The 140295-nt window shown below is 45.9% G+C and overlaps 1 protein-coding gene across 2 annotated transcripts; it reads right to left on the bottom strand.

Moving 5' to 3' along the window:
• Window positions 1–5843: 5843 nt before the first annotated feature.
• Window positions 5844–111440, bottom strand: LOC143765774 (serine/threonine-protein phosphatase 4 regulatory subunit 1-like). 2 transcript variants are annotated; one of them, XM_077252798.1, is made up of 21 exons: window positions 111258–111342; window positions 104593–104637; window positions 96267–96399; window positions 95335–95441; window positions 94769–94911; window positions 68416–68562; window positions 68121–68228; window positions 47744–47809; window positions 47297–47455; window positions 43048–43214; window positions 42721–42807; window positions 42140–42516; window positions 39740–39924; window positions 30052–30132; window positions 29765–29950; window positions 17811–17972; window positions 16097–16197; window positions 9574–9694; window positions 8616–8750; window positions 7211–7352; window positions 5844–6265 (listed from the first exon to the last, which is right to left on the bottom strand). In XM_077252798.1, the coding sequence occupies exons 1-21, from the start codon at window positions 111262–111264 to the stop codon at window positions 6111–6113; spliced, it is 2814 nt and encodes a 937-aa protein (XP_077108913.1). In that variant the 5' UTR covers window positions 111265–111342; the 3' UTR covers window positions 5844–6110. The 2 variants fall into 2 exon arrangements, with proteins under 2 accessions (XP_077108913.1, XP_077108914.1); XM_077252799.1 differs by lacking the exon at window positions 42721–42807 and having other exon boundaries at window positions 111258–111440.
• Between the last annotated feature and the right edge of the window lie 28855 nt (window positions 111441–140295).

Consider the following 140295-nt stretch of genomic DNA (forward strand, 5'->3'; position numbering starts at 1 on the left):
GGTCAGCCGTACTGATTTGCCCTGTTGAGGGCAGAGTGATCTCCCATGTTGCTAGCACAGGTAGCTTTACCACTGCAGACAAGGCTGAAACAGGCTAACACTCCATGCTTAGAAAACCGGCCACCTATGATAGACTGCAGCGGTGGCCTGTAACCAAGACAACAGGCACTAAGCTGTAGAATTAAAAATCCCTCCTATTATGAGAGCAGAGAGGATTTCTAATAAGTGGAAAATTGCAAAAGTTGATATTGGAGCATATGAAAAGTAGTTATTCTAAGAGGACAAAACCCCTTTAAAGGCAGCCTGACAACTTGCTCAGGTCCCCCAAGCCGCCACTATGTATTTATTTCTGTGAATATCCTTTCTAATAAGTCTTTTTTATTGTCTAAAGGATTACTTCATACTGATTCAAACTATTTTATAGCGTTGGTGGTGATATGCCAATTAGTGGGTGACAAGTCGTGGAGGCGTTCAGGTTCCCTTTAAGTCATAACGGTATTATGATTTCAGCAAGAATGTTCATCATGCAATGAAAAGACACAATGTACATTGGGAAATTGTGTATCAATTCCTTATATTTTCCAAGATCTCTGCTTGCTGTCAACTGGGAACCTTTATTGTAATGTTTAGATTGCACATTGGTCCTTGTGCGTGGCTCACTCCAAGGCATGACAGATTCTCTTCCTCTGGAAGTAAACTATGAAGTTAATATTGAATAACCGGAATTAGGGATCTTGAAAATTTTACGGATACAGAAAGTATATTGGAAAACTGTATGCTTACTAAAACTGGAACACCCCTTTAAATACACTGTTAAAAAAAATAAAAGAACACTAAAATATCACATCCTAGATATCACGGAATGAAATATTCCCGTTGCAAATGTCAGTCACCAAGTTTATGTTTCTCAATCTTAGGGCATCATACAATATGGACAGAAACCCCAATTTCAGCGCTGTCATTTACTGGGCTTCTTGGTGTAGTATTGATACAAATCCTTTGCTGCAGATCTGCTAGTCCTCTCAGTGATGAGCTCTGTATAACCCCTCTGGTACCCCGATTGGCAGCCTTCTGCCTCTGCACTGTGTACACAGAAAGCTGACAATCAATCGTGAAGCACAGAGCTGATAAATATCGAGGACTACATAGCAGGAGCTCATAAATTAGAGGACTAGCAGAGAAGCAGTAGATTACTCAGGAAGAAGTCCAATAAGTGACCCAACAATGGATCAGGTTTTCTACCCCTACTTTATCCTTCTCTCAGATGGAGCAGCAAAAACCCAACCCTACAGACACAGTCACAGACAATTGTTAAATAGAAATCTAGTTTTATTAAGATTAATACAAACTGGTTTCCAGAACACTGCGAATAATACACAGCTATTAAAGTGAAGTGCACGTAACCTAAAGTGTCCATCTTAAAGGGACAGTGTACGCGGTCACTGCAAGGAACAGTCTATTTATGATCCAGAAAAACAAATATTAAGTGCTTGACTTTCTATCAAGTAAAAAAAAGAACAAAAACGAACATAAGACAATAACTGTACATAAGTATGAACACGTCCCCAACAGACCCTGGTGGTGGTGCCCCCCTATACAAAGTGCATTGCCAACACTGTAACCAGGTCATAGCTGCCGGTTTGGTAATTACTGTACAGTGATAATTGATCATAAAACTCCGCTCTCTATTTTGTGTGTGTGTATATATATATATATATATATATATATATATATATATATATATATATAATATATATTTATTACACATGTGTACAAAAGAATAAAATTATACTGAAAAACCAATATATACAGAGAGGAAGCCATTCACGGATGGTTAACAGACTCGTGCCAACTAACAGTAATGCATGTGGCTACCCATCATTCCTAGCTGTGTAGAAAATGCAGTCATAAAAACACATTATGAAACACCAATAAAAAACAACTCAACTGTCCGATAGACATGTTAAAAAAAAAATAAAAAAGTACCAGAATATTTGATTTTAAGACCCTATGAAGAATGTTTAATTTTCTCAGCCTGATGTTCAGTGATACCATATCAATTACACCTAAAATATGCATTCAAATTTTGATGCCCATGCAGACAGAGCATGCCCAGTGGTGATGCTTTGTGGAAGTTGTAGTGTTTATGAGTGATTGGAACAGGAAAACGCAAGTCTGAGTTAAGCAAGTCTGAGTTAAGCAAGTCTGAAAATAAGCAAGTCTGAAAATAAGCAAGTCTGAAAATAAGCAAGTCTGAAAATAAGCAAGTCTGAAAATAAGCAAGTCTGAAAATAAGCAAGTCTGAAATAAGCAAGTCTGAAATAAGCAAGTATCTGTCTGCAAAGTTTTAGCAGATTTCCATTTGCAGGCACCAGATTATTAGTTCTATATCCAGGTATGGATATACTGGAGTGATGCTATAACTCCAGATGAGAAACATTTGCATAGCATTTTACAGACAATGATACGTAAAGTGTCAAAGCCTGCAAATTCAACTAATAAAATGAAGATCAATTGGACAGGGTGCTGTTATGTAGCAAGGCATAAGAATCAGTAAGAGGCTAAGTATATGCAGATGTCTATGCAGCTACATGAACAACATTACCACAGTATCTGAAAGATGAACTGAAGTGAAGTGACACCAATGACCCATATAACCTGGGTGTGCAGTGATCAAGGCAGGCTATGATGATGTACCCACTTATAGACCTTTCTTTTGCCCTCTGGATCCCTGAGAAAGGTAAGATCCCCACAAATTCTTTTATCTTTTCTTGGCTAGGAAGAATTGCAGATAGGGAACTTTTCTATGACACCATGGTTCATAAACAAACATTGACAGATAGTACACCTCACCCCACGGATTTATATCAGCTATGCCAGTTTCCCCATCGTTGCCAATATTTCGTCAGTAGAGTTGGGCAATATATGCTTAATACTGTGGAAACTTTATAAATGTATCAGCGATCAGACAAGTCAAATACTCTGGACATACACCAGAGCTTACAAAAGGGAAATTCTGCCATTAGCATTCACTTCTAATAGGAAGGTACGATAAAAGTCAATGGTTAACACTGAATAGAAAGGGGGAAACAAAATTCCACCTTACCCAAAAAGTTTCTAGTCTGCAAATTTAAAATATGATTTTTTTTTTTTAAACTAATTGTTCAAATCGATCATTACTTTGCAGTTTAAGAAAAAATTTTGCACAGTGTTGCCATCTAGAAATAGTCTGCAAGCTTTTGTTGATGTACAGATTTAACATAGTATGAATAGTTTGGTTGTGTCCTGGAATTAAAAGAATACTTATTAAATTGGATTCACCCATGATGTAAATTTTATGACCCTTACAGAGTAACTACACGTAATTTTTTTTATAAATCAATAGTACAAGTGACAAGATATGTAATATATCTTGACGGAGAAATATGCTCCTTTCCCCCATTATTAGTCACTTATCTCCTTCACTGATCGAATCTGTCTACAGCTCTGTCTTCAGAGAGGGTTTAGATTACACTTGCTGCCTTTAGAAGTCTATGGAGAGGGGACAAAGAGAAGATACTGAAATTCCTAATGACTAAAGAGGTTAAAACTGCAAATAGTGCAGGATACAAATCATATAATGGCCACAAGTAGCATAAATCTTCATGTACACATACGGCAACTTGTTCTGAAAAGTTAGCATATTGCTATGCTAATCAGATTTTTTGGATATTTGTTTATTGTCAACAGCAAGATCCATCAGCAGCAAGCAATATGTTTGATAATGGTTTACATTTTGCAAACTATTTTCTTTTACATTGTACATTGCAAAAACAAGAGGAGAAATTTCAATTTCTCCAAGCTTGTGCCGCAGCTGGCATGGTCACTCTTTATGTTACATGATGGGGAGTCCATGCCTCTGATGCCCTTCAATTTCCAGGGGAAGAGCGGTCCACATTGGAGAGGAGAATGTTAGTCATGGGGCGAGAGTCATTGTCAACCAATGTGTTCTTACGTTTCGAGGGACAGGGACTGTGCTATGGGAACGTCTTCTGAGCAAGTGCAATTTTTAATATTTACAGTTTTGCTCTTAACAATGTGCTTATAAAATAAAAGATATTAATAAAAGAGTGTGCTTTGCATTAAAATATAAAAAGGGATTTATGATCACATTAAAATTATATATTAAATTTATATTGTACCGAAAAACCTCACAAGCAGAAGAGGCTACCGGGTATTAGCAGCATGATCTGAAATGTTGCTGTGCCGTCAGACATGCACTACTGTAAGAAAAAAATTATCAACATAGAAAATATTACCCCCCAACCCCCATTCAACTCCAGTCATGCTGAGAGTTGTAGTTTCACCGCAGCTAGAAAGTCACAAGTCACAGGTTGTGTTTTTATACAATGGCTGGGCTAAAGGAAAACGAGAGTGGTGGGTTTATCTTTTCCTATCCCGCAATATCTATGGGGCTATATACAATTCACGGAATGCTTTACTGTAATAAGTAAATGATATATACTCCAGGGCTGTCACACTGGCATACACAATGCATAGGGAATGCTCACTTTATAGAGATTGGCGGAAGAGAGGGGGATCCTGTTTAGCACCGCTTTATATGCCAAAGTGGAGAGAAGCTGCTACCAAGAGTGTCCCTCCTGCTCTGAAGGACTCGGCACATACATGGATTACACAAACAGCCCAGCTCTTTTATTGGGCATCATGTAATGCTTCATTTCCCCTGCGGAGGCACTGCAGGAAAACTGCAGACTTACTGCCGAGCTGCCTTGCAGATTACTGAGGGTCTCAATAACGGTGCATCATGTAATCAGCTCAAAAAAAAAAAAAAAAAAAATGGGACAAAGGAGTGAAAGAGATAATTTTGCATATCCTTTCTAGTAAAGCTCAGTTTTCCCTCCCTGAGGAGGTTAGGTGTTGTCCTCACCCTCAAAAGATTAGTCACAAAAATAAATAAAATAATTGAAACAAATAAACTAATGGGGGTGGGGAGATATTGCAAACTTTATATTCAGATTTCCTTCCCTTAGGGTGAAATGATGGAGCTATATAACTTGGATTGATATTGGAGCGCAGTCCTCCGACTGGCCGCGGCTCTCCCAACCCGAGCGTCACAGCTGCCTAGAAAGACATGAAGCTGTCACGCCCAGGTCGGGAGAACCGCCAGCCAATCTGTGCATGGTCCGATTTATACGGCGCCCTTAGGCTGCCTTTCAGTCACACCCCGAGTTTGGACCGGGACTCAACCGCATCATAGCCAAATATAAGGCTAAGATCGGGTCAAGAGACCCACAGCATTTGTAACATCGCGGTAAGTATTCAGATTACACATGGCGGCTGTGTGAAACCATTTGGCTCACCCAGACCGTAAGGATTCGGCACCCTGACACAGATGAGCTTCACATCTGCACTTACAGTAATTCTTAACGGTTTTGTAAAAGATCAGAAAAGTGTCTGCTATTTTCTTTTCTAGAAATAGCGCCACTGATGTCCACAGGCTGTGTCTAATATTACAGCAGCAAGCGGTCACTTATTTTGACTAATCTACAGAAATAAACTGACCTACAATTTCTCTAATCTCATCTCTGCTAACTTTGCATCAAATCCCACGATTCTCTCTGCGGTCCGACAGAAAAATAAGATTATGCATTACAGGACAGGCTCATTATTATTCACATATGCAACCATTACCCCCCAAAATTTACTCGACCACAGGTTTTTGCTTTTTTTGTTAAAAAAATATATAAAATATATTCAAAAACATATTACAGAAGATAGTGTACAGCTTTCCATCTTATACAGGCATATATACAAACACTGAACATTGGCTGTTTTTTTTTTTTCTGTTAAGCCCTTGGTTCATTGACCGGGTTTCCATAATAAATGGGGTTCACAGACAGAAGCGTAATCATCTTTGCAGTTACCATGCATCTTTGCGGTATTAAATGTATCTATAAAAATTGCTATATAATATGTTTCATGCCATTAAAACATTGGGTTATGTTGCAGTCATTGGACCATGTCCAAAAAACAAAGTATACATCGTAGGATTGGTAGATCTATTGGAAAGATTACAAAATAAAATAAACCCCCATACACAGGTCAGGCTATCAGTCGACAGATTGTTCCAAGGGTGTGCTCCGGAGGTGTCGCTTTGGCTCTGCTGTAGAAAAGAACCGCACGTCTTGGTCTCGGTCCAGCTGCATAGCCTGCACCGTCTTTTCCACAGCATCAAGATGCGGGTTACCCAGGCTGGTGAAGTAGGCTGAAAGAACGAGTTCACAATTATACCGACTGACACAGAACATATTGCATATGGTGCAGGAAACCTTCTCCCTCCACTAACAAAAGCCAATTTTAATGTTTTTTTTTTTTGGCTGATAAAATGGCTAATTCTATTGGGCTACATCAACACAACCAATACACACAGATGTCTCTTGTCCAGGAAAACATGGACCGTATTTCATGATTTTTACCTATTTATTCCCCCTCCATGCAATGAAATAATATATCCATTTGTCAAGCTGATCAGAAATGCTGATGAGGGTCAAAGATCAGGAACAAGCATTCGTTTTAACAGGGCACTTAACACAAGATCGGTAAGGGGGTTCTGATTAATCACCATGTTGGTCAGCAGACCGAAGGGGCAGTACACATCCCCTTCAACTTTTAGAAGGAAGAGGTTTTTATTTAAAAAAGTTAAATCCACTCCGTTCTTAAGAATGGAAGGATTTTCTAAATTCTTTTGTTTACCACTTGCTGCCTAGGTTACCGACCACCACTGTGGTGGCTAGTCTCCTAGGCAAGTAATCCAGTGCTTACAAGCTGGCTGGATCCATCAGGCTTCAGTCCCTCTGTGCAAAACTAACTTTACTCTCAGAGAAGAAGAGCACACACTTGGGGACAGTCGCGATAACTTGCCGATGCTTCAAAGCAACAATCAAGGAGAATAAGACAACACCCCCCCTCCCCCCCAGCAAGCAAAAAGCTGGAAGGCAGGGGAGAAAGGAGTTTCTGAAAAACTGAAAATGTGAGACATTCATGCAGCCATCATTAGCAGTGGTCTGCTCGACTACAAACCTACTAATTCCTATACACAAAGGAGATAATGCAGGAGGACAAGTGAGGCTACATCCTCCATTTGGCCTTCAAGGAGGAAGCTTTCAGCTGAAGCCTAAATCTGTAAATAAATATTAAAGAGGTGGATTACCTTTCTCCAGAAGCGTCTGTTTCAGAGCCTTAGCAAGTAACACTCGTACATTGGGCACAGGATCGGATGCCAGACTCAACAGATTGGGGAGAAGGTGAGTAACAAACTGGTCAGCGGGCATACATTCCTCCTGTACCACCGCCTGCAAAAAAAAGCAAACCGCTTTTTACAGAGCTTTATCTATCAAGGATGCAGACAACAATTATTTATTATATGGATCCAGGGATTGAGAAGCACAAAATTAGAAAAAAACAAATAAAGAATTGCAAGTTTAACCCCTTCATGACTGGAGGTATTTTCATTTTTGTGTTTTGTTTTTTTGCTCCCCTTCTTCCCAGAGCCAGGATGGTTTTTTTTTCTGTCAATATGGCCGTGTGAGGGCTGGTTTTTTGCAAGTTGTACTTTTGAGCAACACCATTGGTTTTAACATATCGTCTACTGGAAAACGGGAAAAAAAATTTCAAGTGCGGTGAAATTGCAAAAAAAGTGCAATCCCACAATTGTTTTTTGTTTGGCTTTTTTACCATGTTCACTAAATGCCAAAACTGACCTGCCATTATGATTCTCCAGGTCATTAAGAGTTCATAGACACCAAACATGTCTAGGTTCTTTTTTATTTCAGTGGTGAAAAAAAATTCCAAACTTTGTAAATAAAATAAAAAATATGCCATTTTCCGAAACCCGTAGCGTCTCCATTTTCTGTGATCTCGGGTTGGGTGAGGGCTTATTTTTGCATGCTGTGCTGACGTTTTTAATGATGCCATTTTGGTGCAGATACAATCTTTTAATTGCCTGTTTTGACTTTTTTTTTGTTACGCTGTTTAGCGATCGGGTTATTTTTTTTTAATATTGATAGATCGGGCGATTCTGAAAGCGGCGATACCAAATATGTGTATATTTGTTTTTTTTTTTATTGCTTTATTTTGAATGGGGCGAAAGAGGGGTGAGTCGAATGTTTATATTTTATTTTTTTAAATATTTTTAAAAACTTTTTAAAAACTTTTGGCATGCTTCAATAGCCTCCAAGGAAGACTAGAAGCTGCCTATACACCGATCGGCTCTGCTACATACAGGCGATGCTCAGATCGTCTGTATGTAGCAGAAATGCTCACTTGATATGAGTTTGATAGCGGCATTTAATGAGTTAATAGCCGCGGATAGATTGCGATTCCACCTGCGGCTGTTCCGGGTACAAGTCAGCTATTCAAAACAGCTGACATGTGCAGGGAAAGATGCGGGCTCACCACTGGAGCCGACATCGGCGTATTAGTACGTCCAATGTCAGAAAACGGTTAAAGCTGCAGGCACACTGCTTTTGTATAAGATGCAACCTTATGACTAGCAGGTGAGTGCGCCCCAACTACATTAAAATACAAACAAAAAAAAACATTAATGGTCAAATTACCTGGCAGATAAATGCAAACGCCTGACGTCCAACCCACTTAGGAGAATGTCTGAATTGCACAATGAGCTCATTAATAAAGTTGATGCCCAACTCACTTTCACCATTTGCGTAAAACTTACGCAAAATTTCAACAATCTGGAAAAAAAAAACAGAGGACAGGAGACTTGCATCACACAGATGTCCAACATGTGTTTTTGTGCCTAATTCTCTACAGTGTTGTGCAAAGGATTTGGCAGGTTTGGAAAAAATGTTGTTGAGTAAGAATGCTTTAAAAAATAGAAGTGTGAATAGTTTACAATGAAGCGACCGAGAAAGTATTATATTTTTATTAGTTAACAAAATGCAAAGATAAATCTAAATCACATCAATATTTGATGTGACCACCCTCTGTGTTCAAGACAACATCTTGGAGTCTGATTGGCACCAAATTTATTGTGCAGCAGGACAACGACCCCAAACATACAGCCAATGTCATTAAGAACTATCTTCAATGTAAAGAAGAAGGAGTCCTGGAAGTGATGGTGTGGCTGCAAAGAGCCCGGATCTCAGCATCATTGAGTCTTTCTGGGATTACATGAAGATACGGAAGGGTTTGCACAAGCGCCTTCCAGAGAAGATCTGTGGTTAGTTCTCTAAGATGTTTGGAAAAACCTCCATGCCGAGTTGATGCATAAACTATATGCAAGAATACCTAGAAGAACCAATGGTGTTTTGAAGACAAAGGGGTGGTCACCAAATGTTGATGTGATTTAAATTTCTCTTTTGTTCATCCACTTTGCATTTTATACATTGATAAAAAATAAACTAAATTGACGCTATTTTTATAAAGCATTTTAAACTTTGCAACATTTTTTCCATACCTGCCTAAAACTGTTTCACAGTACTGTATATGTGTACTGGTCTATCTTTTGAGACTACAGTCACAGTCTCTATGGTAGATCAGGGATTTCCAACTCACCAATTTGAAAGCGATCCACCTGACTTCAGACACTTTGTCTGAGCAGAGCATCAGCGCTAAGACCCGTAAATAATCATACACGTCTTTGGGACTGTACAGCTCCAGGATCAGGATCAGCTGCCTGAAAGGAAAAGGAAAAAAAAAAGCTCTATTTTCGGTCTTTGCTTTCCTGGCAAAATAGTACAATAAAATGTCTTATTTTTCTTACTTTGTTTTATGTAAAGATTAATTGAATAGATGATAGACAAACAACTTCCTGCTATATTTACTGCATCAGTTCTCGCGGTTTGCTGTCAGTGAATGGAAACCGTCCCCCTAACATTTAGAGGCTAAAACCTACCCTGATCTAATCTTGTTCACACAGGTACAATATGTATTTTGGCATTGCAAATGGAAGATAGCCTGGCATTCACTTGACGGCTGTGTATTTGCTTTAACCCCTTAGTGACCAAGCCAATTTTAACCTTAAAGGGGTATTCCCATCTCCAAGATTATATCCCAATATGTTATTATTAATTATTATAGCTCCATTTATTTCATGGGGCTTTACATGTGAAGAGGGGTGTATATTACAAAAAAAACAAGTACAATAATCTTGAACAAAATGAGTCACCGACTGGTAGAGGAGGAGAGAGGACCCTTCCTGCAAGGGCTCTCAATCTACAAGATATAATAATAATATTAGCAAACATCCTTAATTAGAAATGTAGTGTAGTTCTTCTGATTCACTATGTTGCATGTGGGGCATCGCAGTCGCTTAGGTGTCTCCATGGTTATGACCACTCATATATTGACAGTTAGTTGTTAGTGGTCGCAACCATGGATACCTAAGCTACTGGAATGCCTTGCACATTGGTAAGTGACATAATAACAGTAGTGTAGTTCTTCTGATAAGTTATTATACCTATTACATATTGGATCTTAGAGATGGAAATACCCTGTTAATGACCAAGATTCCTAGATTTTTTTTCCTCGACATACTGTACTTTATCTTCGTGTTAAACTTAGGTCTATATGTTTTGTGTTTATTTGTGAAAATATCAGAATTACGGCAAAAATGCTGCAATTTTCAAACTTTCAATCTTTATATATTTAAACCAGTTAGTCCTGCTGTACAAAATAATTAATACAGAACATTTCCAACATGTCTATTTTATATCTGCATTATTTTTCAAACATCGTTTGAAGGGTTAAAAGTTTAACAGCAATTTCTCATTTTCTCAAGAAATTTACAAAACCTGTTTCTTTAGGGACCTATTCAGACTTAAATGGACTTTGCGGGGCCTATATATATTGGAAATGATACGATTTTGAAAAAATGCACCTCTCAAATACTTAAAAACTGCTGTCAGGAAATTTGTTTAACCCTTCAGGTGCTACACAGGAATTAATGAGAAGTCAAATGAAACAAAAAAAAAATAATTTTTATTTTAAAATATTGCTTTAGCCCCAGTTTTTTTTTTTTTACTTTTTCAAGGACAAGGACAAGAAAATGGACCCCACAATTTGTTACCTAGTTTCTTATGAGCGCGCTTAAACCCCACACGTAGTCAGAAACCTCTGTTTCGACCAATGACAGGACTCGGACGGGAAGGATCACCATTTGAATTTTGGAACACAAAATTTAGCTGAAATAAATTGTGGGAGCCATGTTGCATTTGCAGGGCCCCTAAGGAGCCTAAACAGCAGAAAACCCCCACACCTGACCCCAGTTTGGAAACTACACCCCTCAAGAATTTTATCCAGGGGTATAAATGAGTATTTTGAACTCACAGGTACTACACAGAATTTGATAACATAAGGTTGTCAAATTGAACATTTTAATTTTTTTTTCATGAAAATGTTGCTTTAGCCACAAATATTTCTCAGTTTCAAAAGGTAACATGAAAAAGTGGACCACAACGTTTGTTACCCAATTTGTTCTGAGCGTGGTGCTAGCCCACATGTAGTCAAAAAGTTCTGTTTGGACACACGGTAGGGTTCAGAAGAGAAGAAGCGACATTTGGTAATTGGAATGTAAATTTGACAGGAATAAATTGCAGACACCATGTCTTATGTGTAGAGCCCCTGAAGTGCGAGATCAGCAGAAACCCCCAAATGACCACATATTGGAAGCTTCACTGCTTAAGGATTTCATCTAGGTGTGTAGTGAGTATTTTAAACCCACAGGTGCATCACAGAATTTTATAACATTAGGATGAGGAAACATAACATCATAACTTTTCAGTGGTAAAAATGTAATTTATGTATTTGACGCAAATTTGTTATTTACAGAATGGTTAACAGGTGAAACTGGACCCCACAGATGACAGACTCGAGTAGCGGCTGTTTTTTTTTGTGGGATAAGTTAGGGGTTTTGTTGGTAACATTTTGGGGTACGTAATATTTTTCGATCGTTTTCAGTATAAGTCTTGGATCACAATTTTGTGTTCTACGCTGTGGACTTATGTCAGGGTTTCCGTGTAAATCGCACAAAAATGTGATTCAGACAAAACCCCCAACAGAACCACCCACCATAATGAGGCAAATGGAGCCAATTCGTACTCTGCGTGGCGTCTCATACGGTGGTATCTATCTTTTAAGGCACGCACAGATCTGTGGTCACCCACACTTGTGCACTAAAAAAAACTCCTAAAATGATAGGACACCGCCGGAACAGAGACCAGTCCAACCAAAGTGACTGCATCTGTCTCATCAAGTAAGTGGCTCCGTCTGGGGTTTTGTCCAAATCACGGTTTTGGGATTTACACAGCTAAATTTGGACTGTAAGACACACCCCTAGTTTTCTCCCAAATTTAAAAGAAAAAAGTGTGTCTTACAGTCTGAAAAATATGGGAATTGTTTTTATCTAATTAATTTGCGCTATTCACTGCGCGGTAAAAGTGATAAGACTGATTTATTCGTCGGGTCAGTACGATTATAGGGATACTAGATTTATATACCGTATATGCTCTAGTATAAGCCGAGATTTTCAGCCCATTTTTTTGGGCTGAAAGTCCCCCTCTCGGCTTCTACCTCGAGTCATACCCAGGGGTCGGCAGGGGAGGGGAGTCTAATAATACTCACCTGCTCCCAGCGCGGTCCCTGCAGGTCCCTGGTTCTCCCGGCGCCGCAGCTTCTTCCAGTACTGAGCGGGTCACATGGTACCGCTCATTACAGTAATGAATATGCAGCTCCACCTCCCATAGGTGTGGAGCCGCATATTCATTACTGTAATGAGCGGTAATGGTGACCGCTCAGTACAGGAAAAAGCTGCGGTGCCGGAGAACCAGGGACCGCGCCAGGAGCAGGTGAGTATAATGGGGAGAACTGCGCGATATTCACCTCTCCTCGTACGGGGCGCCGCTCCGTCTTCAGCGTCTTCTGCAGTGATGCTCAGGTCAGAGGGCGTGGTGATGTGGTTAGTGCGCGATCGCTGCCTGAGCGTCAGTGCAGAAGACGCTGAAGACGGAGCGGCGCCTGGAACGAGGAGAGGTGAATATTGAAATTGCCGGGGCCTGAGCGACGAGAGGTGAGTATGTGAGTTTTTTTTTTTTTTTTTATCGCAACAGCATATGGGGCAAATATCTCTATGGAGCATCTTTTGGGGCCATATTCAACGTTTGTGGAGCACTATATGGGGCAAATGTGTCTGTATGGAGCATCTTATGGGGCCATAATCAACGTTTGTGCAGCACTGTATGGGGCAAATACCTCTATGGAGCATCTTATGGGGCCATAATTAACATTTGTGCAGCACTATATGGGGCAAATGTCTCTATGAAGCATCTTATGGGGCCATAATCAACGTTTGTGCAGCACTGTATGGGGCAACTATCTTTATGGAGCATCTTATGGGGCCATAACGTTTGTGTAGCACTATATGGTGTAAATATCTCTATGGAGCATCTTATGGGGCCATAATCAACATTTGTGCAGCATTATATGGGTCAAATGTGTCTATGGAGTATCTTATGGGGCCATTATTAACCTTTATGCAGGATTATATGGGGCATATTTTAATATGGAGCATCTTATGGGGCGTTATATGGGGCGTATTTTGTATGGAGCATCTTACGGGGCCCATCATGAACTGTATTATATATGGGGCTCATGATTCAATATGGATATTCAAAAACACAACCTACTGATGTCTCAATTACTTTTACTGGTATCTATTTTTACTTCTGAAATTTACCAGTAGCTGCTGCATTTCCCACCCTAGGCTTATACTCGAGTCATTAAGTTTTCCCAGTTTTTTGTGGCAAAATTAGGGGGTCGGCTTATACTCGAGTATATAAGGTAGTTTTTTTATGCTTTGCTGCTTTTACAGATTAAAAACAATATGTTACAAAAATGTATTTGTTTTCGCATCACGATATTGTGAGAGCTGTAACTTTTTTTTTCTTCCCACACATGATACAAATTAAAGCTTGTTTTTTGTGGGACGATTTGGCGTTTTTATTCATACTCTTTCTTTTTTTACACAACTTTTTGATCACTTTTTATTATTTTTTTTTGTGTCAGTATGATGAAAAGTAAAAGTAAAAATGTTTGGTGTGGTTCATTATTTTGTTTTTACAGTGTACTCTGATCTCTGGTCTCATGGACTGCAGAACTCATGTACTGCAATGCATAGACTGTCAGTGAGTCCCTGATAGAGCCTCTGAGACCCTGCTTATAGCTGGATATCACAGGCCACCGTACCCTGGGGTCAGAGTACCATGGCAATGATCGGTACCCAAGATTGCGACTGTGGGGGGTGGGGTCAATACTGCCACAGAGAGTCTTTTAACCCCCTAGATAACACTGTCACATCTGACAGGATTTTTTAAGGGGTCAATTTGCCCCAGTAGGCTCCAAAATCGCCAATACAGCAGGGTGTCAGCTGTCTTGTATAGCTGTCACCTGTGGGAATTTCGGCACCGGGGCAGCGCTATTGTCTTCCTGATGGTTTTAAAATGGTGTTCAGAGACTAGGGCTCCTAAGAATCCCAGTGATAAGCCCCTTCACGACCTTGCCCTTTTCCGTTTTTGCGTTCTCGTTTTTCACTCTCCTCCTTCCCAAAGCCATAACTTTTTTTATTTTTCCGTCAATATGGCCATGTGAGGGCTTGTTTTTTGCGGGACAAGTTGCACTTTTCAACGACATCATTGGTTTTAGCATGTCATGTACTAGAAAACGGGAAAAAAAATCCAACTGCGGTGAAATTGCAAAAAAAGTGCAATCCCACACTTGTTTTTTGTTTGGCTTTTTTGCTAGGTTCACTAAATGCTAAAACTGACCTGCCATTTTGATTCTCCGGGTCATTACGAGTTCATAGACACCAAACATGTCTAGGTTACGTTTTATGTAAGTGGTAAAAAAAAAATTCTAAACTTTGCTAAAAAAAAAAAAAATTGCGCAATTTTCCGTTACCCGTAGCGTCTCCATTTTTCGTGATCTGGGGTCAGGTGAGGGCTCATTTTTTGCATGCCAAGCTGGCGTTTTTAATGATACCACTTTTGTGCAGATACGTTCTTTTGATCGCCCGTTATTACATTTTAACGCAATGTCGCTGCGACCAAAAAAACGTAATTCTAGAGTTTCACATTTTTTTCTCGCTACGCCGTTTAGCGATCAGGTTAATCCTTTTTTTTTTTATTGATAGATCGGGCGATTCTGAACGCGGCGATACCAAATATGTGTAGGTTTGATTTTTTTTATTGTTTTATTTTGAATGAGGTGAAAGGGGGGTGATTTAAACTTTAATTTTTTAAAAATTTTTTCATATTTTTTAAAACATTTTTTTTTACTCTTGCCATGCTTTACTCTTACTCATGCCATGCTAGAAGCTGGCACCACTCGATCGGCTCAGCTACATAGCATTTGACAGTGGCATTTAACTGGTTAATAGTGGCGGGTGAATCGCGATTTCACCCGCCACTATTGCAGGCACATGTCAGCTGTTCAAAACAGCTGACATGTCCCGGCTTTGAGGTGGGTTCAGCGCCGGAGCCCACATAAAAGCAGGGGACCTGACCTCCGCAGTAATAGTACGGCAGAGGTCGGGAAAGGGTTAGTTACTACAGGAAAAAACTATGACGAGCCCTGAATTTCCTCTACTACAGAAATGAAGCATGGATACCATCCATCAGAGTGACAGATGTTCTGTTAGCTGCACTTACTAATAATGGAGGGTGCTAACTGGGGGGCTTCTCTTTCGGATGTCTTGCTCACAAAATCCATTTAACGTAGGTCTAATTCAGATGAGTTTGATGTGACTTTACCAGGGTAAGTGATATGTCCCTAATGTGTTACCTTCACAAATGCATGCATGCAGAACCCACATGTCTCCTGGTGTGCCATACAAAACATTACAACTGAGTTACTCAGTAATAAGGAAATATTACCTTCTCCTAACAGAGGAAGTCAGGAGAAAAAATAATGTACGGTTTATAGAATATTTTAGGCCACTGCTGGAATCGCAGTCCTGCTGCTATAATATCATATGTACCATTGTAATTCCTGATATGAAGGACTTATGAAAATAAATCACACTCACTCTGCCAACTCGTATCGAAATCTCCAGTTCCTGACGTTATCTGTGGTAAGAAATTCCTGCAGCTGGTACAGATATTCCCTCCTCATGTCCGCATGGAGAAGCTGCAGAGAAACAGCGATATACCATCTATTCCTTCATATGTGACATTTTTAGTACATCACTGCAATCATCCACCATTGTTCTTCATGGATGAATGCAGTCTCTTTACTGAGGAATGCCCATCTCCGCCATATAGCCAGTGGATGGAGGTGGTCTAGATTATGGAAGCAGACAAGTGGGCAGTGCTACACGGTTTCCACAACTCTCTATGGTTGTTGCAAAGACAGTATAGCACAGCCCACTTGGCCGCTTCCAAAACCCGGGTCACCTGACAAGTGTTTTGCATCTGGGCTATGAATGCATGAGCCAGGAATATCCTTTAACCCTTTCAAGACATTAACCATACATGTACAGCGCATGTCAGATCTCCCTCTTTGATGGCAGCTACGGCGCTAAGCCCACATTATTCCCGAAACACGTCCGCTGTTTTGAACAGCGGACATGTACCTCTAACAGCCGCGGGTGGAATCGTGATCAACCCGCAGCTGTTAGCCTGTTAAATGCCGCTGTCAATTATCTGACAGCGGCATTTAACTCGCGCTTACCAGAAGCGTGCCGGAAATCCCGCCCATCAGTGACTCCGTCAAGTGATCGTGGGTCACCAATGGGTTGGCATGACAATCAGAGGTCTCAAGCAGACATCTATGCTTGTCATAGCCGGATTGCTATGAGCGCCGCCCGGTGGTCGGCACACATAGCAAGTGAGCATTCCTGCTACACACAGGCGATCTGATCATTGCCTGCGTGTAGCGGAAGAGATTGGACAACTGCAGCATCTAGTCTCCCATGGAAACTATTGAAGCATGCAAAAAGTAAAGAAAAAATGTTTTTAATAATATTAAAAAATGAAAAAAAATATGAAAGTTCAAATCACCCCCCATTCACCCTCCCCCCCTCAAACATACACATATTTTGTTTCTCCGCGTTCAGAATTGAATGATCTATTAAGTTATAAAAAGAATTAATCTGATCGGTAAACAGCATAGTGAAAAAAAAAGTCAAGACCCCAGAATTATGGTTTTTTGGTTGCCGCAACACTGAATTAAAATGCAATAATGGGCAATCAGAAGAACCCATCTACACCAGAATGGTATAATTAAAAAACAACAGCTCGGCACGCAAAAAAATAAGCCCTCACCCGGCCCTAGATCCTGAAAAATGGAGATGCTACGGGTCTCGAAAATGACGCAATTTTTTTTTATACAAATAAAAATAGAACCTAGTCATGTTTAGTGTCTCGGAATTTGTAATGACCTGGAGAATCATAATGGCAGGTCAATTTTAGCATTTGGTGAACATGGTACAAAAAAATAATTAAAAAACTGTTTTTTTGCAATTTCACCGCACTTGGAATTTTTTTCCCGTTTTCGAGTACACAATATGGTAAAACCAATGTTGTCGTTCAAAAGTACAACTTGACCCGCAAAAAACAAGCCCTCACATGGCCATATTGACGGAAAAATAAAAAAGTTATGGCTCTGGGAAGAAGGGGAGTGAAAAACAAACGTAAAAAAGAAAAAGGGCTCCGTCATGAAGGGGTTAAAGGTTCCAAAATATAATGCACTCTTGTTACTTTGTAAGACTAAAAAGGCCTCTTAACCCCACATCACATTACCTTGAGAAAATCATAAAGGTGTTTAAGGACTCCAATGCGGACTTCATCCAGGTCTTTCAGAAAACCATTGAAAATGGGAACAAGATCTGCAGCAGTCAGCTTATCTCCTAGGATAACAGCGAGCTCATGGATGGAAAAGGCCAATGTCCGTCGTACCTTCCACTAAGGAAACCGGGAAAGCAGAGGTCAGACAATTTATTTTACCTTCGTTTAGCAAACTACAACTGGAAAGACGGTTTTGCAAAGTGGCTTCCCTACTTTTAATAGAACCTTTAATCATTCATTACACTACAAAAAATGAAACTACAAAAGATATTACTTGCTGTTATGGACTAAAAACACGGGTATTACTTACCTGGTAATAATGTGTTTTTTCATGAGACATGACGGCACCACGATATAAAAGGGGCGGCTCTTCTCTCCACATCAGTTGTTTTACAGAGTATGAGAGGAACTCCGCCGGTTAGTGTACACATAAATAATACATCCTATATGGTTCTAATCACCAACACCCAAGGGAGTGTATAACACTAATAATGCTTATCATGCACCCAACTAATGACGTGATCAACAGGGTGGGAATATAAGGGTGCCGTCATGTCTCATGAAAAAACATATTACCAGGTAATACCCATGTTTTTCCATCATACATGACGGCACCAAGAGAGAGTTACAGAGATTTGTATTCTCTTTAGGGAGGGATCACTGCTTGTAACACTCTTCTCCCAAATGTGAGATCAGAGGTAGCAGATAGGTCTAACCTATAATGTTTAAAAAAATGTAGACGGAGAGGACCAAGTGGCCGCCTTACAGATTTGGTCGATGGTGGCATCTGCTCTCTCCGCTCACGATGTCGCCATGGCCCTCGTGGAGTGGGCTTTTAGACCCTGTGGAACAGCCCTGCCTGCACTACTATACGCTAAAATAATGGCCTCTCTCACCCATCTAGCGATAGTTTGTTTTGAGGCTTTAAGGCCCTTTCTCGACCCCTGGAAAGAAACAAATAAAGCCCTCTGTCTCCTCCAGGATTTTGTAACCTCTAAATACTGTAAGATACATCTCCTGACATCTAGGCAATGGAGTCTCTCCTCTTTCTTGTTGCTAGTATTAGGACAGAAAGAGGTTAGAGTTATGTCCTAAGCCCTATGGAATCTCGATACCACTTTGGGGAGATATGCCGGATCTAATTTTAAACTCTATCGTCCATAATTTGCGTGTTAGGGGGGTCAGCTGACAATGCGTGTAAATCCCCAACCCTATGGGCCGATGTAAGTGCTACTAACAAAGCTGTTTTTAATGTTAGTACTTTATCTGATGTTGTGTTTAATGGTTCAAAGGGGCTTTCTGTCAAAGCTGTCAATACTAAATTTAGATTCCATGGTGGAGGAGTGGGAGATGGAACAGAGTCAGCTCTACTACAGGCTCGGATAAACCTCATCACCCACCTATTGCTTGCCAGGTCACAGTTAAATAGGGCTGCTAAAGCTGAAATGTGCACTTTGAGGGTACTAACAGCCAATCCCAGATCTAAGCCCTTTTGCAGGAACTCCAGTATTGCCACTATCGGGACCTCCCCCTCCCATAATGGCCCTGAGCTGGGCAAGAATTTCTTCCATATTCTCCCATAGATCTTGGTTGTCACTGGTTTTCAGCTGCTAAGTTTAGTGGATACCAAACCAGCTGAGAACCTTTCTTTTTCTAACAGCTACCTTTCAAATGCCAGGCTGTCAAATGCAGCCCGGAATTCTGTGGGTGGCTGAAGGGATCCTGTGTTAGAAGGTCCTGGCCCTCTGGAAGAACCCATGGGTCCGTCACTGACATCACTCTCAGCCAGTAAAACCATGGTCTTTTCGGCCAAAAGGGAGCTATTACAATCACTCTGGCCTTGTCCTCCCTGATCTTCTTCAGAACTGCTGGGATTAGACATATCGGTGGGAAGGCATACAAGAGTACGGACGTCCATTTTATGCTGAAGGCGTCTACTGCCAAAGGTCTGTCTGCTGGGTTTAGGGAGCAGGACTTTTGCACTTTTTTGTTGGCTTTTGAGGCAAAGAGGTCTACACTTGGTCTTCCCCACATGTGCACTATCCGTTGAAAAATTGACTTTTTTAGGGACCATTCCCCTTGCCTTAAGTGATTCCTGCTTAGAAAGTCTGCCTTTATATTGTCCACACCTCGAATATGCAGGGCCGATAATGAGAGGAAATGCCTTTCGGCTAGAGTCACAAGTCTTTTTGTTATGTGCATTAATGACCGAGAACGGGTGCCCCCCTTGTGGTTCACGTATGCGACCGCTGTTCGGTTGTCCGATAGGACTCTCACATGATGCCCTGTTAAGTGTGGAAGACACCTTCTTAGCGCTTTTTTGATCGCTAGGAGTTCCCACTCGTTTGAGGATAGATCTTTTTCCTCCTGAGCCCAGGGGTCCTGGACCCATAGTGTATCTAAGTGGGCTCCCCACCCCCAAGGACTGGCATCCGTTGTGACTATTTTGGAGGCCGTGTATGTCCAGGGGACTCCTCTCGGAGATGGCTCTATCTGTAACCACCATCTGAGCGATTGGAGTACAGAGACCGGGAGGGTGAGCTTCTGCTCTAACTGTCCCTGAAGCTCTAGGTCGTTCTGCAGTATATAGCATTGCAGTTCTCTTGCATGGAACTGGGCCATTTTATCGCCGGTATGCATGAGGTTAGGGACCCTAACACCGACATAGCTTTCCTCAAAGTCATTTCTGGCTTTTTTATTGATGTCACAATTATCCGTTTGATCTTTTCTTCTTTCTCCTCTGGGAGGCCACAGTTATCCCCAAAAGGTTCTGAACCATTGCTGGTTCTAGCTTGGATTTTTTTGAGGTTCAGCTGCCATCCCAGTGTCTCGAGTGTGTCCATCACTATTCTGACTTGCTCCTGACAGTGAGAAAAATTTTTCCCCACTGTCAGGAAGTCGTCTAAATACGGTATTATCAGAGTATCTTTCTCTCTGAGATGTGCTGTGACCTCTGCAATCAGTTTTGTAAATACTCGTGGGGCTATTGCTATCCCAAAGGGCAGAGCCCTGTACTGAAAGTGACGTAACTGGGACCCCATCTGAACTGCCACCCTGAGAAACTTGCAATCTTGTTTTTTGATTGGGACGTGGTAATAAGCATCCTTTAGGTCTAGGACTGACATGTAACAGAGTCCTTTAGGTCTAGGACTGACATGTAACACCGAGGATATAGGAGTTTCACTGCTGATTTTATCGTCTCCATTTTGAATGATGGAATTATTAGAAATTTATTGAGGCCTTTTAAATTTATTATTGTCCTCCAAGAATGGTCCGTTTTTTTTTAACCCCTTAACGACCTTTGACGCATACGCTGCGTCATGAAAGTCGGTGCCAAAACGACCTATGACGCAGCGTATGCGTCATGGAATGATCGCGCTCCTGCAGATCGGGTGAAAGGGTTAACTCCATTTTCACCCGATCTGCAGAGACAGGGGGAGTGGTGCTTCAGCCCAGGGGGGGTGGCTTCACCCCCCCGTGGCTACGATCGCTCTGATTGGCTGTTGAAAGTGAAACTGCCAATCAGAGCGATTTGTAATATTTCACCTAAAAAACAGGTGAAATATTACAATCCAGCCATGGCCGATGCTGCAATATCATCGGCCATGGCTGGAAAACCTGAAGTGACCACCCCCCACCCCACCGATCGCCCCCCCAGTGCTCCGGTGCGTGGTCCGGTCCCCTCCGTCCTGTGCTCCGCTGCCCCGTGCTCCTGCCCGCTCCCCCGTCCTGCTGTCCGCTCCCCCCGTCCTCCGATCACCCCCCCTGTGCTCAGATCCACCCCCCCACCACCATTTCATACTTACCGATCCTCCCGGTGTCCGGCCGTCTCCTCGCTGGGCGCCGCCATCTTCCAAAATGGCGGGCGCATGCTCAGTACGCCCGCCGGCCGGCAGATTCCTTACAGGTACATTTTAATCGCTGTGGTAGGTTCTACCACAGCGATCAAAATAAAAAAAATAATAAATAAACCCCCCCCTTTATCACCCCCATAGATAGGGACAATAATAAAATAAAGAAAATATATATATTTTTTTTTTCCACTAGGGTTAGGGTTAGAACTAGGGTTAGGGTTAGAACTAGGGTTAGGGTTACGGGTAGGGTTAGGGTTATGGCATGTGCGGATTTGGCAGCGGATCCGCAGCGGATCCGCAGCGGATCGGCCGCGGATCCGCAGCGGATCGGCCGCGGATCCGCAGCGGATCGGCCGCGGATCCGCAGCGGATTGGCCGCGGATCCGCAGCGGATTGGCCGCTGCGAATTCGTAGCAGTTTTCCATCAGGTTTACAGTACCGTGTACACCTATGGAAAACCAAATCCGCTGTGCCCATAATGCGGAAAATTCCGTGCAGAAACGCTGCGTTGTATTTTCCACAGCATGTCAATTCTTTGTGCGGATTCCGCAGCGTTTTACACCTGTTCCTCAATAGGAATCCGCAGGTGAAATCCGCACAAAAAAACACTGGAAATCTGCTGTAAATCCGCAGGTAAAACGCAGTGCCTTTTACTTGCAGATTTTTCAAAAGTCGTGCGGAAAAATCTCACACGAATCCGCTACGTGGGCACATACCCTTAGGGTTAGGGTTGGAATTAGGGCTAGGGTTGGAATTAGGGTTACGGGTGTGTTGGGGTTAGGGTTGTGGTTAGGGGTGTGTTGGGGTTAGGGTTGTGATTAGGGTTATGGCTACAGTTGGGATTAGGGTTAGGGGTGTGTTGGGGTTAGTGTTGAAGTTAGAATTGAGGGGTTTCCACTGTTTAGGCACATCAGGGGTCTCCAAACGCAACATGGCGCCACCATTGATTCCAGCCAATCTTGCATTCAAAAAGTCAAATGGTGCTCCCTCCCTTCCAAGCCCCGACGTGTGCCCAAACAGTGGTTTACCCCCACATTTGGGGTACCAGCGTACTCAGGACAAACTGGGCAACAACTGTTGGGGTCCAATTTCTCCTGTTACCCTTGCAAAAATAAAAAATTACTTGCTAAGACATAATTTTTGAGGAAAGAAGAATGATTTTTTATTTTCACGGCTCTGCGTTGTAAACTTCTGTGAAGCACTTGGGGGTTGAACGTGCTCATCACACATCTAGATAAGTTCCTTGGGGGGTCTAGTTTCCAAAATGGGGTCACTTGTGGGGTGTTTCTACTGTTTAGGCACATCAGGGGCTCTGCAAATGCAACGTGACGCCCGCAGACCATTCCATCAAAGTCTGCATTTCAAATGTCACTACTTCCCTTCCGAGCCCTGACGTGCGCCCAAACAGTGGTTTACCCCCACATATGGGGTATCACTGTACTCACAACAAACTGGGCAACAAACATTGGGGCCCAATTTCTCCTGTTACCCTTGTGAAAATAAAAAATTGCTTGCTAAAACATCTTTTTTGAGGAAAGAAAAATGATTTTTTATTTTCACGGCTCTGCGTTGTAAACTTCTGTGAAGCACTTGGGGGTTGAATGTGCTCATCACACATCTAGATAAGTTCCTTGGGGGGTCTAGTTTCCAAAATGGGGTCACTTGTGGGGTGTTTCTACTGTTTAGGCACATCAGGGGCTCTGCAAATGCAACGTGACACCAGCAGACCATTCCATCAAAGTCTGCATTCCAAAACGTCACTACTTCCCTTCCGAACCCCGACGTGTGCCAAAACAGTGGTTTACCCCCACATATGGGGTATCAGCGTACTCAGGAGAAACTGGACAACAACTTTTGGGGTCCAATTTCTCCTGTTACCCTTGCAAAAATAAAAAATTCTGGGCTAAAAAAATATTTTTGAGGAAAGGAAACACATTTATTATTTTCACGGCTCTGCGTTATAAACTTCTGCGAAGCACTTGGGGGTTCAAAGTGCTCACCACACATCTAGATAAGTTCCTTGGGGGGTCTAGTTTCCAAAATGGAGTCACTTGTGGGGAGTTCCTACTGTTTAGGCACATCAGGGGCTCTGCAAATGCAACGTGACGCCCGCAGAGCATTCCATCAAAGTCTGCATTCCAAAACGTCACTACTTCCCTTCCGAGCCCCGGCATGTGCCCAAACAGTGGTTTACCCCCACATATGGGGTATCAGCGTACTCAGGAGAAACTGGACAACAACTTTTGGGGTCCAATTTCTCCTGTTACCCTTGCAAAAATAAAAAATTCTGGGCTAAAAAAATATTTTTGAGGAAAGGAAACACATTTATTATTTTCACGGCTCTGCGTTATAAACTTCTGTGAAGCACTTGGGGGTTCAAAGTGCTCACCACACATCTAGATAAGTTCCTTGGGGGGTCTAGTTTCCAAAATGGAGTCACTTGTGGGGAGTTCCTACTGTTTAGGCACATCAGGGGCTCTGCAAATGCAACGTGACGCCCGCAGAGCATTCCATCAAAGTCTGCATTCCAAAACGTCACTACTTCCCTTCCGAGCCCCGGCATGTGCCCAAACAGTGGTTTACCCCCACATATGGGGTATCAGCGTACTCAGGAGAAACTGGACAACAACTTTTGGGGTCCAATTTCTCCTGTTACCCTTGCAAAAATAAAAAATTCTGGGCTAAAAAAATATTTTGAGGAAAGGAAACACATTTATTATTTTCACGGCTCTGCGTTATAAACTTCTGCGAAGCACTTGGGGGTTCAAAGTGCTCACCACACATCTAGATTAGTTCCTTGGGAGGTCTAGTTTCTAAAATGGGGTCACTTGTTAGGGAGCTCCAATGTTTAGGCACACAGGGGCTCTCCAAACGTGACATGGTGTCCGCTAATGATTGGAGCTAATTTTCCATTCAAAAAGCCAAATGGCGTGCCTTCCCTTCCGAGCCCTGCCGTGTGCCCAAACAGTGGTTTACCCCCACATATGGGGTATCATCGTACTCAGGACAAACTGGACAACAACATTTGGGGTCCAATTTCTCCTATTACCCTTGGAAAATTAAAAAATCCTGGGCTAAAAATCATTTTTGAGGAAAGAAAAATTATTTTTTATTTTCACGGCTCTGCGTTATAAACTTCTGTGAAGCATCTGGGGGTTATAAGTGCTCACTATGCATCTAGATAAGTTCCTTGGGGGGTCTAGTTTCCAAAATGGGGTCACGTGTAGGGGAGCTCCAATGTTTAGGCACACAGGGGCTCTCCAAACGCCACATGGTGTTCGCTAACGATTGGAGCTAATTTTCCATTCAAAAAGTCAAATGGCACGCCTCCCCTTCCGAGCCTTGCCGTGCACCCAAACAGTGGTTTACCCCCACATATGAGGTATCAACATACTCAGCAGAAATTGCCCAACAAATTTTAGGATCCATTTTATCCTGTTGCCCATGTGAAAATGAAAAAATTGAGGCTAAAAGAAATTTTGTGTGAAAAAAAAGTACTTTTTCATTTTTACGGATCAATTTGTGAAGCACCTGAGAGTTTAAAGTGCTCACTATGCTTCTAGATAAGTTCCTTGGGGGGTCTACTTTCCAAAATGGGGTCACTTGTGGGAGCGCTCCAATGTTTAGGCACACGGGGGCTCTCCAAACGTGACATGGTCTCTGCTAGCGATGGAGATCATTTTTCATTCAAAAAGTCAAATGGCGCTCCTTCCCTTCCGAGCCTTACCATGTGCCCAAACAGTGGTTTACCCCCACATGTGAGGTATCAGTGTACTCAGGAGAAATTGTCCAACAAATTTTAGGATCCATTTTATCCTGTTGCCCATGTGAAAATGAAAAAATTGAGGCTAAAATAATTTTTTTGTGAAAAAAAAGTACTGTTTCATTTTTACGGATCAATTTGTGAAGCACCTGGGGGTTTAAAGTGCTCACTATGCTTCTAGATAAGTTCCTTGGGGGGTCTAGTTTCCAAAATGGGGTCACTTGTGGGGGAGCTCCAATGTTTAGGCACACGGGGGCTCTCCAAACGCGACATGGTGTCCGCTAAAGATTGGAGCCAATTTTTCATTCAAAAAGTCAAATGGCGCTCCTTTCCTTCCAAGCCCTGCCGTATGCCCAAACAGTGGTTTACCCCCACATATGAGGTATCAGCGTACTCAGGACAAATTGGACAACATCGTTCGTGGTCCAGTTTTTCCTTTTACCCTTGGGAAAATAAAAAAATTGTTGCTAAAATATCATTTTTGTGACTAAAAAGTTAAATGTTCATTTTTTCCTTCCATGTTGCTTCTGCTGCTGTGAAACACCTGAAGGGTTAATAAACTTCTTGAATGTGGTTTTGAGCACCTTGAGGGGTGCAGTTTTTAGAATGGTGTCACTTTGGGGTATTTTCAGCCATATAGAACCCTCAAACTGACTTCAAATGTGAGGTGGTCCCTAAAAAAAATGGTTTTGTAAATTTTGTTGTAAAAATGAGAAATCACTGGTCAAATTTTAACCCTTATAACTTCCTAGCAAAAAAAAAATTTGTTTCCAAAATTGTGCTGATGTAAAGTAGACATGTGAGAAATGTTATTTATTAACTGTTTTGTGTCACATACCTCTCTGGTTTAACAGAATAAAAATTAAAAATGTGAAAATTGCGAAATTTTCAAAATTTTCGCCAAATTTCCGTTTTTTTCACAAATAAACTCAGAAATTATCGACCTAAATTTACCACTATCATGAAGCCCAATATGTCACGAAAAAACAATCTCAGAATCGCTAGGATCCGTTGAAGCGTTCCTGAGTTATTACCTCATAAAGGGACACTGGTCAGAATTGCAAAAAACGGCAAGGTCATTAAGGCCAAAATAGGCTGGGTCATGAAGGGGTTAATGAGAAAAAGGTGGGAATAAAAACCTTCCATCCTTTCCTCTATCGGAACTTCTTCTAAGACATGTTTGTCTAGAAGAAATATTACTTCCCCTTCTAGACTGCTCTGTTTTCTTGTGAGGACTGTACTGGAGTCTGCATGTATTTTGTTGGAGGCCAGTGCTGAAATTTTAATTTTAGGCCTGATCCAGGTGCTGGATGAGATCCTCTCCCAGGCTGGAAGGAAGTGAGCCTCCCTCCCACCTGAGAAGGACCGTCACTGGGAGGGTTTCTTGGTGTCCCTGGAGGACTTGCCAAAATAGAAGCCTTTTCCTCCTCTGGATCGCTTGTCAAAGTTGCTCCTGTCTCGGTCTCTATACTGTTGTCTTCGGAATTTTCGGCCTCTCTGAAAGGAGCGCCAAAAGGGCTGAAAAGGCCGTTTTGGAAAATTCTTCTTTTTGTCGCCGGCTTTTTCCAACACCTCATCTAATGCCAGTCCAAATAGGAAATTCCTTTCACAAGGCAAAGAGCAAAGTTTCATCTTTGCTTGTGTATCTCCTGGCCAGCATTTAAGCCATATCGCACGGCGTCCTGTGTTGGCTAAAGCTGCTGACTATGCTGCCAGTCTAGCCGAGTCTGCTGACGCCTCAGCTAGAAATACTGCCGCTGCTCTCATGGTCGGTATTGCCCCTAGGATAGTCTCTCTGGGAACTTTTTGTTTTACGTGATCCTCCAGGTTATCTATCCATTATTTTAGGGATCTGACTACACAAGTGGCCGCAATAGCTGGCCTTAGTGCCCCTGCCAAGGCTTCCCATGCTGTTTTCAGGGAACTGTCCACTTTTCTGTCCAGAGGTTCTTTTAGAGAACCTAAATCCTCGAATGGCAGGGAGGATTTTCTGGCCACTTTTGAAACCACCACATCAATCTTTGGAGCTCTATCCCAAGATGACGATGTATCTTCCTCAAAAGGATATCTCCTTTTTAGGGAGTTGATCATCTGGGACTTTTTTTCCGGTTTTTGCCATTCCCTCTTAATCAGTTCTTGTAGCTGTTCATTAACAGGGAATGACCTCCGCTTTTTCTTTTGTAGACCACTGAACATAAGTTCTTGGGCTGTCTTTTTTGCCTTCTCGTCTATCAGCCCCATGGTAGAGCGAACAGCTTTTATAAGCTTATCCGTAGCCCCCGCTGGAAATGTATCTTCCTCTTCTGAGCTACTATCTGAGCAACGAGCTGTATCTGAGTTTTCCTCTGACTCCGAAGAATCCCTTTGGGATGCTACTGAGGGGCTGGATCTGTCCCTAGGTCTGGTGTCTGTGTCGGCTGTCTGTAATGCTTTCACAGACCTACAGACCTCTGACTGGATTAGAGATCTTGGGCTCTTCGTAAAGGAGGGTGTTTCCTCCGCCACTGTCTTGTCAATACACCCCTGACACAGTTTTTACTCCAGGATGTTTTTAAAGGCTTTTTACACAAGGGACATTCCTTATTCTTAGCTTTTGCCTTATATTTTTTGGGGACCTCCTATACTTCACCCCCCAATGTATGTAAGAAAAGAGGGGAGAGACGGAGAGAAGAGAAAAGAACAGACATTAGCGTGCTGAACTTTCTCGAAGTTCACTCACCACTCGGACGCTTAAGAGTACGGGTACCGGATCCGGAGGTTGACTGGTTTTCTCCATGTCTCCCAGTGAGACCAAGGACCCCTCCTTGGTATGGCGATCCGTCCGTACGCTGTCCGAGCGGCTTCTACTGCTGTCATGGCATATCTGGCTCTTCTCACTTGAGCGAGACCGCCTCTCCTGCACCTCTTGCTGTGGCATTAAATGTTCCGGCGAAAAATCTCTCCATCTTACAAATCACCACGTAACAAGAGCAGTCACAATGAATCTGAACTGTTTAGTGACACAGGGCAGCACTTCTAATTCCTTTAAATAGACTTACTTCCCCCCCTTTTTTTTTTTTAATGGATCACCTGGTTGATCCTGCCTTTACTGGCTGCTCAGCACTCCGGTCTGTGCTACAATCAGGTGTATGTGCGCACCTGCACATTTAATCTTATTAATTACCTGGTTGATCGTGCCTGCACTACCTCCAGTGCACGCAAATACAACCAATCACCTAGCTGATTCTGCCTCTGCAGCCATCCAGCCTCAGATGGTAATTTAATAGATTTGCGCCTCATTCCATGCGTGCCGCCGGTAGTCACGTACGGTGCGCGCTACCTTAATCAACTATTCACCTGGTTGATCCTGCCTCTGTTCCCAGCACCAGCGCATACTCTTCCGTCCTATGCGGGCATCCGGCCATTACTTCCGGTGCGCGCTGGAATTCTCGGTCACCCTGCCCCTTCGCACCGCATCTAGAGTTCCGAGTGCCACTGTCCCGGATGTTGTGCGCACTTCCTCCCACAATGCTTGAGAAGGAACTTCACCGCGTCCCCCAGACGGAAGCTGCACTCACCACAGCGCATGTCCCATGCACCGCTCTCCTCCCTGCTGCGATCATACTGCTTACAGGTACTCCATGAAGGGAGCCCAGGGAGGAAGGAGGGGAGGGAGGAAGGAGGGGAGGGAGGGAAAGGGGACCACCTTCAGTGCTCAACAGGGATGGCTTAATACCTCCGAGGAGCCTTACCTACCCTGGGCACCGATGTGTCTCACAGGCTGCATGGCCACCATAGATCAACAGGGAGGGCCCACACCTGTGACCTCCGTGGATCAAAAGGGAGCAGCAGGTTTTACGGCAACAGGGAGGTTACACTAACTGCGGCCTCCAAGGCTCTATCTTCACCCGGGCGTTCGCCTCACGGGCTGTGGCCATGCTTCGCTCAGGGGGGGCATGGAATACATGGCCCCCGAGGCGACTACCGGTACCTGGTGACGGATGCAGCAAACCAGTGTCTGCCCAAACCAATCCGACCCAGGCATCCTCTTCTGTTCTTCAGAAGTCTTCATCTTGAGGGTTCCACATCAAGGACAGGAATCCAACTGATGTGGAGAAAGGAGCCGCCCCTTTTATCTCGTGGTGCTGTCATGTATGATGGGAAAAAAAAAGTCTTTCCTTCTCTATGCCCCAATAATACATCATAGAGAAGGAAGGAGCTGAACTGAGGCCAGGCATCTCCAGGCAAAACTATGACACCAGACAACTAGTCCCCAAATCCTCCTTAACCCGTAATCCAGTTTCTTGCTGTACCTGGACATCAGCTGCCAGGGTCTCGTATGTGTCCTTCAGAAAATGCCAGTTTTGCCTTCCCAGAGTTAGTGCCACTCCTGGTAGACTGTAAGCGCAGTGCTTAGTAATTTCAGTATCTACTGTCTGGGCGCGGACTGGGTCAGTCATAGAGAGATATTGGTCCAGCAACGGCTGTGGAACAACATCCTAAGGAGAAATAGTAGAAGAAACAAATGTCAACCATTTACCATTCTGACAAAACCAGAATGAGAAGAAGACGCTGAACAGATACAAGTCTGTACACTAACCTGGACTTTAATCTCTTCACTTTCGTAGCTTTCCTCTTCCTGGAGGGAGACGATTGGAAGCAGTGGTTCATCTTCTGTTGTCTAAAGTATAAAAGATTGTGAATATATTTCATACTGTATTTTTATTTAATATAATATGTACGGTACTTACTGAACTATACAGATTCAGTCTATGCTAACACTGTAGTCAATAAATGGGTTTATTCACTTCATAAATGCGCTGTCCATTGGAGGGGCATGCAACTATCTGCTAACGGGTTCCCCTGGCCAGCCTGGTACCACAGCCATCGTCACTGGAGAGATGGCCATGCATGCACCTCTTGCTTCACTGACTTCAATGGGAGTCTCCAGAAAGAGCAGAGCAAGTATGCTGAACTCCTATAGAAGTCAATGGAGAAAGAAGGGCAAGTGTAGCTACTAGTGAGTGAATATGCTCAGATAACATGTTATCCAAGTATCTCGCGTATGCTCGAATAATATGTTTGAGTCTCCGTGGCAGCAAGATTCGTGGCTGTTAGGCAGCCCAACACACAAGAGGATTGCCCGTTTGTTAGGCAATGCCCACGTGTGTTGTGGCTGTCTAACAGCTGTGAAACATGTAGCTGTGTGGACTCAAACATACTATTCAAACACATCCGAGCACCTAAGCAGACCAGGGAATCCCTGTTGTTCTGATAAGTGCAAGTCACAGAAGCGATACCTACATCAATTAGTGATGAGCAAAAGTGCCTTCCACCTTCTACAGTTCCTGCACCTCCTCCTGCTCCTCCTCATCCTCCAATTTGGAATCTCCGAGCACTCCTTCCACATCAGCAGGAAGTTCTGCAGCACTGCCTCAGCAAAGCGTCAATGGGCACTGCTGAAGCTAATTTGTCTAGGAGACAAACCGTACACTGCGGCAGAGTTATTGAAAGGCATAACAGACCAGATGGCTCTATGGCACTCACTGCTGGGCCTCCAACCAAGCATGGTTGTATGTGATAAAGGCTGTAAAATGGTGGCGACTGTGAAGCCTGGCAAGTACACACACGTACCATGCTTGGCCAACATGCATAACATGGTGGTTCAACGGTTTCTGAAAACCTACCCTTATTTGCCAGAGCTTCTGGTCAAGGAACACCGCATCAGTGCCCATTTAAGCAAGTCTGCTACAGCTGCTGCCGCTCTGGCAGTGTTGCAGCAGAGCATGCAAGTGCCAGCTCATCGACTAGTGTGTGTCGTCACCATGTACTGAAACTCCACACTGCATATGCTGGCAAGGCTTTGTGAGCAGCAGAAGCCAATTGCCAAAAAACACCTGCAACATTCCCATCAGTTTTATGGTCAGCCTCCGCACATAAAAACTGAAGAGTGGGCATGGATGTCTGACATTTGTGTGGTTCTCCAAGACTTTGAGGACTCCACAAAGATGGTGAGCAGAAATGATACTATAATCAGCGCAAGGATCCCCGCTTCTCTGCCTACTTAAACATTCGCCTCTGACAATTAAACATGAAGATTTGCATGAGGACCAGGTGGAGATGGAGGAAGACATAACACAGGGAGATACTACCCAGCCCAGCCTCATTATCTGCTCAGCACAGATTGGGTAACAATGAGGAGGTGGAGGCTAAGGAGGAAGAGGAACAGGAGCTGGATGCAAGCGCAACAGAGGCTAGTACCCACACAAGCTTCATCCCATCTCTCCTACGTGGATGGGCTGAGGAGGGGAATGAGGAGGAGATTGAGTGTAGTCACTATGGTGGAGACAGGAAAGTGTTGGCTGTAGGGATCTTGGCACATATGGCTGACTTTATGCACCGCTGCCTTTCCCATGACCCTCACATTACATTCATCTTGGCCAAGAAAAGAATTCTGGTTGTTCACCCTGCTAGACCCACGCTACAAGGAGAACGTTGCATCTCTCCCTAAGGCGGAGAGGTCTACAGGTGCTATACCAGAAGGACATTGTGGAAAATATGTTGAAAAAATTTCCATCAGACAACGCTAGCGGCAGGGGGAAAGAGTCTTTTCCCAAAAAAGGAGAGGCGAGGGAGAAACACACACCAGGTACAGCAGAGGCAGGGGTACACGGTCACATGCCAGGGCCAATTTCATGACGTCCTCCCAGCGTCCAGGCCCTGATGACCGGGTATTTCTGACAAGGAGGGAAAAGTTTTTAAAGGTGATTAAGCAATATCTGGCTGAAAAAAACAAACAAACAAAAAACACAGCGTGCTCAATAATTGCTCAGCGACCATCAACTACGGAGTCTCAAAGCTGGACACGTGGCATGAGCTGTCCTTTTATGCCTTGGAGGTGATGTGCTGCCCTGCTGCTAGCGTCTTGTCTGAGCGGGTTTTTAGTGCCACTTTGTGCAAAGCCTTTATGAGTGTAAAAGTACATCAACTACACTTTCAACATATTTGAATAAGGCACTATAGTTGTAGCCTTCAAAAGGTCTAAGGATGACTGTATTACCCTCCTTATTTTTTCCTTGCTTTGCACTGTGTTCAAAGCCTTTATAAGTGTAGTAGTTCCACAATGATACTTTCTTAATTTTTTATGAGGCACTCCAGTTGGTGAATTCAAGGTTGTATGGATGATTCTCTTTATATGTTATTCCTTTATGAGTGGAGCAGTACCACAACTATATTTTGCTCACAATATTTGAATGAGGCTCTACAGTTGGTGTCTTCAATGGTGTATAGATGTCCCTGCTTGTAATTTTTGTCAGGCTTTGCACTTAGTGCATAGCCTTTATGAGTCTAGGAGTACCACATGACAATTTGAACAGAATGTGTATGAGGCTCTCCATGTGTCCAATACAGGGTGTATCTGAGTTCCTCTTCCATAAAATTTTTGGCAGTTCTTGCTTCCTTCATAAATTACCCTGAAATTCCAAATTTTTTAATAAAGATTTCAATTTTAGTTTACTTAATTATTAGTTTTAAAATAGGGATTTTTGTGTGTACTCACCGTAAAATCCTTTTCTCCGAGCCACTCATTGGGGGACACAGGACCATGGGTTATGCTGCTGTCTCTAGGAGGCTGACACTAAGCTGAGACAAAAAAAGGTTAGCTCCTCCCCTGCAGTATACACCCTCATACTGGCTTCCAGACACCCAGTTCAGTGCAAAAGCAGTAGGATAATAACAATAAAATATGAAGAAACATTAGAATATAACATGTCAAACAAACAGTCAAAGACCAAAAAATGTAACGAGCCGCAAGGCTACCAGGGTGGGTGCTGTGTCCCCCAATGAGTGGCTCGGAGAAAAGGATTTTACGGTGAGTACACACAAAAATCCCTATTTCTCCTTCGCCTCATTGGGGGACACAGGACCATGGGACGTCCCAAAGCAGTCCCTGGGAGGGAAACAATACAACCAAATAACTCCGTGCACCATCTGACTACAAATGCGCAACAGCCGCTTGCAGAATACGCCTGCCAAGGGCCGCGTCCGCAGAGGATTGGATGTGGACATTGTAATGCTTTGTGAAGGTATGCAGGCTGGACCACGTTGCGGCCTTGCAAACCTGCTCCGCTGTTGCCTGGTGCCGGATGGCCCAGGAAGCACCCATCGACCGAGTGGAGTGAGCTCTAATCCCCGCCGGGATAGGGCTGCCCCTGACCCGATAGGATTCCTGGATAGCAGATCGAATCCATCTGGCTATCGTGGATTTAGACGCAGCCAAACCCTTTCTGTGACCCTCAGGGAGCACGAAAAGGGCATCCGATTTTCTGAAATGAGCCGTTCTGGAGATGTACCTTCTGAGGGCCCGTACGACGTCTAGAGTATGGAGAGCCTTCTCGACCCTATGCTTGGGCTGCGGGCAAAAAGAAGGGAGGATGATGTCCTCGTTAAGATGAAACGACGAGATCACCTTCGGAAGAAAAGCCGGAGAAGGGCGTAAGACCACTTTGTCCTGATGAAAGGCTAGAAACGGTGCCCGGCAGGAGAAGGCGGCGAGCTCTGAAACCCTTCTGATGGACGTCACCGCTACCAGGAAGGCAACCTTCCAAGAGAGGACAGAGAGCGAAACGTCTTGAAGGGGTTCGAACGGGGGTTCCTGAAGAACCCCCAGGACCAAGTTGAGATCCCAGGTTTCTATCGGCATCCTATAAGGGGGAACCACATGGGAGACTCCCTGGATGAAGGTCTTGACTTGGAGGTTGGCGGCGATCCTGCGCTGAAACAGCACGGATAACGCTGAGACCTGGCCTTTGAGGGAACTGAGTGCCAAACCGGAGTCAAGACCGGACTGAAGGAAATTCAAGATGCAAGGGATAGAGAAAACAAGCGGAGGAAGCCCTCGGAGCCTGCACCATGAGAAGAAGGTTTTCCAGACGCGGTGGTAAATGGAGGCGGAAGACGCCTTACGAGCACTTAACATGGTGGGAATGACCTGCTGAGAGAAACCGGCACGAGTTAGAATCCAGGTTTCAACAGCCACGCCGTTAAACGTAGGGCCCCTGAGCTCTGATGGTAGATCGGTCCCTGGCGAAGTAGATCTGGGCGGTCTGGTAGCCGCAAGGGCACGTCGGCTACGAGCTGGACGAGTTCCGCGTACCACGCGCGACGAGGCCAGTCTGGAGCGACCAGGATGACCGGAACTCCCTCCGTCTTGATCTTTCGGATCACCTTCGGCAGTAAGGGAAGAGGAGGAAACACGTACGGGAGCTGAAACTGATGCCACGGGAATATCAGCGCGTCCACTCCGATGGCCTGGGGATCCCGAGAACGAGCAACAAAGTTGTGAACCTTGGCGTTCAATCTGGACGCCATCAGATCCACGTCCGGGGTCCCCCAGCGAAGACAGATCTGTCGAAAGACCTCTGGGTGGAGTTCCCACTCCCCCGAGGCAAGGCCCTGGCGGCTAAGGAAGTCCGCCGCCCAGTTCTCGACTCCCGGAATGTGCACCGCGGAGATGATGGAATGGTTGATTTCGGCCCAACGAAGGATGTGAGAGACTTCCTGCATCGCTGCCCTGCTGCGGGTACCCCCCTGGTGGTTGATGTAAGCCACCGCCGTGACGTTGTCCGATTGGACACGTATAGGGTGACCCGCAAGCAGGGTGTGAAAGTGACTCAGGGCAAGTCTGCTAGCCCGAATCTCCAGGATGTTGATGGGGAGACTGGATTCCCGACCTATCCAACGGCCCTGGGCAGAGTGATGAAGAAACACCGCCCCCCAGCCGAGGAGGCTGGCGTCGGTAGTTACCACTAACCAGTGGATCGGGAGGAAGGACTTCCCCTGGAGAAGAGATGGACCCAGGGTCCACCATATGAGGGATTGTCTGACCCGCGGAGACAGCGGGCAAGGACGGTCGAGAGATGGGAGACTCCTGTCCCAGTTGTCCAGTAGAGCCTGTTGTAAGGGGCGGAGATGGAGTTGAGCGAAAGGAACCGCTTCGATTGCTGCAACCATCTTTCCCAGGATCTTCATGGCGAACCGAATGGTTCGCGGGCGAAGATGACGGAGCGTTCGGGCTCCCTGCTGAAGCGCTTGAGCCTTGGACCGAGGAAGCAAAACCAGCCCCCTTGAGGTGTCCAGGATCATTCCCAGAAAGGAGATCCGACGGGCAGGAACGGGAGAGGACTTGTCCAAGTTGATCAGCCAGCCCAGGCGCGAGAGAGAATCCAGGGTAATGTGGACGCTTGACTCGCAGGTTTGGAAAGACGGACCCTTTATGAGGAGATCGTCTAAGTAAGGTAACACGACGACTCCTCGCGAGTGAAGGATGGCCATGACAGCCGCCATGACCTTGGTGAATACCCTGGGCGCTGTGGCAAGACCGAAGGGTAAGGCCGTGAACTGGAAGTGGTCGTTCAGAATGGCAAAGCGGAGGAACCTTTGATGAGGCGGGAAAATAGGGATGTGAAGATAGGCATCCTTGATGTCTATCGAGGCCAAGAATTCCCCTCTTTCCAACGAAGAGATGACCGATCTGAGTGATTCCATCCTGAAGTGCCGGACTCTTACACACTTGTTCAGGAGTTTCAGATCCAAAATGGGGCGCACTGTTCTGTCCTTTTTTGGCACTACGAAGAGGTTTGAGTAGAAACCTTTGAACCTCTCGTGTTCCGGGACCGGAACAATGACCCCGCTCTGGCGGAGGGAGTGGATAGCGCAAAGAAGGGCGCGAGACTGAGCTCCCGAGCTGGGGAGACGAGAGGGGAAAAACCGGGTTGGAGGAGGAGAGGAGAACTCTATTTTGTAGCCCGACGATACCAGGTCCCTGACCCATCCGTCTTGAACGACGGAGAGCCAGGCCTGCTGAAAAAGGAGTAGACGTCCGCCTACTCTGGTGGTATCGACTGGCGCCGTTCCCGAGTCATTGAGACGGGAATCTGGGAGGTCTGGAACCTCTGGTTCTGGGCTGCCTAGGTTTTCCGCGCCAGGAAGGGATCGGCCTGAAGGAGGGGCGAACGTCTCTGTCTGTGCGAGCGGATCGGTCCGATCTGGGGCGACCGGTAGGATTGGACCAGGCTGGGCTGGTACGAAAGGACCGAAAGCGAAAATAAGGTTGACGCTGGAAAGCCGCCTTGGGCCTCTGTTGGGGAAGAAACTTGCTCTTTCCTCCCGTGGCGTCGGAAATAAGCTGGTCAAGCCTTTCGCCAAAAAGACGCCCGCTTTGAAAAGGGAGAGAGATCAGAGATTTTTTAGAGGAGGAGTCTGCGCGCCACTCTCTGAGCCAAAGAGTCCTTCTAATAGCGATGGCGTTAGCGGCCGCCGATGCTGCGCAATTCGCCGCATCAAGAGATGCGTACATCACATAATCACTAGCCATGGCTAACTGCTTAGCCAGGTCCGCCATCTCAGACGGGAGGTCCTGTTCGTGAATAGATTTCGCTAGAGCATCCGCCCAGGAAACCATTGCCTTAGTCACCCAAGCCGCGGCGAATGAGGGGGACAGGGAAGAGCCTGAGGCCTCATACACTGAGCGAGCTAGGGAGTCTAGCTGGCGTTCAGTGGGACTCTTAATTGAAGCGCCGTCCGGGACTGAGAGAAGTGTTTTAGAGGCCAGGCGCGAGACCGGAGGGTCTACTATAGGGGGATCCGTCCAGTCTTTCACGAGATCTGTTGAGAAGGGATACTTCGATACCAGATCCTTCTTACCCGAGAAACGTTTATCTGGACGCTCCCTGTGACGCTTGACTATATCAAGAAAAGCTGGGTGAGAGGCAAAAGTCTTGTGGGAACGCTTGGTTCTGGTAAAAGAAACCGCGTGTTCCGGAGCGGAATTAGGGTCATCATCCACCCTAAGCGCGTGATTGACTGCTACAATGAGGGAGTTAACCGTAGCTCTGAACTCCGGAGCCTCCGGGTCCAATGATACCTCGGACTCATGTTCAGAGTCTTGAACGCTGCGAGCCCCCAAAGAGGGTGAGCGAGAGGTGGAGCTGCCAGAGACTGAGTGGCGAGGTGAACGCCCAGGAGAGGTAGTACGGATCCGTTTTCTGGACGACCGTGCCTCTATAAGTGGAGAGCGGCCCCTGCTGGTAGACGATTCCCCTGCTACGTAGGGATCCCTTAGGACCTGTAACGGATTGCCCCGTTCCCCGGGAGGATTTTGAATGGATTTGATGGCGTTGGCTAAAAAATCCACGGACTGCGAAAGTGAAACAACCCACGGGGGGGGGCTAGGTACACCGGAGTCGGTGGCGGTGGAGGGCTCCTGGGCACCTGGGGCATCGCAGGCAGAGCAGAGAGGAGAGCTTTGAGGGCGGGGAAGTGGAGCCTGGCAGGTGGTACACGCAGAAAAAAAGGTCGAATGCACCTTTGTGGATTTCTTAGTCTTAGACATGGTGTAAACTAATGCCAGGGGCTAGCCTGATTCCCTGGGAGGGGAAGCGAGAGCGAGACTGCAGGAGAGAGCTGACGGTCTCCTCACCCTGGTCCTGTGTCCCAACGAGGAAGAGGGAGGCGGCAGGAGAACTAGGCGACAGCCGGCGTGCACAGAGCTGCACGTGGGAGACGCTGCAGCTGGGAGACCTGGTGCTGCGGCGTGCATATGAGATCCAAGATGGCCGCCGAGACCTGGGGGAAGATCTCGCACACAGCGAGAAGCGCCAGGACCGGTGGGCGGAGCCACGTGATGACGCAAAAAGGGGGCGGAGTCGAGCGATGACGCGAAAAGGGGGCGGAGCCTAGCGAAAAGGGGCGGAGCCTAGGGAGAAGCGCCACTAGAGGTGGGCGGAGCCGCGCGATGACGCGAAAAAAAGGGGGCGGAGCCTATCGGGAAGCGCCAGGTTCCCGGTCGTCTAGGCCGAAGCCGGGGACTAAATTTGTACCATCGGCCTGGCGCGCTGCCGCTGAAGGCCGCGGTATCAAGAGGCCCAAGAATAAGGAGTGCCACTAGAACATGGGGAGCCCTCCGGACCGCCGGACCAGTGACCACCCCCCCTACCCCCGAGACACTTACCGTGATGGAGCAGCGCACCGGGACTGAGGTAATTGGGGTGGAAGACAGGGACGGTGCAGGGGATGGGAAGCCTCCATCCACCAGCCCCAGAAACGGGGGGTGGAGAGGAACCGTCCACCCCTGAATCAGCCGCATGCAGTGGTGATGCAGGGAATATCGCACGGACGCCACGGGTACTAGTGCCTCTGTACAGCCGAGGGTGAAACCTGGTGGACAGGGCAGTCCGGCATAAAAAGGCCTGGCTGCAGAAGAGGGTACTGGAGGAAAACACCAGTGCTCGTCTGGACTAAGTGGGGAGAACGGTGCCCTTCTAGGGAAAAAACCGTCGCCCCAAAAAAGATCAGCTCAGGCAGTGGCTCCCACGTCGCAGGAGAGGATACGGTGAGGTGAAACTCCCGTGCTCGCCTGTTGTTGGTTCGGGGGAGATCGGACCATGAAAGAATCCGTCGCCCCCTTCGTCCGGAATAGATTAAAAAGAAAAAATCCATGAGAATAAAAATCAGTGTGCCTCCTACGGACACTAAGCTTGAACTGGGTGTCTGGAAGCCAGTATGAGGGTGTATACTGCAGGGGAGGAGCTAACCTTTTTTTGTCTCAGCTTAGTGTCAGCCTTCTAGAGACAGCAGCATAACCCATGGTCCTGTGTCCCCCAATGAGGCGAAGGAGAAATACATTTTAAATTTAGCCTTATGTACATGTTATTATACAGGAAAGAACGTTTCAACATTTTCAACATTTTTGTTTTCTGTAAACTCCAATTTCTCGTAGATTTTGAATGTTTTATTGTCAGTCCTTAAAGTGGAGGAAATGTGTGACACCATTGTTCTCAGCAGTAATCTTGGAATCACAGATGCTTCCAGGGATCTTCCCCATGCTCTTCTCCTCCCATTCAGCATTTTTTCCATCCATTTCAACATTTTCACTGCCCCCCAGACCTTCTTGTAGGGTATGCCAGAAAAATGCTCCAATTTCCCATTAATTCCAGTTATACTAGTTACTGGAAACAAACATCTGAGCATTACAAATTGCTCGGTTCAAGTGACGAGCATCCGAGAATTTTAGCGCTCTCTCATCCCTAACATTTAGCAAAAACCTGTTATTGTGACTGTCTTAGCCTATATCGCGGGCATGTGCACTATACCACTTATATTTTCACATCGGTAAAAGTGGAATAGGATCTTTACAGGTCAGAGCCTACAAAAAAAAATGTATTGTCCTGGTTTGTACTGAATAATGATGTGACTTAAGAGATCTTGGGATGATCAGAAGAAACACTCACTGGGCTTTGAGAATTGAGGTTGGGCTCCTCTTGATCTTGATGTGTAGGGCTGGGACACTGGGTGCAGACACTACTTGGGGTCTCTTCAGACTGCTGACTGCTCTCCTGTGAACTTGCCGTTTCCTCTGGAGTTACCGAGTCTAGTTCTGCTGCTCTTAGAGCCGCTGACAGCACCTGAACCTGGGCTAAAAGGACAGAATGAAAACTTTATTATTCTAATAAATGTTAGCTACATCTCAGGGCTGCCAATTATCTAGCTTCCTTTATTATCCAAAGATCCCTGAAAAATAGATCTTACAGTTTCTGAACAGGAACTGCATTACTTTCCTTACACCAGTTTTGATAAATCTTTATTGCCTTGCATTTTGATTGCTTTTTTCTTATTATGTATTTTTTACATGCAAGGTGGCAAGCAAAAAAAAAGCCAATTCCAGTGTTAAGATTTTTTTCTTCAATACGTTTACTATATAGGTTAATTACCGTTTATACTCGTGTATAAGCCGACCCCCCTAATTTTGCCACAAAAAACTGGGAAAACTCAATGACTCGAGTATAAGCCTAGGGTGGGAAAAGCAGCAGCTACCGATAAGTGTCAAAAGTAAAAATAGATACCAATAAAAGTTAAATTAATTGAGACATCAGTAGGTTAAGTGTTTTTGAATATTCATATTGAATCAGGGGCCCCATATAATGATCCATAAAGTTTATGATGGGCCCCATAAGATGCTCCATATTAAAATATGCCCCATATAATCCTGCATAAAGGTTAATAATGGCCCCCATAAGATGCTCCATAGACACATTTGTCCAATATAATGCTGCACAAATGTTGATTATGGCCTCATAAGATGCTCCATAAAGATATTTGCCCCATATAGTGCTGCACAAACGTTGATTATGGCCCCATACAGACACTTGCCCCATATAGTGCTGCACAAACGTTGATTATGGCCCTATAAAGACACTTGCCCCATATAGTGCTGCACAAACGTTATGGCCCCATAAGATGCTCTATACAGACACTTGCCCCATTATAGTGCTGCACAAACGTTATGGCCCCATAAGATGCTCTATACAGACACTTGTCCCATTATCGTGCTGCACAAACGTTATGGCCCCATAAGATGCTCCATACAGACACTTGCCCTATTATAGTTCTGCACAAACGTCATGGCCCCAGAAGATGCTCCAGACACTTGCCCTATTTGCTGTTGCTACGATAAAAAAAAATAAAAAAATTTAATACTCACCTCTCCGTCGCTCAGGCCACCGGCACTTTCAATATTCACTTGACTTCGTTCCAGCGCCGCTCCATCTTCAGCGTCTTCTGCACTGACGTTCAGGCAGAGGGTGCGCACTAACGACGTCTGACCTGAGCGTCACTGCAGAAGACGCTGAAGACAGAGCGGCAGCTGGAACGGGAAACAGGTGAATATCGCGCAGCGCTCCCCCTCCTCGTTATATTCACCTGCTCCTGGCGCTGTGCAGTCCCTGCTTCCCCGGCGCCGCAGCTTCTTCCTCTACTGAGCGGTCACCGTTACCACTCATTACAGTAATGAATATGCGGCTCCACCCTTATGGGAGGTGGAGCCGCATATTCATTACTGTTAATGAGCGGTACCATGTGACCACTCAGTACAGGAAGAAGCTGCCGGCGCCAGGGAAAAGACGTGCAGGGACCGCACCAGGAGCAGGTGAGTATTATTAGACAGCCCCCGCTCCCCCTCCCCTGCGTATGACTCGAGTATAAGCCGAGAGGGGGATTTTCAGCCCCCAAAAATTACATGGGGAAGATATCTGTGTGGGGCCATGTGCAGCATTATATGGGGTAAATATCTCTATGGAGCATCTTATGGGGCCATGTGCAGCATTATATGGGGCAAATATCTCTATGGAGCATCTTATGGGGCCATAATCCGCATTTGTGGAGCATTATAAGGGGCAAATGTGTCTATGGAGCATCTTATGGGGTCATAATCAACATTTGTGCAGCATTATATGGGGCATATTTTAATATGGAGCATCTTATGCAGTCCAACATAAACTGTATGGAGAATTATATGGGGCTCCTGATTCAATATGGATATTCAAAAACACTTAACCTACTGATGTCTCAATTAATTTTACTTTTATTGGTATCTATTTTTATTTATGAAATTTACCAGTAGCTGCTGCATTTTCCACCCTAGGCTTATACTCAAGTCATTACATTTTCCCTGTTTTTTGTGGCAAAATTAGGGGGGTTGGCTTATACTCGGGTCGGCTTATACTCGAGTATATACGATATCTGTATTATTACAGCGTACGAATTATATAAAAGTAATAGGGTCACAGTATCAACAGAATGTGTATGTGCCAGACACTGGTCTTAGCGAGCATGCCATTGGGGGGGTAAATTACCTTGGACGTCCGGATCATCCATGTGCCCCTTCAAGCTCTGGAGAACCTTCTCTATGTCACTACTGGCCATGTAGGACTTGCAAATGAGACTAGACTCAGATTCCTGGTCAGTGTCTTTCTTTGACTCAGCTACAGGCAGTAAATCTAGCTCTTCACTTATGTCGGGCAGAGGGCTTCTCCAGTATAAGAAGGAGTTAAAAACATCAGGCCGTCCTTCTGTAGAGCTGCCGGCTGGGGGTCTCCTGCTGTGGCTGCCATCGCATTCTGCGGGAGGACTGCTAGTGACATGTTCACTATTACTGTAATAATCGCTGCAGTTATCTCTGGTAGTAGAATTTGGACTGGTCCGATTTGCTTCGGTGAATATATTGTCGATGCTGGAGACAGAAAAGTTGTATATAAAAGTAGGTCATTTAACCTAAACAATTTACACACAAAAAGCAATTTTTTTCCCACCTATTCCGATAAAAACCCTGGACAAGACAAATGCAAGAGACAAAGCAGTGTGAACAGGCCCTAACAGATACAAAAATTTGCTGGGTGACAAAAAAAGTAACAGAAAAACAAATATTTTGACGCACAGTCCTGTTCTTTGTGTGCACATGCCACCGGAATGGAAGGTAGAATGGACCTGGTCACCACCAAAACCACCATCAAGAATGTTCCAACTGTGGAAACATAGCAGCAGAAGAGTTTGTTGTCCAGGGTAAAAAGCAATTTATACGATTAAGAGAAGGTGAGTGCAAAGTCTGCCTGCTACTGCCAGCAAGCTAAAAAAAAATTATCCTGTTCTAGGGTATAACCTGTATAGCTGGGAGGCAGTCCTTTACCCATAGTGCTGTGTCCCCAGATATTCATACAAGAAATCTGCATATCCACGTGCTAAATATAATTATTGGTGGTCTCACCTGGAGCTGCAATGTGCACTGTCCACAGCACTGGTGTCTGTCAGCATGTCATCTGTGGGTGGTCTAATGCTCAGCGTCCCATCCTCCTTCACATATAACCCAGCAGATGACGGGTTAGCAAAGGTGGAGATGAAGGGTCCCAGAGACTGAAATGCAGTCTGACGAACCTGTGACATAAATCAGTACAATTAATAGAACAGAAAACTTTAAAAAAAACAACTGACCAGCACCTCCAAGCAGAACAAAGCTAGTGTGAACAGATGCAAGCTGCCATGACTAATATACAAACAAAAGAATACAGCAGCATTATGTAAGCGCCAAGATGTATGAAAAACATTGAATATATGCCTCTCACGGCAATAAGCCTACATATTTAAAGGGCAATTAATGCTGATCCTACCTGCAATAGGCTTTTAGCTGTGGAGAGTAGGGTTGAGCAACCTTTACTTTTATAGGATCGGGTCGGGTTTCACGAAACCCAACTTTTTCAAAAGTCGGGTCGAGTGAAATCGGCCGATCCTATAAAAAAGTCGGGGTCGGGGTCGGCCGAAACTCGAAACCCAATGCAGTGCATTGGGTTTCCAATGGTTCCCAGGGTCTGAAGGAGCGGAAACTCTCCTTCAGGGCCTGGGATCCATATTTAAGTGTAAAATAAAGAATTAAAATAAAAAATATCGCTATACTTACCCTCTGACGGGCCCTGGTACTAACCGGGAACCTTCCTTCCTTAGAATCAGCCTTCCAGGACCTTGCGGTGACGACGCGGCTTGTGATTGGTCGCGCGGCCGCCCATGTGACCGCTCGCGCGACCAATCACAAGCCGCGACGTCACCGTGACGTCACCGAAGGTCCTGGAAGGGCTGATTCTTAGGAAGGAAGGCTGCCGGAAAGAAGCAGGGCGTGTCCGAGGGTGAGTATATACCTAATAGGAATATACTCACAGTCGGCTTCGTTCCGGCAGCCTTCCTTCCTAAGAATCAGCCCTTACAGGACCTTCGGTGACGTCGCGGCTTGTGATTGGTCGCGCGAGCGGTCACATGGGCGGCCGCGCGACCAATCACAAGCCGCGACGTCACCGCGACGTCACCGCAAGGTCCTGGAAGGCTGATTCTAAGGAAGGAAGGTTCCCGGTTAGTACCAGGGCCCGTCAGAGGGTAAGTATAGCGATATTTTTTATTTTAATTCTTTATTTTACACTTAAATCTGAATTCCGATACCAATTCCCGATATCTTAAACATATCGGGAATCGGTATCAGAATTCCGATTCCAGATTCAGAAGATCGCCGACTTCATGGCCGACCCCACACAGGGGTCGGGTCGGGTTTCATGAAACCCGACTTTGCCAAAAGTCGGCGACTTCTGAAAATTGCCGACCCGTTTCGCTCAACCCTAGTGGAGAGACATTTGATAAATATTAAATTTAGGGTCCCATCAAAGAAGTGTGTGTGCTAACAGAGCAAGAAGAAATGAATGAGCTGGTTGCAATCAAAATACACCTCCCTGCCCAAGAATGCGGTCCCTGAGAATCTGCCGGGGGCCTGATAAAAGGTCATTGAGGGCCGTAAATGGTCCTGGGGCCTGAGGTTCCCCACCCCTGATATACACTAATGGCCTATTTTAATTGCCCCTAGGAAAGCTTATTTCATCGATAATTGTGCAGCCTAAACCGGCTACTGATCGATCACTCGACGAATGAGCAAAGGCTCATTCGTTGGGTGAAACGTGCTTAACAATAGATCATCATTCTCGACAGCATACTGTCCTGTACAAACAGCATCTGTGCTGCCGAGAACAATGTCAGCTCATGCGCTACGAGCGATCTATTACAGATCATTTAGTGCACATATGAGGAGCGGTCCTCTGTGTGTAATCAGGCTAATAAAGAGCCGCCGATCAGCAAACAAGCAATTGATAGGCAGTTGATTAGTACCCAGGTCGGCTATTGTATATCGAGTTTTACATGCAATCTAAAACACAGGCGACACATAAAATAACCACACCAGCCTGTTCAAGAAAATATGAAGTGAAAATCAGACAGTAAATAGTTAAAATAATATAATAGAAAAAGCTATAAAATAACCACAAGGTTTCAAATAAATTTCAGAGACTGTGCTTAATTACAGGCAGAAATACAATTCATAGATGATGAAACAAAACCAATGCCCTCCCCCAAAATCTTAAGTGCAAACACATTTGAGAGGTTCTGAATCATTAGTTTTCCAATGCGCTTGGTAATATGAGCGAGTTAGCGTCTCCGATCTGAGCAGTCGCTCTATTAATGTCGCCAGCATTATTAATATCCAGCCTGCTGTCAGCAATTTGCCATTTGGAAGCACTTATGTTGTAGGAACGCGCTGCCTCCAGCTGCTCTGCCGCCTCCAGCACATGGCATGGCAGAAACAATAAACCTCTCCCCACTGGCAGGACTTGTGCCCGCTCGTAAGAAAGGCCTATCAGCTCCTGGAAAAGCAGGCTTGGTGTGTCAGCAGTGAAATTACACTGTGTGTATGCTCCGCTGGAGCAAGGAAAGGAGTAATGGGACATAATACAGTGAGCCAAGGGCTATGGCCATGTCTAAACATCCAGCAATAAATTTATATACAAAGACACAGAAAAGAATGGGGCTGCACTGTCCAAAAGAAGAATTAGAGGGTTATTCCTAGATCGCACATTTACGGCATATTCACAAATGTAGGATCCAGCTGCGGGACTTGTATCTACCAGACATTTATTAAGTATGCTCAGCATTTTTCAGAACTCCGATACAAATCAATGGAAAAGTCTACATATACAGAGTTACGGTTCTAGTCCTGGTTAGTGCGCAAGTGGGTCCCAATTTGATAGGTGAAGGTTTCTGCTGTGGAAATCCATATCCTGTGGATTTGCCAAAAAACGTAAGAGGTGGGAATACTTTAAAATGTTTACACCTTGTTAATAAGTTATCCTTTATCTTTTGGATAGGGAATATCTTACTGATCACAGGGGGTACGAGCACTGGGACCCCCGGCGAAATGAAGAACGGGGCTCAGAAAAGCAACAATGCAATGGAGCTCAGGTGCGCATGCTCGACAAACAGCAATACATATTTTTTTCGTGTTTGTAAAGCTTTACGGTTTATCACGGGAGCTCATCTATAGTTTTTACAGAATGGCGAGCAGAGCAAGTCTTTTATCCCTTTTCCGACATCATAATTGCACTTCCTATGTCGGATCCCCATGTATGGAGCCAATTCAGGAGCGGAGCCTCCCCCATGCTCAGTACAAGCCAGCATCTGTCTATAACTGCAGCGACCAGAGCTTGCCCTGCAGATGGACCATTTAAATGTCACTGTCAAAATGATGATTGCGGGGTTCAGATGGGTTGTCAAGGCAACCAGGGACTTACTGGAGGCCCCCATGGTTGCAATCATTGTCCTTTTAAGGAGCCAAGTCTGTGTATAGGTTTTATAGCAGAACGTCAATAAGTCTATCTACTGCATACATAGCATAAGTTAAAGCCCCAGGGGGACTAAAAAAAAAGTAATAAAAAGTAAAAAAAAAAAAAAAAAAAAAAAAAAAAATTTGAATCACCCTCTACTCCCACATTAAAAAAATAAAATCGGTATCACTGTGTCCATTAAAGTCTGATTTATCAAAATATGAAATAAATTGACTCAAATGGTTAAAAAATAAAAATCTAAATGATAAAAATTGAGATTTCCCTAAAACAACAAAAATAATCTGAACGAAACATCATATGATGAAGAAAAGTACCAGCGAATGTTTCAGTTCGTTACTTAAAAAAAAGCAGTAGCTCACACAGCTCTATCAGTGGAAAAACAAAGACGGAACAAGTTTTACAGACAAGGATGACAAACTTTTTTTTTAGCACTTAAAAACAAAAAAGCCCAAACAATACAAGCTATTTACCACCGTAATTGTACTGAGCTGGAGAATCATGTTGTTGGGGCACATTTACCGTGCAAAGAACACCATAAGAACAAAACAAATGGTGGAATTGTGGGTGTTTTACCATTTTATTGACCTTAATTTTTTTTCCCATTTTACAGTACGCTGAATGGTGAAGTGAATGGTGTCATTCAAAACCGCATCTTGTCCCACAAGACAACAAGTCATCATACTGATATAAAAGTTATGGCACTTGGAATAAGGGGAGGAAAAAAACAAAAAGCACAAAAAAAAGAAAACTGGCCTCATCGGGAAGGTGTTAATAATTTCAGAAGGAAGTGGATAATGGCGAGCAACTTACCCAACGGCAGGGATCACTAATCAGGTTTATGAACAGAGGAGAGAGTTTGGTCCGTCTGACCTCACTGGATGTTGTGTAGGACACGGCCATGAAGCACTCGGCACACACCTTACGCATCCCCCAAGCGCTGTCAGAACACAGCTCCAGAAACTTCGGGATCTGCAAACAGATTAGTTATACATAGAGATAGAACTTAGACTATTCCAAGTCCACATTTTGCACCCCCGACCATCTGCAATGTTCTCTTGGGTTATAGTAAAATTACCTTTCAGAGAAGGACACTATCTATTGACCCAAGAAAACACTGCATACTACAAGACGGTCGTCACATGGAAGAGCAAATCAAGATGTGAATGAACAAGCCTGACCAAAGACAACTTGCCCATTTTCGGGTAAAACTGATCCCACATGGTCAACACAACATGATTATGCAGTCTAAATCCTTACCAAAAACTTCTCAGTAGCTTCCAGGCCAACGGCATTGCAAACGTCTCCAAAGTTAGCAGCACAGACCTTTATATAAAAATAGATAAAAAAAAAACCTTAATCTCCCAGTTTCCAAGTAAACAATGGCTTTCACATCTTCTCAAGAGAAGAATCATGGCAGATGAATTTCTCTCCCTTGAACACGATTACCGTATGTTTCTTTTAGTCTATATCAGTCCAAAAATGTGTGCAAATTTACTTCTCGCTATGCCATAATAGTGGATGGAGCCTTGGTTGTCTGATACAGAGGACAGTCATAAAGATGAAAAATATTTCAGCAGCTTGCAGCCACCTCTAGGGGGCGATTAGGAGCTTACTGTGAAGACAGGAAGACGTAAAGGCACCCAGGACTGGATTATTTATCTTATTGGTTATACTAAGTACATGGAGCTTTGTATGATGGTAAAAAAGGAGCTGGAACCACAATACAAAAATATGAAAAAAAAATGGACCTTCAGCTCAAAATGTTCGATATGTACTTACAAAGGTAACCTATTGACATCAATTGAAGTCTTGAAAGATCTAACGTCTAATGAAAAATGAGTGTGCAAATGTGATGAATACTTTTAGAAATGAGATAAATATGGGATTTTGGGAGTATTCCTTTGCTTGCACTCCAGGTGCTTTTACATTACATGACCTGCGGACTACACTTTTCACGATCAAAGTTCCTTAAATAACCTGTTAACACAGGCTGACCGCACTTCCAATAAATTGTTCTGCACGCACAGATGGTCATTGTTCTCGGCAGCACACGTTTTATTTACACAGGATGATGTGCTGCCAAGAGCTATGATTTTTAAGCCAGCGAGAATATCGTTTCAACTGAAGGACGAGCGTCTAGCTCATTTGTCAGGTGATCGGCAGCTTGTTTACAATGGCTGATTATCAGGAAACTAGCATTTCTAGGAGCGCTTCTTCTCAATAATAGGATAGTGTAAATGCATTGTACATTGACATTTCTGTTTCAGATACACTCGCCCGTCTAATGCAGGATACCTCGTGCCTGCAGGACATCTGATTCAAAGTTTCACTATAACAGTGTCTGTAACTAGTTTAACCGCTTTTCAGAAACATTAAAGGGACTCTGTCACCCCCTCTGTCACCAGCCGTTAGAAACTAAAAGAGCCACCTTGTGCAGCAGTAATGCTGCATCCTGACAAGGTGGCTCTTTTAGTTATTGGTGCAGTCAAAGCAGAAATAAAGCATTTTATAATTTCGCAAAAATACTTGTCTTTAGTCCTGGAGGCTGGTCTTAACCCCCCTGCTGCACACGCCACACTGCCGTCACTCAAGGCTTCTTCGGCGCCGCCCCCTCCGCGCTGTTTTCAAATCAAATCCGGCGCCTGCGCTGTTTTGTTCTGCCTGGGGCAGGCGAAGTGAGCGCTGCCCGTCTGACCTCAGATGCAGTCTCGCAGACTGCACCTGTGCGGCCACCCAGCTTCTGAATCCCAGCCCCGCAGTGTGTTATGCATTATGCACAGTGCGGGGCTGGGATTCCTGAGCATGCGCACTGCGCCTGCCCCAAGCAGAACAAAACAGCGCAGGTGCTGGATTTGATTTGAAAACAGCGCGGAGGGGGCGGCGCCCGGCGCAGAAGAAGCCTTGAGTGACGGCAGTGTGGCGTCTGCAGCAGGGGGGGTTAAGACCAGCCTCCAGGACTAAAGACAAGTATTTTTGCGAAAATATAAAATGCTTTATTTCTGCTTTGACTGCACCAATAACTAAAAGAGCCACCTTGTCAGAATGCAGCATTACTGATGCACAAGGTGGCTCTTTTAGTTTCTAACGGCTGGAGGGGGTGACAGAGTCCCTTTAACAAAGCCATGAATGTGGAGGATTAACTTCCGATATGTGACAAGAAAGTCACTGGATAAAATCAGTCAAAATAAAGGCAAATTAACACTATAATTTTTTTTTAATGTAAGTAGGAAATCATGTTGTAAATATAATTCTCTGCCCATGGCAACATATTATATTTTCCTATTAAAGGTCATAGCACAAAGGCAACATAAAACCTTGCCTCTCATCATTAGAGTTGAGCGAATCTGTTCTGGTCCCTGCTTATTCGGCAAGCTATAGCACTTACCGAATAAGCTACAGCGGGAACCCAGATACATAAAGCACGCCGGCTGATCATCTGCACAGCTGCATGTGTCGTGGCTGTGTCACAGGGAAAACACAAGCATGGAGAACCCAGCACACAGGCTCTCCATGCATGTGTTGTGACAATGACACAGCCGCGACATATGCAGCTGTGGAGCTGATCAGCCGGCGCGCTCCATGTATCCGGGTTCCCGCTGCAGCTTATTCTGTAAGTGCTATATAGCTTGCCAAATAAGCAGGGACCCGAACAAATTCGCTCAACCCTACTCATCATTCTCCTAGCTATCTGACAAAAATCAGATGGCTCCACCCTTCCTACTTTGTTAGGTCTTGTTCAGACAAACACGGTTTCGATCCATATGCACAAATGGGGAAAAAAAAATTACAGCACGCACTAGTCTTTCCTTTTTGTGAACAAGTCAGTTCACGTTTCAATGGCAGGACCCTCCTGTACCCATCCATGATGTGGAACAGGGTGAGGAGCTGCATACGAACCCAGTCACATCCAAATATTGCAGATATGTCTGCCTTGAGAAAGGCGACATCCATCTAATTTTAGCCTTAGAGATAGCAATAACAGGTATTGGGGAGAAGGTTATATAGTGGCTTGAGAAAGTATTCCCTCACCTTGGCATTTTCCATGTTTTGCTACCTAACAACCTAGAATTTCAATTTTCTTGAGGGTTTGCATCAGTTCATGGTTGTAGAAGCCTGATGGCGAACAGCCTACGAGGCCCCTATTGCACGGGTTGAATGAATCTTCACTCCCGGAGAGGGTGGTCTGTCCTTAACTCTATAAGCTTTCAGTATAGCCGAGCGGATCCAGTAAGCAAACAGACTTAGAGGCAGGGAGTCTCTTATGATGACACTCAGGAATGACAAACAAGGCATCTGAACGCCTGAAGGATGCTGTCTTTGAGGAGTAGAGACGTAAGGCTCAGACTAGGTCTAGCTTGTGGAGAGACATGGAAGACGATATGGTGGCACTAGGCGGGCAACACCTTGAATGTAGGGCTTGACCTAGGGATGAGAGGTCAAATTACGCAGAAACAGAATTGAGAGCATCGATACCTGACCACAGAGTGCTAAAGGACAAACCGGACTCCAGCCCTGATTGTAAGACCACCAGGATGGAAGGAAGGGGAAAACCATGGGTGCTATGTGACTATCCTCTCACCAGCGAAAGAAGGCCTTCCAGGTCTGGTGATGCGTGAGGATGAAGGTTTCCTAGCTGTGATCATGGTCTGTATGATCTGGGACAAGAAACCTGCCTCTCTCAGGACTGATGCGATTAAAGGGAACCTGTCACCCCGCTTTTTCAGTATGAGATAAAAATACCATTAAATAGGGCCTGAGCTGTGCTGGACAATAGTGTATTTTGTGTACCCCGATTCCCCACCTATGCTGCCAAAATACCTTACCAAAGTCGCCGTTTTCGTCTGTCAATCAAGGTGGTCTGGTCAAATGGGCGTGGTGAAATCGCTTCTTCTCCCCCAGATCTCGCTTATCTTTCCACTGGTGGCGTAGTGGTTTGTGCATGCCCAACAGCGGAATGCACTGCGCAGCTGAAGAAAGAGCGCGATCTGCGCTATTCACCGCTTTATCGCTGGCGGCGGCCATCTTCCTGAGGCCGCACGTGCGCAGATGGAGCGCTCTGCTGCCCGGGGCTTCAGGAAAATGGCCGCGGAATGCCGCGCGTGCGCAGATGGAGATCGCGGCGGCCATTTTCCTGAAGCCGATATGCGAACTCGGCAGGCCCTAGATCAGGTCATCCAGGTAGGGAATGGTTATAATCCCTTTTGAATTAAGAATGGGCATGACAGCCGCCATAACCTTCGTGAACACTCTGGGAGCAGCTCGAAGGGAAGAGCTGTGAACTGATAGCGTTCCCCCAGCACAGCGAAGCAGAGAAACCTCTGATGTGCCAAGCAGATTGAGATGTGGAGATAAGCATCCTGGATGTCTACTGAACAGAGGAACTCATCAGGTTCTATAGAGGCAATTACAGAGCAGAGGGATTCCATTCTGAAATCACACCTGCCAATTTAGTAGCTTGAGATCCAGGATCAGACGGAGTGAACTGTCCTTCTTTGGGACCACGAAAAGATTGGAATAGAAACCAGAGAGGCGTTTCTAAAAGGGAATGGTTATGATGACCCCTGACTGGAAGAGAAAGTCGATGGCTTGGAAGAAACGAGGGACCTGAGATGTGATTCTTGGAATGTGGGACATGAAAAAACATCTGCATGGGAGAGGAGAACATTTTATCTTTTAACCTTGGGTGACGATCTCCCTGACCCAAGCTTTGTTGACAACAGAGAGTCACGTGTTGTGAATTCTGCTCTTGGGCTCCCTCTGGTGGTTGTAAGTGGTAGTGCTGCTGTCTCTGAATCGCAGCATTTATCAGGTGTGTTCACTTTCTGCAATTCTGACTGGGCTATTTAGTCTTGCTTGACCCTTTAGTCAGTGCCAGTTGTCCATTGTTCCTGGAGGATTCACATCCCTGCCTGGTCCCTCCTGCTTTGCTGTTCATTTCAACAAAGATAAGTTCTGGCCTTGATTTTTTGCTGTCCACATGCTGTGGCCTTATTGTTCAGTTCTTTTCCATGTTTTTGTCTTGTCCAGCTTGGTCAGTATAAGGATTTGTTTAGCCAAGCTGGTATCTCTGGAGATGCAGATATACCCTCCATATCTTTAGTTAGCTGTGGAGATTTTGTATTTTCTGTGGTGGATATTTTCTAGTGTTTTACTACTGACCGCATAGTACTCTGTCCTATCCTTTCTATTTAGCTAGAAGTGGCCTCCTTTGCTAAATTCTGTTTTCAGTCTGTGTATGTTTTTTCCCTCTCTTCTCACAGCCAATATTTGTGGGGGGCTGTCTATCCTTTGGGGATTTTCTCTGAGGCAAGATAGTTTTCCCTTTTCTATCTCTAGGGTTAATTAGTCCTCCGGCTGTGTCGAGATGTCTAGGGAGTGATAGGTACATTCCACGGCTACTTCTAGTTGCGGTGTTAAGTTCAGGGTCTGCGGTCAGTACAGGTACCACCTTCTCCAGAGTACGTCTCATGCTGCTCTTAGGCCACCAGATCATAACAGTACAACTGGCCAACAATGAGTTAACCGCATCTCAGAAGAAGGGAAGGAAAGTGCTGAGCCATTTTTTTTTCTGTAGTCTGTTGTGTTTTTTTTTCCCTCTTTACCTCTGGGTGGCTCAGGAGTTCGGCGCTGGTATGGATGTTCAGGGATTGGCTTCTCGTGTGGATCAACTTGCTGCTAGAGTACAGGGTATTTCCGATTATATCGTTCAGACTCCGGTTTTAGAGCCTAGAATTCCAACTCCTGATTTGTGTTTTGGGGACAGGTCCAAATTTTCGAGCTTTAAAAATAACTGTAAACTGTTTTTTGCTCTGAAACCCCGTTCCTCTGGTGATCCCATCCAGCAGGTTAAGATTGTTATATCTCTGCTGCGTGGTGACCCCCAGGATTGGGCATTTGCCCTGGAACCTGGGAATCCGGCGTTGCTTAATGTAGACACCTTTTTTCAGGCGCTTGGGTTATTGTATGATGAACCTAATTCAGTGGATCATGCTGAGAAGACCTTGTTGGCCCTGTGTCAGGGTCAAGAAGCGGCAGAATCATATTGCCAGAAATTTAGAAAATGGTCTGTACTGACTAAATGGAATGGGGATGCCTTGGCAGCAATTTTCAGAAAGGGTCTTTCTGAATCCGTTAAAGATGTTATGGTGGGGTTCCCCACGCCTGCTGGTCTGAGTGATTCTATGTCTCTGGCCATTCAGATTGATCGGCGCTTGCGCGAGCGCAGAGTTGTGCACACTATGGCATTGTCTTCCGAGCGGAGTCCTGAGCCTATGCAGTGTGATAGGATTGTGTCTAGAGCTGAACGACAAGGATTCAGACGTCAGAATATGTTGTGTTTTTACTGCGGCGATTCTGCTCATGTTATTTCTGATTGCCCTAAGCGTACCAAGAGAATCGCTAGTTCTGTTACCATCAGTACTGTACAACCTAAATTTCTGTTATCTGTGACCCTGATCTGCTCATTATCGTCATTTTCTGTCATGGCATTTGTGGATTCAGGCGCCGCTCTAAACTTAATGGACTTAGAATTTGCCAGACGTTGTGGTTTCCCCTTGCAGCCTTTGCAGAGTCCTATTCCTTTGAGGGGCATTGATGCTACACCGTTGGCTAAAAATAAACCTCAGTTTTGGACACAGCTGACCATGTGCATGGCGCCAGCCCATCAGGAAGATTGTCGTTTTCTGGTGTTGCATAATTTGCATGATGCTATTGTGCTGGGTTTCCCATGGTTACAGGTGCATAATCCGGTATTAGATTGGATATCTATGTCTGTGACTAGTTGGGGTTGTCAGGGGGTTCATGGTGACGTTCCTTTGATGTCAATTGCCTCCTCCCCCTCTTCTGAAATTCCTGAGTTTTTGTCAGATTTCCAGGATGTATTCAATGAGCCCAAGTCCAGTTCCCTTCCACCGCATAGGGACTGCGATTGTGCTATTGACTTGATTCCAGGCTGTAAGTTCCCTAAGGGCCGACTTTTCAACCTGTCTGTGCCAGAACATACCGCCATGCGGAGCTATGTTAAGGAGTCCTTGGAGAAGGGGCATATTCGGCCATCTTCTTCACCATTGGGAGCAGGTTTTTTTTTTGTTGCCAAAAAAGATGGCTCCTTGAGACCCTGTATTGATTATCGCCTCTTGAATAAGATCACGGTCAAATTCCAATACCCTTTGCTTTCTGATCTGTTTGCTAGGATTAAGGGGGCTAGTTGGTTTACTAAGATTGACCTTCGAGGGGCATATAATCTTGTTCGTATTAAGCAGGGTGACGAATGGAAAACTGCGTTTAATATGCCCGAAGGCCATTTTGAATACCTTGTGATGCCATTCGGACTCTCTAATGCTCCATCTGTGTTTCAGTCCTTCATGCATGATATATTTCGGAATTATCTTGATAAATTCATGATTGTATATTTGGATGATATTTTGATTTTTTCAGATGATTGGGAGTCTCATGTGAAACAAGTCAGGATGGTATTTCAGATCCTTCGTGATAATGCCTTGTTTGTGAAGGGGTCTAAGTGCCTCTTTGGAGTACAGAAGATTTCTTTTTTGGGCTTCATTTTTTCTCCCTCATCTATAGAAATGGATCCGGTTAAGGTTCAGGCCATTCATGATTGGATCCAGCCCACATCCGTGAAGAGCCTTCAGAAATTTTTGGGCTTTGCTAATTTTTATCGCCGTTTCATTGCCAACTTCTCCAGTGTGGTTAAACCCCTGACCGATTTGACGAAGAAAGGCGCTGATGTGACGAATTGGTCCTCTGCGGCTGTTTCTGCCTTTCAGGAGCTTAAACGCAGATTTACTTCTGCCCCTGTGTTGCGTCAGCCGGATGTTTCTCTTCCTTTTCAGGTTGAGGTTGACGCTTCTGAGATTGGGGCAGGGGCCGTTTTGTCTCAGAGGAATTCTGATGGTTCCTTGATGAAATCGTGTGCCTTCTTTTCTCGAAAGTTTTCGCCTGCGAAACGCAATTATGATGTCGGCAATCGTGAGTTGTTGGCTATGAAGTGGGCATTTGAGGAGTGGCGACATTGGCTTGAGGTGGCCAAGCACCGTATTGTGGTCTTGACCGATCATAAGAATCTGATTTACCTCGAGTCTGCCAAACGGCTGAATCCTAGACAGGCCCGATGGTCCCTGTTTTTCTCCCGTTTTGATTTTGTGGTCTCGTATCTTCCGGGTTCTAAGAATGTTAAGGCTGATGCCCTCTCTAGGAGCTTTTTGCCTGATTCTCCTGGGGTCCTTGAGCCGGTTGGCATTCTGAAGGAAGGGGTGATTCTTTCTGCCATCTCCCCTGATTTACGACGGGTTCTTCAGGAATTTCAGGCTGATAAACCTGACCGCTGTCCAGTGGGGAAACTGTTTGTTTCTGACAGATGGACTAGTAAAGTGATTTCGGAGGTTCATTGTTCTGTGTTGGCTGGTCATCCTGGGATTTTTGGTACCAGAGATTTGGTTGGTAGGTCCTTTTGGTGGCCTTTTTTTTTTCACGGGATGTGCGTTTTTTTGTGCAGTCCTGTGGGACTTGTGCGCGGGCCAAGCCTTGCTGTTCCCGCGCTAGTGGGTTGCTTTTGCCTTTGCCGGTCCCTGAGAGGCCTTGGACGCATATTTCTATGGATTTTATTTCGGATCTTCCGGTTTCCCAGAGGATGTCGGTTATCTGGGTGGTTTGTGACCGGTTTTCTAAGATGGTTCATTTGGTACCTTTGCCTAAGTTGCCTTCCTCTTCTCATTTAGTTCCGTTGTTTTTTCAGCATGTGGTTCGTCTGCATGGCATTCCGGAGAATATTGTGTCCGATAGAGGTTCCCAGTTTGTTTCTAGGTTTTGGCGGGCCTTTTGTGCTAGGCTGGGCATTGATTTGTCTTTTTCTTCCGCATTTCATCCTCAGGCAAATGGCCAAACCGAGCGAACTAATCAGACTTTGGAAACTTATTTGAGATGCTTTGTGTCTGCTGATCAGGATGATTGGGTGGCTTTCTTGCCATTGGCCGAGTTTGCCCTTAATAATCGGGCTAGTTCTGCTACCTTGGTTTCACCCTTCTTTTGTAACTCTGGTTTTCATCCTCGTTTTTCTTCGGGGCAGGTTGAGCCTTCTGATTGTCCTGGGGTGGACTCTGTGGTTGACAGGTTGCAGCAAATTTGGGCTCATGTTGTTGACAATTTGGTGTTGTCTCAGGAGGGGGCTCAGCGTTTTGCTAATCGTCGTCGGTGTGTTGGTTCCTGGCCTCGGGTTGGGGATTTGGTCTGGTTGTCTTCCCGTCATGTTCCTATGAAGGTTTCTTCCCCCAAGTTTAAGCCTCGGTTTATTGGCCCTTATAGGATTTCTGAGATTATCAATCCAGTGTCTTTTCGTTTGGCCCTTCCAGCCTCTTTTTCCATCCATAATGTTTTTCATAGATCTTTGTTGCAGAAATATGTGGTGCCCGTTGTTCCCTCTGTTGATCCTCCTGCCCCGGTGTTGATTGATGGGGAGTTGGAGTATGTGGTTGAGAAGATTTTGGATTCTCGTTTTTCGAGGCGGAAGCTTCAGTATCTTGTCAAATGGAAGGGTTATGGCCAGGAGGATAATTCTTGGGTTGTTGCCTCCGATGTTCATGCTGAGGATTTGGTTCGTGCCTTTCATTTGGCTCGTCCGGATCGGCCTGGGGGCTCTGGTGAGGGTTCGGTGACCCCTCCTCAAGGGGGGGGGGGGGGGGTACTGTTGTGAATTCTGCTCTTGGGCTCCCTCCGGTGGTTGTAAGTGGTAGCGCTGCTGTCTCTGAATCGCAGCATTTATCGGGTGTGTTCACTTTCTGCAATTCTGACTGGGCTATTTAGTCTTGCTTGACCCTTTAGTCAGTGCCAGTTGTCCATTGTTCCTGGAGGATTCACATCCCTGCCTGGTCCCTCCTGCTTTGCTGTTCATTTCAACAAAGATAAGTTCTGGCCTTGATTTTTTGCTGTCCACATGCTGTGGCCTTATTGTTCAGTTCTTTTCCATGTTTTTGTCTTGTCCAGCTTGGTCAGTATAAGGATTTGTTTAGCCAAGCTGGTATCTCTGGAGATGCAGATATACCCTCCATATCTTTAGTTAGCTGTGGAGATTTTGTATTTTCTGTGGTGGATATTTTCTAGTGTTTTACTACTGACCGCATAGTACTCTGTCCTATCCTTTCTATTTAGCTAGAAGTGGCCTCCTTTGCTAAATTCTGTTTTCAGTCTGTGTATGTTTTTTCCCTCTCCTCTCACAGTCAATATTTGTGGGGGGCTGTCTATCCTTTGGGGATTTTCTCTGAGGCAAGATAGTTTTCCCTTTTCTATCTCTAGGGGTAATTAGTCCTCCGGCTGTGTCGAGATGTCTAGGGAGTGATAGATACATTCCACGGCTACTTCTAGTTGCGGTGTTAAGTTCAGGGTCTGCGGTCAGTACAGGTACCACCTTCTCCAGAGTACGTCTCATGCTGCTCTTAGGCCACCAGATCACCCAGGTGGGGGTGAACCATCATGCAGAAGAGAACCTATTGGATCGGGCACCAGAGGGTTTGGCACAGCGGCCCTTAAAGCGCCATGATGGGGCGGGTTTATAGGACTGCTTCCTCCTCTCTTGCCAGGCCGGGGACCGATCTCACTGGGAGTAGGTCCCAGAGAAAAAGAAATTATGAAAGGGATGAAACTGTATAGAACATCTCATGGTGAACGGACGTTTAGGCTTAGGCTGGGGAAGAGAGGTACTCTTATTATCGCTGGAGTTGGAGATAAGCTGATCCAGTTTAGACCCAGAGTCTTGATCCCTGAAAGGGGAGATTGGCAAGTCACTTTTTGGATGTCGGGTCTGCATTCCAGACCTTGAGCCAGAGGATTCTGCATATAGCTACAATATTGTTGGTACCACGGTTGGAACAGTTGGCAGGGTCAAGAGACGCGGCGAGTAGATATTTACCTGTGTGGCCAATCTGATTTTGCCAGATCGGCCAGTGCGTTTGACAAGGCCGCTGATAAAATGCCCTGCTGAAGGAGCTTTTCCCAAGCGGAAACCGACTTGGCTACCCATGTGAAAACAAAGGTGGGACCTAGAGATGTACTAGCAGTCTGAAAGCCGGACTTGGCAAGGGCCTCAATCTGTCTGTCAGTGGTGTCCTTAAGAGAGGAGCCATCAGGAAATGACAGGAGTAAGACTGACGGGTCCACGGTCAGGAATTCTGTCCATTTGCTAGGGAGATCGGGACCAAAAGGATATAAGATATCCAACTGCCTTCTACCTGGGAAATGCGTTTCCTGGCATTCCCACTCTTTTGTAAAGATTCCCTCAAACTCCTTATGATAAGAAAACACCCGTCGAGGGCGTTTTGCCTTTTTGAATGAGAGAGTGATTTGGGGCAGGACACCCCTCTTCTTTAAATTAAGGGTCTGATTGACGGTAGAGAGGCTGTCGACAATATCCTGGAGATTGGAAGCTTGGTCCGTGTCGGGATCAGATTCTGACAGTGAATGAAGGTCAGACCATGGAGTCACTTCAGGGGAGGAGGAGTGGGACACTGAGGGTATCCTGGAGGATACAGAGGGAGATGGGGAACCAGATGAAGAACTGGAGGGTGTCCGCTTCTTGGACATTATCTTTGACCTGCTATGCTGAGTGTGACAGATGGGTGCCTGCGATTTGTCCGGAGGAATGATCGGAGCACTGGTGGTGGCTGACAGGTTAGGTAAACGTTGAAGGACCTACAGCAGGGACTGGGATACCTTGGTTAGGTCAGTTACTGATTGAGAAATAGCGATAGCCCACTCTGGAAGAGGGGTTGTGCTCTCATCCTGGGGGCGGCAGGGGGCTCCTGTGAGGCTTGCATGGTGGAAGGGGGTGCAATCTGGCCAGAAGGCCAAGGCATGACCCGTGGGCCACTTCTTTTAACAGAGGGCACAGGCGTTAGCGAGGCTCCCTAGGTCTGGGCATATGTAGAGGCCTGGTGCTGAGGGGGGCTGCTGAGGGCTAAGCCTAGAAGGAAAGAACAGCCTGTTCAGAGCCTACTCGGTCCTGGTAGACCGAGATTCTATGTGCCTCTTGGACAGAAGGCAGGTCCTGTGGGAACGACACTGTGAAGCTGCAATATCACCAAGCTGAAGAGAAGGAAGGGGAGGGGCTTAGACACGGCATGCTGAAAAAGCCCATGCTGTGGGAAGAGAAGACAAGCGCTCCCATAGGAGTGAAAGCACGTGCAAAAACCCTCGTGTGCTGATTGGCCGATGCTGTAGGAGGAGTCAAGTGTTCCCATAGGCAGGAGAGAAAGCGCGTGAGCACTCACACTGATTGGCTGGCACGCACGAGGGAGGGCATGTACAGGGGAAGTGGACGCCTGAAGTTGGGGAGTACATTTTTCTTGGATGTCTGCGAGTAGGAAAGAACGCGTGATGTAAGGGGAAAGAAGATGAAGCATCCATAATCTTTGTAGATCCCCCCTCACTGCCTTGATGAGTAACTGGAGAAGAAGGGAGGGATGGTACCTGTCTGGTCGAGGTCCTGACTGCCTCTTCTCAATTCAGAGGACGGCATCAGGAGCCCCCAGGTGAGAAGGGGGATCACTATAAAAGACGGATGTCCTCCTTCCCACACCGTTGTGGACCCAGATGGTGCAGAAAACTGTCAACGCTAAGAAGGGGAGGGCCACTGAGGAGTGACCACCGTCTTCCTCCCACCACGACTCCGAGGAGAGAGCTGGGGTGTGGAAAAGGCAAGGGACTGTCACCACGAGTCACTCTGAGACACGCTTTAAGGCTGTGTGCACACGTTGTGGTTTTTCGCTATAAAAACGCAATAAAAACACAGAAAAAACGCATACATATGCATCCTATCATTTAGAATGCATTCTGCAATTTTTGTGCACATGATGCGTTTTTTTCCTGCTATATAATGCATTGGGAAAGCTCCGGAAAAAAACACGCAAAAAATGCGGTAAAAACTCGAAAAAACCGCATGCGGTTTTCTTGCAGAAAATGTCCGGTTTTCTTCAGGAATTTTCTGCAAGAAATTCTTACGTGTGCACATGCCCCAAGTGTCATGGTGTAAGGTCCTGCTTCGCAGACCAGAGAGGGTATGATGTGGATGCACCACACTGCTCTCTCGGTTGCATATTTTGGGAAAACAGGATGAGAAGTTGTACCTTCTGTTACCCTGAGAAGAATATGAAAACGCAAAGCAAAAAGATTAATAACACCCAAACAAGGAGAAAACGACAGATCTGGGATCAGATCCAGGTCTGCCTCTTAGGCTTCTTTCACATGCGTCGTCTGCTGTACGTCGTTGTGCACTAAATTGACGTGTCGACGCACGTTACGAAAATTGTGAAAAACGAGTGTGACGCATCCAGTGTAATGACGGATGCATTGTTTGTACCGTGCCACAATTTCAATGGAGAAATTGCCGGGAATTCATATGTCCGGGGACGAGACAGAGAGATCGAGAGAGAGACTTTTTCTTGGATTTGAAAATCCTTCCGGGCATGCTCAGAGGGGAAAAACGTGATACGTCGCTGGATTCCTGTGTGTGACGGTCAGCGATGGATCCTGCGTCCATAGGCTTCCATTATAGCGACGACGGGCAGAGCATGATGGGTCGCTGACCGATTTTCCGACGTGCAGAAAAATCCTGCAAAATTCTTTTGGAGGATACTGCATTCTCAAAAAATCAACGGATTGTGACGGAAGCTGAAAAACGCAAGTGTGAAAGTAGCCTTACTGACACTAAGCTAAAACTGCAGAGCTTTGTGCCAATCAGTGGATGTCCCCTGCTGAGGAGGAAGCAACTCTTTTTTATCAGCCTCCTAGCGATAGCAACATGTACCCATGGTTACTGTGACCAATGAAGTGATAAATAAAGTTCAACTTTGGTCTCATCTGACCACAGGACCTTCCTCCATATATTTGGGGAGTCTCCCACATATCTCTTGGCAAACTCAAAAAAAGCCTTATGTAACAACTCTGCTGGTATCACGGCATGGCCTCTCATCTCACACACTATCTTACCCACTGCTCCAGGCCATGATGTGGTTTCTGTTTCTTGCCAGCTCCATATTCTGTGTCTCTGTTCTCTGCATGCTTCCCAGCTGTGTGCATAGGGGGGCGGCGCCTGAACTCTCTGGTTCTTATAGGAATCAGGTGCACCTGTCTAATCTGTTCCCGACCAATTACCAAGAGGCCTCCAGTATTTAGTGCAGCTCCACCCAGTGGACTGGGCCTGTGCAATGTGTTAGCTCCTTTTTTGTTTAGCTTCTGAGTTTGCCAGGCCTTGCTCTGTGTTACTCCCTCTCTAGAGGCTTTTCTCAGTGTTGTTGCCTTGATCTTGTTGTCCACCCTCCAGGAGGCAGAATATCCTGGTCCCTGTGTCTTTGTTCTTGTACCTTGTCTTGTTCCATTTCCTTGTCTGAACTTAGTCTTATCTCGGTCTCCTTGTCTGTGGCTTCCTTCCCTGTTGTGTCTTTCCTTGTGTTCTCAGTCTGCTTATGCTCCGCACTCTTGCGGCTCTGCCTGCTCTGTACCTTTGTGGCTTTACCTCTGCTCCGCACTCCTGCTCCTTTCTACTCTGCTTATCTTCTGCTGCTGCAGTAATCTCTTGCTGCAGCTCCTCTCCGCATTCCTTGCGGTTCTGCTCTGCTGCTGCAGAAACCTCTTGCTGCAGCTCCTCTCCACATTCCTTGTGGCTCCGCTCTGCTTAGCTTCTGCAGTAATCTCTTGCTGCAGCTCCTCTCCGCATTCCTTGTGGTTCTGCTCTGCTTAGCTTTTGTTGCTACGCCATCTCTTGCTGCTCTACCGCTCCTATCCGCAGCCTTGCGGTTCTCTTCCTGTGTGAACAGGTCCCAACCTGTTCCTTCATTCTCCTTTCCTTTTGACTTGTTTCCGTACCTGCACCTCCAGTGTGAACAAGTCCCTACCTGTTCATTCATACTACATATCCATACCTGCACCTCCTGTGTGAACAGGTCCCTACCTGTTCCTTCATACACACCAACCTGCCCTGTGTTCTCTGCCGTGCCGGCCAGCCCTGTGTTCTCTGCCGTGCCGGCCAGCCCTGTGTTCTCTGCCGTGCCGGCCAGCCCTGTGTTCTCTGCCGTGCCTGCCAGCCCTGTGTTCTCTGCCGTGCCTGCCAGCCCTGTGTTCTCTGCCGTGCCTGCCAGCCCTGTGTTCTCTGCCTAGTCTCTGCCAGCCCTGTGTCTCAGCCGTGCCAGCCTACTCGTCTGAGTTTCAGCCGTGCTCTTCTGCCAGTCCTGCCTGATGCCCGCACCAATCCTGGTGTTCCTGTTTCCCAAGTGGGATCAGCAGCCACAGCCAGACACCACCCTGGAGTAGCACCTGGCAGCTGCCTGCTGCACAAGCCTGACCTCACCATCAGAGGCTCCAGTGAAAACCCAGGCAGCTGTCATAGTCACGCCCCTTCCAGGGTAGTCTGGTTTGTGGCACAGTGGGGCCACAAACTCCCGAGCTCACGCCCACCAGTCAGGGCGTGAGCGTGACACCTTACGATTTTTGTGTGTAAGTAAAGGCTTATTTCTGCCCACTCTTCCATAAAAGCAACCTCTTTGGAGTGTATGGCTTATGGTTTTCGTATGGACAGATACTCCAGTCTCTGCTTGGGAACTCAGGCAGGTTTGTTGTGGTACCACGTTCTTTCCATTTGATGATAATGAGATTTGATGGTGCTCATAGGATCATCAGAGATTGGGATGTTTATTTATTTTTTATAACCCAACCCTGACTTGTTTTTCTTTGCCAACTTTGTCCCTGACTTGTTTGAAGATCTCCTTGGTCTTCATGGTGTTGTTTGGTTAGTGGTGCCTCTTGCTTAACCTCTTCATGACCTTGGGATTTTCCGTTTTTCGCTCTCCTCCTTCCCAGAGCCATAACTTTTTTATTTTTCTGTCAATATTGCCATGTGAGGGCTTATTTTTTGCGAAACAAGTTGTACTTTTGAACGACATCATTGGTTTTAGCATGTCGTGTACTAGAAAACGGGAAAAAAATTCCAAGTGCGGTGAAATTGCAAAAAAAGTGCAGTCCCACACTTGTTGTTTGGCTTTTTTGCTAGCTTCACTAAATGCTAAAACTGACCTGCCATTATGATTCTCCAGGTCATTACGAGTTCATAGACACCTAACTTGACTAAGTTATTTTTTATTTAAGTGGTGAAAAAAAATTCCAAACTTTGCTAAAAAAAAAAATAAAATTTGTGCCATTTTCCGATACCCGTAGCGTCTCTATTTTTCATGATCTGGGGTTGGTTGAGGGCTTATTTTTTGCGTGCCGAGCTGGCGTTTTTAATGATACCATTTCGGTGCAGATACGTTCTTTTGATCGCCCGTTACTGCATTTTAATGCAATGTCGCGGCGACCAAAAAAACGTAATTCTGGCGTTTCAAATTTTTTTATCGCTACGCTGTTTAGCGATCAGGTTAATGCTTTTTTTAATTGATAGATCGGGCGATTCTGAACGCGGCGATAGCAAATGTGTAGGTTTGTTTTTTTATTGATTTATTTTGAATGGGGTGAAAGGGGGGTGATTTAAACTTTTATTTTTTTTATTTTTTTCACATTTTTTTTTACTTTTGCCATGCTTCAATAGGCTAGAAGCTGGCACAACCCGATCGACTCTGCTACATAGCAGCGATCATCAGATCGCTGCTATGCAGCAGAAATGCAGGTGTGCTATGAGCGCCGACCACAGGGTGGCGCTCACAGCTACCGGGGATCAGTAACCATAGAGGTCTCAAGGACCTCTATGGTTACTATTCAGAAGCATCGCTGACCCCCGATCATGTGACGGGGGTCAGCGATGCGCTCATTTCCAGCCGCCCGGTCGGAAGCGCTGGTTAAATGCCGCTGTCTGCGTTTGATAGCGGCATTTAACTAGTTAATAGCGGTGGGTGAATCGCGATTTCGGGCACATGTCAGCTGTTCAAAACAGCTGACATGTCTCGGCTTTGATGCGGGCTCACCGCCGGAGCCCACATCAAAGCGGGGGTTCTGACCTCGGACGTACTATCCCGTCCGAGGTCAGAAAGGGGTTAATGGTGTTGCAGCATCTGTGGCCTTTGCACATGCAAAGTTTTAGTTATTTGATCCCATAAATTTAATTTATGCCTATATTTTTCTCACTTCACAAACATAGACTATTTAGTGCTGATGCATCACACACAAATCAGATTACAAAAATATTTAAACACAGGTTACAATTTAACAAAATAGGTAAAAGCCAAAAGGGGTGATCAATTAGAGTAACACCTGTTTGTACTATTGTAGCGCAAAACTCACGGTAAACTGTAATATTGTTGGATAATTGTTAATAATGGATGAAGCGTTGTTTGCACTGGGAAAGGTCTCCATGGGGGGTTAAGGAAAGGGGGGGGGGAATTTACTACAATATTGTAAAACGAGTATTGTTATGTAATATCTGCTCTAAGTTTTGTTATGTTCAATAAAAATATATTTGATTAAAAATAAAAAAGAAAGCCAAAAGGGGTGAATACTTTTCCAAGTCACTGTACATGGAAAGAGAAAAGAGGGTAAGCATTCAAGGTATAAGGGAAGGCAGCTCCATAAGGCTTTACATATTACAGACAGAACATTATACTTCAAAAGCTGCAGGAAGGAAAATCACTCCAGGAATGAAGCTGTGCTGATAAATGAGAGCTACAGATGACAACTGAATCCAGGACACACAGACCCAACATCCAGAATACATTACCGGTGGTTACGCGTCCACAAGAAAAAAGTGTGAAACTGTGAGTAGGTTACAACCTACATGCCAAAAATGTCCAAAACCTTTAGGCCATGTTCACACTTTGCGGGTGACCTCTGCGGGTTCTCCCGCAGCGGATTTGATAAATCTGCAGGGCAAAACCGCTGCGGTTATCCCTGCAGATTTATCGCGGTTTGTTCCGCGGTTTCCGCCTATACTATTGATGCTGCATATGCAGCAATATGCAGCATCAATAGTAATGTTAAAAATAATAAAAATTGGTTATATACTCACCCTCTGATGTCCGGATCTCCTCGGCGCTGCACCCGGCGGTCCGGTTCCAAAGATGATGTGCGAGAAGGACCCTTCGTGACGTCACGGTTATGTGACCACGACGTCACGGTCATGTGACCGCGACGTCACGGTCATGTGACCGCGACGTCACCGCAGGTCCTGTTCGCACAGCAACTCTGACCAGCCGGCCACGTGCAGCGCTGAGAGGTGAGTATAACATTATTTTTTTATTTTTATTCTTTTTTTTACCCCAAATATGGTTCCCAGGGCCTGGAGGAGAGTCTCCACCCCGGGTACCACCCGCACATTATCCGCTTACTTCCTGCAACGTGGGCACAGCCCCATGCGGGAAGTAAGCGGTTCAATGCATTCCTATGGGTGCAGAATCGCTGCGATTCTGCACAAAGAAGTGACATGCTGCGGGTTTTAAACCGCTGCGTTTCTGCGCGTTTTTTCCCGCAGCATGTGCACAGCGGTTTGCGGTTTCCATAGGGTTTCCATGTAAATGGAAACGCTATGGAAACTGCTGCGGACCCGCAGCATCAAAATCGCGGCGGTTCCGCGGTAAAAACCGCAAAGTGTGAACATGGCCTTAAAGGGTTCATATAATTTTTAAATTATTTTATACTACTTAAAGCAGAGGTCTCAAACTGCATTCCTCAAGGGCTGCAAACAGGTCATGTTTTCAGGATTTTCTTGTGCTGCACAGGTGATAATTTAATCACCTACACACATAAGGATTCCAGTACATTGTGCAATGCTAAGGAAATCTTGAAAACAAGTATGGTTTGCGGCCCTCGAGGAATGCAGCTTGAGACCCCTGACTTAAAGCAAACCTGTCATCAGGATTTTGCTAAGTAAACTACAGGCATTGTCAGGTTGGCGCTGTTACACTAATTAAAATGATACCAGGGTTGAAGAAATCTGTCTTGTGGTTGTTGTTTAATCTGCGCATGCAGTTTTGATTTAATGATATGCCGGTGCTTCAAGGCGGGCCTACAGGCAGGTCTTTTTTTTTTGCTCTGGCCTCATCGTCATCATTTTGGGCTTAAATGACAGTTAACCGAACTTTCAGTGACCTGCCTCCTATTTTAAATATTGTGCCTGCACATTTAATAATGTGGTCTAAAAAAAAAAAAAAAAAAAAAAAAAAAAAAGAAAAATTTACTCCAACAACATGGCGGCACACAGTGGGCAGCGCATGCGCATAAATGCGCAAACGCAGTATTAAGGTTCAGTGACCTGTCATTTAAGCGCAGAATGATGACGATGAGGCCATGGCACTAAATAAAGACACCCCCCCCCCCCCCACACACACACACACACACACACACACACACACACACACACACACACACACACACACACACACACACACACACAGGCCACCCTGAAACACAAGCATCCCATAATCTAAAAATTGCAAACACAGACTAAACAACCACAAGAAGGATTTCATCAACCTAGGTATCATTTGAATCAGTGTTCAAAAGATTGCTCACAAGCAACCCGACAGCTGTGCATGGGCATATATTGTATGTTCTATGCTGAGATATTATCTCTTGTAGAAGAACCTGGACTACTCATGAGGCCGGCAACTTACACCCTCTTCTGGTCACTGACGAGTGCAATGTGGTAGCAGTTGTATTCATATAAGGTTAGGGCACTGCAACCATAAAAAACTCATGGAGGTGGGCACGTTGTCATCAGTTTCTCTGTAGGGGTAGCACGGTGGCTCAGTGGTTAGCACTGCAGCCTTGCAGCGCTGGAGTCTTGGGTTCAAACCCCACCAAGGACAACATCTGCAAAGAGTTTGTATGTTCTCTCCGGGTTCTCCGATTTCCTCCCACATTCCAAAGACATACTGATAGGGAATTTAGATTGTGAGCCCCAACGGGGACAGCGATGATAATGTGTGCAACCTGTAAAGCGCTGTGGAATATGTTAGCGTTATATAAAAATAAAGATTATTATTATAGTGCCACCACAGGCCATGAGCTGATTGCACCAAATTATCAGAAGATAGTGTACTTTTATGTGACATATCCATTTCTACGGTTATGATTACACTGGCACCATGGCTAATGTTTGCAATGAAAGCCATGACTAGGTGTCACATTTGCACAATAGATCCAAACTGAAAAAAATATATAGGGTCTATCAGATATCTGTCCTTATGATAACAAGACTAATGGTATGTGGAGCTCCATACTTGACGTGCAAAGTAGATTTACACATAGAGGCACACAACAGTCGAGTGAACGGAGAAAAAAACCTGAACAGTATGGTGGCCTGTGCAATGTAGGTCACTATAAAAAGGTCATCAGGTCACAACCAATGTTCCCTTCTAAGCTGTGCGTTCTGGAATAGATAAACGTTTAAAAAAAACCACACTCTGAAAGCAGGTATATTGGTAATTGGGATTCTTGACCACTTAAATTTGCTGTTTTAATGCTTTATTTCCTGCTAGGCATAAAGGAAACGCAAGCCATATGTATCAGCAAGGGCCACTTTGGAGTTTGCTTTGGGGTCCCTGTACCACACAAAACTCGCCTCAATGGTCCGGCATTACTCATACTGTGTGGGTTTGGATACTGTGAGCTCAGAATTGGCTCCCGGCTACAAACACTGACATTGCCGTACCTTACGGACTTGGAACAACTTGCTGTCGCTGCAGAGATCGCAAAATCGTGGAAGTAACATCTGCTCTACTGTCTGCCTGCCGAGCATGGAAATCATTTTACAGATAATCTGCGGGAGAGAGAGAAGTTATGCAGGCGGACATGACACACGTGTGTGCATAAGTTGAGTCATGCAGGTTATGTAAAGCTCAGGGCAGGTCAGGAATGTGGTCAGGTCTATGAGACCTGTGTGGATGGCAGGTGCCTGTGTAAACACGTAGGTGCAAGAGTTTCCCAATTCCTGCCCTTTTACTCACATTCACAGCTTCCACTTTGTATTCGTCATCATTGTCAGGAGCAGAGAGCTCCAGCAGAATGGGGCAGACTTTGTTCTCCAGATCGCGCTGGTCGATCAGGTCTTGCTCTAGAAGGATCAGTAGAGATTCCTGGCTCGCTTTTCTTACCTGTGGTAGAGACAAAAGGAGCAGAAGCAGACTAATTTGCTGCGTACACATGTTATGCGATACCAATGCTGCGAAAGGTAACGGATTTTCTAAAAAGGCTACGTGTTTCAAAGAAACAAAGTTTAATAGCCACCATGGATGGAGCACCACAGGAGACTTGGCGGAAGGAAAGTACCTGGTGGTTTCTACCAGCCCGCTCTCCTTGAATGACAGGTCTCCGACTATGCACAAATGCAAAGAGGCCCATCACTCTAGAGTAACAGGTGGGGAGAAGTGGCCGAGGACAGGCCTGTCCAAATAGCCTCCCATGCAGCTTGGTAACAGGCAGCGTTTAAAGTATGGTTTCATCTAAAATGCTGCAATGTTTCAAAGTCAAACATAGCTGGCTGAAATCATAGCCAGCGTCTGATACATAATGCACAATTCATGGACATCATGTATCAGCTGTCAGTTTGCAGGGAAAGATCACCAATATGCATTATTATTGACCTGAGAAATAGAAAATTGTAGGTGATGGTGAAAATGCAGCGGATGTTAAATATATACTACAGCTGACCCCCTGCCACATCGGCAAGGATCGGTGTTAGCACCAATCATGGCCAATTGACCCCCTAGATTACATTCATTCCTGTGAAGCACATGAAGGGTTAGAAGGAATCTGTCCATCAGATCAACTCTCTTAAGCCATCTATATGGAGATGCAGGTCATAGAAAAGTAGATAACATGATAACTTATTCCTGAGAATTCCACATTTTTTTTAAAATATGTAAATTAACTGTTAAGATCTGCGGGCCGGATATAGGTCTCCCTGAGAATCTGCCTCCACAAGCGGGAGACACATAGATCAGGGGAGCAGACCGTCAGTCATTACAGGTCTCACACAAGTTTGAGGCACAGATTCTCATTGAGATCCATGTCCAGCCTGTAGCTCTTAACAGCTAATTTACATATTGAGAAATATGTGGATTTCGCTAGACTATCAGACTGTAGATATTGAGGCATCATTTTAGTCCACTTTCTATGACCTGCATTACCCATAAATGAAAGATATACAGGTCCTTCTCAAAAAATTAGCATATAGTGTTAAATTTCATTATTTACCATAATGTAATGATTACAATTAAACTTTCATATATTATAGATTCATTATCCACCAACTGAAATTTGTCAGGTCTTTTATTGTTTTAATACTGATGATTTTGGCATACAACTCCTGAAAACCCAAAAAACCTGTCTCAATAAATTAGCATATTTCACCCGTCCAATCAAATAAAAGTGTTTTTTAATAACAAACAAAAAAACCATCAAATAATAATGTTCAGTTATGCACTCAATACTTGGTCAGGAATCCTTTGGCAGAAATGACTGCTTCAATGCGGCGTGGCATGGAGGCAATCAGCCTGTGACACTGCTGAGATGTTATGGAGGCCCAGGATGCTTCAATAGCGGCCTTAAGCTCATCCAGAGTGTTGGGTCTTGCGTCTCTCAACTTTCTCTTCACAATATCCCACAGATTCTCTATGGGGATCAGGTCAGGAGAGTTGGCAGGCCAATTGAGCACAGTAATACCATGGTCAGTAAACCATTTACCAGTGGTTTTGGCACTGTGAGCAGGTGCCAGGTCGTGCTGGAAAATGAAATCTTCATCTCCATAAAGCATTTCAGCCGATGGAAGCATGAAGTGCTCCAAAATCTCCTGATAGCTAGCTGCATTGACCCTGCCCTTGATGAAACACAGTGGACCAACACCAGCAGCTGACATGGCACCCCACACCATCACTGACTGTGGGTACTTGACACTGGACTTCAGGCATTTTGGCATTTCCTTCTCCCCAGTCTTCCTCCAGACTCTGGCACCTTGATTTCCGAATGACATGCAAAATTTGCTTTCATCAGAAAAAAGTACTTGGGACCACTTAGCAACAGTCCAGTGCTGCTTCTCTGTAGCCCAGGTCAGGCGCTTCTGCCGCTGTTTATGGTTCAAAAGTGGCTTTACCTGGGGAATGCGGCACCTGTAGCCCATTTCCTGCACACGCCTGTGCACGGTGGCTCTGGATGTTTCCACACCAGACTCAGTCCACAATCTTCCTCAGGGTCCGGTCACCTCTTCTCGTTGTACAGCGTTTTCTGCCACATTGTTTCCTTCCAACAGACTTACCATTGAGGTGCCTTGATACAGCACTCTGGGAACAGCCTATTTGTTGAGAAATTTCTTTCTGGGTCTTACCCTCTTGCTTGAGGGTGTCAATGATGGCCTTCTTGACATCTGTCAGGTCGCTAGTCTTACCCATGATGGGGGTTTTGAGTAATGAACCAGGCAGGGAGTTTTTAAAAGCCTCAGGTATCTTTTGCATGTGTTTAGAGTTAATTAGTTGATTCAGAAGATTAGGGTAATAGGTCATTTAGAGAACCTTTTCTTGATATGCTAATTTATTGAGACAGGTTTTTGGGGTTTTCAGGAGTTGTATGCCAAAATCATCAGTATTAAAACAATAAAAGACCTGACAAATTTCAGTTGGTGGATAATGAATCTATAATATATGAAAGTTTAATTGTTATCATTACATTATGGTAAATAATGAAATTTAACACTATATGCTAATTTTTTGAGAAGGACCTGTATACAGGGGTTGGACAAAATAATGGAAACACCTAACGTTTTGGTATCATAATCTTCGAACATGTGATAAACATGCAAACCGTGACATATGGTAATGTTTTGTAGTTGATTATTTGTGTTGTGATATGTGTATGTAAATTAACTGTTTGTTTTGCATAATTGTAAGAATATTGATGAGAACCTGATACCAACGGCAGACCTCTTGGATTTTCAAAGAGGCCAAACTGTTGGTGCTTGTATGGCAGACGCTAGTGTAACAGAAAGTGCCCGAATGCTTGGCGTGTCAAGAGGTACTGTCTCCAAAGTAATGACTGCGTTTGAAAGAGAAGGAAAAACATCCCCAGCAAAGTACAGGTCCGACCGAAAGTCAAAGTTGACAGAGAGACCGTCGGACTCTAAAGCGAATTGTGAGAGAGGATCGCAAGACCACAGCTCCGAAAATCACTGCTGAGCTCAATGAACACCTACAGAACCCAGTTTCCACGAAAACTGTTCGTCGGGAGCTGCACAAATCTGGATTGCACAGAAGAGCTGCAATTAGAAAACCGCTGCTCTCAATGACAAATGTTTCCAAGCTTTTAGAGTGGTGTAGAAACCTCCAGAATTGGTCCCACGAGCAGTGGAAACATGTGATATTCTCAGACGAATCATCGTTTACCCTATTTCCGACCTCCGGCTGAGTGCACATTTGGAGACAGCCGAAAGCAGCATTCCATCCAGACTGCCTTCTCCCAACCGTAAAACATGGTGGAGGTTCTGTGATGATCTGGGCTGCTATTTTGTAGAGATCCGCCAGGCCAATGATATCTCTTCATGGAAGAATTAACCCCTTCCCGACATTTGACGTACTATCCCGTCGAGGTGGGGTGGGCCCGTATGACCGCCGACGGGATAGTACGTCATAGCCGATCGGCCGCGCTCACGGGGGGAGCGCGGCCGATCGCGGCCGGGTGTCAGCTGCATATCGCAGCCGACATCCGGCACTATGTGCCAGGAGCGGTCACGGACCGCCCCCGGCACACCGCGATCAAACATGATCGCGATGTGCCGGCGATGCAGGGAAGCATCGCGCAGGGAGAGGGCTCCCTGCGGGCTTCCCTGAGCCCCCCGCAGCAACGCGATGTGATTGCGTTGCTGCGAGGGTCTTACCTCCCTCCCTGCCTGCTCCAGACCCGGATCCAAGATGGCCGCGGATCCGGGTCCTGCAGGGAGGGAGGTGCCTTCACAGACGCCTGCTCAGAGCAGGCACTGTGAAGCAGCCTGCACTTCTCGCAGATCGGTGATCTGTCAGAGTACTATGCGAACTGGCAGATCACCGATCTGTATTGTCCCCCCCTGGGGCAAAGTAAAAAAGTAAAAAAAAAAATTTCCAAATGTGTAAAAAAAAATAAAAAAAAAATTCCAAAATAATGAAAAAAAAAAAAAAATATTATTCCCATAAATACATTTCTTTATCTAAATTAAAAAAAAAAAACAATAAAAGTACACATATTTAGTATTGCCACGTCCGTAACGACCCAACCTATAAAACTGCCACACTAGTTAACCCCTTCAGTAAACACCGTAAGAAAAAAAAAAAAAAAACGAGGCAAAAAACAACGCTTTATTACCATACCGCCGAACAAAAAGTGGAATAACACGCGATCAAAAAGACTGATATAAATATCCATGGTACCGCTGAAAACGTCATCTTGTCCCGCAAAAAACAAGCCGCCATACAGCATCATCAGCAAAAAAATAAAAAAGTTATAGTCCTGAGAATAAAGCGATACCAAAATAATTATTTTTTCTATAAAATAGTTTTTATCGTATAAAAGCGCCAAAACATAAAAAAAATGATATAAATGAGATATCGCTGTAATCATACTGACCCGACGAATAAAACTGCTTTATCAATTTTACCAAACCCGGAACGGTATAAACGCCTCTCCCAAAAGAAATTCATGAATAGCAGGTTTTTGGTCATTCTGCCTCACAAAAATCGGAATAAAAAGCGATCAAAAACGGTCACGTGTCCGAAAATGTTACCAATAAAAACGTCAACTCGTCCCGCAAAAAACAAGACCTCACATGACTCTGTGGAGCAAATGTGGAAAAATTATAGGTCTCAAAATGTGGAGACGCAAAAACTTTTTTGCTATAAAAAGCGTCGCTGGTTTCACACTTCCGTTTTTGTCTGCAGCGTTTTTTGCACAAAAAAACGCATGCGTTTTTTCCCTATATTTAACATTGAAAACGCATGCGGTTTTTTTGTACGCGTTTGGTCGCGTTTTCAAACGCATGCGGTTTTTTTCTGCATGCGTTCATTTTCAGAAATACAACCTGCAGTATTTTCTTGCGTTTTTAAGCACATGCGTTTGTTTGCGTTAAAAACGCATGCATTTTTATCGAAAAAAACAGAAAACACACTGAAAAGCCACCCACCACTATCAAGGTGATAAAGGGATCCAAACCCTAACCCTAACTCTACCCCTAACTCTACCCCTAACCGTTTAATGAACATTTTCTGACAGTCATAGTGCCACGTATTTCAGTGCCACGTATTTCAGTGCCACGTATTTCAGTGCCACGTATTTCAGTGCCATGTATTTCAGTGCCACGTATCACGTATTTCAGTGCCACATGTTTCAGTGCCACGTATTTCAGTGCCACGTATCACGTATTTCAGTGCCACATATTTTAGTACCACGTATTTCAGTTGCACGTATTTCAGTGCCACGTATTTCAGTGCCACGTATTTCAGTGCCACGTATCACGTATTTCAGTGCCACGTATTTCAGTGCCACGTATTTAAGTGCCACATATCACATATTTCAGTGCCACTTATTTAAGTGCCACGTATTTCAGTGCCACGTATTTCAGTGCCACGTATTTCAGTGCCACGTATTTCAGTGCCACGTGTTTCAGTGCCACGTATTTAAGTGCCACGTATCACGTATTTCAGTGCCACGTATTTCAGTGCCACGTATTTCAGTGCCACGTATTTCAGTGCCACGTATTTAAGTGCCACATATCACATATTTCAGTGCCACTTATTTCAGTGCCACGTATTTCAGTGCCACGTATTTCAGTGCCACGTATTTCAGTGCCACGTATTTCAGTGCCACGTATTTCAGTGCCACGTGTTTCAGTGCCACGTATTTAAGTGCCACGTATCACGTATTTCAGTGCCACGTATTTCAGTGCCACGTATTTCAGTGCCACGTATTTCAGTGCCACGTATTTCAGTCACGTTTAGGGTTAGGGTTAGGGGTAGGGTTAGGGCTAGGGTTGGAGGTAAAGTTAGGGTTGGGGCTAAAGTTAGGGTTGGGGCTAAAGTTAGGGTTAGGGTTTGGATTACATTTACGTTTGGATTAGGGTTGGGATTAGAATTATGGGTGTGTCAGGGCTAGGGGTGTGGTTAGGGTTACCGTTGGGATTAGGGTTAGGGGTGTGTTTGGGTTAGGGTTTCAGGTAGAATTGGGGGGTTTCCACTGTCCAGGCACATCAGGGGCTCTCCAAGCGCGACATGGCGTCCAATCTCAATTCCAGCCAATTCTGCGTTGAAAAAGTAAAACAGTGCTCCTTCCCTTCCGAGCTCTCCCGTGCGCCCAAAAAGGGGTTTACCCCAACATATGTGTTATCAGCGTACTCGGGACAAATTGAACAACAACTTCTGGGGTCCAAGTTCTCTTGTTATCCTTAGGAAAATAAAAATTTGGGGGGCTAAAAATCATTTTTGTGGGAAAAAAAAGATGTTTTATTTTCACGGCTCTGCATTATAAACTGTAGTGAAACACTTGGGGGTTCAAAGTTCTCACAACACATCTAGATAAGTTCCTTGGGAGGTCTAGTTTCCAATATGGGGTCACTTGTGGGGGGTTTGTACTGTTTGGGTACATCAGGGGCTCTGCAAATGCAACGTGACGCCTGCAGACCAATCCATTTAAGGCTGCATTCCAAATGGCGCTCCTTCCCTTCCGAGCTCTGTCATGCGCCCAAACAGTGGTTCCCCCCGACATATGGGGTATCAGCGTACTCAGGACAAATTGGACAACAACTTTTGGGGTCTAATTTATCCTGTTACCCTTGTGAAAATACAAAACTGGGGGCTAAAAAATCATTTTTGTGAAAAAAAAAAAAGAATTTTTATTTTCACGGCTTTGCGCTATAAACTTTAGTGAAACACTTGGGGGTTCAAAGTTCTCAAAACACATCTAGATAAGTTCCTTGGGAGGTCTAGTTTCCAATATGGGGTCACTTGTGGGGGGTTTGTACTGTTTGGGTACATCAGGGGCTCTGCAAATGCAACGTGACGGCTGCTGACCAATCCATTTAAGTCTGCATTCCAAATGGCGCTCCTTCCCTTCCGAGCTCTGTCATGCGCCCAAACAGTGGTTCCCCCCCACATATGGGGTATCAGCGTACTCAGGACAAATTGGAAAACAAATTTTGGGGTCCAATTTATTCTGTTACCCTTGTAAAAATACAAAGCTGGGGGCTAAAAAATCATTTTTGAGAAAAAAAAAATATATATTTTCACGGCTCTGCGTTATAATCTGTAGTGAAACACTTGGGGGTTCAAAGCTCTCAAAACACATCTAGATAAGTTCCTTAGGGGGTCTACTTTCCAAAATGGTGTCACTTGTAGGGAGTTTCAATGTTTAGGCACATCAGGGGCTCTCCAAACGCAACATGGCGTCCCATCTCAATTCCAGTCAATTTTGCATTGAAAAGTCAAATGGCGCTCCTTCCCTTCCAAGCTCTGCCATGCGCCCAAACAATGGTTTACACCCACATATGGGGTATCAGCGTACTCAGGACAAATTGCACAACATTTTTTGGGGTCCAATTTCTTCTCTTACCCTTGGGAAAATAAAAAATTGGGGGCAAAAAGATCATTTTTGTGAAAAAAATATGATTTTTTATTTTTACGGCTCTGCATTATAAACTTCTGTGAAGCACTTGGTGGGTCAAAGTGCTCACCACACATCTAGATAAGTTCCTTAGGGGGTCTACTTTCCAAAATGGTGTCACTTGTAGGGAGTTTCAATGTTTAGGCACATCAGGGGCTCTCCAAACGCAACATGGCGTCCCATCTCAATTCCAGTCAATTTTGCATTGAAAAGTCAAATGGCGCTCCTTCCCTTCCAAGCTCTGCCATGCGCCCAAACAATGGTTTACACCCACATATGGGGTATCAGCGTACTCAGGACAAATTGCACAACATTTTTTGGGGTCCAATTTCTTCTCTTACCCTTGGGAAAATAAAAAATTGGGGGCGAAAAGATCATTTTTGTGAAAAAATATGATTTTTTATTTTTACGGCTCTGCATTATAAACTTCTGTGAAGCACTTGGTGGGTCAAAGTGCTCACCACACATCTAGATAAGTTCCTTAGGGGGTCTACTTTCCAAAATGGTGTCACTTGTAGGGAGTTTCAATGTTTAGGCACATCAGGGGCTCTCCAAACGCAACATGGCGTCTCATCTCAATTCCAGTCAATTTTGCATTGAAAAGTCAAATGGCGCTCCTTCCCTTTCAAACTCTGCCATGCGCCCAAACAATGGTTTACACCCACATATGGGGTATCAGCGTACTCAGGACAAATTGCACAACATTTTTTGGGGTCCAATTTCTTCTCTTACCCTTGGGAAAATAAAAAATTGGGGGCGAAAAGATCATTTTTGTGAAAAAATATGATTTTTTATTTTTACGGCTCTGCATTATAAACTTCTGTGAAGCACTTGGTGGGTCAAAGTGCTCACCACACATCTAGATAAGTTCCTTAGGGGGTCTACTTTCCAAAATGGTGTCACTTGTAGGGAGTTTCAATGTTTAGGCACATCAGGGGCTCTCCAAACGCAACATGGCGTCCCATCTCAATTCCAGTCAATTTTGCATTGAAAAGTCAAATGGCGCTCCTTCCCTTCCAAGCTCTGCCATGCGCCTAAACAATGGTTTACACCCACATATGGGGTATCATCGTACTCAGGACAAATTGTACAACAACTTTGGGGGTCCATTTTCTCCTGTTACCCTTGGTAAAATAAAACAAATTGGAGCTGAAATAAATTTTGTGTGAAAAAAGTTAAATGTTCATTTTTATTTAAACATTCCAAAAATTCCTGTGAAACACCTGAAGGGTTAATAAACTTCTTGAATGTGGTTTTGAGCACCTTGAGGGGTGCAGTTTTTAGAATGGTGTCACACTTGAGTATTTTCTATCATATAGACCCCTCAAAATGACTTCAAATGAGATGTGGTCCCTAAAAAAAAATGGTGTTGTAAAAATGAGAAATTGCTGGTCAACTTTTAACCCTTATAACTCCGTCACAAAAAAAAATTTTGGTTCCAAAATTGTACTGATGTAAAGTAGACATGTGGGAAATGTTACTTATTAAGTATTTTGCGTGACATATGTCTGTGATTTAAGGGCACAAAAATTCAAAGTTGGAAAATTGCAAAATTTTCAAAATTTTCGCCAAATTTCCATTTTTTTCACAAATAAACGCAAGTTATATCGAATAAATTTTACCTTTAACATGAAGTACAATATGTCACGAGAAAACAATGTCAGAATCGACAAGATCCGTCAAAGCGTTCCAGAGTTATAGCCTCATAAAGGGACAGTGGTCAGAATTGTAAAAATTGGCCCGGTCATTAACGTGCAAACCACCCTTGGGGGTGAAGGGGTTAACAGCCGAGATTATTTAGGCATTTTGGGCGACCAAGTGCATCCAATGGTTCAAGCACTGTTCCCGGATCAGAATGCCATCTTTCAGGATAATAATGCACCAATTCATACAGCTAGAATCGTTAAAAAGCATGGCACGAGGAACATTCTAATGAAGTTGAGCATCTCATCTGGCCCTCACAATCCCCAGACCTCAACATTATTGAACATTTATAGTCGATTTTAGAGATTCAAGATAGAAGTCGATTTAAGCCGCCATCGTCGCTCAAAGAACTGGAGGGTGTTTTAACTGCAGAATGGGTTAAAATTCCTTTGGAAACAATTCACACTTTGTGTGAATCCATACCTTGGAGAATTGAGGCTGTAATCGCCGCAAAAGGTGGACCTACACCATATTAAACTAACTTTTGTTGATGTTTCCAGGTGTTTCCATTATTTTGTCCAACCCCTGTATATATATTAATTCACCAATGACGTGATTTACAATGTGTCATGAAAAATCAATCTCAGAATCTCTCAGATACCTTAAACATTCCAGAGTTATTAACACAAAGTGAAACATCAGATTTAAAAAATGGGGTTAACCCCTTTACCCCCAAGGGTGGTTTGCATATTAATGACTGGGACAATTTTTACAATTCTGACCACTGTCCCTTTATGAGGTAATAACTCTGGAATGCTTCCATGGCTCCCGGTGATTCTGACATTGTTTTCTCGTGACATATTTTACTTCATGTTAGTGGTAAAACAGGGATTTTTGTGTACTCACCGTAAAATCCTTTTCTCCGAGCCACTCATTGGGGGACACAGGACCGAGGGTGTATGCTGCTGCCACTAGGAGGCTGACACTAAGTGAATACAGAAAAGGTTAGCTCCTCCTCTGCAGTATACACCACCCACTGGCTTTAGAGAGAACCAGTTCAGTGACAAAGCAGTAGGAGATTATGAATACTAACAATAGGTACAACATGTCAAACCTGAGAACAATAATAGCCATCAGGCCAACAGGGTGGGTGCGGTGTCCCCCAATAAGTGGCTAGGAGAAAAGGATTTTACGGTGAGGACACAAAAATCCCTCTTTCTCCTTCACCACATTGGGGGACACAGGACCATGGGACATCCTAAAGCAGTCCCTGGGTGGGAAAATAACACAACAGAGTAAACCCCAGGTACCCGCTGTATAAAAGGTGCGCCACCACTGCCTGCAGAATTCTTCTGCCCAGACTCGAATCTGCTGAAGCCCGAGTGTGGACATTGTAATGCTTTGAGAAAGTGTGCAGGCTAGACCAGGTCGCCGGATTGCAAACCTGTTCTGCTGACGATTGATGCCGAATGGCCCATGAAGCACCTACCGACCGAGTGGAGTGTGCCTTGATTCCCGCTAGAATAGGTTTGCCTCTGACATGGTAAGCTTCCTGACAGCCTGAGAACCACCTTATCCTGATGAAAGGTCAGAAAGGGAGCTCGGCAGGACAGAGTAGACAATTCTGAAACTCTTCTGATTGAGGTTACCGCAACTAGGAAGGCAAGCTTCCATGATAGGTGAGAGAGATGTCCTGTAACAGTTCGAAGGGAGATTCCTGTAGGACACCTAGAATCAAGTTAAGGTTCCAGGCATCTAAGGGTGCCCTGTAGGGAGGTACCACGTGGGAGACTCCCTGAAAGAAAAGTTCTCACCTGCGGTTTGGAAGCGATGTTACGCTGAATCACGGCGGACAAGGCCGAAACCTGTCCCTTGAGGGAGCCCGGCACCAGGCCTGAATCCAGGCCGGACTGAAGAAATTCCAGAAAGGTGGGAATATAGAAAACCTGAGGTTGACCTCCACCATTCAAAAAAGGTTTTCCAGATCTGATGATAGATGCGTCCCGACACTGGCTTCCGAGCATTAGTCATGGTAGACACCACCTCTTGGGAGAAACCTGCTTGGGTTAGAACCCAGGGTTCAACGGCCAATCCGTCAAACACAGGGCCCCTGAGTTCTGGTGGTAAATCAGGCTCTGGGAAAGCATGTCCGGTTGATCTGGTAGCCGCCAGGGGGTATCTGCGACCAGTTGTACTAAATCTGCATACCACACCCGGCGTGGCCAGTCTAGGATTACCGGAACCCCTTCCGTTTTGATCTTCTTTATGACCTTTGGGATCAAAGGCAATGGGGGAAACAGGTAGGGAAGGCGAAAACGGCTCCACGGAAGGACGAGCGCATCCACCCCGATGGCTCCAGGGACCGAGCTACAAACTCGGGCACCTTGGCATTTTACAGTGACGCCATCAGGTCCACATCCGGGGTCCCCCAGCAAAGACAGATCTGCTGGAAAATCTCTGGATGGAGCGACCACTCTCCCGAAGCCAGGCCTTGATAGCTGAGGAAGTCCGCAGCCCAGTTTTCCACGACGGGGATATGAACAACCGAGATGACAGAGTGGTTTCTTTTGGCCCAACGAAGGATGTGTTTCATCTCGCGCATTGCTGCGGGTGCCCCCTTGATGATTGATGTACGTCAAGGCCGTGGCATTGCTTGATTGAATCCGGATGGGACAGCCTACCAGGAGACAATGGAACCGCAGCAGGGACAGCCGAATCGCACGGATCTCCAGGACATTGATCGGAAGACATGACTCCTGAAGAGACCAACTCCCCTGAAATGTGTGATGACAGAAGACTGCACTCCAATCCAGAAGGCTGGCGTCGGTAGTGACCAAATGCCAATGGACCGGGAGGAAGGATCGAAACGTCCACCAACCGAGTGCCTGTTTGACCCGCAGGGAAAGAAGGCACAGGCGATAGAGAGAGATGGGGCTTCTGTCCCATGTGTCCAAAATCACATGTTGTAGGGGACGTAGATACAGCTGAGTGAATGGGACCACTTCCATTGGAGCCACCATTTACCCTAGGACCCTCATGCCAAAATGGATGGAACGAGGAGATGGTTGACAAAGAGCTTGGGCCCCCTGCTGAAGGGCAAGGACCTTGTCCTGAGGGAGAAGCACCAACCCTTGGGAAGTGTCCAGGATCATGCCCAGGAAGGAAATCCGCTGAGCTGGGACTGGAGAAGATTTGCTCAGGTTTATCAACCAACCTAGCCGAGAAAGAGTATCCAAAGAAATGCAGACCCACTCCTCGCAGGCCTTGATCAAGAGGTCGTCTAGGTAGGGCAAGACGACCAAACTCCAAGAGTGTAGAATGGACATGACGGCCGCCATGACCTTTGTGAACACCCTGGGGGCAGTAGCAAGGCCGAAGGGCAAGGCTGTAAATTGAAAATGTTCTCCGCGAACGGCTAAGCACAGGAACTTTTGGTGATGGGGAAGGATTGGGATGTGAAGATACACATTCCGAATATCGATGGGGGCCAGGAACTCCCCTTGCTCCATCGAGGAGATGACGGAACGGTGAATCCATCCTAAAAAGTCGGACTCTGACAAATTTGTTCAGGAGTTTTAGGTCCAGGATGGGCCTGACTGTACCATCCCTTTTGGGGACCACAAACAGATTTGAATAGAACCCCCTAACCTCTCGTTTAATGGAACCGGGGTAAGGCTACGTTCACATTTGCGTTGTGCGCCGCAGCGTCGGCGCCGCAGCGCACAACGCAAACAAAAACGCATGCACAATGCTGCGTTTTGCGCCGCATGCGTCCTTTTTTTAATTGATTTTGGACGCAGCAAAAATGCAACTTGCTGCGTCCTCTGCGCCCGGACGCGGGCGCCGCAGCGACGCATGCGGCGCAAAACGCAAGTGCGACGCATGTCCATGCGCCCCCATGTTAAATATAGGGGCGCATGACGCATGCGGCGCCGCTGCGGCGCCCGCCGCTGCGGCGCCCGCCGCTAATGTGAACGTAGCCTAATGGCGCCTTCCTGGCGGAGTGACTCGATGGCTTGGTAAAAGGACCGAAATCTGGTTCCCTCTTGGGGGGAGACGAGAGGCAAAAAAACGGTTTGGGGGATGGGAAGCAAACTTGATTTTGTATCTGGAGGACACCAGATCTCTGACCCATTCGTCGTGGACGACGGCGAGCAACACATGGTGGAAATGGAGTAGGCGGCCGCCTACTCTGCTGGTGTCGTCCGGACCACGTCGCAACTCATTTAACCGAGAATCTCTGGGACCTGGATCCCCTAGATCTGGCCTGCCTAGAGTGGGACTTCCACGAGTGGTTGGTCTTGCCCAATGCCTGTGGACTCTTGTCCCTTTGAGCGGGATGCCCCGAGAGAGGCAAATTATCCGTAGAGGACCAGCCGAGATTGCTGCGAAAGGACCAGAATCATGTCTGCAGCGGACGGCGAATAGGACGCCTAACTTTCTGCTGGGGAAGGAACTTGCACTTCCTGCCTGTGGCATCTGAGATAAGCTGGTCTAGCCTTTCTCCAAATAAGCAGCCGCTCTGGTAAGGCAAAGAAGTTAAGGACTTCTTGGATGCAGAGTCCTCTCGCCAGTTCGAGCCATAATGCTCTTCTGATAGCTACTACGTTTGAAGCCGCGAGCGCAGCACAATTAGCCGCGTCTATGGATGCATTTACCACATAGCCGCCGGCGAAAGAAATCTAATTTGCCAGCTCTGATATCTCTGGGGGGAAGATTACTCTTTTGTATAGTCTTATACAGAGAATCTGCCCAGGATACCATGGCTTTAGCTACCCATGTTGCTGCAAAGGAGGGAGCAAGTGCAGAACCTGATGCCTCGAAAACCGAAAGGGCGAGGCTGTCGGTTAGGCGATCCGTGGGATACCTGATGGAGGATCCATCAGGCAAAGACAGAAGGGTTTTGGAAGCCAATTTGGACACAAGAGGATCAACTGGAGGGGTTTCTGCCCATTGTTTGCGGAGGTCAGATCGGAAAGGATATCTGGCCTCAAGGGACTTCTGTCCTGCAAAGCGTTTGTCTGACCACTATCTGTGGCGCCAAACTATGTCCTGGAACTCAGGGTGATTGGCAAACACCCTATGAGGACGTTTAGCCCTTTTAAAGGACACTGCATTATCCGCGTGTGCAGAAGCAGGTTCTTCGCTAACCTGCAAGGTGTGGTTGATGGCCTCTATGAGACTATTGTTGTCTGGTAACCCGAAGATTCTAAGTCAAGGGGTCCTTCAGACTAGTACTCAGAGGATTGTTCACTGTCAATCCCTGGAAAGGGAGAGCGTGAAATGGAGCTAACGGATGCCGAGGCACCAGAGGGCCTGGGAGACGTGCTATGAATCCGTTTCCTAAATTCCTGTGTTTGCTTTAAGCGAGGACGGCCCCTGCAGGCCGACGGTTCCTGAGATGTTGGGGAATCCTCTGAGACAGGCAAATTAGTGTCCCCACTCCTGGAAGGATCCTGAAGGGACTCAATGGCCTTGGTTAAGGAAGCCATGGACTGTGATAAGGATGCAACCCACTCAGGGGGACTAGTCACAGAATCGGTAGCGGCGGGGGGCTCCTGAGCACATTTGGTATCACATGTTTTGCAGAGCGGAGTAGTGTGTCTGCTCGGTAACGCAGCCTGACAGGAGGTACATGAAGTGAAAAACACTGTATGTATTTTGGTGGCCATTTTGGAAGTCTTAGGTAGGGACGTGCTGTACCTTTATCTCAAGTGTATATATGAATATACTGCAGGGAAGGCTAACAAGTGCAGCGGTAAGAGAATGCTGTACTTCAAAGGAGATGCAGCAGAGCCCTTTGTGTAAAAGACAAGGGGTGGCAGCGGGAAAGTGTGCCCCTGAGACAGCTTAGTTGCCTATTGGTTGTGCAGGTCGTGGAACCGAGTCAAGGGGCCGTTCTGTCCTGTCCTCCTGTGATTTGCCAGCTCCATGTAAGATGGCTGCCGAGATTAGAAAGGCGCTTCTCGGGAAAAACGAGAAGCACCAGGAAGGTGGGTGGAAACACTGGCATGCTCGTGCGCTTGTGGGCGGAGATACCAGCTTGCGGCCTGCCGAAGCCTGGGACTAAGTTAGCAGCGCTCGGCCGAGAAACGCGACCGGGCCCGCGACGTGCGAAAGGAGCCTCCCCCCCCCCCAGTCCACAACTTTCCAAGGAGCCTAGATGGAAGGCGTTGGTTACTGCAGAGCCTGGATTGCAGGTAAGAAATGGACAGTGCAGGGACCCTCTTATCCACCGTCCCCTTCTATGGGGAAGGTGGAGAGGGAAGGTCCAGCTCCATGCAGTGCCGCTGTTATATAAATGGTGGTGCAGTGGGAGCAGCACGAACACCATAGGAGCTTCTGTGCGTCCTAAGGGTTCGCTCCCCTAGGATTGAATAGGGTTGTGTCCGGCTGTAGCCTGGCTCAGAAGGGGGTACATGGAGGCGACACTCCATGTTCCCGTCTGTTGCTGGTGCGGGGAGACCGGTGCCCTGAAAGGAACCGTTGCCCCTAGTATAGCTCAGGCCTGACTTGCGTTGCAGGAGGATACGGGGAGGCGACACTCCCCGTTCTCACCTGTTGTTGATTGGGGGAGATCGGCCCCTTGAAAGTGTCCGTCGCCCCTTCCTTGTAGAAAAAAAAAAAATGTGAAAAATTAAAAGGAGTAAAATAAAAAAAGTATGGTCTGATTAGCAGATCCCGTGTGCCTCCTACGGACACTAAGCATGAACTGGTTCTCTCTAGGGCCGATGGGTGGTGTACACTGCAGAAGAGGAGCTAACCTTTTTTTTGTATTCACTTAGTATCAACCTCCTAGTGGCAGCAGCATACACCCACGGTCCTGTGTCCCCCAATGTGGTGAAGGAGACATTTCTTTGTTATGATTTGGTTTATTTGTGAAAAAAATGGAAATTTGGCTTAAATTTTGAAAATTTCACAATTTTCTAACTTTGAATTTTCATGCCCTTAAATCAGAGATATGTCACACAAAATACTTAATAAGTAACAATCCCACTTGTCTACTTTACATCAGCACAATTTTGGAACCAACACTTTTTTTGTTATGAAGTTATAAGTGTTAAAAGTTGACCAGCGATTTCTCATTTTTACACCACCATTCATTTTTAGGGACCACATCACATCTGAAGTCACTTTGAGGGGTCTATATGATAGAAAATACCCAAAAGTGACACCATTCTAAAAACTGCACCCCTCAAAGTGCTCAAAACCACATTCAAGAAGTTTATTAACCTTTCAGGTGCGTAAGAGGAATTTTTAGAATGTGTAAAAAAAAACAACAAAATGAACATTTAACTTTTATTCACAAAAAATTTACTTCAGATCCAATTTGTTTTATTTTACCAAGGGTAACGAGAGAAATTGGACCCCAAAAGTTGTTGTGCAATTTGTCCTAAGTACGCCGATACCCCATATGTGGGGGAAAACCACTGTTTGGGCGCATGGCAGAGCTCGGAAGGGAAGGAGCGCAGTTTGACTTGTCATTGCAAAATTGGCTGGAATTGAGATCGGACACCATGTCGCGTTTGGAGAGCCCCAGAACTGCCTAAATAGTGGAAACCCCCCACAATTGACACCATTTTGGAAAGTAGACCCCGTAAGGAACATATCTAGATGTGTGGTGAGCACATTGAACCTCCAAGTGCTTCACAGAAGTTTATAATGTAGAGCCGTAAAAGTAAAAAATCATTTTCTTCCACAAATATGATCTTTTGCCCCCAATTTTTTATTTTCCCAAGGGTAACAGGAGAAATTGGACCCCAAAAGTTGTTGTGCAATTCGTCCTGAGTATGCTGATACCCCATATGTGGGAGAACACTACTGTTTGGGCACACGTCGGGGCTCGGAAGGGAAGTAGTGGCATTTTGGAATGCAGACTTTGATGGAATGGTCTGCGGGCGTCATGTTGCGTTTGAAGAGCCACTGATGTGCCAAAACAGTAGAAACTCCCCACAAGTGACCCCATTTTGGAAACTAGAAACCCCCCCCCCCCCAAGGAACTTATCTAGATGTGTTGTGAGAAATTTGAACCCCCAAGTGTTTAACTAAAGTTTATAACGTAGAGCTGTGAAAATAAAAAAATCCTTTTTTTCCCACAAAAATGATTTTTTAGCTCCCACATTTTTATTTTCCCAAGGGTAACAGGAGAAATTGGACCACAAAAGTTGTTGTCCAATTTGTCCTGAGTATGCTGATACCCCATATGTGGGGGTAAACCACTGTTTGGGCGCACGGCAGGGCTCGGAAGGGAAGGAGCACCATTTTACTTTTTCAACGCAGAATTGGCCGGAATTGAGATTAGATGCAATGTCGCGTTTGGAGAGCCCCTGATGTGCCTCAACAGTGGAAACCTCTCAATTCTAACTCCAACCCTAAACCGAACACACCCCTATCCCTAATCCCAACCCTAACTATAACCCTTACCACACCCCAAACCCGAACACGCCCCTAAACACACCCTTAACCCCAACACACCCCTAACCCTAACCATAACCTTAACCACACCTCTAACCCTGACGCACCCCTAACCCCAACCCTAACTTTAGCCCCAACCTTAACCCTAACGGGAAAATGAAAATAAATACATTTTTTTATTTTATTATTTTTCCCTAACTAAGGGGGTGATAAAGGGGGGTTTGATTTACTATATATAGCGGGTTTTTATGTTTGGCAGCTGTCACGCACTAAAAGATGCTTTTTATTGCAAACAATAGTTTTTGCATCACATTTTGAGAGCTATAATTTTTCCATATTTTCGCCCACAGTCACGTGAGGTCTTATTTTTGCGGGACGAGTTGACTTTTTTTGTACCATTTTCGGGCACATGACATTTTTTGATTGCTTTTTATTACACTTTTTGGGAAGCAGAATGAACAAGAACCAGCAATTCATGAATTTCTTTTGGATGTGGCATTTATACCGTTGCGCGTGTGGTAAAATTATAAACCGGTTTTATTCTTCGGGTCAGTATGATGACAGCGATACCTCATTTATATCATTTTTTTATGTTTTGGCGCTTTTATACAATAAAAACTATTTGATATAAAATATAATTCTTTTTTACATCGCTTTATTCTGAGGGCTATAACTTTTTTATTTTTTGCTAATGATGCTGTTATTGCGGCTCGTTTTTTGCGGGACAAGATGAGGTTTTCAGTGGTACCATGATTATTTATATCAGTCTTTTTGATCACGTGTTATTCCACTTTGTGTTCGGCAGTATGATGATAAAGCATTGTTTTTTGCCTCGTTTTTTATTTTTTTACGGTGTTCACTGAAGGGGTTAACTAGTGGGACAGTTTTATAGGTCGGGTCGCTACGGACGCGGCGATACTAAATATGTGTACTTTTATTGCTTTTTTTATTTACATAAAGAAATGTATTTATTGGAACAATATTTTTATTTTTTTCTTTATTTAGGAATTTAAAAAAAAATATTTTTACACAGTATAAGTTTTTTTTTTTTTTTTTTTTTTTAACCTTTTTACATCAACGATCTGACAAGGCAGTGCAGGAGGCTTCTCAGCGCCTTCTCTCAGCAGGCACTGACAAGCCAACTCCATACAGGACCAGGAAGGACCCTGCGGCCATCTTGGATCTGGGGGTCTTTAGGGCGGAAGACTCTCGGAACAACGTGATCACATCTCAGGGAAGCAATCAGGGAGCCCACTCCCTGTGCGATGCTTTTCTATGCCACTGGAACGCTGCGATCTTGTTTGATCGCAGTGTTCCGGGGTTAAAGTGCCGGGAGCGATCCATGACCGCTCCTTGCACATAGTGCCAGGTGTCAGCTGTGGTAATCAGCTGACACCCGGCCGCACTCCCCCTGTGAGCGCGGCTGATCGCGTCTGACGTACTATTCCATCCATGGGAAGTAAAGCCCAGGTCACATGGACGGAATAGTACGTCGGATAGCAGAAAGGGGTTAATAGATGACCATTCTTAGAAAAGTCACATAAAAGCCACTCCACTTCCCGGTTTAAATCACTTCGAAAAGAACAAGAGCAGCATGGCCCATTTGTCACACAGAATCAAGAGATAGCAGCCACCAATAATATGGACAGTACATAACAAAGGTTTACAGTTTATTTTTCTAGATTTTTTTTATAGGTTTCCGGCATTGGTTCAAAATGTCCACATCCTTGTAACACCTAGTTAAGGAATAATAGGCGGCTGTTTACTGGGACTTTAACTGTGGAAAATTTTGAGAACTGCCGCATGCAGAGACAGGTAAGAAAACTTAATTCATGTTACCGGTGAAAACTACACCTCAGGCACAGAATAGCTTAGGAGTTACCCTTTAGTTTTCCATCAAGTCGGAAAACCGGTTTCCGAGTCACATGACAATACTCACAGCCGGGAAAGGAGTATATAAACTTGATTTATAGGCTTAGAGGATGACCAATGACAATTAGTGGAAATTATTATTTATGTGCTGTACGGTGCATGGATACTTTGGTGATGCAGACAATGAAATGTTCACAAATTCAGCTTCCCCATACTGTTAACAACATTGCCCCTAAAAGTCACATAGTACATTCATATCCCTACATCATCCATGGCCCCAGGCATGATTGAGATTGGAACGCCATGGATTATAGGATCATGTGATTGTATCATAAGACACTAAGGGCCTGACATCATCTGGATTGTGCGGTTTACTTTCAAACATGTAATCGTTATTCCGGAGATTTAAAGAAGAATGTAAAAAGAAAATAAAAAAAATATTTATCACACATACGCTTTTTGATTTAAATCCTCAGAAATATACAATGCTCAGCAACAATGAGTTCATGCCCTTGAAAAGTAAGATTTTAATCAATATCATTGAACACATCAACAATATCCAAAATTTTGACACAAATTATCCCATTTTTTAACCCATAACATGAAAGGTTAACCCCTTCCCGACCCATGACGCCTATGCGGCGTCATGGAATGATCGCATCCCTGCAGATCGGGTGAAAGGGTTAATTCCTATTTTACCCGATCTGCAGGGAGAGGGGGAGTTGTACTTCAGCCTAGGGGGGGTGGCTTTGCCCCCACGTGGCTACGATCGCTCTGATTGGCTGTTGAAAGTGCAACAGCCAATCAGAGCAATTTGCAATATTTCACCTATGAAAATGGTGAAATATTGCAATCCAGCCATGGCCGATGCTGCAATAGCATCTGCCATGGCTGGAAATCATGTACTGGCCCCCCCCACCGCCCCCGATCTCCTCCCCAGTCGTCCGTTCTGTCAGGTACCCCCCTCCGTCCCCCTGTTCGCTCCCCCGTGCTCCTGTCCGCTCCCCCGTGCTCCTGTCGGCTCCCCCCGTCCTCCGATCCCCCCCCCTGTGCTCCAATCCACCCCCCCCCACCCCCTCATACTTACCGAGCCTCCCGGTGTCCGGCCGTGTCCTCGCTGGGCGCCGCCATCTTGGAAAATGGCGGGCACATGCTCAGTACGCCCGCCGAATCTGCAGGCTGGCAGATTCGTTACAGGTACATTTTGATCGCTGTGGTAGGTTCTACCACAGCGATCAAAATAAAAAAATAATAAATAAACCCCCCCCTTTATCACCCCCATAGGTAGGGACAATAATAAAATAAAGAAAATATTTTTTTTTCTTTTACCACTAGGGTTAGGGTTAGAACTAGGGGTAGGGTTAGGGGTAGGGTTAGGGTTACGGGTAGGGTTAGGGTTAGGGGTAGGGTTATGGCATGTGCACACAGAGCGGATCGGCCGCGGATCCGCAGCGGATCGGCCGCGGATCGGCCGCGGATCCGCAGCGGATCGGCCGCGGATCGCAGCGGATCCGCAGCGGATCGGCCGCGGATCCGCAGGGGATCCGCAGCGGATTGGCCGCGGATCTGCAGCGGATTGACAGCGGATCGGCCGCGGATCCGCAGCGGATCGGCAGCGGATCCGCAGCAGATTGGCCGCGGATCTGCAGCGGATTGGCCGCGGATCCGCAGCGGATTGGCCGCGGATCTGCAGCGGATTGGCAGAGGATTGGCCGCGGATCCGCAGCGGATTGGCAGCGGATTGGCCGCGGATCCGCAGCGGATTGGCAGCGGATTGGCCGCGGATCCGCAGCGGATTGGCCGCTGCGAATTCGAAGCAGTTTTCCATCAGGTTTACAGTACCATGTACACCTAAGGAAAACCAAATCTGCTGTGCCCATGGTGCGGAAAATTCCGTGCAGAAACGCTGCATTGTATTTTCCGCAGCATGTCAATTCTTTGTGCGGATTCCGCAGCGGTTTACACCTGTTCCTCAATAGGAATCCGCAGGTGAAATCCGCACAAATAAACACTGGAAATCTGCTGTAAATCCGCAGGCAAAACGCAGTGCCTTTTACCTGCAGATTTTTCAAAAATCGTGCGGAAAAATCTCACACGAATCCGCAACGTGGGCACATACCCTTAGGGTTAGGGTTGGAATTAGGGCTAGGGTTGGAAATAGGGTTAAGAATAGGCTTGTGGTTAGGGTTACGGATAGGGTTAGGGGTGTGTTGGGGTTACAGTTGTGGTTAGGGTTGGGATTAGGGTTACGGTTGGGATTAGGGTTAGGATTAGGGTTGGAATTAGGGTTACGGTTGTGTTGCGGTTAGGGTTGTGGTTAGGGGTGTGTTGGGGTTAGGGTTGTGATTAGGGTTATGGCTACAGTTGGGATTAGGATTAGGGGTGTGTTGGGGTTAGTGTTGAAGTTAGAATTGAGCGGTTTCCACTGTTTTAGGCACATCAGGGGTCTCCAAACGCAACATGGCGCCACCATTGATTCCAGCCAATCTTGCGTTCAAAAAGTCAAATGGTGCTCCCGCCCTTCCAAGCCCCGACGTGCGCCCAAACAGTGGTTTACCCCCACATTTGGGGTACCAGCGTACTCAGGACAAACTGGGCAACAACTGTTGGGGTCCAATTTCTCCTGTTACCCTTGCAAAAATAAAAAATTACTTGCTAAAACATAATTTTTGAGGAAAGAACAATTATTTTTTATTTTCACGGCTCTGCGTTATAAACTTCTGTGAAGCACTTGGGGGTTGAAAGTGCTCACCACACATCTAGATAAGTTCCTTCGGGGGTCTAGTTTCCAAAATGGGGTCACTTGTGGGGTGTTTCTACTGTTTAGGCACATCAGGGGCTCTGCAAATGCAATGTGACGCCCGCAGACCATTCCATCAAAGTCTGCATTTCAAATGTCACTACTTCCCTTCCGAGCCCTGACGTGTGCCCAAACAGTGGTTTACCCCCACATATGGGGTATCAGCGTACTCACAACAAACTGGGCAACAAATATTGGGGTCCAAATTCTCCTGTTACCCTTGTGAAAATAAAAAATTGCTTGCTAAAACATCTTTTTTGAGGAAAGAAAAATGATTTTTTATTTTCACGGCTCTGTGTTGTAAACTTCTGTGAAGCACTTGGGGGTTGAACGTGCTCACCACACATCTAGATAAGTTCCTTGGGGGGTCTAGTTTCCAAAATGGGGTCACTTGTGGGGGGTTTCTACTGTTTAGGCATATCAGGGGCTCTGCAAACGTAACATGATGCCCGCAGACCATTCCATCAAAGTCTGCATTCCAAAACGTCACTACTTCCCTTCCGAGCCCCGGCATGTACCCAAACAGTGGTTTACCCCCACATATGGGGTATCAGCGTACTCAGGAGAAACTGGACAACAACTTTTGGGGTCCAATTTCTCCTGTTACTCTTGCAAAAATAAAAAATTCTGGGCTAAAAAAATATTTTTGAGGAAAGGAAACACATTTATTATTTTCACGGCTCTGCGTTATAAACTTCTGTGAAGCACTTGGGGGTTCAAAGTGCTCACCACACATCTAGATAAGTTCCCTTGGGGGTCTAGTTTCCAAAATGGAGTCACTTGTGGGGAGTTCCTACTGTTTAGGCACATCAGGGGCTCTGCAAACGCAACCTGATGCCCGCAGAGCATTCCATCAAAGTCTGCATTTCAAAACGTCACTACTTCCCTTCCGAACCCCGACGTGTGCCAAAACAGTGGTTTACCCCCACATATGGGGTATCAGCGTACTCAGGAGAAACTAGACAACAACTTTTGGGGTCCAATTTCTCCTGTTACTCTTGCAAAAATAAAAAAATTCTGGGCTAAAAAAATATTTTTGAGGAAAGGAAACACATTTTTTATTTTCACGGCTCTGCGTTATAAACTTCTGTGAAGCACTTGGGGGTTCAAAGTGCTCACTACACATCTAGATAAGTTCCCTTGGGGGTCTAGTTTCCAAAATGGGGTCAATTGTGGGGAGTTCCTACTGTTTAGGCACATCAGGGGCTCTGCAAACGCAACCTGATGCCCGCAGAGCATTCCATCAAAGTCTGCATTTCAAAACGTCACTACTTCCCTTCCGAACCCCGACGTGTGCCCAAACAGTGGTTTACCCCCACATATGGGGTATCATCGTACTCAGGAGAAACTGGAAAACAACTTTTGGGGTCCAATTTCTCCTATTACCATTGGGAAAATAAAAAATTGTGGGCTAAAAAATCATTTTTGAGAAAAGAAAAATTATTTTTTATTTTCATGGCTCTGCGTTATAAACTTCTGTGAAGCACTTGGGGGTTCAAAGTGCTCACCACACATCTAGATTAGTTCCTTGGGAGGTCTAGTTTCCAAAATGGGGCCACTTGTGTGGGAGCTCCAATGTTTAGGCACACAGGGGCTCTCCAAACGCGACATGGTGTCCGCTAATGATTGGAGCTAATTTTCCATTCAAAAAGCCAAATGGCGTGCCTTCCCTTCCGAGCCCTGCCGTGCGCCCAAACAGTGGTTTACCCCCACATATGGGGTATCATCGTAGTCAGGACAAACTGGACAACAACATTTGGGGTCCAATTTCTCCTATTACCCTTGGGAAAATAAAAAATTCTGGGCTAAAAATCATTTTTGAGGAAAGAAAAATTATTTTTTTATTTTCACGGCTCTGCGTTATAAACTTCTGTGAAGCACCTGGGGGTTATAAGTGTTTACTATGCATCTAGATAAGTTCCTTGGGGGGTCTAGTTTCCAAAATGGGGTCACTTGTAGGGGAGCTCCAATGTTTAGGCACACAGGGGCTCTCCAAACGCGACATGGTGTCCGCTAACGATTGGAGCTAATTTTCCATTCAAAAAGTCAAATGGCACGCCTCCCCTTCCGAGCCTTGCCGTGCACCCAAACAGTGGTTTACCCCCACATATGAGGTATCGGCATACTCAGGAGAAATTGCCCAACAAATTTTAGGATCCATTTTATCCTGTTGCCCATGTGAAAATGAAAGAATTGAGGCTAAAAGAAATTTTGTGTGAAAAAAAAGTACTTTTTCATTTTTGCAGATCAATTTGTGAAGCACCTGGGGGTTTAAAGTGCTCACTATGCCTCTAGATGAGTTCCTTGGGGGGTCTACTTTCCAAAATGGGGTCACTTGTGGAGGAGCTCCAATGTTTAGGCACACAGGGGCTTTCCAAACGCGACATGGTGTCCGCTAACGATGGAGATAATTTTTCATTCAAAAAGTCAAATGGCGCTCCTTCCCTTCCGAGCCTTACCATGTGCCCAAACAGTGGTTTACCCCCACATGTGAGGTATTGGTGTACTCAGGAGAAATTGCCCAACAAAATTTAGGATCCATTTTATCCTGTTGCCCATGTGAAAATGAAAAAATTGAGGCTAAAATAATTTTTTCGTGAAAAAAAAGTACTTTTTCATTTTTACGGATCAATTTGTGAAGCACCTGGGGGTTTAAAGTGCTCACTATGCTTCTAGATAAGTTCCTTGGGGGGTCTAGTTTCCAAAATGGGGTCACTTGTGGGGGAGCTCCAATGTTTAGGCACACGGGGGCTCTCCAAACGCGACATGGTGTCCGCTAAAGATTGGAGCCAATTTTTCATTGAAAAAGTCAAATGGCGCTCCTTCCCTTCCGAGCCCTGCCGTGCGCCCAAACAGTGGTTTACCCCCACATATGAGGTATCAGCGTACTCAGGACAAATTGGACAACAACGTCCGTGGTCCAGTTTCTCCTTTTACCCTTGGGAAAATAAAAAATTTTTCGCTAAAATATCATTTTTGTGACTAAAAAGTTAAATGTTCATTTTTTACTTCCATGTTGCTTCTGCTGCTGTGAAACACCTGAAGGGTTAATAAACTTCTTGAATGTGGTTTTGAGCACCTTGAGGGGTGCAGTTTTTAGAATGGTGTCACTTTTGGGTATTTTCAGCCATATAGAACCCTCAAACTGACTTCAAATGTGAGGTGATCCCTAAAAAAAATGGTTTTGTAAATTTTGTTGTAAAAATGAGAAATCACTGGTCAAATTTTAACCCTTATAACTTCCTAGCAAAAAAAAAATTAGTTTCCAAAATTGTGCTGATGTAAAGTAGACATGTGGGAAATGTTATTTATTAACTATTTTGTGTCACATAACTCTCTGGTTTAACAGAATAAAAATTCAAAATGTGAAAATTGCGAAATTTTCAAAATTTTTGCCAAATTTCCGTTTTTTTCACAAATAAACTCAGAAATTATCGACCTAAATTTACCACTAACATGAAGCCCAATATGTCACGAAAAAACAGTCTCAGAATCGCTAGGATCCGTTGAAGCGTTCCTGAGTTATTACCTCATAAAGGGACACTGGTCAGAATTGCAAAAAACGGCAAGGTCATGAAGGGGTTAATAATATAACTCATTACAAACTCTTCAGTTCTATTCAAATTAGTTGATGCAAAAATGAATACATCCTTCATCAAAAACTACTACATCTAGTATTTGCATGACCTCCATGATTTTTGAGGACAGCACCAAGTCTTCAAGGCATGGAATGAACAAGTTGGTGACATATTGTAACATCTATCTTTTTACATTCTTAAAGAACAACCTCTTTTAGAGCCTGTATGCTGGATGAAAAGTGATGATCAACTGTCTCCTCAGAATTCCCCATAGGGTTTCAGCTCAGATCAGGAGACACTTGGCCAATGAATCCCTTTCATTATCATGTAGAAGATACAGGCGAAGATATAACTCCAGCCAATGCTGTGCCTGCAACTCACCTGGTTGTTGGGATCAGTGAGATAGCGCAAGAGAATGGGAAGCAGGTATTCAGAGAAAGCTCTGGGAAATTGTGGCCGGCTCTCCTGGAGAAAGATGGTGATCTGAGGGATCTGCTCCATGAGCTCAGTCCGTACTGTAGGTTCTGAAAGGAGAGTAGAAACACAGAAAGTGCTACAGTCTAATCCAGGAGTGGTAAAGCTACTGCAGTTTTCCAAAAAAAACCTTTTATGACCAAACATAGAACCACGCAACAACAAGAATATAGATATCCTGACATATTTTCCAAGCTTAAAGGGGTTGCCCAGTGCTGCTCACTTCCACAACCAGAGATGACTGATGATGTTGTGCTGGCAGATTCCTCCCAGGGTACTTGTATGGTTGGCAGATATTGAACATGCACTCCGGAGGGTATCTGCCAATGCAGCGTCCTCAGCGCCGCTCACCTACTGATGTGGAAGTGAGCGGTGCCAGATATGCCTTTTAATTTTATGTATCTTTTCAGTCTCATGATAAGACTTATAGTAAACTTTCTATTCCAGTACTGAGAGAAGACAGGTGAACTGACCTGCATCCTCTGAGAGGCGTACAACTATCTCCATGACAGTCAGAAAATCATCTTCGGTGCTGCTAAAATCTCTCAGCACGTCCAGCAATCCACGTGCAATGATCTGTCTGTAAGGAAAGAGTCGATGACAGGATTACACGGATTATACATGTAGCACACAAACATACGATATGGCTTTCTTCTAGCACCGCTCTGTTAGTCACGGCTGAGAGTGCACACTATATTCTATAGGCCATTGATCGGCAACCTGTGGCTAAACTACGACTTCTCTGACATACAAGAGACCATGGTTGGATTTTAACCTCCATGATCCCATATCCATCCAATGGCAAAATAACTATTTGTTTCTGTCCCTCTATAGAAATGACATGACTCCTCTCCAGAGCTGAATGGACATGGTAGAGTAAGGCTATCGTATCTGATTGTCATAATCTACTCTATTAAAGAGTGAAAATGCTAAAATCCTGTTTATAGAAAATGATCTGGTTACCTGAAGCAGCCACTAGAGGGAGCACAGGAGCGTACGGCATACACTGGACTGAAAGACATCACAGTCTGCAGTAAGCTCCCATGCTCCCTCTAGTGGTGGCTGCAGGCAGAAAATATGTTTCAAATCAACATCTATACAACAGGGCTGCAGCTCCTTTAAAAATCAAAATGGACCCTTATGGCTCCAAGTGTTCAAATTTAAGAGATCATTATATTTTTGGTCGAAACTGCAATTGTTGTAGATGCCATCTGCAAACCCAGATGGTCAATTAAAAACAGGTTAGTGAAGCAAGACATTGTATATGCTCATACATGCAGTACACTTGATGGGTGCACAAATCTGGAGCACATCAGGGCACTCTCCTAATGTACAGAAGTCCAGGTGATTCTATCTATTTGACTGAATTGAATATGCACATATTTTTAATCATGTACACATTTACCTGTTAAATATGTTATCGCTAAAGGCATATTTTTCCAGGCGTGCAAGAGGTGTCAGGTTGTCCTGTCCTGGAATGTCTAGAAAAGCGCTTATCCTCATGCTTTCACAGTCTGGTCCATAATCCTCAAAGCCAACTGTGGCGATAAAGAAAAGACACATTATCTCCCCATTTCCAGAGGAGCAAACCCAGACAGGTGTTATGTGAGAGCCTGTGAGTCAGCTGGCACGTTTCATGTATCCACAGATATATACGGAGCGTCTCGCTGTATGCTTAGGTTACAGAATAATAAATGGCATTAGATGGTAGAGTCCTCGCTAAGCTAATTTGCTTCCAGCCTGGAGATAGCGATCTGCTGAGATGCTCAGTGATGCTCTGCAGGTTCAGAGAGGAGGGCACTAATCTCTTCTAACCTCAAGTGTGAGCAGAATTTTAATTCCATCTCAAGGAGTATTAAGCCTTGGCAGACAGAAGATTTCTCTTGGCTTCTAGATTGCCCTTTACAGTGTGTCTACCGATTACCCATGGTGCAGGCATCTGCTCTATAAGCTCCGAATTGCCGTGGATCTCGTCAAGGCTGCAGTCTGAGGAATAGCCCATCAGGTCACATGTCGAGGCCACAGGCGTAACTGATGGGACTCTATGTTCCAGCGCTGTTTGTATAACTTGGCATACGTATAATGAGCTTGATATAATAAGCAAGACCAGTCACCGCTTTGTCCAGGAATGGTGTACAGCTCCTCCAGTCTAGGCAGTGCGAGGGTAGTCTCCTGTAATTAAGGGTACACATCCGTGTGGAGGATCTGAGTCCACACGGATCCACGATTCAGGAACCGGTTGCCTATCAGGCTGTCGAGCTCGGTTCAAGAGTCTCACGGTAGGCCCGTCAATCACGGTCTGTACTCAGACATGGATGTGTGAATGCAGGATTACTGTGCACATTTTGGAAAGACTACAAATACCGGTCATTTTTTAGCCAATCGCATGACAAATAAGCAAACAGAGCAGCACATAATAAGCAGAGTTGGATTCCGATCTCTCCCATAAAGGAATAATGCAGAAAATGAAAACACAGGGCAAGTGTAAGACACCCAGATAAAGCAAGTGGCAGCAATGTCTGGACCCTGCCCCTCACTCATCAGGGAAGAGGTACACTGAGGGTGTACCTTTAAAAAAAAAAAAAAAAAATTAGTAGCACCCGGGGTCATAATAATTATTGAAATGTGATGGTTCCCACCAGCCAGGTGATCCTCGCTGTCAAAAAACCAAGAAGAAGAAAGTGCTGTACAGAGAGTCAGAGCTTCTTATGGGGCCCATGATCAGATATTTTCCTGCCCCCCCACAAAACGGTCTTACCCCTAATCATGTATCATGTAAACACTCTCTTGTTAAGACGCATATAAGATGCAACTCCCTTTAAACTAGACCCGTGACCTCTCCTGACTTGTGCATTTTAGATCATTGTATTCCCCATAATCTGTCATGGTTAGGACATGGTTAATGTCCTGTTCTCACAGGGTTAATTTTACTGGCCTCCCTTTCGATCTGGGAGGGGTATTTATATTCACTCCAGACTAGGATTCGCTGTCAGCTACACTTTCTGTTCTAGTCTGTGTGCCTGACCCCTGGAGTGTGTGCCCAGTTTGCAAGTGTTTTCCTTGATCTCCGAGCGTTACTCTGTTTGCTTGTTCTTCTGGATTTCTGACCTCTGGCTTCACTTCTGAAAATGCCCTGTCTCACCCCTTTGGTACTTCGTGATCCCCTGGCTCCAATCTTAACTTGTTTTACTACTCTCTTGTGTTTATCCTTTCTCTGTTCCCCGGCGTCTGGCTCCATCCCCGATCACCTCCTACTCTGTCACATGGATCAGGTCCTGTTTGTACCTGGTTGGTAACCCGGCTCTTTGCTCAGCTCCCTTGCTGCTGTGTAGCGTTTCCCACAGCAGTATTACCTGGGAGCTGTGACACTAACAAGTCTGGAGCATCTTTTCTTGTAACTCTTCTCGGTACCATTCCTCTGTCAAGCCTCCTAGAAATTCATGAAAACTTGACATTTATTTGTTACCAGAAGGGGGGTGATGTCTGTACCTTTCAACGTTGTCCAATCTGTGCTGCTAGTATCACAATGTGAAGGGGCAACATCCCTTTGAGAAGGGGAATGGAGACTTTCCAGTTGTCAATGTAGTCACATCGTTCCGGGAGAAATAGCAGAGGAACAGCACAAGAAAGATTAATACGAAACAAATGCTCTAGAATTGCTTTTTCATGGGAAACACAGATATTTACTAAAGTATATGTGACTGGAGAACTGTCTGGTTCCTTTTATCTGGCCCTGGGATGGAGTTTCACCTTAAACCACCTCCATCACCATTGTGTATGGTGTAGCTTAACTTTCTAGATCCATGATGTCCTCACCCCCAAATTTCTGCATCTTCTCAATTCAGACAGTTCTGATCCCCTTTCTCTCTGTGTATGTAGACAATCTATTCTACGAAGGCCAGGTTTATGGCACTCCTGACAAATGATTAACCTGAAAACCTAAAGAGTGGTGTGACTAGAAGTGAAATGGCTGCAAGGTATAATAACACAGCGCTGCATGCCATAGCAGAAGGAGGAAGCTGCGTTCCACCAAGAATGCTGAAAAGTTTCCTAGAGGCAAAGAAGAAATTCACCACCTAACTATGCAAGCGATTAGGAGAGGATTGTGCCTTAGGTTCTCCTGGCTCATGGATGCATCATCCTGAGTGTGGACCGATGTTAATAAATAACCCATTACAAGGCAGATTGGGGCATTGACTGCAAGGGTTAACTAGCAAACCCGGAAACTATGACTTTAGTGAGAGGCGTCTGGGTATGTAGTGTTACTAAAATCTACAGAACTACATTCTACAGAATTTTTTCAGTCTGTAGCCTTGTCCGCTAATTAGGCAATACCCCAAAAACACAAACACTACCATGACTCAAAGTACACAACCCAATAGCATCATCAGTCACTTGCTGGAAATCCTATTTACAATTCCAACTATTGGAAGCTTATGTCTGAAGGTTGACCATTCTTGTAGGTCTTAGGGTATGTGCACACGTCAGGATTTCTTGCAGAAATTTCCTGAAGAAAACCGGAAATTTTCTGCAAGAAATCCGCATGTTTCTTTTTGCGTTTTTTTCGCGGTTTTTTTTTTTAGCATTTTGCAAGCGTAATTAGCTTGCAGAATGCTAAAGTTTTCCAAGCGATCTGTAGCATCGCTTGGAAAACTGATTGACAGGTTGGCCACACTTGTCAAACATAGCGTTTGACAAGTGTGACCAACTTTTTACTATAGATGCAGCCTATGCAGCATCAATAGTAAAAGATAGAATGTTAAAAATAATAAAAAATTAAAAAATGAGTCTCCTCTCCTCCACCCTGGGTACCAACCGCACATGATCTGCTTACTTCCCGCATGGTGGGCATAGCCACATGCGGAAAGTAAGCAAATCAATGCATTCCTAGTTGTGCGGAATCCCCGCAATTCCGCAAATTTAATGAACATGTTGCTTTTTTTTCCGCGATGCGATTTTTTCACGGAAAAAAATGCAACATTTGCACAAGATATGTGGAATACACTGAAAATAATGGGAGGCATATGTAAGCGTTTTTTTCGCATTTTTATCACGTTTTTATAGCGAAAAAATGTGAAAAATACTGAACGTGTGCACATGGCCTAAGGCTCCCATTAACTAATGCTTGCCAAACCTGACAATTTTAGTCCAATGTGTATTAGGGGTCACAATGGATGACTGTCAGGGATTTGGTAAGGATTGTCCAGCACGGAGAAAAGCCACCACCCAAAATTTCTGGCAGTGGCTCCCTCATAGAGAACACACTAGTGCTTGGCAGAGCGAGCGCTCGTGTGTAAGGAAGTGAGGGGACGAGTTGGCTACTGATCCAACAGCTATTTAAAGTGTATAGGGGGGCTTATGCGTGCATAAAAATTACCTCATATAAGTTCGCGGTTTGAATTGCGCCCCTACTGCAAACGTGACCGGATAACAGTAGTTAGCCTATTGTGCCGAGTGATCTGATAACAGAACTTGGTTCTTGGCATTGACCAATTAACTAGAACGAGTTTACAAGCATTCATCTTATTGTGCAGTACACATAGGCTGCCATCAGATTCCCAAAAGACAAGCATATTTCATAATATACAATCAAAGGTTAACTTGGTGCACAAACTGAAACTACCCTTAGGCCGGGATCACACATGCGAGAAATACGTCCGAGTCTCGCATGGTAATACCCGGCATTGCCGCCGTCTCTCTGGAGCGGAGCTTGTGGCCGCATGTATTGCTATGCGGCCGCACTCTCCGCTCCTGAGTGATGGAGGCAATGCCGGGTATTACCATGCGAGACTCGGACGTATTTCTCGCATGTGTGATCCCGGCCTTAAAATGGAGTTGTCTACTTTAGGCAACCACTTCCCCTATTCAGCTGCTATTGACAGTGGATATAGCCAGCAAAGTGTCCAAAATTAGAAAAAAAATTGGCTTTCTTAAAAAATAAATCATTTTTGTGTCTTTAACTACTTGCAGCAGCAGCAGCTGTCTGTCAGACACAACTGGACTTCCCATTGTTAAGGCAGAGATAGTTCATCACCATCTCTGCCACTGACTGCTGTTTAGAGCGCTGAAAGAGTGCTGAACGAGTATTATGTATACAGTATAGAAAGAACTGACAGTGCTTCCCCCTCAGGACTCAGCAATCATGTGATCGCCGGGTGCCAGGAGCTTCTGGGCCAAAGCAGAATTAGACCAATGCTGCTTTTCAAGCAGGAAGCTGAATTTGCCCTGTAAATGGGGCACATTATACCAGCTCCAGTTATCGGGGAAATTAACAATGGAAAAATGTACTTAATTGCTTAAATGCCACCCCCCAAATTTCTTCTATAACTTTATGGTGGAGTATAATGTGTGAAATAAAAAAAAAAAAAGCAAGGACATTTTTAAAAAAAGAAAGCTACTGCCAGTCCGAATTGCTGTTTCTAGCCCAGTCCCTGTCGAAATGTAACATACATTCAATGTATAAAAATACTTTCTATGAAAAGGAGAACACAATTTAAAGTAGTTTGGACTGGTTCCTCATGGTCATAAAATATATATGTATAAAAAAAAAATGCAAAAGCATGAACAACATGTATGTTATTTTTTATCTATATTCTACCTTCCCTGATAGCAACAAAACAACGTTTAACCCCTTCCCGACCTGTGACAGCGTATGCGTCATGAAAGTCGGTGCCAATCCGACCTGTGACGCATATGCTGTGTCACAGAATGATAGCATTCCTGCAGGCCGGGTGAAAGGGTTAACTCCAATTTCACCCGACCTACAGGAACAGGGGGAGTGGTACTTCAGCCCGGGTGGCTTCTCCCCCCCCTGTGGTTACGATCGCTCCGATTGGCTGTTGAAAGTCAGTGTTCCCTACCCCACCGTCCTGTCCTAAGCGCCTTCCTCTCCCCTCCGACCCTCCCCCGTCCTCCTCTCTGCTCCCCCCGCTATCCGATCGCACCCCCTCATACTTACCTAGTCCCGGTGTCCCTCCCGGTGTCCTCGGTCTTCTCGCATGGGCACCGCCATTTTGGAAAATGGCGGGCGCATGCGCAGTGCGCCTGCCGAATCTGCCGGCCGGCAGATTCGTTCCCTGTACATTTTGATCGCTGTGATAGGGCTAGGGTTGCACTTAGGGCTAGGGTTGCACTTAGGGCTAGGGTTGCACTTAGGGCTAGGGTTGCACTTAGGGCTAGGGTTGCACTTAGGCTATGTGCACACGGTGCGGATTTGGCTGTGGATCCGCAGCGGATTGGTCGCTGCGGATTCGTAGCAGTTTTCCATCACGTTTACAGTACCATGTAAACCTATGGAAAACCAAATCCGCTTTGCCCATGGTGCAGAAAATACAGCGCGGAAACGCTGCGTTGTATTTTCCGCAGCATCTCAATTCTTTGTGCAGATTCCGCAGCGTTTTACACCTGCTCCATAATAGGAATCCGCAGGTGAAATCCACACAAAAAACACTGGAAATCCGCAGGTAAAGCGCAGTGCATTTTACCTGCAGATTTTTCAAAAACGGTGCGGAAAAATCCGCACACAAAACCGCAACGTGGGCACATAGCCTTAGGGTTAGGGTTGGAATTAGAGTTAGGGTTGGAATTAGGGTTAAGGCTAGGGTTAGGGTTGTGGTTAGGGTTGTGATTAGGGTTAGGGGTGTGTTGGGGTTAGTGTTTCAGTTAGAATTGAGGGGTTTCCACTGTTTAGGCACATCAGGGGGTCTCCAAACGCGACATGGCGCCACCATTGATTCCAGCCAATCTTGCGTTGAAAAAGTCAAATGGTGCTCTCTCCCTTCCGAGCCCCGACGTGTGCGCAAACAGTGGTTTACCCCCACATATGGGGTACCAGCGTACTCAGGAGAAACTGGACAACAACTTTTGGGGTCCAATTTCTCCTGTAACCCTTGGGAAAATAAAAAATTGCGGGCTAAAATATTATTTTTGAGGAAAGAAAAATGATTTTTTATTTTCACTGCTCTGCGTTATAAACTTCTGTGAAGCACTTGGGGGTTCAAAGTGCTCACCACACATCTAGATAAGTTCCTTTAGGGGTCTAGTTTCCAAAATGGGGTCACTTGTGGGGAGTTTCTACTGTTTAGGCATATCAGGGGCTCTGCAAACGCAACGTGACGCCAGCAGAGCATTCCATCAAAGTCTGCATTTCAAAACGTCACTACTTCCCTTCCGAACCCCGACGTGTGCCCAAACAGTGGTTTACCCCCACATATGGGGTATCAGCGTACTCAGGAGAAACTGGACAACAACTTTTGGGGTCAAATTTCTCCTGTTACCCTTGGGAAAATAAAAAATTGTGGGCTAAAAGATCATTTTTGAGAAAAGAAAAATTATTTTTTATTTTCATGGCTCTGCGTTATAAACTTCTGTGAAGCACCTGGGGGTTTAAAGTGCTCACTATGCATCTAGATAAGTTCCTTGGGGGGTTCTAGTTTCCAAAATGGGGTTACTTGTGGGGGAGCTCTAATGTTTAGGCACACAGGGGCTCTCCAAACGCGACATGGTGTCCGCTAAAGATTGGAGCCAATTTTTCATTCAAAAAGTCAAATGGCGCTCCTTCCCTTCCGAGCCCTGCCGTGCCCCCAAACAGTGGTTAACCCCCATATATGAGGTATCAGCGTACTCTGGACAAATTGGACAACAACTTTCGTGGTCCAGTTTCTCCTTTTACCCTTGGGAAAATAAAAAATTGTTGCTAAAAGATCATTTTTGTCACTAAAAAGTTAAATGTTCATTTTTTCCTTCCATGTTGCTTTTGCTGCTGTGAAACACCTGAAGGGTTAATAAACTTCTTGAATGTGGTTTTGAGCACCTTGAGGGGTGCAGTTTTTAGAATGATGTCACTTTTAGGTATTTTCAGCCATATAGAACCCTCAAACTGACTTCAAATGTGAGGTGGTCCCTAAAAAAATGGTTTTGTAAATTTTGTTGTAAAAATGAGAAATCACTGGTCAAATTTTAACCCTTATAACTTCCTAGCATAAAAAAATTTTGTTTCCAAAATTGTGCTGATGTAAAGTAGACATGTGGGAAATGTTATCTCAGAACCGCTAGGATCCGTTGAAGCGTTCCTGAGTTATTACCTCATAAATGGACACTGGTCAGAATTGCAAAAAACGGCCAGGTCATTAAGGTCAAAATAGGCTGGGTCATGAAGGGGTTAAAAAACAGAATATGAAAATCACAAAAATTAGGCTTTATGTGCCATGACAAAAGAGGCAAAAATTATTGGAATAAACGAACAAAAAACAATTTTACAGCTGTTAAAACCACTCAAACGAAAAAGACCCAAAAATGTGCCTGTTCAGGAACGGGGTAAAATGGCCTGGTCCGGATCTAGTTGAAGTTGAACTGCAATATCAGATACAACCTGTAGACAAGGGTTGTGCTGTTTCTGGAATAAAACCCTTTTCACACTGTGAACTACGCATTACATGATACCACTAAAATCAGTAGGCTGACCATAGAGCCGAGACTACTCTTTGCAGTGGCTATCAGAGCTCAGGGACCTGCAGGTCAGTAGGATTTGGGGTGATCCAATCCTACCAATATGAGGCCCCATCCCAGATGATGTTCTGTGGTATTACAGGAGACAGAAGACGTCATTGAGAGTTAACCCTGGCGACATGTCCTGAGATGATCGCACTGCGCATGATGAAGTAATGGGGCCAAAGGACACAGGAAGTGAAGCGCACATGAAGGAGGAAGTGCAGATGCCGGCGAACACTCACAGTCATCCAGGTCGTCTTGCAGGTCCACAAAATACAGTGGGATCCCTAAGAATAAGAAGAACAGGAAGTCAATACAACTAGGTTAAAGCTGCCCAGAACTGTGACAATCGATTCAGCCTCCAACTTGTGACTCTCCAGTTGCTCTGAAGCTACAACCTAATGCTGGGAGTTGTAGTTCACAGGAGCTGGAAACCACTGCTCTGTAGACTGTAAGAACTTCAGACTCCTTACAGCTGTACAGCCAAAAAACAAGGCGACAAACTCTGTGGCAGATGGAAAGGCATCATGTATGTAATGTGCATGGGGCCGCCCAACTCTCCTGACAAATGAGACCCAGTTCAAGTGCTTAATATTTGCAGTCAGAAGACTTACTCTGCACTCCCCATAGAGAGCACATGAACGCTCGGCCGAGCTGTTTGTTCATGTGCATGGGGGAGTAAGAAGAGGCTATGTTCACACGTTGCGTTATTGCTCCGTTTTTTTTTTGTGCCGCAAGTTTTAAGCAAAAGCCACAATATTTCAGAAATCTCACTGTATAAAACAAGATTACACTGGCGCTGTCCTATTCCACTATAGTGTATGAAGCCACTGGCAACCTGGCAGATGGGCTGTGCAAATCTGCCCAAACAGAAATCACACACATTGTTTTTTTTATTTTCCTGATTTGTAAAACTGCTGCGTTTTTGCAATCTGCAGCATGTCACTTCTTTCAGCGTTTTTTCACCAATAGAAAGTAATGGGTAAGTGCAAAAAACACAGCAAAAAAATGCAGGTATCAAGTTTTGCTGCGAAAACCTAAGGAAATTACATCATGATTTGTTTGGGAGCACTAAACTTTATCAGCATGCACAGGAGACAACAAAAACCTTCTTATTGCAAGCAGCTTCTTTACTGCCAAGTGCGCAGGTTTTGTCTGCAGAAAAAAAACCTGCAGCTAAAACGTAAAGTCTGAACACAGCCGTACGGTGGTGACCATACTTCTATATAGTACATTTTGCTTTTCTGAATAGTGTGGAGCTTTATATACATTGTGTGTTAAAGGATATCTTAATTCTTCCACTAATGTGCATAGAGACACCTGGTGAGAGCACCTGTCGAATAATACATGAAGCTGGGGAATACAATAACTACACGTATAGAGAAGAGGCCTGACACCAGCCATACTGGGTACAATGTGCCATGCATTGGCATGACTGTAAAAACCGGGAGGTTGCCCAATTGTGCCAGACTCCTCGGATCTGCATAATGGGCACAAGTGTCAATTAGTTTCAAAGGGTTTTCCAACTGAATACCTTTAAAGTTTACCTGTCACCCCCAAAATGGAAGATGAGCTAAGCCCACCGGCAACAGGGGCTTATCTACAGCATTCTGGAATGCTGTAGATAAGCCCCCGATGAAACGCAGTCAGGTCCAGGGCCTCCCATCTTCTTACGATGACGTCCTCTTCTTGTCTTGACACTGCGGCTCCGGCACAGGCGTACTTTGTCTGCCCTGTTAAGGGCAGAGCAAAGTACTGCAGTGCGCAGGCGCCGGGCCTCTCTGACCTTTCCCTCAACAGAGCAGACAAAGTACGCCTGAGGCTACTTTCACACTAGCGTTAACTGCAATACGTCGCAAATGCGTCGTTTTTGCGAAACGCCGCATCCAGCAAAAGTTTTTGCTGGATACGTTGTTTCGTCATAGAGTAACATTAGCGACGCATTTGCGACGCATTTGCGACGCATTTCCAAACGGTGAATGCGTTTGGCGGCGTTTGGGCGTATGGTAGCGGTCCGTCGGGAAAACAAAACGCTACATGTAACGTTTTTTGCTCCCGACGGTCCGCTTTTTCCGACTGCGCATGCGCAGTCGGAACTCCGCCCCCACCTCCCCGCACATCCCCGCACCTCACAATGGGGCAGCGGATGCGTGGAAAATATGCATCCGCTGCCCCCGTTGTGCGGCGGAGACCACACTAGCGTCGGGAACGTCGGCCCGACGCGCAGCGACGGGTTGTTCCCGACGCTAGTGTGAAAGTAGCCTGACCCGGAGCCGCAGCGTGAAGACAAGAAGAGAACGTCATCGTAAGAAGATGGGAGACCCCGGACCTGACCGCGATGCCCACCGGATCAGACCGCAGCGAGACCGCCCCTGGTGAGTATAATCTAACCTTTTTTTCCTCATCTTTCAGGTTACATTGGGGGCTTATCTACAGCATTACAGAATGCTGTAGATAAGCCCCTGATGCCTGTGGGCTTAGCTCACCTTCCATTTTGGGGGTGACTTCCCTTTAAGGCCCCCATGCCCATTAGATAACAGTCATCCAAAGCTACACATTTCTGAGGTCAGACAGCCATCTAAAGCAGGGGGCATCAGGACTGGTAACTACTGGACTGATGGGATCCAACTGCCCGATCCTTTAGTTCTGCGAGGTAAGCAGCTGATGGATGATTTGTGCTGCAACTCTCAGGCTGGGGTCACACTTGGCGTAAGACAATACGCCACGTATTATACGTCCGTACTACGGCCGTAATACGGAGAAATGTTCCCAAAATAGTGATCCATAGTCAGGGTGTTTCAGCGTATTTTGCGCATGGCATCCTCCGTATGTAATCCGTATGGCATCCGTACTGCGAGATTTTCGCGCAGGCTTGCAAAACCGACATCTAATGGATTTATGTGCTCAAATGTTAGGGAAAACATATATACAGTATATATATATATATATATATCATTGAGACACATATATATATTCTGTATTTATATTTAATTCAGCGCGATCTATGTGAAAAGCCGGTAATTCAATTGCCGGCTTTTCATTTCTCCTGCACAAACCCGACAGGATATGAGACATGGTTTACATACAGTAAACCATCTCATATCCCCTTTTTTTTTGCATATTCCACACTAGTAATGTTAGTAGTGTGTATGTGCAAAATTTCAGCGCTGTAGCTGCTGAAATAAAGGGTTAAATGTCGGAAAAAATTGGCGTGGGCTCCCGCGCAATTTTCTCCGCCAGAGCGGTAAAGCCAGTGACTGAGGGCAGATATTAATAGCCAGGAGAGGGTCCATGGTTATTGCCCCCCCCCCCCCCGTGGCTAAAAACATCTGCCCCCAGCCACCCCAGAAAAGGCACATCTGGAAGATGCGCCTATTCTGGCACTTGGCCACTCTCTTCCCACTCCCTGTAGCGGTGGGATATGGGGTAATGAAGGGTTAATGCCACCTTGCTATTGTAAGGTGACATTAAGCCAGATTAATAATGGAGAGGCGTCAATTATGACACCTATCCATTATTAATCCAATTGTTTGAAAGGGTTAAAAAACACACACACACACACACACACACACACACACACACACACACACACACACACACACACACACACACGATTTAAAAGTATTTTAATGAAATAAACACAGCGGTTGTTTTAATAATTTATTGTTCTCTCAATCCATTTCCAGGCCCTCGCTTGGCAAAATAATAAACGCACAAGATACATACCTTCTGATGTCCGATCACGTCCCACGAGGTAATCCATCTGAAGGGGTTAACTAATATTACAGGCAGGAGCTGCGATAAACCACTCGCTCGTGCCTGTAATCCCCGGGTGCTGAAAGGAAAGCAGAGTGATCTATACTTACATTGAGTCGCGGTGATGCGCCCCTGCTGGATGTTCTCATGAACTGCAGCCTGGGAACTTTTTCCCACGCTCCAGGTCATATGAGGACATCCACCAGGGGGCGCATCACCGTGACTGAAGGAAATGTAGGTCAATGACCTACATTTCATTCATTTGCCGGGGAATTACAGGCACAAGCGAGTGCATTAGCAGGGCTCCTGCCTGTAAAATTATTAACACCTTCAGATGGATTACCTCGTTGGACGTGATCTGACATCAGAAGGTATGTATCTTGTGCGTTTATTATTTTGCCAAGCGAGGGCCTGGAAATGGATTGAGAGAACAATAAATTATTACAACAACCGCTGTGTTTATTTCATTAAAATACTTTTAAATCATGTGTGTGTGTGTGTGTTTTTTTTAACCCTTTCAAACAATTGGATTAATAATGGATAGGTGTCATAACTGACGCCTCTCCATTATTAATCTGGCTTAATGTCACCTTACAATAGCAAGGTGGCATTAACCCTTCATTACCCCATATCCCACCGCTACAGGGAGTGGGAAGAGAGTGGCCAAGTGCCAGAATAGGCGCGTCTTCCAGATGTGCCTTTTCTGGGGTGGCTGGGGGCAGATGTTTTTAGCCACGGGGGGGCCAATAACCATGGACCCTCTCCTGGCTGGCTATTAATATCTGCCCTCAGTCACTGGCTTTACCGCTCTGGCGGAGAAAATTGCGCGGGAGCCCACGCCATTTTTTTCCGCCATTTAACCCTTTATTTTAGCAGCTACAGCGCTGAAATTTTGCACATACACACTACTAACATTAGTAGTGTGGAATATGCAAAAAAAAAGGGATATGAGATGGTTTACTGTATGAAAACCATGTCTCATATCCTGTCGGGTTTGTGCAGGAGAAATGAAAAGCCGGCAATTGAATTACCGACTTTTCACTAACACCGCTGCGTATTTCTCGCAAGTCACACTGCTGGTCCGTGTGGAATCCGTATTTTTCTCGCCCCCCATAGACTTTCATTGGCGATTTTTTTGCGCAATACGCTGACAAACGCAGCATGCTGCGATTTTGTACGGCCGTAGAAAGCCGTATAATACTGAACCGTAATATACGGCTAATAGGAGCAGCCCCATTGAGAATAATTGTGCCGTATGTTATGCGAGTTTTACGGACGTAGTTTCTGCGCTCTTACGTCCGTAAAACTCACATGTGTGACCCCGGCCTCACAGAGAACACTCATCTGCGCCGAGGAGGAAACAGCCGAATGATTCTCTTATCCACAGGAAAAGTGATACAATTCCTATAGGTCCAACCACTGGGACCCCCTTGTGTTCTGAAGAACGGAGGGCTCCAGAGTCTAACGTGTGAATGGAGCACATCCATGGCCACTGTCCCATTTCCTCCTATCCTGAAGGTGAATTGGGACATGAACAGAATTTTTTAACCATAAATTGGTTCTTAATAACAAAATAAATAAATAAAAAAGTAAACTCAGGTAACCCCCCTTTTATTTGCAGATTGTAACACATCATACAGCATGCAGATACTAAGGTGGAGGCACCAAGGAGTAGTGATGTGACAACAGTATACTCCGCAAAACTTTTAGATCTTGTCTAAAGCAGAGTATGATGGGCGGAAATGTACACAAGACGTAACAAAAAAAAAAAATCACATAGGTTAGATATCATGTATAGTCTATACAAGGGCAGAGCAAGACACTGGGAGATAGAAAAATCAGACTCCAAAATTGTCCAATTTCCATCAGCAGACTCGCCTTTCCCCCAAAAAAATGCAATAAAAAATGAACAAAACACTTTATCTACCTCACAATAGTATCAATAAAAATGTCCACAGCTGTTACACAAAACAAGAGCTCGCCGGCTCCACCAGCCAGAAAGTACAAGGGTCTCCGGAAACACAAAATGTGTCAATAACGTTTAATAGTTAAAATAAAAACTACAAAAGAAAACAAACATATACATACGTATATACAGTTGTGCTCAAAAGTTTACACACCCCGGCAGGGTCATTTGGATGTTTTGGGTTGTTATTATGATTTAAAAAGAGAAAACACAGCAGTTTGACAATAAATGGCTTCACCCAACCACTAACCATGAGCGGAGAAAAAGTTTTGGTGTTATTATTCATATTCTTTGAAAAAAGGCCAAGAAAGCAAAAATTCTGCCAGGGTATGTAAACTTACGAGCACAACTGTATATAATGGCCAAGTCTAGGATCGCTGTACTGACCCAGAAAGTCGCATCGTTATGTCGGGTGAGAAAGACCTGACTCCCCAAAAAAAGACAGATGCATTTTTTCACCATTTACATTCCAGTATGTGGTAAAATGAATGGTGTCCTTCAAAACTACAGCTGGCCCCGCAAACAACAAGCAACATAAGGGGGTCTGGGCAGAAAGACATAGGAGGAGTAATGGCTCTCAGGGGGAAAAGATACATTAACAACAAAAAAAAACAAATATTTGAAAAACCGTTTCACTACTGCCATAGGGTCAGAAAAATGGCGGAAACCACGGCCGCCATCTTTAATGTCGCTTTGTACCGCTGATGTACAGAGGGGCGTGGCCAAAATTAGGAATCTTCGTACAATGGCAATTTTTAGTGCAAAAATTTGCCGTGCACGTATGACAACCAGTAAGTGACGGAACCTGGTACCTGCACCATGATGGGGGTAGTAGTATAGACACTACGATGGGAGGAGTAGCTGGATAGATATATATATTTATTATATACATACACACATATATATATATATATAGGCCCACACATTAGCCAGGTGCCCGGTAATGCCCTCTGTGTGGCCGCACCGGGCACACACCTGCACACTACGGGACCCAGCAGCAGCAATAACAATGGCTGCACGCTCCCGCAGTGATAGGGCGCCGCACACTGGCCTCTGCCTGCACACTGGCCTCTGCCTGCACATAGCGCCGCCCCTCCTGCACGCCGTCACCGGCTGACACCTCCCATCCCCGGTAATGCCCCGTGCAGACCCATCTGCCCCCCTGCCCCAGACTCGTACACTTACCGGCCATCTTGAGGGCTGAGCCGGGAGGACAGAAGCGCGCCCCCGAGGCTCGCACTCAGCATCTCCGCAGCCAGCGGCGCGCGCGCGCCTCAGAGACGTCATCGGGTGGACGCGCACACAGAGGAATCTAGGGGCGTGCGCGCCCCCGCTCTATGTGGGGATATAGACGCACTTTACGGCAGTGCTGTGAGACCTAGAGCATTATAATTAAATAGTGTAACAGGGAATGCTGGAGGTTGTAGTCTCCCAAGAGTTGGAGATGAATACTGTGGTGGCTATTTATCATTGCACCGTTTTTTTTCTGCAGTGAATTGGTTCTAATGGTAACATTTTTAACATGCACATCCCAACTTTTAGGCCCTGGGCACACAGTAGTTGGTCAGTAGTTTACCTCAGTATGTGTAAGCCAAAACCAGGAGTGGGACAATCAGAGGCAAAGTATAATAGAAACACGTCACCTACTCCATGTTTTGGCTTAAGGCCTCTTTCCCACTTCCGTCTTTATTTTTCCGTCGTTTTGTAAAAAAAACGGATCCAGCAAATGTTTCTGCTGTATCCATTTATTTCTCATAGACTCGTATTAGCGACGGATTGTGATGGCCTTCCGTTTCATCCGTCGTGCACTGGATCCGTGGTAATATCGCAGTCCGTCGTGCGGGGACAATGCACAGAGGAACGTTTTTTCTGCACGTCGGAAAATCATTCAGCAACGAGTCCAGCGCTGTCCGTCGTTGGCTATAATGGAAGCCTATGGATGCAGGATCCGTCGCCGTGTGTCAAAAGCAGGAATCCGTCTTTTGAAACTGAGCATGCGTGGAAGAATTTCTATAGAGAAAATAATGGTATGCACTCAGATCAAAAACAATGCGAGGTGCTGGTAAAACAGACCCGAGGGAAGAATTTCTAGTCCGGAAATTCTTTCTCGCCCTCTCTCTTTTTACTATTGATGCTGCCTATGCAGCATCAATAGTAAAAAGATATAATGTTAAAAGTAATAAAAAATCTTGATATTCTCATCTTCTGGCGTCCCCCGCAGCCTTCTCGATGCTCACGTTCCCAGTAATGCATTGCGAGAATGACCTGTGATGACATTATATCTTTTTACCATTGATGCTGCATAGGCAGCATCAATAGTAAAAAGTTGGTCCCACTTGTCAAACACTATGTTTGACAAGTGTAACCAACCTGTCAATCAGTTTTCCAAGCGATGCTACAGATCGCTTGGAAAACGCTACGGATCCATCAAAAACTGGATCCAGTGCACCCGTTTTTTAAAATCTGCACAGGATTCGTCTTTTCAACATTTTGACAGATTGTGACTGATTGTAAAAAACGGAAGTGTGAAAGAGGCCTTACAAATACTGAGGTAAAATACTGACTGTGTGAACATGGCCTTACAGAACAGAACCATGGGTCTCTGCGCATAACGTGCCACAGAAGATTTTGACCATGCCCATTTGCCTGCTCTTTCTCCCCTGGCAGGCTCTGACTCCACAGGCAGATTACATAGATATACAGTACATTGTACACAGCAGTGGATTTTTATGTCTATTCTAAAGGGCGAATAAAAGAGATTTTTATTTATTCCTATAAAATTTGTTTTAATTTTTAAATAAGAAACATCACATATCAGAAAATAAAACGGACATATTTGGTGTCCCTGTAATCATAACTACCCGCACAACACAGCGATCAGATTATTTACGGGAATTGGTAAATGGCATGATTGATATTTTTTCTCTATTAAACCCATAAAAAATGTACTAATGTAACAACGAGGCTGTGTTCACACATAACGTAAATGCTACGTTTTTTTCTGCTGGCTTTTTTTCTGCACGTTTTCTGCAGGTGTCCGCACCACATGACTCAATAACATTCTTCTCTGATTATTGCTCGTTTCTTTTATGTGTTTTCCCCATATTTTATGCAGTTTTTTAGTACAGATGTCAATCTGTGTTTTTAACACTTTTAATGCTACAGAAAAGCTTTCATTCTGCACTTAAAAATGCAACAGTGTTTTTTTTGTCTTTCATTGTTTTTTTCAGGCTCCACATAGAAGCCTTTAGAGAAAAAAAAGCATCAAAACTGCAGCGTTCAACACCGTCTTTAACCACACTGAGGGCAGAGATTTCGTGCAATCACATCCACTTTGCTTAGACATTTACACTGTGCTCACATGTAGCATAAATACTGCATATTTTCTGCTGCTTTTTTTGCACATAAATTCTGCTGTGTTTAACCATCCTAGCAAAGTGGATTTGATTTAATGAGAACTGTGCACCTCTGTGGTCTAAAGTTGCTGGTGAACTGGGCCATTTTTCCTCTAGATTCTTCTATGTGGAGCCTAAAAAACACATGTTGTGAAACAGCAGTTACTTTTTTAAGTGCAGAATTTTGAAAAATATTGGAGACATAATTTCATGTGAATCATTTGTATCCTATTTGGCATGGGATTATAAAACTCCCTTCTAATGTGCAGCTATAACAGGACTAACAGGACACCTAGCTCATCAGGGGGTCAAGCCTCAAAAGGCAGTGAGTGAAAGGTCTTGCACCTTGAGCCAGCTAACCTCAGAAAAAAAGGCTTGCTTGCAAAATAGATACCTAACTGCTTTGTTGAGTCAGCTATGATTTCATAAGGAGAATATGGACTTATCATATGTCCTGGTCACACACCGGTTACATTTTCACAATCTCTGGACCGGACCGAACGACTTCTAAGGTCTTGATCCATTCTAGCACTACAGGGTGGAGAGATATGGCTACTAGGTACCAGGTAGCAAAGCTGTGTTTGGTCTCAACGTGTAGCAGGAGCCCGGCCAGATCCGATGGCACCAAAACCGCCTCCCTAGGACTGTCCATTACGGAGTTATGACCCATCTTCAGTTTTGGAGTTTTAATTGCTAGAGGCAAAGGTAGCGGATTTAGGTTCAGCCCAGAGGGCAGGAGGGGAGAGACCCAAAGGGGATAAAGGCTAGTGTAAGGCCATGTGGCCTCTCTCTCTGTTATGCCTTGAAAGTGGGGGCCATGTTGAGTAATGTGCTGTGAAGGAACGACGAACCATCTGGCAGCCCATGTCCCCTGCAGCCTAGCGTGCACATGGTCTAACATCAAACCGGTAATTGACATGATCTATCTGCTTCTATCTTTTGTCCTACAGCTATTGTATTTGCATATCTGACCAATGTAGTGTGCCCTTAAGGTGATTAAATATATAATTTCTCTTTTTTCACGAACCACAAATCCACACATCCATTTCTTGGTTTAACTTTCCATGCTACCAGGGCTGGTTTCTGGCCTGATATAATCCCATTAATGGACGGGGGTTATATCTAGCGAGGAACTGGTGGCAGTCTTACAAGACTGATAAGTCTCTGCATCACTGTTGATAGTAAAAGGGGCCTCACAACCTGTCAAGGTTGTGAGCGAGTGTGATGCCACATCATTGACTGCGTGGGCCAAATCTTCTCACTCCGTGTGGCTCCCTGGGCCTATGTGGACAGGGGCTGTCTGTGTAAAACTGTACCAAGCTGACCTTATGTGTCCCCAGGGGGTGCGGAACATCACGTTGTGAAAGTGGGGAGACCGCACTCAGGGCCGCCATCAGGGCATTACTACCCTTACTGCTGTATGGGGCCCGGTCAGCAGCAGTACACAGAGGGGCCCGCAGATCCAGGGCCCCACTGTTGTGCTTCTACTGATCGAGCCCCATCATGCACTAAAATACTGTGCACTGCGGCACACATGTCGGCGCTGGGGCACGGGAGCCTTTTTGGAGCTGTCCACAGCCGTCTTACCTAGTCGGCTGCGCAGCTCCTGCTCGGCTGTAGCTAGAATGTATGGGCACCCTGCACGTCCTGACTACAGCCCATACATTGTAGCAATCTCAGTAGTGAATGTGCTACAATGTATGGGCTCCTTTCAGGTCCTCTCAGCAGCCCATACATTCTAGCTGCTGCTTCACTGCTGAAAACAATAGACGCCCCGGGAACGACTGAGGTAAGTATAAAAAACACTTTTGTTTTTTTTAAATGGGTGAAGTGGGGGGCAGTGAGACTGCAGATGATGAAGTAGGCACGTGATTTGCAGTACAATGTAAATCAATGGTAAAATAAAAATGTATAATTCTGCATGGAATCCGCAGCGGAATAAAAAAAGGAACTTGTCAATTCTTTGTGAGTTTCTGAAGTGTTTCTGCAACCATTCCATTATAGGAAAACGCAGGGGTAAAAACGCATGAAATCTGCACAACATCCGCAGCAAATACGTAGGAAAAACTCACAAAATACGCATAAAAACTCACATATTTTGACCTGTGTTTTCTGCCAAGAGATGCAGAATCCACATGGAAAATTCCACATGCAAATCCGCAGCGTGTGCACATAGCCTATTTATGCGACTTTTCAATTCAGCCTACAAAGATCAAAAAGCCAGATGTCACATAATGAAGCAACATATAGATGAGAAAGTTATGGCTGCTACAACTGTGAATGAATGAACAAAAAATACATCTACAGGTCCCAGCTAGAGATGAGCATGACACACAGATGACTTAGTGCCAGTCTTAGTTAATTAAAAATCTCACCAGGAACGCTGGATGGTAAGAGATTTGCGTCCAGCTGCCTGGTACCACTGACCTGGACACTGGACCATAGACTCGTGAACCCATCTGCTCATCGCTAGTCCCAACCGTCCCAGATGCAGTGGACAGTTCCGGATTTGGGTCTACGCCCTGCAGTCTACCACTGACCCGCTGACATCTCCTCCTGCCAGGCTAGAAAGATCATGGTAAATGTGCGTGGATTGGGGTGGTGCCATGGGCATGGTCAAAATTTGCCACAGTGCGCTGCATAATCCCTCTTTCTGTTCTTCAAATGTTGGGAGGTATGGGATTGTAGCTTTAGCTGCTGCCTGTAATGATACAGGTTGTGTATTCTATGCTAGGGGAGATGAGATCAGGTCACAAAAAAAGAAGATAAACAATTCTATTATCTTACACTAGGTTCACATTTGCGGTTGTATCCGCAGCGTTTCGGACGCAACCGCAAACACAATGCAAAACGCATACAAACGCTGCGTTTTTTATCCTCATCAACTTACGCATGACGGATAAAAAAACGCAACTTTTGCACGCGTTTTCATGTGTTTTTGCATGCGACTGCGTTTTTTTATGCGCATGCGTTTGAAAGGAAACATTGTTTCAAGAAGAATTTCCTTGAAACAAGCCACGCCATATGGGCGTGGCTCATAGGATTTCTCTATATAAACCCTTGTACAGATGAAATCCTCACATTTTGCTCCTGTATCCTGTGTCAAGATGGATCTTCGCATGGAGAGTTTCTATCGGAATCTGGATTTGAATGTCAACTTGTTTCTTTCCTTTGCATTTGCTTGTGAGCAAGAACGCAAAAGAGAAAGACAAGAGAAATTGGCGTCGGCGCTTTTGGCAGCACCCGATTCATGAACTACGACAGAGCCGTGGAGCCTACCACTCCTTATTTAGTGAGCTCTATGAAAACCCACAGAAATATTTTGAGTACACGAGGATGTCTCAAGACAGCTTTATGGAATTGCTAGAAGATGTCTCAAGACAGCTTTATGGAATTGCTAGACCGTGTACAAGGAGCCATCAGGAGGCAGGAGACCCAGCTCCGTCGAGCAATTCCAGCTGAGGAACGTCTGCTGGTGACACTAAGGTACGTAATATTTAAACATTAACGGATGTCATAATTATTATTGTTTGGCAATGTACTTAATATTTTCCCCTTTTTTGTTTAGCTGTCCTAAATTTATTGTTCTAAAAGCCATGACTTTGTTTCTTTCTTTTTTTTTTTCAAAATCCCCAGTCATATCAATTATTGTTCTGATTTATATTTCTCTCTCTCTTTTCGGCAGATTCCTGGCTACCGGAAGAGAGAGAGCCTATTATCGCTCCATTTTCAGTTCCGGACAGGAATTTTCACACTCTCTGGGATCTTCTCCGTGCGGAATTTATCCCCCTACCCACCACGGAAATGTGGCAGCAAACTGCAGACCAATTTTGGGAAGTTTGTGATTTCCCCAACTGTTTGGGAGCAGTGGACGGAAAACATATCAGGAATACCAAACCGGCTGGAACTGGATCAGAGTACTTTAATTCTAAAAAATATTTTTCCATAGTGCTCATGGCGATTGCAGCTGCGAACTGTAGGTTTGTCGCCGTGGACATTGGATCTTTTGGCCATGGTAATGACTCCCAGACATTTAAAAACTCAGACATGGGCCAAAAGTTGTATGGGAATCATTTTAATTTCCCCCTGCCACAACCTCTTCCCAACACGCAAGGACCGCCAATGCCATTTGTTGTGGTTGGGGATGAGGCCTTTCAGATGTGTGGAAACCTCCTGAAACCATACTCCAGTCGGGACTTGAACCACACAAAAAGGATTTTTAATTACAGACTGACCAGGGCACGAAGAACTCTTGAGTGTGCCTTTGGTATCCTTGTCTCAAAATGGCGCATTTTAAGGACAACCATTAATCTCAAAATTGAGACAGTCGATGAGGTGGTCAAGGCGTGTGTGGTGCTGCACAACTACATAATGGATAAAGAGCAACCCAACATTGAACTTGATGAACCTGTTTGTTAGGCCTTTTTCACACTTCCGTCTTTCATTTTTCGTCATAATGCGTTGTCTTTGTGAAAAATTTGCCCGCAGGATGTGTTTTTTCACATACACTTGTATTAGCAACGGATCGCGATGCATGGCCACACGTTTCATCCGTCGTGCACTGGATTCGTCGGAATTTGTCGACATGTCGTCTGGAAAAAACGTACAATGAAATGTTTGTCTGTGTCGGAAAAACGTGCCACGACGGATCCTGCGGCATACGTTGTTGGCTAGAATGGAAGCCTATGGATGCAGGATCCGTAATGGTACATCACATGACGGAATCCAGCGCTGGATTCCGTTTTTTTACACTGTTGTAATAGACTAGATGGTGGCCCGATTCTAACGTATCGGGTATTCTAGAATATGTAGGTAGTATATAGCACAGGCTACGTACTATATTGCACAGTGACGTAGTATATAAAACACAACCGACGTAGTATATAACATAGCTACGTAGTATATAACAGAGCTACGTAGTATGTAACACAGCGTACGTAGTATATAGCAGAGTTACGTAGTATATAACACAGCCACGTAGTGTATTGCACAGGTATGTAGTATATTTGTCAGCCACGTAGTATATAACATAGCCACGTAGTATATAGCAGAGCCACGTAGTATATAACATAGCCACGTAGTATATTGTAGAGCCACGTAGTATATTGCACAGGCACATAGTATATTGCACAGCCACGTAGTATATAACACAGTCACATAGTGTATTGCACAGCTATGTAGTATATTGGTCAGCGACGTAGTATATAACATAGCCACGTAGTATATTGTAGAGGCACATAGTATATTGCATAGCTACATAGTATATTGCACAGCCACGTAGTATATAACAGAGCCACGTAGTATATTGCACAGTCGACGTAGTATATAACACAGAGCACGTAGTATATTGGACAGCCACGTAGTATATTGGACAGCCATGTAGTATATTGGACAGTCACGTTGTATATTGCCCAGCTACATAGTATATAGCACAGAGATGTAGTATATAACAGCCCACGCAGTATGTAACACAGCCCACGTAGTATATAGCAATGTGGCCACTATATGCGTGGTTAAAAAAGACTTAAAATAAAAAATAAACATATACTCACCTTCCGAAGGCCCCTTGAAGTCCTGGCGCCTGTGTACGGTGCACGCGGCAGCTTCCGTTCCCAGGGTTGGTATGAGCGCAGGACCTATGATGACGTCGCGGTCACATGACCGTGACGTCATGGCAGGTCCTTCTCGCATAGCATCCTTGGCACCGGAACCTGCCGCTTGCACTGCCGAGGACAGCACGCGACGTCGGAAGGTGAGAATAGCCTTTTTTTTATTATTACAGTATTATTATTATTTGTAACATTAGATCTTTTTACTATTGATGCTGCATAGGCAGCATCAATAGTAAAAAGTTGGTCACACAGGGTTAATAGCTGCATTAACGGAGTGCGTTACACCGCGGCATAACGCGGTCCATTAACGCTGCCATTAACCCTGTGTGAGGGCTGACTGGAGGGGAGTATGGAGCGGGCACTGACTGCGGGGAGGAAGGAGCGGCCATTTTGCCACCGGACTGTGCCCGTCGCTGATTGGTCGTGGCTGTTTTGCCGCGACCAATCAGCGACTTGGATTTCCATGACAGACAGAGGCCGCTACCAATGAATATCCGTGACAGACAGACAGACAGAAGGACAGACGGAAGTGACCCTTAGACAATTATATAGTAGATAAGTGTGGATAAAATCCGCGCTGCTGTGACAAATGATGAATCCAGATATGGTTATAAAATACTCTGGTGGCTTAGGCTACTTTCACACTAGCGTTGTGTGATGTACATCACAATGCGTCGTTTTGGAGAAAAAACGCATCCTGCAAAGTTGCCTGCAGGATGCGTTTTTTCTCCATAGACTTGCATTAGTGATGCATTGCAACGGATTGCCACACGTTGCATCCGTTGTGCGACGGATGCGTCGTGTTTTGGCGGACTGTCGGCACAAAAAAAGTTCCATGTAACTTTTTTTGTGCGTCGCGTCTGCCATTTTCAACCGCGTATGCGCGGCCGAAACTCCGCCCCCTCCTCCCCAGACTGCAGAATGGGCAGCAGATGCGTTGTAAAACTGCATCCACTTCCCACGTCTTGCAGCGTCCGTCGGTACGTCGGCCCGACGGATCAGTGTGAAAGTAGCCTTATTCAACGCATTTCAAAGCTCATGGCTTCGTCTTCAGGAAATTACCAGGATTCATCATTACCAGGAAATTATCTGGATTCATCATTTGTCATAGCAGCGCGGATTTTATCCACACTTATCTATTATAACGGTTCTGAGAGGTCGCAGTGTCGACCTGTGGATCTGCAGCAGATGACATCTACACGCTTTTACTCTGCACCACCAGGTGTGCAGTTCTCTTACAATTAATTGGAAGCAGTTTTTGGGGATAAGACCCTATTTGCGCTTTTTTGTCTCCTACCTTTCTCTACTAGCTTTTTTACACTGAGCATGCTCCAAATCAGTATTTAATAGCCAATTGGCCAGACAGCCCCAAATCTATATAAACCTGGCCTGTGGCTTCATTCCTCAATGTGCCATCAAGAAGCATACAAGCAAGAAGCCTGCCAGCAACCTGCCTGATGGAAAGATGCATAGATGGTCACAATATTTGCTAGAACTCCTTCCATTTCTGACACTTGCTCTAAACCCTGTCAAAAATGGGCTGTTAAAACACTCAATATATAGCTTTCCATTATTTTCCAGTAGCCAATCACATTTGGGAGCCTCCCATTTGGAGGTATGGAAAACGGATCCGTCTAAAAAAAAAAAGGATGAAACGGATGAAAAAACGGATAAGACGGATGTAACGGATCCAGTTTTTCGACAGAACCGTCTAGCGGATCCATAAAAAAAAAACTGGTTCCGTTGCATCTGTTTTACACTATTTTTGATGCATCCGTCGATACGTCGTGCCGATGGATTGTGACGGCCGCCAGACGACAGAAGTGTGAAAGAGGCCTAACCCATTGCCAGATTACTATCATCCCCCTTTCAGAACAACCGTTGAAGTTGCCCAAATGAGGGATACATTTGCATCCTACTTTGTTTCTGAGAGTGGACGTCTATCCTGGCAAGATGACATGTTTAGTGTTCTTGTAATGTCGTGCAATGTTATGTACCTGTAATTCTTAAAATTTACTTTAATGTTTGCTGACAATAAAACACCTATAGTTAAACACCTGTTCCAAGTGTCCTCTATATTAGAATAATAATTTTTAGAGGTTAATAAGATGATCACCGGTTCACAACTACAGTTTTTATATAGTTCACTCGCTGTATCATGCAGATTGCATGAGACAGGGATTGCATTATAACCAAAATGGGTTATGCAACCCATGCATTACACTACACCTCTTCTCTCTGAGGTCAGTGCTATCGTAGGTGACATTGGATTAGCTCCATCGTCTCTTTAGTCTGCTTTGCTCTATTTCTATATATTACTGCAGACTGAAGAGATGATGGAGCTAATCCACCTATATCTTTACTCACCTGCCCGTGTGTCAGAACTAGTGCACGCAGGATGCAGAAAACACTGCATCCTGAGTGCACTAGTACTGACACCTGGTAGGGTGAACATTGTTGACCCCTGACCTTTTTTTGCTGTATTAATATATATTTTTTGAGGATTTTCATTCCTCTTTGTGTTTTTTCCACCTCATAGCTCTATTATACATACAAGAAGCAATGCTGCTGTGTAAAGCAAATAAAAAAGAGGAGCTGTAAATTGTGTGTCAGGGAGACAGCACCCGGCAATATTTGTATTTCCCGAGCTTTGCTGCAGCACCACTGCGAACATGGATCTCCTGTCTCAGGTCCTTGTTGAAGCGATCCTTCATCAAATGGGTTTTGACTTTGATCACTGTGAATATGGAAAAAAAAATTGTTAAACAATGCACTTTAGGCAGGGATCCCACAACTGTGTGTGATGCGACAAACTTGCAGGAGTTTATCGCATCACACACCGTTGTGTGATCCCGGCCTTCAGGTTCACTGCCGCATCAGACCACACTGCAATACTTACAAAAAGCCTTTCTGATCCGTGACGTGGTGTTGTCCCAGTCATCCATCAGTGCTTGGGCCACCTCATTCCACAGCCGCTGAATCACCAGCAGCGTCCGAGTGCTGCTGCTGACGGGTGTCCCACAACGGAACTTGCTCCTGCACCAGGGTGATGAGGAGGTCATTATCCAAGTATTCCTCCTTCCATTGTGGGACCTAGAAATGAAATAAAAAATGTTAGAAAGATAAAACACTAGGGCAGAGACACACTGCCGTATTTCTCGTGCGAGAATCACATTGTAAAACTCATACTGGCTGTCGGCTCTCCTGAACTGAGCTTGACAGCTGTATAGTAATCCATCATGCTGTCATGCTAGAGTCAGGAGAGGTGCTGGCCAGTCCATGCAGTGCGATGTGATTATCGCAGGAGGAATACGGCAGTGAGTCTCTGCCCTTAAAACAATAACAATAAAAAAAAAAAACAAGCGTCACAAAAACAGTCAAGAATAAATTAAAAAAGGCAAGAGTACCAACAACAGTCAAGAATAAATAAAATCAATCAAGAATACTTAGGGTATGTGTCCACGGTCAGGTTTGCTTCAGGCTTTGGTCAGGATTTTATGCAGGTAAAATCCTGACCAAAACTGCACCTGAGGTCACTGGCAGGTCACCTGTGGTGTTCCTGCGTGTTTTGCTCATTGTAGCAACATGCTGCGTTCTGAAAAAACGCAACGCATGTGCGTTTTTGCGGGAAAAACGCATGCGTTTTTTAATGCACAGTGGAGACGAGATTTCATTAAATCCCCTCCACTATGCTGTAACATCTTAGGGTATGTTTCCACGTTCAGGAAACGCTGCGTTTTTGACGCTGCGTTTTTCCGCAGCGTCAAAAACGCAGCGTCCAGATGTTACAGCATAGTGAAGGGGATTTCATGAAATCCCAACTCCACTCTGCGTTTAAAAACGCATGCGTTTTTGCCGCGAAAACGCATGCGCGGTGCGTTTTTTTAAAACGCAGCATGTTGCTACAATGAGCAAAACACGCAGGTACACCGCAGGTGACCTGCCAGTGACCTCAGGTGCAGTTTTGGTCAGGATTTTACTTGCATAAAATCCTGACCAAGGGTATGTTTCCACTGTCAGGATGGCCGGCGGTATCGCCGCAGCGGCGAAGCCGCTCGGCGCTAAGCCCCGCCCCCTTTCTGGGACGCGATCATGCCGGATGTGTTAACTCTTCACATCCGGGATGATCGCTCTCTCCAATAGCGCCCTGTGATATGCCTTGCGGGGACGCTGCGTCCCCGCAAGGTGTACGGACATGCTGCGATCTGAAAAGACGCGCAGCATGTCCGGAGTCGCAGGGCCGCCGCGTGCGGGTTTCCACGCATAGTGGAGACGGGATTTCATAAAATCCCCTCCACTATGCTGGAACATCTGGACGCTGCTTGCTTGACGCTGCAGCTCTGCGCAGCGTCAAACAAGCAGCGTTTCCTGACCGTGGAAACATACCCCAAAGCCTGAAGCAAACCTGAACGTGGACACATACCCTTAGGGTATGTGTCCACGTTCAGGATTGCATCAGGATTTGGTCAGGATTTTACATCAGTATTTGTAAGCCAAAACCAGGAGTGGAACAATTAGAGGAAAAGTATAACAGAAACATATGCACCACTTCTGCATTTATCACCCATTCCTGGTTTTGGCTTACAAATACTGATGAAAAATCCTGACCAAACCCTGATGCAATCCTGAACGTGGATACATACCCTAAGGGTGAGTTTCCACGGTCAGTAAACGCTGCGTGTTTGACGCTGCGCAGAGCTTCAGCGTCAAACACGCAGCGTCCAGATGTTCCAGCATAGTGGAGGGGATTTTTGGAAATCCCGTGTCCACTATGCGTGGAAACCCGCATCCGTCTTCCCTGCGACTCCGGACATGCTGCGCGTCTTTTCAGATCGCAGCATGTCCGTACACCTTGCGGGGACGCAGCGTCCCCGCAAGGCATATCACAGGGCGCTATGGGAGAGAGCGATGATCCCGGATGTGTACAGTTAACACATCCGGCATCATCGCGTCCCAGAAAGGGGGAGGGGCTCAGCGCCGAGCGGCGATACCGCCGGCCATCCTGACCATGGACACATACCCGAATGGAGTTTCACTCCCCACACCTACTTTTATAACCTTTGCTTGGGGGGTGGCTTCAAACAAGTTCCTATACATGTTTAATCAGAAGAACGCATGCATACGCAAACGCAAGCACTTGCGTACGCATGCGTTCCCATAGCCTGTAATGTGTTAATTTGAGGCATTCCTTCCGCATGCGTACGCATGTGTATGGCGGTGGAAATTTGCCGCCACAAAAATTCTAACATGGTGCGTCAGCCGCGCCCAGCCGCACACCGCCAAAATATGCATGCGAAAGCAAACGCGGGCTAACGCAGGCAAATGCATGCACCTGCGTCTACAATGTAAAAGATAGGAAATTGAGACGCATACGGATGTATGCGTCTGAAACGCTGCGGTCACAACCGCAAATGTGAAACCAGCCTAATTCCTGTATGTGCACAGCAGAGATACCCGCCCCTGTCTCCCAAGGAGGAGGAACTGCAAAGCAATTAAGGCTGTGTGCCCATGGAGCGCCCCCACACCGCCGCAGGGCCGAGGGGTACCCGGAGCCTGGCCTCTGAGTCTCAGTTCTGGGGTTGTCACGGTGGCTAGACCCGGTCCGTGGCCCTGTCTGTCAGTGGGGGACGTCCGGTGCAATAAGTGGTGTTGTAACGGTGCAGTTGTGGGGTGCAGGTCGCGGTAAATAACGAGGACACCAGGTTGCAGTCTCTTTACCTCTTTACTGGAGATCTCTGAGTCCTCAGTCCAGAGTACGGCTCACCAGGCTGCGCAAGTCCGGCCGGTCCAATGGCACCTCCAGAGTCCTCTTCACAGGTGGAAATCGGTGCCTTCCTTCTTAGCGCTATGTGTTGTAGTCCTCCCCTGCTGTGCTTACGGAAAGTACCCCACAACTGTTGTGTCTGTTTCTTAAGTTCCCTCACAACTCGATTAAATGATGTTCTTCTAATCGTCCGTCCCTCCCTGATGTTACGGTTAGAACGGCACCCGTTTGTCGGGTAGGCCTGGAGTTCTTCCGGGACCCTAGAGACGCCCCTCTCCCGCAATTGCCTCCCAAGACTTCATAGGTGATATGTGTTAGACAGCCCGCCTTAAACTGACTGTCCTGCCGCTGTTTAGAGTATTGCTTGAAGCTGAATGTTATAATACTCCCTCGGCGTTCCGGCCACCGGTAGTGCGCCTCAGTAGGGTGTTGCTTCGGTCTTACAGCACGACCCCTGCTGGAATTCTCCTATCGCTTGATCTCGTTTCTCACTCAGCGCAATCTATCTCGCTTCTAGTCCTTTCTTGAATCCTGCCGCTTCCCGGAGCTGGCGCGGACCCGTTACGTTCTTTCCAATGCCAAGCCTCTGTCAGGATCCCACTCCTGACAGAGACCCTACTGTCTCTTCCTCCACAACACCCTCTGCCACTGAGTGTTGCTTCGTCCAATCCAGTCAGCTTTCTGATCTAACTTCCTGCCTGACCCCCAGTTTACCCACTATGGTGGGGAGTGGCCTAATGAATAGAACCCTTAGCTCCCCCCGGAGGCCCGGCTGTGAAATGTATTGGTGTCTGTGATACCTGATCAGATGAACTCCTTCAGTGCCATCGGACGCACCATGGCTCCCCATAGTGGCGGAGCCACAGTACTGCAACGACCAGGACTCTGGGGCGCTGCACTCCCCCCTGGTTAAACACAGTACTCCGGGACTGGGAAGAAAACAACAATACAAGTTAGCAAAAAGACATACAATTTTTGTTGAGTGTAATAACAATAAGCATATTTAAACAGGCTTCCCTTTATGGGAGGTGAGGACACTTGAACGTTACAAACATGGTTAACATTATAAATTACAGGCTATAAATAACTCCTGTTACCCAACCGGGTATTCTACTAAGTGCAAACATTATTGAACAATAATTTAACTTTGCCTTTAAGGATATACACTCTTAGTCCATTAAAGACCTTCCTATAGTCACATTATAAGGTACTTCAACTTTTTTCATTCTCCTTCTTTAAATCTGCAGGACCGCCTGTCCTATCGGCACCAGACCTACTGCCTCTCCTTTCAGTTACAGGACCGCCCCGTTCAGCCAGGGCCTACTGCCTTTTCAACTACTATACACAGTATAGAACATAACTTTTCTTTCAGTTCGAGAACACTGAGCCGGCTCTACTTGGCTCCTATAAGGACTCACCCACTAACCCTTACAGGTTCACTTTCTGTCCTTAGTAACACATTACTAACTTTCGATGGGGAACGCAGGGTTTACCTTCTACTCCCCCCCCTTTTCTTATCAACATTATCAACTATCTTCTTTTCATTTAACCAGTTAAACACATATAACTTTTCTCAGGTAAACATTATCATCGTTTTCTTCCATTGACATTATTGCTACCGATCTTAAAGCAATATCACCATTTACGTGCGTCAAATGAACATCCACTTTAAGAGAGGACCAAGTCTCTGTGAGGTAGCACATCTTCGCAAGCTACCAGTCCATACTCAGCAAAGGTTCCAGTGCGGTATCTTCGCAAAGAGTCCTTGTTTAAGTAAAACCAGTAGGGAGCGCCTTTAATAAGGTGCAAACTATGTACAAAGAAGTTCCGATCATGCATTGTTCATGATTTCTCAGTTTTTGAATAATCATAGAAAAAATAGAAAAATAACCAAAAACAATAGGGATCCCGGGTAAACAAAGGGATCCCTTTTAGAGTTAGCCCTTTACGGGTATAGCAACAAAGTAGTGGAACAGTAACTATTTACAAATTCAGGGTATCGAGGTTTATTCTTCCAAGTCTGGGGCGGTCTCCCCCCTGGTGGAGGCAGCTCCTGAGCTGGTAGTTGGTCTCTCAGGCGACCTCAGATCAGCCGGTGCCTGAATTTGAAGGCTAATCCTGCTTGCAAGTTCTGGAGCCGCTACAGGCGTACGGTGGTGATAGGAATAAGATCTGGCAAATCGGGATCATTCATGATCGGAGCAACAGGGGGCGCTCTTTCAGGCCCACACTGTCGAACGTTCCGGGCACACCATCCTTGTGCACTCCGATGACGGGTGTAGGTCACCTGATCTCCCCTCTGTAACGGATCACCATTTCGGCTGCAGCAGGGGGTCTTCACGTTATAGCTAGTAACAAAAACATCAGTTGGTAGCCCCGGTTCTTGTATGGAACCCCATCCCCTCTTCGGGTGGTAGGCCAGCACGGTTCCCCGCTTTACCACGTCTTTCCTACCGGGACTAGACTTCTTACGTTGTGTGTCAGGCGATTCGGTCTCGTCTCGATCTTTCCAGTGTTGAATCAAACATTGCTTATACTGTTCCCAGGTAAGTACCGCAAGGGTGAGGCCCTCTTCCCGGGTCCCATCCGGCCCGGTCCAGGGGGTGTCCCACCGAAGGATCACACCGTCTAGGCCCACATCTAGGGGTTCTCCCATCTTGGTTGGTAGTGGGGGCACTAGCTTCCCCATCGCGTTAGAGGTGAGGATCACCCGCTCCACCAAGAAGGAACGATCATTGCTAGGGTGAGGAGCGGTCACAGGAGCGGGATCGATCGGAGGAACCGGATCGGTCGGGGGAGCAGAATCGACCGGGGGAGTAGGGGCGCTTTCCATACCTGCGCCTGATGTGGTTCCACCGGTGTCGATCCGTTCCGCTGACAAGGACACTGGAGTCAGCTGCTGCTCGGACCGCGGCTCCTCTAACGCGGTCCTCGGACGCGGCTCCGCTCGCTGTGGTCCCTCCTCCGCTGGCTCCGGGGTCGGGATTGGTGGACTCAGCTCCGCTATCTGTTCCAGGGGCTTCGGGTCCGCCTCCGATAAATGAGGGTAAACCGGGACTGCTCCTTCCCCGTTCCGGCGCTCGCTGTTCTTCGTCATGATCCGCTGATCGGTGGCAATGCATGCATCGGACTCCGCCATTTCTCCGGGGCCGAGCTTCTCCATCTCCTGCTTCCCGCCGTTGCAAATCAGGGGGTCGTCCTCTGCTTGAGGGCAGGTCCTCACCTTGTAGCCAGAAGCGCAGGGGGCGGTAGCCATTTCTCGCGCCACTCTGGTAGTCTCCTCCCATGGCACGCCCTCCTTCTTCTCTGGCGTAGCAATGGCGGCGGCGTTTGGCGGGAACTTCTCTGGGTCAATGGCAATACACAGTCTCTCAATAAAGTACAGTCCAAGCATAACAAATCACAGTTCCAAGGCACACATGACCTGATTCTTCAGGCTTTAAGTAGATCCTGTTCGTGACGCCAAGTTGGAGCGCCCCCACACCGCCGCAGGGCCGAGGGGTACCCGGAGCCGGGCCTCTGAGTCTCAGTTCTGGGGTTGTCACGGTGGCTAGACCCGGTCCGTGGCCCTGTCTGTCAGTGGGGGACGTCCAGTGCAATAAGTGGTGTTGTAACGGTGCAGTTGTGGGGTGCAGGTCGCGGTAAATAACGAGGACACCAGGTTGCAGTCTCTTTACCTCTTTACTGGAGATCTCTGAGTCCTCAGTCCAGAGTACGGCTCACCAGGCTGCGCAAGTCCGGCCGGTCCAATGGCACCTCCAGAGTCCTCTTCACAGGTGGAAATCGGTGCCTTCCTTCTTAGCGCTATGTGTTGTAGTCCTCCCCTGCTGTGCTTACGGAAAGTACCCCACAACTGTTGTGTCTGTTTCTTAAGTTCCCTCACAACTCGATTAAATGATGTTCTTCTAATCGTCCGTCCCTCCCTGATGTTACGGTTAGAACGGCACCCGTTTGTCGGGTAGGCCTGGAGTTCTTCCTGGACCCTAGAGACGCCCCTCTCCCGCAATTGCCTCCCAAGACTTCATAGGTGATATGTGTTAGACAGCCCGCCTTAAACTGACTGTCCTGCCGCTGTTTAGAGTATTGCTTGAAGCTGAATGTTATAATACTCCCTCGGCGTTCCGGCCACCGGTAGTGCGCCTCAGTAGGGTGTTGCTTCGGTCTTACAGCACGACCCCTGCTGGAATTCTCCTATCGCTTGATCTCATTTCTCACTCAGCACAATCTATCTCGCTTCTAGTCCTTTCTTGAATCCCGCCGCTTCCCGGAGCTGGCGCGGACCCGTTACGTTCTTTCCAATGCCAAGCCTCTGTCAGGATCCCACTCCTGACAGAGACCCTACTGTCTCTTCCTCCACAACACCCTCTGCCACTGAGTGTTGCTTCGTCCAATCCAGTCAGCTTTCTGATCTAACTTCCTGCCTGACCCCCAGTTTACCCACTATGGTGGGGAGTGGCCTAATGAATAGAACCCTTAGCTCCCCCCGGAGGCCCGGCTGTGAAATGTATTGGTGTCTGTGATACCTGATCAGATGAACTCCTTCAGTGCCATCGGACGCACCATGGCTCCCCATAGTGGCGGAGCCACAGTACTGCAACGACCAGGACTCTGGGGCGCTGCACCCACAATCAGGAATAGCAGCGTGTTGGACAAACCGCTTTTGCGCTGCGTCCAAAATGCTGCTTTCTACATTACAAGCTCAGTGGATTGGATTTATAGAAATTCCATGCCCATTGAAGTTCTATTTAACACTGCATATACTCACCTGTCGTGCGGGTTTATAAGCCGTAGCACGTTAATTTCGACAGCAGAAACGTGAGTCTCTGCTGCGTAGTTTCCTCCATAGCCATTCATTAGATGCGTTAAATCCGCATAGTTCACAAAGAACATGCGGATTTAACGGCGTGATTAGAACGCATCATTTTAGAGGCAACGAAAAAACGAGCAAAAATCTTTTTGAGCACAAGAAGACACTCGTTTAACACCCGAGAAAGCTCGGATAACACCTTATCCAAGCACGTTCGCTTGCAATGAATCAGCAGCCAATGAATCGGCAGCCATTTTCCCGGAGTACACCGTATAGGAAACTAGGTAACTGCGGGGGCTTACAAAATGTCGGCAGAGCCCCCGCGGCACCGAACACCTGCAGTGGCGCATCGCGCATCCAAACACCCCCTCATCACAGCCTGCGGCCTGCAGCAATGCTCCACTCTTACCTCCTCCAGCAGCGATCCGGGGACCCTGCTCCACCATGGGCGGTAAGGTATATCAGCATTATAAGAGGCACCCCCATTTTCCCCCCAAATCTGGGGGAAAAAAATGCATGTTATAATACAAACAATACGGTACATGTCACGATTCATTATGGGATTCGTGGGAGCTCTGGTTGAGCTGTAATTTAAATGTTTTTTTCCTTTTGTTCCAGCAAAAGTTAATTTCTTTAGGGTACTGTCACACAGTGGCACTTTGGTCGCTACAACGGTACGATCCGTGACGTTCCAGCGATATATATACGATCTCGCTGTGTCTGACACGCAGCAGCGATCAGAGACCCCGCTGAGAATCGTACGTCGTAGCAGATCGTTTGAAACTTTCTTTCGTCGTCAAGTGTCCCGCTGTGGCGGCATGATCGTATCGTGTAACAAAGATGTGCACGATATTCTCCACCTGGGTGTGCTGATTCTACATCGCAAATACGTCATGAAATTATCGCTCCAGCGCCGTGCATTGCAAAGTGTGACCGCAGTGTACGACGCTGGAGCGATAATGGAGCGACGCTGGAGCGTCACGGATCGTGCCGTCGTAGCGACCAAAGTGCCACTGTGTGACAGTACCCTTATTAGTCTCATGACCCATCAGCTGATCGTAATAGAGTTATTCTATGCAGACCAGCCTGGAGTGAGGAGCTCTCTTGTGTTGGTAGTGTTGCTGCTGCTGTGGGAATTCAGATTCCTGGTGATGTTTCTATGCTGCACTGGAGCTTAGCAGCAGAACTCGAAGCTGAGTATTTTATCCCTTTTCTTTGTCTGTCCCGTGTTTGTCTCTTCCCCTGATGGCAGAGGAGGGGAAAGACCCTCATAGGGTGATAGGAGAGTTAAGGGACAGGCACAGGCTGGTGTCAGGATGTGTTCAATTCCTTTCTTACTTACTACCTTTAGGGCCTTCCTCTCCCCTTTTCCATCCCATCATATTTGTATGCTGTGTCGTCAGCCGGACTTACCCATGTCTGAGCGTGACTATACAGTGATCACTGGTGACATTGCAGCGCCCCAGAGTTCTGGTCGTTGCAGTACTGTGGCTTCGCCGCTAAGGGGAGCCATGGTACGTTCGATGGCACCGAAGGAGTTCCTCCAATCAGGTATCACAGACACCAATATGTTTCACAGCTGGGCCTCCGGGGGGAGCTAAGGGTGCTATTCATTAGGCCACTCCCCACCATAGTGGGTAAACTGGGGGTCAGGCAGGAAGTTAGAAGAGAACGCTGACGGGATTGAACGGAGCAACACCCTGTGGCAGGGGGTGTTGTGAAGGGAGAGACTGTAGGGTCTCTGCCAGGGGTGGGATCCTGGCAGAGGCTTGGCATTGAAAGAACGTAACGGGTCCGCGCAGGCTCCTGGAAGCGGCGGGACTCAAGAAAGGACTAGAAGCGAGATAGATTGTGCTGAGTGAGAAACGAGATCAAGCAGAAGGAGAATACCAGCAGGGGTTTTGTTGAAAAGGCAGCACCCTGCTGAGGCGCAATACCGGTGGCCGGAACGCCGAGGGAGTGGATTAGAATACAGCTTCAAGCCATACTCCAAACAGCGGCAGGACAGTCGGTCTTAGGCGGGCTGTCTACCACATATCACCTATGAAGTCTTGGGGGGCAATTGCGGGAGAGGGGCGACTCTAGGGTCCCGGAAGAACTCCAGGCCTACCTGACAAACGGGTGCCATTCCAACCTGAATACAGGGAAGGGGTGGATTACAGAGGAACATCAAATCGAGTTGTGAGGGAACTTAAGAAACAGACACAACCGTTGTGGGGTTACTTTCCGTAAGCACAGCAGGGAAGGACTACAACACATAGCGCTAGAAGGAAGGCACAGATTTCCACCTGAGAGGAGAACTCTGGAGGTGCCATTGGACCGGCCGGACTTGCGTAGCCTGGTGAACCGTGTTCCGGACTGAGGACTCAGAGATCTCCAGTAAAGAGGTAAAGAGACTGCAACCTGGTGTCCTCGTTATTTGCTGCGACTTACACCCCACAACCGCTACACTACCCCACCGCTACCATTACTACCACCTATTTCACCGGACGTCCCCCACTGACGGACAGGGCCACGGACCGGGTCTAGCCACCGTGACAACCCCGAGACTGAGACCCAGAGGCCCGGCTCCGGGTATCCCCTCGGCCCTGCGGCGGTGTGGGGGCGCTCCAAAACTTGGCGTCACGAACAGGATCTACTTAAGCCTGAAGAATCAGGTCATGTGTGCCTAGAGACTGTGATTTACTGTGCTTGGACTGTACTTTATTGTAAGACTGTGCTGCGCCATTAGCCGCCAAAAGTTCCCGCCAAAAGGCGCCGCCATTGCTACACCCAAGGGGAAGGAGGGCGTGTTATGGGCGGAGACTCCCAGTGTGGCGCGAGAAATGGCTACCGCCCCCTGCACTTCTGGCTGCAGAGGAATGACCTGCCCCAAAGCAGAAGAGAAACACCCCTTGATATGCAACGGCGGGAAGCGGGTGACGGAGAAGCCCGACCTCGGAGAAATGGCGGAGCTAGGTGCATGCACTGCCACCGACTATCAGGCAGCAATGATGAACGGCGAGTGCCTGAGCGAGGAAGAAGCGGTTCAGGCCTGCCTTTCTTCACCGGAGATGGACCGGAGGCCTGCGGATCCGACAGCGGAGTTACGTCCACCAATCCCGACCTCGGAGTTAGAGGAGGAGGAACCACAGCCAGCGGAGCCGAGTCCGAGCATCCCATTGGAGGAGCCCCGGTCCGGGCTGCAGCAGACTCCAGTGTCCTCGTTAACGGACCAGAGCAACGCCGGTGGAACCACATCAGGCGCAGGTATGGGCGGCGCCCCTACTCCCCTGGACGGTTCTGCTCTCCCGACCGATCCTCCCCACAACAGTAACCCCGCGTTTACAATCGACCGGGCGGTTCTCACCCCCGGCGCGTTGGGGAAGTTGTTACCACCATTGCCAACCAGGTGGGGAGAGCCTATAGACATGGATCCAGGAGGGGTGATGTTCCGATGGGATGTTCCCTGGGTCGAGCAGGATGGGATTCCAATGGAAGGTCTCACTATTGCGATACTTACCTGGGATCAATACAAACAATGCGTGCTCCAGCATTGGGGGCAGCGCACTGAAGTTGAAAAACGGGAACTGCAGAGCAAAAAAATGATCTATGATGGGACGGATGCTGTCAGGCGAGGGACGGTGGCGGCATTCCACCCAAAGAAGGGGTGGGGTTCCATTTGGGAGTCGGGTCTACCTACTGGCATCTTCGTTGCCGGCTATGATGTGGAGACTCCCTGCTGTGATCGAGAAGGTGAACCACTCCGGGAGGGAGATCAGGTGACGTATACCCGTCACTGGAACACACAAGGATGGCGTGCCCGGAAAGTTCAGCGATACGAGTCTGAGAGAATGGCACCTGTGGCCCCAACTGTGGTCCATCCAGGGCTGCCAGACCTTGTTACTGTTTCTACTGTACGCTTTGTAGCAGCTCCTGAACTTGCCGACAGAGTTAGGCTTCAAATTCAGACAGCAGGCGACCAGGTGGTCCCTGTGGAGCTTGCTGCTGGTATCCGTGCTACAGTGGCCGGGGTTCAGGAACCCAAGCCACCAGAAGAAGAATAAACCTCGATACCATGAAAATGTAAATAGTTACTATTTGTTCTTTTGAGTTGCTGCTAAACCCGCCCAGGGTTAATGGATCCCTCTGTTAACCCGGGATCCTCTTTGTTTGTTTTCCTTTTCTGAAGTTGTTGCACAAAAGTTACACAAACTGCAGAAATCATGGACTGTGCATGATTCGAACTTCCTTTGTAAATAGTTTGCACCTTCTTAAAGGTGCACCCTACTGGTTTTAGCCAAAGACACTTTGCGAAGATATTTGCCCTATTGGTTTGAGCCAAAGACACTTTGTGAAGATACCTTTCCTACCGGTTCTAGTTAAAGACACTTTGCGAAGATACCATGCCGGAACCTTTGCATGGGCTGGTAGGCTGAGAAGACGAGCTACCTTAGAAAGACTTGGTCTCCTCTTAAAGGGGATGTGAGAAACTGAGCTTGAGAGAGATACTGTTGCAGAACAGTAATGCCATAATGATGCTTTGAAAAGAAATGTAACTGTTTTACATGCTAAGTTATATGTGTTGAATTTGTTGAAATGTGAAATCTAAATAATGTTTTGCAGAAAGAAAAGATGCAGAGAGCCCGTAGGGGTAGAGTAGAGGTCTGCATAGTTGAAAGTAAGCGAAGTAATAATGAAGGTGAGGATAGAAGGTAAACCCCGCGTCCCCATTGAAAGTTACTTTGTTACTAAGGACAGAGAGTGAACCCGTAGGGGTTAGAGAGTGAGTCCTTAAAGGAGCCGAGTAGAGCTGGCTCAGAGTTCTTTAAACGAAAGGAATGTTACGTCTATACCATGTATAGTAGAGAAAGGCAGTAGGCCCTGGCTGAACGGGGCGGTCCTGTAAAAGAAAGGAGAGGCAGTAGGTCTGGTGCCATAGGGACAGGCGGTCCTGCAGGTTCAAAGTAGGAGAATGTGAAGTTACCTTGCCCTGTAATGTGATTATAGGAAGGCCTTTGGTAAACTAAGAGTGTATGTTTCTTAAAGGCAATGTTAATTTATTGTTCCAGAATTTGCACTAAGTAGAATGCCCGGTTGGGTAACAGGAGTTATGCATAGCCTGTAATTTATAATGTTGACCATGTTTGTAACGTTAAAAGTGTCCTCACCTCCCATAAAGGGAAGCCTGTTCAAGTATACTTATTGTTTTGCACTCAACAAAATTGTATGTCTGTTTACTAATCTGTATTGTTGTTTTTCTTCCCAGTCCCGGAGTACTGTGTTTAACCAGGGGGGAGTGCAGCGCCCCAGAGTTCTGGTCGTTGCAGTACTGTGGCTTCGCCGCTAAGGGGAGCCATGGTACGTTCGATGGCACCGAAGGAGTTCCTCCAATCAGGTATCACAGACACCAATATGTTTCACAGCTGGGCCTCCGGGGGGAGCTAAGGGTGCTATTCATTAGGCCACTCCCCACCATAGTGGGTAAACTGGGGGTCAGGCAGGAAGTTAGAAGAGAACGCTGACGGGATTGAACGGAGCAACACCCTGTGGCAGGGGGTGTTGTGAAGGGAGAGACTGTAGGGTCTCTGCCAGGGGTGGGATCCTGGCAGAGGCTTGGCATTGAAAGAACGTAACGGGTCCGCGCAGGCTCCTGGAAGCGGCGGGACTCAAGAAAGGACTAGAAGCGAGATAGATTGTGCTGAGTGAGAAACGAGATCAAGCAGAAGGAGAATACCAGCAGGGGTTTTGTTGAAAGAGGCAGCACCCTGCTGAGGCGCAATACCGGTGGCCGGAACGCCGAGGGAGTGGATTAGAATACAGCTTCAAGCCATACTCCAAACAGCGGCAGGACAGTCGGTCTTAGGCGGGCTGTCTACCACATATCACCTATGAAGTCTTGGGGGGCAATTGCGGGAGAGGGGCGACTCTAGGGTCCCGGAAGAACTCCAGGCCTACCTGACAAACGGGTGCCATTCCAACCTGAATACAGGGAAGGGGTGGATTACAGAGGAACATCAAATCGAGTTGTGAGGGAACTTAAGAAACAGACACAACCGTTGTGGGGTTACTTTCCGTAAGCACAGCAGGGAAGGACTACAACACATAGCGCTAGAAGGAAGGCACAGATTTCCACCTGAGAGGAGAACTCTGGAGGTGCCATTGGACCGGCCGGACTTGCGTAGCCTGGTGAACCGTGTTCCGGACTGAGGACTCAGAGATCTCCAGTAAAGAGGTAAAGAGACTGCAACCTGGTGTCCTCGTTATTTGCTGCGACTTACACCCCACAACCGCTACACTACCCCACCGCTACCATTACTACCACCTATTTCACCGGACGTCCCCCACTGACGGACAGGGCCACGGACCGGGTCTAGCCACCGTGACAACCCCGAGACTGAGACCCAGAGGCCCGGCTCCGGGTATCCCCTCGGCCCTGCGGCGGTGTGGGGGCGCTCCAACATTATACCCTGGAGCTCTGTATACAGTATACAGGGTATAGTGTCAGTGTACAGGTAACACACTAACTCAATGGTGATGTCTCTAGTTGAAGTCCTTCATCTTCATCCAGCACAGACAGCCATCACTTTTTCCAGCCAGGACTCATACTTGCAGAAAATAATATTTATCTAGATCACATTCTCCAATTTTCCACCAAGTTCTACACTACACCAGATGAAGAAAAAAAAGCGATAGTGTTGCGCTACACAGTAACAGGACATGGCCCCCTCCCCTACTGAACACAGTATCCTCAAAAATAAAATACATCACAGTAGTAACAATATCCCTTAACCCTTTTCCAACATTGGAAGTAATAATACGTCGCTGCGCCTGGGAATTATTAACGTGGGACGTATTGTTGCTTCTGGAAGATTGTGTAAAATTGTAAAAATTGGCTTGGTCATTAACGTGCAAACCACCTTCGGGGTTAAAAGGGTTAATTAGCCCCTACAGTAATAATGTCCCAAATCCTGCTCCCATATGTACTCCATTCTGGACACATGTCTCATTCCTGGCCCCATATGTTCTCCCATTCTTGGACCTATAAGTTCTCCTATTCCTGGCCCATGTCTGTCCATTCTGCCCTCATGTCTTTCCATACTGTCCCCATAGTGAGGCTTGTAAAAAAATTTCTCTTCCTACCAGTCCTTAGTCTTCCGCTCCTCGATTCATCTGAGACGCAGAGGCGCTGGCGTATGGCAGTGACGTGTGCCCGCTGACATCAGCTGACGGCCTGTGATTGGCTGGCTGCTGTTAACTATTGCCGTGTGGTAAGCCTTCTCACACGGCAATATAGATTTTAACTGAATGCACCTTCTGTTACTGAAGCGACAGAATGCTGCCTCTGGGGCCCAGTGAGCAGAAGAGTGGGGGCCCAGGTCTCTTTGATCTTTCCTGGCGCCTGTGCACTGCAGTACTTTGCTCTGCCCTCAATAGGGCAGAGAAGTACATCTGCGCAGGAGCGTGATGCCTGGGAATACTGTGTGGATAACGTAGGGATGCGTCATCCACATGAAGCAAAATGGAGGACAGCATCATAAGAAGAAAGGGGGCACCGGACCAAGACCAGTGACACCCCTTGGACCGGACCACACCGCAGGTGAGTATAATAAAAGCTGTTTTTCTTGCTTTGCAGGTTGGGTTGGGGGCAGATATACAGCATGATAGAATGATGTATATCAGACCTAAAAAGTGGTGGTCGTATCTCATAACTACCAAACCTGTTGACAGGTTCCCTTTAATCTGAATGGTTAACTGCAATGATCGGCGCTCACGAGCAGCCGCTTTTGTGAAATCAAATCCGCTTTGTTTGACAGTGAGGTCATGTTCATACATAGTGTAAATGCAGTGTTTTTTTTTTCCTGCTGCTTTGTTTTGCGCAGAAAATCTGCTGCATTTAACTGTCGAAGCAAAGCGGATGTGATTTTATGAAAACTTAGTTCACGGAGTGTCTAAAGACGCTACTAAATTGTGTTGATTCTTTTACAATAGCCTTTCATGGGTAGTCTGAAAAAAATGCCTGTAGAAAAACACATACCGTATATTCTCGAGTATAAGCCGAGAATTTCAGCCCGTTTTTTTAGGCTGAAATTGCGCCTCTCGGCTTATACTCAAGTCATACCAGGGGTCGGCAGGGGAGGTGGAGCAGCAGCTGTGTAATCATACTCACCTGCTCCTGGCACAGGCCCTGGTTCCCCGGCGCCGGCAGCTTCTTCCTGTAGTGAGCGGTCACATGGTACTGCTCATTACAGTAATGAATATGGACCCCACTCCACTCCCATAGGGGTGGAGCTGCATATTCATTACTGTAATGAGCGGTACCATGTGACCGCTCACTACAGGAAGAAGCTGCTGGCGCCGGGGAACCAGGGACTGCGCCAGGAGCAGGTGAGTATAACGCAGTGCGCGATATTCACCTGCTCCCCGTTCCACCGCCGCTGGGTCTTCCCCGTCCTCTGCACTGACGCACAGGTCAGAGGGCGCGATGATGCGAATAGTGTGCACGCCGACCTCTGCCTGAACAGTCAGTGCAAAGGACGGGTGTAACAACTCTGCTGGCATCACGGCATGGCCTCTCATCTCTCACACTATCTTACCCACTGCTCCAGGCCATGATGTGGTTTCTGTTTCTTGCCAGCTACATATTCTGTTCCTCTGCTCTCTGCATGCTTCCTGGCTGTGTGCATAGGGGGGCGGCGCCTGAACTCTCTGGTTCTTATAGGAATCAGGTGCACCTGTCTAATCTGTTCCTGACCAATTACCAAGAGGCCTCCAGTATTTAGTGCAGCTCCACCCAGTGGACTGGGCCTGTGCAATGTGTTAGCTCCATTTGTGTTTAGCTTCTGAGTTTGCCAGGCCTTGCTCTGTTACTCCCTCTCTAGAGGCTTTTCTCAGTGTTCTTGCCTTGATCTTGTTGTCCGCCCTCCAGGAGGCAGAATATCCTGGTCCCTGTGTCTTTGTTCTTGTTTCTTGTCTTGTTCCATTTCCTTGTCTGAACTTAAGGCCCCGTCTCACATAGCGAGATCGCTAGCGAGATCGCTGCTGAGTCACAAGTTTTGTGACGCAACAGCGACCTCCATAGCGATCTCGCTATGTGTGACACGTACCAGCGATCAGGCCCCTGCTGCGAGATCGCTGGTCGTGTCGGAATGGCCTGGACCTTTTTTTGGTCGTTGAGGCCCCGCTGACATCGCTGAATCGGTGTGTGTGACACCGATCCAGCGATGTCTTCACTGGTAACCAGGGTAAACATCGGGTTACTAAGCGCAGGGCCGCGCTTAGTAACCCGATGTTTACCCTGGTTACCAGCGTAAATGTAAAAAAAAACAAACAGTACATACTCGCCTTCTGATGTCCGTCAGGTCCCTCGCCGTCTGCTTCCTGCTCTCACTGACTCCCGGCCGTACAGTGAGAAGTGAGAGCGCAGCAGTGACGTCACCGCTGCGCTCTGCTCTCAGTGTACGGCGGCTCAGTCAGAGCAGGAAGCAGACGGCAAGGGACCTGGACACCGAAAGGCGAGTATGTAGTGTTTGTTTTTTTTGGTAACCAGGGTAAACATCGGGTTACTAAGCGCGGCCCTGCGCTTAGTAACCCGATGTTTACCCTGGTTACCCGGGTGCTGCAGGGGGACTTCGGCATCGTTGAAGACAGTTTCAACGATGCCGAAGTCGTTCCCCTGATCGTTGGTCGCTGGGGAGAGCTGTCTGTGTGACAGCTCCCCAGCGACCACACAGCGACTTACCAACGATCACGGCCAGGTCATATCGCTGGTCGTGATCGTTGGTAAATCGCTTAGTGAGACGGGGCCTTTAGTCTTATTTCAGTCTCCTTGTCTGTGGCTTCCTTCCCTGTTGTGTCTTTCCTTGTGTTCTCAGTCTGCTTATGCTCCGCACTCTTGCGACTCTGCCTGCTCTGTACCTTTGTGGCTTTACCTCTGCTCCGCACTCCTGCGGTTCTGCTCCATTCTACTCTACTTATCTTCTGCTGCACCTCCCGTGTGAACAGGTCCCTACCTGTTCCTTCATACTACATATCCGTACCTGCACCTCCAGTGTGAGCAGGTCCCTACCTGTTCCTTCATACTACATATCCATACCTGCACCTCCTGTGTGAACAGGTCCCTACCTGTTCCTTCATACACCACACCAACCTGCCCTGTGTTCTCTGCCGTGTCTCTGCCAGCCCTGTGTCTCACTCGTGCCAGCCTACTCGTCTGAGTTTCAGCCGTGCTCTTCTGCCAGTCCTGCCTGATGCCCGCACCTGTCCTAGGGTTCCTGTTTTCCAAGTGAGATCAGCAGCCACAGCCAGACACCACCCTGGAGTAGCACCTGGCAGCTGCTTGCTGCACAAGCCTGACCTCACCATCAGAGGCTCCAGTGAAAACCCAGGCAGCTGTCAGTCACGCCCCTTCCAGGGTAGTTTGGTTTGTGGCACAATGGGGCCACAAACCCCCCGAGCTCACGCTCACCAGTCAGGGTGTGAGCGTGACAACGGGGAAGACACAGCGGTGGCGGTGGAACGGGGAGCGGGTGAATATAGGAAGTGCCGGAGGCCTGAGCGACGAGAGGGGAGTATGTGATTTTTTTTTTTTTTTCTTTTTTAATCGCAGCAACAGCATATGAGGCAAATGTCTACATGGAGCATCTTATGGGGCATAATCAATGTT

This window comes from Ranitomeya variabilis, chromosome 4 (genome assembly GCF_051348905.1).
Source record: "Ranitomeya variabilis isolate aRanVar5 chromosome 4, aRanVar5.hap1, whole genome shotgun sequence".
Classification (NCBI taxonomy): domain Eukaryota; kingdom Metazoa; phylum Chordata; class Amphibia; order Anura; family Dendrobatidae; genus Ranitomeya; species Ranitomeya variabilis.

What these genes read in the sequence shown, in the direction of transcription:
- LOC143765774 (XM_077252798.1), bottom strand. An exon ending in AGTGCACATTGCAGCTCCAG is followed by an intron (nt 42,808 to 43,047) that starts GTGAGACCACCA and finishes ATGTTTCCACAG; the next exon opens with TTGGAACATTCTTGATGGTG. An exon ending in CCCTGGCAGCTGATGTCCAG is followed by an intron (nt 17,973 to 29,764) that starts GTACAGCAAGAA and finishes CGGTTTCCTTAG; the next exon opens with TGGAAGGTACGACGGACATT.